Consider the following 142413-nt stretch of genomic DNA (forward strand, 5'->3'; position numbering starts at 1 on the left):
TCGATGAATTAAATCAAAAAATTTCAATGACGCTGCGATGGATGTTGAAATAAAATTGAGACTTTGTATATTTCTTAATAAAGATATATCGTTAATGAAAGATAAAAATAATAGTGATATATATTCTTCATTACGAATGGAAACATTATGGGATACAATTTTTAGCAATAGCCTGTACTTTGATGTCATCCTTAAGGAATCCAGGAATGCCAGCAGGGAATATCGATATTCCATGGCTGTATCGGCCAAAATTTCAAGCATGGCCGAGCCGTTTGATGACAAACGCACCCTCGTACGCGGAGGGTGGAAGCAGAAATGCGTCCACCCCGCCTACTCGAGAGGGATGAATTCGACCAATTGATGGGTTCTGGAGCCGGGTCTGGATCAATCAACGAACGCGTCGTTCAAAGCCAGTGGCCATTCCTACACCACTGACCTCGTTCGTTGCTTTTTTTTTCTTCTTTTTCTTTTTGAAAAGCAAATTGGATTTTTAATCCCATGCGTATGCCGACACAGAACGAAACATTCTCGGTACTCCGTCTAAATTTCGTTTCGTATCTTTCGATATGCTATAACCTTTGAAACATCCTACAAAATATTATAAAGTTAAATATAAATAAACAAATAATACTAATACAGCATAGAATTTATTTCCTCCGTTATTATTTCGAAATAATAAATAATCATTCGATATTAATCATTGATTTTATAATCATCGAAGATAAATAAATGATTATTCGTTATTTAAGGGGAAAAAAAAGAAAAAAGAAAAAAGATTGTTGAATATCGTGCGATATCCTTTACGTATTTCATTCTGACGTCTTCGTTACGAAAAATAAGTTTACGATTTGAGATTTAACAGCCACACGATACCATTTATTTTACCCCTTTCCATCGGGAGTTTGCTTTTATATATCGAAAATCCGGTTAAACGAGCCGACGATCGATTCGATCGGACAGCCATAATATCGCGGAGATGCTTCTCGGCTCGCGATACGCGTGGAAAGGCAACGCGACCCTATCTCTCCTCTTTAACTCTCGTTTTTCTCGGAGCCGCTTAAAATGTCTACCTGACGTGTTCCCCTCCTCTCCCCTCCCTTTCCTCATCCTCTCTCCTTTCCATATCCTTTCTCTCTTTCTCTCTTAGATGTTCAGAGAATAATATGTATATAAGAGAAAAGAAACGCGTACCATAATACGATCCTGCCCTTACTCGTCCTTGCGAGGATAATACGCAGGATAGGATACGTTTATTCTAACCGAGACCCTGCATCCTATTTTTTATACCGGCCCATCCGTGAATTATTAGCATATGGTATTTGATATATTCGATAGTTTACCAAGATAAAACCATAGTTCCGATATTATTCCGATCGTTGCAAACAAACTCGTTGGACCGGTCGTTATTCCTTCACGCATTTTAATTCCATTTATGTCGGGGAATAACGTTAATCTTGTCAATTTCGACGAAAAGAATCGAATTCAAAGAAATGAAAAAGAGCTGTTTCGAAAAATGAATTTCCAAAGTATTTGCGAGATGCTACGGGGTAAATATATTTCATCTATTAAACTGTAACTGACATCCGTGAGTATAACATTTCGAGCGTGTACACGCGAGAAAATAATCTCTAAAGCGTGGCAGCATGGTTGTAACCGAGTTTAACCTGCGTCAGATTGTCCTTTCGCGAGCGTAGTAAGTCAACGTTGCTGTAATTTCATAGGGCGCCGGCGCTATCGGAGAAATAAGCGTTTGGCGCCGCGTGCAGTTGATTGTGACGTATGATACTCGTACATTATACACCTCGCAGCTTCGTCTCGGTTTCGAGTTTCGACATTTTTCTCGGTACTTTATTACACGCTTGAGATATTTCGGCCCTCCCCCCTTTATTCATATATCCCTAGCAGCGACCGTAAGAAAGAGAGTTTACGTTACGTTACCTTTACGTGCCTATGTACCTATGCAAAAAAAAAAAAGAGAAAAAAAAAGAAAGAAAATATCTGAAAGGTTGCGCTTGCGTTTGCACTTGCGCAAAGTCTTTGATTTTCAAAATCACGCAGTATGTATGATTTTCGTGAGAACGCTTTTATCACGTTTGTTTAAATGAAAATTAAAAATTATTATGAATACGTTCATATCAGACGAGGAATATCGAATAAACGAATGATATTTATCGTCAAATATCTGAATAAAAATTGCATTCCTCCTGAGATATCGAAGAGAAAATCAAGACCTCGTTATTAAAGTATATAATTCCTTTACATTGGTATAACGGAAAAGGGAAAGTCAAGAGAAGGCGTTGAAGAGGCTAATGACGTCTCATAAAGTTTAATCACGGCGAAGGGAAAAGCCGAAGGGAAAAGTCGAGCGTGCCGAGCGAAGACCGAAGGTACCTCGATTTTTTTTCAAACGTAATTAAAATTTAATTCCGTACCTCTTAAAAAGATGTAGGCATGTATCAATCGCTTTTCTTTTTCATCTTTTCTTTTTTGTTTTCTTGTCAATACAATTTTTCTCTTCGCAGAATTTCTATACGGAAGAATAGACTCATATTTTCTATGTTCCAAGACACGCCAGATCGATCTGGTGGTAAGACTATAAAGGATACCTCTCACCCTTATGAGAACACCGCAATGTCGATAAAACAGTTCAACCCCCTAGAAACTCGATCGCATCGATGCAGTAGAATACTTTTCTGAAGGGTAACTTTTTTCGATGATGGCGAACCTAGCGGCGATTGTTCGTAACCTTAGGTAAAACTTACCCTTCTAACATCCACCTTCTCTCACCGCAAAATTTTTTTTTCGAATCCGAAATCTCATCTAAAAATATTTGATTGTGATTTCTAAAAATATCTGGTTACTTGAAACAAAAGTTTACGATTATATTATAAATTAGTTTAAGAAGAATAATTTCTATTTTAGTTTTCATAAAATTAACATCTAATACGATATAAAACAATATCAAGAAAGAAGAGCAAAAAAGAAAAAGAAAATCAAATATCCCATGGTCGTTGTAAAAGAAGATAAAGATTTCTTTCCACAGTGAGACTGTAAAAATAAGCGTTGAATTTTCATTAGCGCCTGAAGTCAGGCAACGAAATATACTCGAGCGAAAGCCGGGCTCGCGGAACCGGAGAAGGGTTGACAGCTCCTGGATTTACATAATGCTTACGCCGTAACGTAGGTATTCCGGCATACAACGTGACCGCATTGGTATCACTGATACGTCTTCTATATCAATGACGTAATTATAATCACAAATTCAAAGTTTTCGCAATGAAGTTTAAAAATTAACAGAGATTTTTTTTTTAAAGGATAAAAATTTGAAAATTATCGTTTTAATACAAATACATGGCTGAGATTCGATGAAAGGAAGATGTCTTTCTATCTTCCCTTCACTTTCACAAAGAAATTTTTCATAGTAGCCATTCGTTGCAATAGTGAACAGGCGAGATAACGAGACGTTTCCATCTGCGATTACGGAGTAGGATTGGAATATCGCGATCAGCGGTGAGAGCTGACTGGGATTTATAATTGATGAGAGCTATAGAACGACGCCAAGGTGTCGTTATCTGCGCTGACAAGATAATACTCGCGAAAGCCAAGGACCCTCTTCGACCCTCCTTCTCCGTTCTACCACTTCTCTCTCTCTCTCTCTCTCTTTCTCTCTCTCTCTCCTGCCGCTTTTCTCTTCTCGATAGCACTCCTATTTCCATGAACTCGAGAATTCTCTCTCTTTCTTTCTTTTACACCTGACAGCTCTTCAAAAAGAGATCGGCTTAGCGTAATATCAAAGACAGATACATATTTGTATTTTATTAGAGCCATATATATTTCAAGTAAAAGACATAACTTATATATTCGAAGGATAATAAAAATAATTCAACCTGAGAAATATTCAAAGGAATAAGACAAAGAATAATCATTTTCCTTTAAGATGTAGCTTACATTATGGCATCGATGTAACCGAAAGAAAGGAGATAGAAAGAAAAAAGAAAGAAGAAGAAAAAAAAACAGGAAGAGGCACGAGTTGGTCGTAAAAGGAAACGCGAGTACACAGGTATGACGCGACGAGCAATTAAGTTAATGTTTCGAAGCCATTAACTCGTCGTCGGTGAAGCGACGCTTCGTAAACAGTGTCGAGTCGTCTCGAGACCGGCCCCGTCCAGCTACGTCCGGCTTGGTGAGACACGAAATCGATAGGGTAACTAATCGATCTTCCTCTTCCTTTCTCGTTATTCTCTGAATTTCCGAATCTATGATAGAGCCGTTTCACGTGGGTGCCATTAGGTGTATGAGAATTACCGTGGTACGTGCTTTTGTGTATACATGTACCACATACAAGCACATTTCAGGCGTACTTGCACGTTATCGAGATCACCTGCTGTCCACTCCACATGTCGCCCGCAGGCGAAATCGCGCAACCGACACCGGGCCTTTCTCTCGACCAATCGCTTCTTCGAACGTACCTTTTTTTTTTCTTTCTATCTTCATCGAGTTCCTTCTTTTCGAACAATGATTACGCAATTTTCAAATTCGATCATTATCGAGATTTACATATCCTTAATCATTGATTCCTCTATTCTTCTTCGTTCTTATTAATTAAATTTGAAAATTCATCGTTTCTTTGCCTAATAAAGTATCATTTAGAAGATTTACCCAGTTCGATTGGTATTATTTATGTACGGTCAAAGGACCGTACGATCTTACGCTTCGTGAAGTCCGTTCTGGACGTTTACATCATCATAGGTTTAGACGTATTAACAAGGTACGCGTAAGGGTGACCGCTCCTTTTGGAAGACACGATCTTCCAGATGGTCTGCTCTTAAGCCGATCCAGAAGCCATACGGCCATTCTTCGAAATTCCGGAATATTGAACCCAATTCATGGTTCGGCTCACGTCAGAAGAGTCTCCTTCTATCCGTGATGCTTTTCTTTATATTTCAATGGACGGTCACCTTGTCGCGTCATCGTCTAACCACATCGTTAACTCCTTTGACCATTCGCTCAAAGTTAAATACTGACTGAAAGCTCGGAACACTTGTCTTCGGTAAACGCGTTTGTATCTATATCGCACGCCGAAAATAATAACTTTTCTTTTCTTTTCTTTTTCTTTTTCTTTTTCTTTTTCTTTTTCTTTTGGTCGTATTTCATCTCCAAAATTTTTTCCAAAGATCTCGATATGAAAAATTTTCATTGACGGTTATATATATGCACTTTCGTTTCATTAAAGTTTTCAAAGTAATACGATATTTAGCAGGATATTTGCTCTTTTATTAATTGAATGACGGATCGTAAATTAATGTTGTGTACATAAGAAGTGAGAAAAAAGAAAGGTAAAGGGCGATACCATGGTTATATGTAGTTACTCGCTAGGGACAATTAGAGTGGTCCACGAAGGAACGGGATATCCCGTCGTGCCTCTGAGTTAATGTACTTAGGCGACTCCGATTACATTACCCCACCGTTACCGAGAACGAGGAGGGCTGAAACTTCAAGGCCGAGGCGCCACGTGTTTCGTGGTTAACTGAAAAGCTTCTCGTAACGCTTAGTTAAGAGGGTATATGTATATCTATACTTATATATACTAATACTATACTACACCGATTTCAAATTTTATATCCATACCATTTATTTTTACAACCTCCACGATGTTATAATCGTTCAGAAGATATGCCACTTAAAACATTTTGATATTCTTTATTTAACTTTTATCCTCTCTTTTTTGAGAACGCATTAATTATTAAATAGTAGATTTTTAAACAAAAACGTCAGCTTGAACTTTTCATGCGGAGTAAAAAGAACCAAGAAGAAAATAAATATGATCGTTATCCTGCCCCACCCTACCCCCCCCCCCACTCTTTTCTTAACCATCGTCGAATGTACATACCCTCCACCCATCGGTATCATCAAATATCGATGCCACGTGAATTTTTCTGGGACGCCGGCAGGAAGCCATGCTGCCACCCTCCGATTACAATGCCAGATAGCAACGGGACTATTACGCCGTATCTTGAAGCAGGAAAGGCGGCTGAGAAATATGAAAAAAAAAAAAAAAAGAAGAAAAAAAACTCCGAGATACTAACGATTTTCGTCCTGTGAGTACACTACGCGTATACCCTAATAAAAATATTACTAAATTTACCAACAAAAAAATTGTACAAAGTATACGCTTTTTGCGCGAGTACTCTTTCTCTCTCTCTCTTTCTCTCTCTCTCTCTCTGTCTTTCTCTTATATCGAAATTCTTACAAGAATTATAGACGACTAAACGTGCGAATTCGTTCGGTCTCGTTTAATTGAACCAATCGACCGCGTATTATCCGTATTAAGCTTTTCGCTTGGTTTCTCTCCTCGCGCTGATTCTGCTCGCGTAATTTTGCGACTGTCGGATAATTCGATCCAGTGAAGATTTAAGTGGAATAAAGGGGATAAAAAGACGAAGACCTATAGTTCGGGCCAACGGAGACTATTAACGTACCCTTACCAACGTCTACCCGATAGCATTTACAACTTCTCAAGAAAACGTCCTGCCAACTAAAAGATATCGAAAATTTCAACGTTACAATTTTCATATATTATTTTTAATAACAAAATAACAAAAAAAAAAAATAAATAAATAAAAAATTAGAAAATATATAAAATAAAACATCAATGTCCAGTAGAGAAATGAATGAAACGAAAAAATTAAAAAACAAAGTAAGGAAAGTCACAATCTTTTTCGGTCTTTTCTTTTCAATGAGAATCCCCAAACCTCGTAGTAAACGCGATCTTTCAATATATTTGCTCGTCCGGTAGTAAGCATGGACGAAGATACAACAGAAAACAGGTCGTTTGGTCCATTGAAACTGATTGGGATATTGAACTGCTTTTCAAGAGAAATCTTTCTCTTTCCCTCTCTCTCTCTCTCTCTCTTGAGTATCGAGTTGAAGTAAGAGAAGAGAAGAGAGAACGTTTCTATGGTCCTTCGGGATTGTCCGTCACTAAATAACCCGAAGGCATGCCAATCCTTGTGGTCGCAGGAGCGTGTTGATGAGCCAGGGAGATGGTCTCGGTTAATCACGCAATTTTCATCAGTTTCTATCAACCGCAACCCTCGCAGCCTCCTCGAAACTAAGGGAAGGTTTGCCTCTCGACGGGAGAAGGTGACTGGCCGGTTAAAGAAGGAAGCAATGGCGCAGAATGGAGGTGGGCAATTGCTCGTAACTCGCTAAACCACCTCCATCCGCCACCTCCTTCCCTCAACCCTTGATACACGTCGGCTAGCAAAAGCCCGTTAAACTCACCAACGAAAAGCCCTTCGCAAAATCTGACCGACCCTTCCCTGCGACGACCATCTTCCTTCCTTCCTTCCTTCCTTCCTTCCTTCCTTCCTTCCTTCCTTCTTCCCACCCCTCTTTTATTTGATAAAAGGGTTAGTTGCTGTCCTCTTACAAGACCGTGGGTGAATATACAAGGGAGAAATTAACTCGTTAAAATTTTAAGCATTTCAAAACGATTAATGGCCCATCGTCAAAAGCTTTTTTCGTCAAGTACCCGGCTTGTTAATAAAATTTTTCATAGAAACGAAATCTTCGAGGTACTTTTTTATATTGATAAACTCCTTATCAGTTGTTCTAAATTGCTACAAAAAAATTTTAACACGAACGAAGAACAAATGAGCTCGGTTTATTGGTATACGTTAATTAAAGTTACATTATATTAAAGAGTACAAAATCATTATATAATTTTTTCTGTGTATATCTTTGGTTTCTACAGACAGAAAAGAGAGAGAGAAAAAGGGAGAGAAAGAGAGATCATTCTACTGCGTACTTCGGAATGAATTCATTTTTTAGAAATTCGGTCGCAGAAAAAAGCGAAAAGGAAAGTATAAAAAGGAACGACGAAAATATTGCTTGAAATCGGGACGCGAGAGGGTGTCGAGATCGTGGAAGGATGAAAAGAGAGCGAGGTTAGAAAAGAGGATGAAGAGATGACGCGGGGGAAGGAAGAGAACGAGAGAAAGAGAGAGAGAGAGAGAGAGGAAAAGAGAGAGAGAGAAAGATATATATATATATATATAGAAAGAGAGAGAAAGATAGAGGAGGGTTCGGTCGGAGGGTAGTTGGGTACTCAGAAACTCGCGGAGACCCTCTAACGAGCTCTTTTCTTCCCTTCCTATTTATTTCTGTTCCTTATTTAACCGACCCCCACCAGCTATGCTTCATCCTCCTCAGGCTCTCGTTTTTCCCGTCTCCGATGGAAGACCAAAACTTCTCTTTCTTCGTCGCAGGAGCAGGAACTCACCCTCCGGGCATCACTGAACGAGGACCAACCTTGAGGACCGCTCGAATAAAAGTGCCGGCGGGGGAGGTGGAGCGAAAAAGATGAAAAGAGGAAGATGGGAGGGTGGAGAGAGAGAAAGAGAGAGAGAGAGAGAGAGAGAGAGAGAGAGAGAGAGAGAGTAATATATGTTGGCGCATAATAAAAACTCCTACTACTGAATTTCTTTAAATCATATTCGACGATTCGCACTTGCTCTTCCTAATCGCCATTTTGATATTAGAAATAATAACATCGGGATATAAATTTTGACAATAATTTATTTATGTTAGTCGCACGTTGTTATATATCTATTTCGCATTCTTTCTCTTATAGAGGAATAAGAATTTCTCATATCACTTTTGCATTCCTATCGTTATTTACACAGGCATGGAAGAACGTTTTGATATTTCACAAAGTCGACTCCGGTGTACCGTGCGAATTACTTCTCTTTTTCCTCCGATATTCGTCGGAAAATTGATTTGAACAGACATTTCTCTCTTTCTATCACTCCGTCACTCCTCATTCTCCAGTCTGTCTCTAATCCTCGTAGGAACCGCGGCAGCTTGTTATTAATGAATCTCCATGCGACTGTAGCTCGACGTAGGTAAAATAAAAAATGGCGCTCCCACGACTTTACCACCCCCGTGTCGCCAAGCGAGAGACAGGAGGGGTAGGAAAAGCCGAAGTGGAAGGAACGACGGGGGTGAAACTGCACGAATAAAAATGCCCTGTTCCCTGTGGCAAGGAGGCGGCGGCAACGGCGGAAGAGAGGGGTGGACTAAAGGGGAGGGTTGGTGTGCTCCAACGACTTGTGATCTGATCAATAAGCCGGTATAGGGGATTATTTTACGACAAGCCGTAGTACGTGTTTCCTCACACGAGTTTAAACCTCTCTTTGTAAAAATATCGAAAACTCGATAACGATCACGAATTCGTTCAAATATTCCTTTCTTTTTGAATTCCATGCGTTTCTGTTCCATTTTATTTTTTACATATTCGTTCCCGTGATATCATGCTTGCTGTAGAGATAATAGTTTCCCCTTGGGGCATTGGCGTCGCCTATCACATAATATTTTAATTATAGATATTGATTTTTCTTGAATTAAATATAATATATCATAAAAAAATAATTGAGAAGATATATAGAAAAAATTTAATATTTTAAATTTACAGAGCCAAAAGAAATTGTAAACATTAGAGTCTTTCGATCCCTTCGAATTCGACGATATATTTTCATTCTAGCCGAAATTTTTTCAAAGGATTTCGATTGGACTTAACGAGGGATGGAAGCTGTTTTTCAAATCCCTCAAAACGTGAGGCTCCTTAAATCTCTCAGTCTGAGTTTGTTTGGACGCGTTTGCGGTATAGACTGTATCAGTCACCCTACCCATCGGTTAAACAGAAGGAACTTTGAGTTTGGACTTGTGGGTGTTACTGTTACCGCTGCTATGAGTACCATCAATGGTAGATAGGTATTCCTTCCGCATTATAGGAATTGAATTTTAAAAGCACTACGCTTACTTCGTCGAACAATAACATTTCGAACGCATTATACCTACTGTTATTTTTATTTACCATAAATTTCGTAATACGAATTCATTATTTTTTATTTTTTTTTTTTTTCTTTCAATACATATATAACTATACATATACATTTTATACACACACACACATATATATATATATATGCATATATATACATATGAGGATTTAGCAAAATTAAAAACAATTATGATCTACATATGAAATATGAGCCGCTTCGAATAACGATGAAGAAAAATGATAAAGAAAAGACGGGGAGAAGATGAAGACTGGATAAGACGAGAATGATGAATCGGCTGGAACGAAAAAGGGACTCAAAAAAGTGCGACACAGAGATAATTTAACAAGAGAAAATGTCGCATTGTGCTTTGCGCGGAGGCATTATTATTTTCAGGCCGGCATTATCCAGCAGGGTGGAGATGGCGAGAGGGAAAACTGATACAGAAGAGAATGAAACAGAGAATGGAAGAGTAAGAAAGAGTAAGAAAGAAAGAAAGAGAGATAGAGAGAGAGAGAGAGAGAGAGAACGAGAGTAAAAAGAAAGAAAAAGAGGACGATGCTTTGTGCCATCTACAATGATCGAGAAAGAATACTCCACCGCCTAGTGATTCGTCCTCCTCGTTGATCATTCCTCCTTGACTGCGAGGGTATCTCCGTTCTTTCAATCCTCTTCATTTCTTCCAGGTGCAAGTCGTCGGTGGGTGCTGCACGTTCTTCAAAAAGCATCGAAAAGCCGGCGGATAATTTATTCCCAACAATAACTATCAGAAACAGAAACCGTACCTCATTTTCTTCTAATATCCAATAATTTTTCTTCTTATTTAAGTCGTAGCCAAAATTATATTTACAATGTAATTATATTTACAATGATTAGAAATACAGAAAAAAAAAACTAATTATAAACGCTTATACATACGCGTATATATTATACGTACATATTTATATACTTATTGAAGTTTAAAATTCGTTTTGTTCGCATGGTAAAATATGAAAATTTCAAAGATTGAACTCAACTGAAAAAGTAAACACACTTTCTTATGAAGAAATATTTTTCACTGTTTCTTTTTAATGCGCTATATCAATCTAGAAAATATCACAACTTTAACAATGTCTAACGTAGATTACATTACATCTACCTTGATTTTATAGAGATGAAAAGATGAAAAAAAAGAGATAGGTAGATGGATATAGATAGGTAGATAGAGAAAGAAAGAGAGAGAGAGAGAGAGAGAGAGAGAGAGAGAGAGAGAAAATGAAGAAGCGTCTAGCATTGAAATAAACGTTACGAACCGTGGAAGCGTTGTTACACCGTCGTTATATTAAAATATGACAATAAGTAAGGTTCACCCATATCTACCCTTCGCAATACCTACCCTTCACCTCCTTTTTCTACCTTGCTCTATGCTCCAAACCCCAATCGTAATTCCACCCTCGTACCCGCGTGCTCCTGGCTTTCCGAGGGCAAAAAATAAAATCCTGGTGATGTCATCTACAGGTTGAAAAAATTACACGCAACCACGTTAAAGGAACTTCGTAATAAATATTCGGCGAAAGATGTATATACATGTGTTTCCAATTTCTTATTTTCTTTTTTCTTTTTTTCTTTTATTTTTCTTTTGTCCAATTTGAAAGAGAAAAGATAATGTAATTGATCGAAGTACATTCAGCGAGAGAGCAAACGACAAAATGTAAAATGAGAAAAAAGCTATTTATCGTTCTAATTAACAACAATGATTAAACATAGCCAAGATCGTCATTCTTAGATTCCCTTTGGAAAATCCATACCAAGGTAAAAAAAAAAAAAAAAAAGGAAAAGAAAAAAGAAAAAAAAGAAAAGAAAGAAAGAAAAATCGAAAGAGTCTCGAGAGGAAGTCAAGTCGGTTGAATAGCAAGGCGGAACCTGTTACCCGAGGTCAGGGACTAATTACTTGATTACGTAATTGCTTTCCCGCCCCGACGAATCCTCCTCCGCCACAGAGCGTCGTGGCCAATAAACTCCCGGTGATTCACCCTCCGCACCGAGTGATCCCTTGTCGTACCGTACACCTCTTTCTGAAAAGACAAAACTTTTTAAACGTCTTATAAAATAGAAACTTCTTTATTTCTAACATTAATCTATCTCTCTTTATAATACTACATCCAATCTATAACATATTAATGAACAAAATTTTCTTTTGAAAAAAAGAAACGAGAAAATAATATGCATACATACATACATACATACATAAATATATATATATATATATATATATATATGTATTGTATGATGAATGGAGTGAGCGTGATGGATTAGATAGTAAATGGAAATAAATGAAGGAAGATGAAAGGTGAGTTCGAATCGAAGGAATATAGAATCACGTGGATAAAGAGGAGAGATGGAGAAGGGCACTATATTTGTAGCTTTCTACATCTAGAGGTTCTCTCTTCGTAAGGGTAGTCCGAGAACTTCTCGACATCGCGACATCGCATATCGAGGTTGCTAACGGCGTAAGGGGATGTATTTATACATAAGCAAGTTTGTAGGAGGTGGAGAATGAAGAGAAAAAAAATGAGAAAGAAAGAGAGAGAGAGAGAAAGAGAGAGAGAGAGAGAGAAGGAGGGTTTGTCGTGACGCTCGGTAGAAGGAAGGGAGGAGGCGATAGTGCTATGGGAGTGTGTTGCCCTGTCTGACGTCGCTCATGGAGCTCGTTAGCGTTGCCCTTGGCAACACCCTTACTTTGTCGAGCCGTGCCCGCTACTCTACCACCATCGCCAAACCACCCATCGTCTTCCAGAACCAGGTGGGTGGGGGCTGCTGGTGTCGAGGGGGTGAGACGTACGTCGCGAGAAAGGAAATATCATATCGAGCGCATGCGTGCACGATTCGCCATTCGCCATCACGTCATATGTGTGCGCAGGGGTGAGGCCAAGCAGGCCAGACACGATACAAAGAAAAATTCGGATATATGCGGGAGGTGGTAGATAGGTTCGTAGATAGATTATAGAGAAGATAGAAAAAATTTTAAGTAGTTCATCGTAAATAATCCAAATTCAAGGAAAAATATCTATCGATTTGATTCGCATTATTTTTTTATACTTTATAACGGATCAAGATTAAAATGAAGGATAACTGTCGATTAAAATAATTGTTTTTTACAGTCTATTAACGGGTGGATGTAAAATTTGTATCCGTCATCGAAATGACACTCTTCCACCACAATAGTTCTCTCGGCTGTCTTTAAATTCAATTGAGACAGATACCATAGACTTAACCGAGAAGTATCTCATCGAATCGAGACGAATCTTTCGATCCGATCCTCTGGCATTCCAATTTTATTCGATGATAGGGAAAAGGAGAGACGGACATTGGAATTAATAACAAAGTAATTCTTTATTGCGTTCAAAGATAAGACCGGTGATATTAATAATGGCGTCCGCGGGGATTTCATTAAAGAGCACGCAGAGTGCGGACGACGAGGATACGAAGAAAGAGAAAGTAGAAAGTAGAAAGAGAAATCTCTTCCGATGAGGAGGGCTACGCGAAGAGGAGAGGAGGAAAACGCAGGAAGAAGGAAAAAGTAGTGGGGGAAACGCTGCGTAAGCCCAGGCCAGATCCGCTTAGGGGATGTAATTAAAATCGGAAAAATGTGTTTAATGAATATTCATTTGTGCCTCGATCTGCGATATTAAACGGGCTTGGCTTCGCTCTGTTCGTATATTGCCATTCGCCCCTACGTCGACGGCACGCGGACGATAAAAAAAAAAAAAGAAGGAAAGAAGAGCTAAAAGGGAGGCGATTGCAGTGATTCGAAACCAACCGAATCGACATTTTTTTTCACTCTCCTACACGTCCCTTTTTTATTTCTTTTCTACTTTGCCTACCCCATTTTCGAAGAGATTTTTACAAATCCACGTTTTAAAAGCATTACACGATCGCGAAAATATTCCAACGATATCTACGAGCAAAAATAGAAATTTCAGTTATCTACAGAACGGGAAACCTATTGCATTAAATTTTTGAAATTCTTCCTCCGAACGTTAACGAACAAGACGCGAACGCGATAATAATACTTCCGTTCGATAATGAAAATATTTAACACTCGTTGAATCTGTGTCGAGTGAGAGAGAATCTTAAAATTTCGTATTATTTTTTGATATTATTATCGAAGCGACGAGTTAAAAAAAAAAAACAAAACAAAACAAAAAAAAAAAGAAAAAACTTTTTCGCAAAATTACGCTCGAACGAGCTTAAAAATTTTTTGAAAACATTTTCGACATAAAAAAAGAATCATTTCATTCGAGTATTTTATTCATGATCGTAACAACGTCAGAAGTTCAGACAAAATTTTTTGCTTTGATCTTGACTAAGAGAGAATTCGAATAGAAAGCTCGAAATTTCCCCAGAGATTGAGGAGCGACCGTACTTGAAATCTACGTAAAATCATTCTTCGACTATCCTATTGTTAATTTTTAATTTTCGAGTTTTGTGCTACGATATCGGACAGATAAAAGGTCAGTAGATAAGAGCGGGAAATATTTGCGATGACCTTTGTTCTTCCTTCTTCCATTTTCTCTTCTTCCTTTTTTTTTTCTTTTTTTTCTTTTTTTCTTTTATTCTTTTTTTTTCTCTCTACTTCTCTATCTCTTATGAAAACTCACAGCCTACCCTTGTCCCGCTTTTTTCGTGCCCAGAGGGTAGTGGAAGTGGGAAAAGGTGCACGAAACTTTCAAACGAATTTGCATGTCGCTTTCCTAACGATTTCCCCCTTCCAAGAGAAAGAGAGAGAAAGAAAAAGAAAGAGAGAGAGAGAGAGAGAGAGAGAGAAAGAGAGAAAGAGGAAGAAAGAAAGAACGCCTTCCATCTCATCCTTCGATAAAAGAAGCGACGGTGAATGTGCCTCCGTCTTCCCCTTCGTTTCTGCACGAGACACTTTGGATAGTGACGAAAAATATGCTTCAAATATATTTTACGTATCCTCATTTTAACATTGAAATCTCTATGATAACACTAGAGTTAAAAAAAAAAAAAAGAAAGAAAAAGAAAATTTAACGAATATACGAAAGAAAAACCTCGTATCGCGAAAATATAACATATCTACCGTTCTGACATTTTCTTTCTCTTTCATGTTTCCTCCTTGCTTTATCTCACTTTTTTTTATCTCTTTATTTCTCCCTGCTCGGTCGCATCCCCTCCAACGACCTCCATCTAGGTGCGTTTATCTTCCATACCCTATTGATCCGTAAGTGATGGTACTGTGGAAAGTAGAGGGTGCCAGTGACAGAAGAGGACGAGGAGGTGAACGTGGGCGGCGAGAGAAAAGAAAAGGACGGAAGATAATTCTTAGTGCAAAAGGGAAGGAAGATTCGCGCTCGCACGATTAGGTCGAAAGAGGAAAGGGCCAATGTTGTAGGTGGAAGGGAGGAAGGAGATTCTGAAAAACGGCCGCGCGGAATGAAATAATAATATTAAGATGGATAGGGCGAGGGTGCAGGTTCTTCGGTAAAGTAAGAAGCATAAGATCTGTGGGCGGAGGAGGATAGGGTGTGTATGGTGGAGGGTGGGGAGTTGGATGGAAAGTGAAGGGATAAAAACGACGGAAGCTGAGAACGACGCAAGAAGAAGCTTTTTCATCGTTTTCAAAAGCACCCTGTGGCTTGAAATCCATTTGCGCCATAGGCTTTTCTTCTTCCTTTGTTTCTGTATTTGTACCATATCAAAGTTCGAAGAACGAATTGTTCAATCCGTAATTACGAAGATATTACGTCCACTCGTTCAATGAGTCTAACGTAATCATCGTTTTCTCCATTTTAAATGGACATATGAGTCAACCCTATGCCAAACCTATGCCAACCGTATGCAAAAGAAGGTTTTGTTCGTCGATGCCCCAATGCTCCAGATCCCCACAATATCACCGGCCATTGCTATAGAAACGGCCATCTTTAAAACACCCTCGCCAATAAAATAGTCCTTCATATCGGCTCGATCCCAGGACTCGTCCCGAAAGCCGAACAAACTCGAAATTTTCTTCCTTTGCCTTTACAGTTAAATCCTCAGGCAGCCTCGTAACTTTGAAGATGACACCGCGGTCTTCTTTAAATGCGAAAATCGATTTTGTAAGAAGCTTCGAATACCCCGCACGTAAAAGGAGTGGATCGACCGGCGCTCGCTTAAAAACTGCTTGCTCCGAAAGCAAGGTAGAAGGCCGATAGGTCGAAACGCGCATAAATATAAGAAGAGTGCGGAGGGGTGGGATAATTCCGGTTCTTAAATATCCGCCACTCCACGAACCACTCCGCTTTTCCTTTCGAAATGGCTTGTGTCCTTGGACCATGTTCGTGAGTAGCAGAAGGCGCGCAAAAAAATTTCCTTTATATCATTCAACATACGTTCTTCGATTGTCTCGAACCGAGCTTTGTACTTTTCAAGAGAGCAAAAAAAAAAATATTTATATTAAGACGAGAATTAAAACTCGAGGACGGAAATGGACCACATTTTGGGACAATGTTCGGAACAAAGCAGTCCTTTTCAAACGTTCGCTTGTCCATTAACCGTCGACAAATAATAGAAATATTTGAAATAAAAAAATACTGAGTGTACTATCATTTTCACGATGAACACGAATTCGAGAACACTTGTTAAATGAAAGTCGCCTGATTGTCTTTGAAGTATATAAAACACTCGGACGTCTTCCGATTAATTCGCAGATTTAACATTTGATGATAGATAAAAATAAACGGAGCTGCGAATGAACGAACGTGTAGCGAATACGCACGTTGTTGACTGAAGCTGTAGAAGCAGGTTTGAAAGAGCACAAGGCCCCCGCTGACCCACTTCTCCCTCCTTTTCCTTCTCCTTCTCGTTGGCGACTGCAAAGGCCTGGATTCATGCCCAGTTTTTATCGCGATCCTTTGTTCTAGTCCCACGGTACGTGGTACGACCCCATACGCATACATACCATCACAATGTGTCGTTTTTTCTCCTTTCTTGTTCGGCTCACGCGTAATGGGTCCCTTCAAGGGCACCTCTCTACTCTCTAACCAGTGCCGTCATTCAAAAAGTTACGCTCCACCCATCGTCGATCCCTACAATTGTTTTTCTTACAGATTATTTCTCATCTATTTCGAAAAAAATATATAACAGATATTATTTTTTCAGAAAAAGTTAGAAGAAAGAAAAAAGAAATATATATATATATATATACATATTCTATATAAGAATAAATCCATCATCTGATAATTATAAAATATCAAACCAACAATATTACTTTGCATTAGTTTGTTCGACTTGATTTATAATCGTCGAAAAGCAAGTTTGCAAGACACGAGCACGATTTAACCACGTCCCTGAGCTCCCTCGTTATTTCATTTGCATACTTACTCACGCCCGTGCCTGAGAATCTAAACGGAATACTATATCTACGAAAGAAGAACGAAAGACGAGACCCTTCGAACGAATTCTACTCTTTCTATCTCACTCTTTCTCTCTCTCTCTCTCTCTCTCTCTCTCTCTCTCTCTCTCTCTCTCTCTCTCTCTCTTTTGCCCCTTTTTTTCTCTACTCTGTCTTGTCTCACGTACGCGTTCATACGAATGCGCCCATCTCTATTCGTACGAGAGCTCGTTAATTCTTGCGAGATCACGTTGCCATCGGATGATCTACGAAAGAAGAGCGTTCCAATTCGACATTCGAATGTGCCAAAGGCGGAGTCAAATCTTCAAAAAAATAGAACACAATAGAACAAAATAATGACAACGGTTATACCTTTTTATTTTATTCCGAATGAACGGCTCGTCCCTTTTGTATGAATTTAATCGAATCTAAGATCGTGATAATAAAAAATTGTGTTCAGATATTTAGCCATTTAAATATTTCAAGTTATTAATCGATAATAATTATTCGTAAGAAGCATCGTTTACACGGTCCCGTTTATGTATGCGTATCTCAGGGGTTAACTGGCAAAGTATTTAGCATATTAAAGCCAACCACCCGCAGAGATTAATAGTGTTCGTTTAGAAAACGAGTTTAAAAAACGCAGTGAGAAGAAGGTGAGTTAATTGGTACGTTAATAAGCTGTACATTGACGATTCGTTTACTTGAAATTATTTTTAACAATTATTATCAAATAGGTATATAAACTTTTCAAATTGACGTGAAAAACGAAAGAAAAATATCATTCGAAATTTCAATTTTTTAATCGAATGAAAATAAAGTTTGTGGATTGAGAATTCATTCTAATCATTCATTTTGGTTTCACAAAGTGCCATCGATTCTCAAGAGATAATTACATTAATTTATTCTCGATACGCCATAGAATTTTCAGATCCTTCTTACTAATTACCTTTTTAATGGACGTTCCTCATTTTCTTTCTTTTTTTTCTTTCCCTATCAGCTTTCGATCACGACACTCAACGAAATTCTAAAACGAACAAAACGACCATCATCTGAATTCTTCTTTTGCCTCGCTTTACAGCGACGATCGAAGAGTTCGAGAGTCGACGGTTTAAAAGCATAATACATTATTAACAGTTTCTACGGTCGACTTATCGACAAAATTGAGGGAAAAAAAAAGAAAAGAAAGAAAAGAAAAAGAAAAAGAAAAAAAAAAGGAAGCAAAGTTATCGTGAGCAGAGAGAAAAACGATCAATCGTTGATAATTACGACTTGTTAACGAAACGAGAAGTCTGCTCGAGTTATTAAAATACTACCAATGGAACTTTTTCAAGAGTTACAACTTATGAAAAGAGTTGATTTTATATCGAAATAACTTTATCATTAAGAAATTTAAAAATGAAATTATTATATAGATAAATAAAGCAACGTAGTAAAATGTATATTTGTAGAAGTCAATAATCAAAGTTCGACATAAAAGTGATATATGAAAAGATATAACGTTAAATTAAAAAAAAAAAAAAAAAAAACGATTATATCCTTCGAGTAGATCATCCAAGCAGAGGAGAGGCAAAAGTGGAGCGTGAGAGTGTATGTAGGACGCAGCGAAATGCAAAGTGAAGGAAAAGAGAGGAAGAAAGGGCAGAAAAGGTAAAGGCGTACATCAAAACGTGGCAACCCTTCGGAATGTCTAATGAAGCGTGTGAACTTCAACCCGTTTCGCGTGTAACCTAATTAAGTCCGGAACGCGCATGCAAATTTTCGCTCAGTGGGACGTGCATAGGTAACCCTGTAGCGCGCACTTTTTTCCCTCTCTTTCCTTTCACTATCTAAATCGACATTTTGTATCCGTGCATTACAACTTTTCTCAAATCGAACACACTTCTTTTCGTAGATACGAACATTAATTAATCGATATGCTCGATATCAGTCATTTATGCACGAATATAATTCATTATCAATATATTCCAATCCTTTTCTTCTTTTATCTATTCTCTGTAATTATAACTGATATTACTCTTCCTTGTTAAAAAAAAAAAAAAAAAAAAAAAAAAAAAACATTTTAATTAATCGATAATAAAATATAGATGGAAAATGGAATACCTCTCGTTAATGATAATTTATTAATGGAATTTCCTCGAGGTTGATACGGTGTATCGATGGCAACAGTGCAACCTGCATGCTTCAGGATACGACTGAATGCATCGTGTATCAATAATGCTATCGTACGTTCGATGAGGGATGAATATCTATTGATTGGCTTTGGCAACCCTTCAGTATATCGCGCCCATATACCATACCTGCTGCAACCCCAAACACATCCGGACTACCTGCAACTTGTACGTGGCAAATCGTCGTGTTTTCAATGCCACGTGCCAAGGAGCAGGTACATCGACCGATACCCGACCCAACTCGACGTTCTTTGTATTTTTCGATTATCGATACGAATTGATCGATGTATCTGACCCTCGTGAAAAATGTCCGTATTTTAGTGGCCATATTTTTCGGATGAACAAGGTATACCCATCATTGCCCATTACCAGTTTTAAACGATTCTCATTAACCGCTCCTATATTTACTGCTCTAAATGATCATAATGATAGAAAATTACAGGAAAAAACACTTCAAATGAATACTTTCAAGAAGATTCATCAACTAATTATTTTTACCTTCATATATAACCATCTAAACGAAGTATAGACTTCTTATAAATTCGCATCATTAACGTCATTTTCATTATGATTTTTGTTGATTATTAAAATTAAAAAAGACTATCTATTATTTATCATAATATTTAAGACATTTTCTAAAAGTAACGTTTTGACGTGATATCGAATAAAATATATTCTACATCAAGAAAAATTCATGAAAGACTTACATTCTCACGAGATATAAGAAATATTTTCATTATGTTCATATAAATTATGTATGATAACGAAATGTGGTATCGTTAAAATTTCAAAAGTCTAACTCCCATTGTATCTATCGTCTCGTTCCAACGAGCACCCTTTACTTTAAATTAGTAATTCGATATCGGTGCATTGTCCTTGCATTGTCATCGTGTATAAATCGAGAAGTATGCACAGTTACGATATAAAAGAAGACCTAGCATAGTGGATGAGAGAAAACGATACGTTTTCAATACAGGAATATCTTGTTAATGCTTCGTTCGAACCTCTTCATACAACGGGTGTTTACTTTTTCGTCAGTAGAACTTCGCATCGCTTTAAACGATTCCTGGGTGAGAGCCGTAAAGCTAACAAACCGCAAGATATTATTACCTTACCTTTTTTAAATTCATCCATAATACAATAAATCATTTGAATTCTAAAACATTTCGTTCTCTTTTACAAATATCTGGCTTCGTCTGTTTAGGTGAGAAAATAATATTCGTAGTTAAAAAAAAAAAAAAAAAAAAAAAAAAAAAAAAATTTCGATAGATTCAATATTAATCATTCGATCGAAACAAAAATTTCTCAAAGCTAAATTCAAACGAAAATTCGAAGCAACGAGAACCCCCTTAAGCAAATCGTGAGAGAAATGGAAGGTGCTCCCCTAGCATATCCGGATACGTTCCTATCCTGTCAGTCGTATGTCAACCCTCGTTGTTTTTTTGCCGCGCTCTCAATAATTGATCATCTGATTACGATACATTATACCCTCCTTTTTCTACGTTACCACGCCGTCGTAGAGTATTATTCCTGCGCCAAGAGAAAAAAAGAGAGAGTGAGAGAGAGAGAGAGAGACAGACGGATTGTCGGAGGAAAGGAAAGGGAGAGAAACTTTTTCTTCCGTCTCTCAACGAGGGACGCCATTTGCATATAGGTCCCCTTATCGACAAATACACAGGGGGCGCCCTTCCTAATGAGGGCCCCCTCCTCTTTCCTGCCGTTCTCCTTCCTTTATTTTTTCAACGTGGCCCGCCATTGTTCGTAATTCATTCGCCGAGCGACATGGACCAACTTTGTCTCTCTTTCTCTCATCTAATTCTCTCTCTTTGTCTCTCTTTCTCTTCCCCTCTCTCTTTCTTTCTTACAAATGCTTATGCATGAGTCTATAGAACATATACATTTTTCTACTCGGTATTCGTTGTTTAATAACGTATCAAAAAAAAAAGAAAAGAAAAAAAAGAAAAAAGAAAAAAACAGTTGAAAGAGAACGACAGAACCGGTTAGAGTACGAAAATTATGAATTACGATGTCGAGATTTGTTAAGGCAAATGCATTAAAGAGATTCCACCGTGACATCTGCCTTTCAGGCAAAAGGGCAAAAAAATTTTAACCGTTTGGTATCTTCCTATCTTTCTATGGGCTAATATTTAATTTGTATTAAAAACACATGAACGATGAGAAATATGTTTTTCAATATGATCTTCAATTATTATCGATGACTCGAGTTAATTTTGATCAATTCGTTAAATAAGGAATTTCTAAGTATCATTATTTCAGGTATAACTATCACATATAATTGGAGACCCCATAACAAGCTGATATAAACGATTTTGATTTCCTAAAAAGGATCTTCAAAAATGAGTAGTTATTTTTCTTGCGACAAGGTGCATGGGTAGCAAACGGCACGGAACGTCTCAAAAATAACAGGTCAAATAAGAGCCGAGACCGGTTTCCTATCCCTAAGAGCGATCGTTACTAAGTTCGTTGCACAACTGTTAGAATAATCTGTGGTGAGAATCGTGAGTCGTGATCCATATACATACAATATACACGTAGGCATATCCATACGTCCAGTCCGAAGTCGAAGGCAGGTGCTCTCTCTCTCCGAAGAGAATAATTAATATTCAGCGAAGGAAAAGAGGGCAAAGAGAGACAACGATGGTCGGTCGGTCCTTTTATAAACAGTTAACGCGTTAGCGAGCGAAGACCGCTGTGCTTCTACGATGGCACCTGGTTCCCTTTTTTTCCTTAATTCGATATTTCGAGTATTTCGAATCCAATTATTTCAATTATATCGGTGTTGATAAATGTCACAGGATCGTCAAAAAAATTTTTTCTTTAATCGATCGAATCAATTCCACTAGTCAATCTTCGAGTCTTATAGATTCCCATTGAAATTAATCTTATTTAACGATTTTTTTAATAACTTATATATATATATATATATATATATTATATTATTTATGGCTACCGAATAACATAACTCGATCATTACTATGAATATTTTTCTTGTTAGTGGGGCAATATAAATGCACGGAAGTATACCCACAGCTGCAGAGAGAACATGGAAAAGTTGTAATCAGATAAAGATAAAAGCGGAGGGTGGTATAAGTACGTAAAAGAGAGACTGAAAGAGGAAAAGAGAAAGTGATAACGTTGGGAGGGAGGGAAGAGAAACGATACAAATTACAAGCACCCGGAACTGGTTTCGTGTTTGTGTTAAATTTGGTCGCGTGCTTTCAGGAAATGCTTCACAAGACTTTTGCAGTCTTGTGTTATCGTTCAAGCATTATAAACTTTACATCGTTCTTTCTCTCTCTCTCTCTCTCTCTCTCTCTCTCTCTCTCTCTCTTTCTTTCTTTCTCTCTCTATCTAGCTCCTTCTATTCCCCCTTCATATTGTATAAGCCACTATATTAATGACACAATGATGACGTTTCCAAGCTGGCATTGTACGATATCGCTATATTATAAAAAAAAAAGCACAAATTCATTTAAGTACTCTTAATTATATTCACTTAAATATAATGAAGTTTATTCCTTTTATTTAATTACATTACATTTTGTTATCTTTCATTACAGATATGAAGCTGTAGAAACTATTGTCTGTGAATTAACAACCGTATACAAGGAGAAGGATATCGATTGGAGACTCATACATGAAGCTGGTTGCACTAGAGATGACACCGATCTACCGGATCACGTTACCAATCCAACCGATCTCGAACGTCTAATAAGCGGGACATTCGCATTATTTTTATCCGCTTTGCCAGTGGAACCTACAATCGTTACTGTAGCCAGGTGAGATAATATTCGTACGTTCATAAGAATAAAACAAAATATCGATCTTTAGCCTTCGAGAAGAATAAAAACAATGGATTTTATTCGTTTATGCCAATGCAAGGAAATTCTTTATTTCGATTAGAAGTACTTTTCGAAAGATCCCTTAAAAAGTCCGACCGTCGAATATTTTTAAAGAGTGCCAAATTGAATTCCTCGCACCATACTTTCTACGTAGATTTCGACGTCGCAGATGGTACGAAAGAAAAATCTGGGAGGGTTAAAAAGAGAGAAAAAGGGAGGTTACGCAAGTGGTAGGTATAAAAGGGCCGTCCGAAGGGTGGGTACATAGACGTTAGACTACCATCAAGCCCCACCTTCTCCGTAGGAAGGGTGAGGCTTTCATAGGGGTGAACAAAATCAGATCTTAAACCTTACGGAATTGCTCAACAGATGTCTCTCTTCTCTGAATCGCTTTTGTAAATGTTAATTATACTTTCTCTAAACGAATCTAGATACTTCCTAATTATTCGAGTATCTCGAACAAGACACGTTTAGTATCTCAAAATAAATATAGTTTCTTTGTATAATAATACATATATACATACATATATATATATATACTCGTTATTACACAGTTTTCCTTTTTGTACAATTGATTATAGTTAATCTTTATCTATTCTTTTTATACATATTAAAAAATTAAAAAAGTATATCTAATTAGTCAAACATAATTTGATGTTTACATCTATTTAAAAATTTTTCATCGTCGCAGTAAAACTAAAATATATATATATATATATATATATATATATATATATATATATCGTTAATATTTATTATCAATGAAATATATAATTAAAGTCGGAACAAAATGATTATGTTCGAAAAATGAAATCAAGTAATAATAAGTTTGAAAATAATCTTGAATTGATACTTGGGTGCCATCTCGCGTCGAGATTAGGGAAATTCTATTCGGACTTCCGGCGGTGGTAGAAAAAAAAAATCGATTCACCCACTCGGCCCACTTCGAATCCCTCGCCCTTTTAACACTCCAGCTTCCGGGAGAGACGCGGAAACGCCGCCGGATGTCGCCTCTGGACAGCTCCAAGTTTCTCTCGCAATTTTGCCAAGGACCGATTAAACGAGACGAGAGACAAAAAAAGTGAAAGTAAAAACAATGTAAAAGCACGAGTGGTTTATTTTAACGAGCTGTACTAAAGTCTTCGTCGCTACGACAATTTTAATTCTTATTCACAACAGATTCATTTAAAGATCGTAATATTAAATAAGAAATTAAGAATTATTTTTTTTTGCAAAGAAAAAAAAAACGATAAAAAGAAAATAAATAAACTCAACGCTTGTTTCTTTTATTTTTTTCCTTAATCTAAAAATCTTTATCGAAGAACTGAAAAATTAACAAAAGCGTTCCATTTTATTTATAGATCTGCCGAAGATGATTATTGTCCAATGGAAGATGTCGACCTAATTCAAGCGAAAGTTATAGAACAACTTGATAAACGCTTAGAATCAAAAATGGACGTCCAATTAAACTATGGTGATATGATATGCTTAAACTAAATTACTACTGTCATACTTATTATAAACATTACTTTGTATCTTTTTTTTTTCTATTATACTTATGTCATAAATAAAAAATAAATTTTTCTTATGAGAAGCGAAAAATTAAAAAAAAAAAAAAAAAAAAAAAAAAAAAACGAAGAAAAAAGAAAATTAGAAAAAGATAAAAGAAAAAAGAAGAAGAAGGATCGTAGAGAAAAGAGATATGACCAATGCGCGAGCGTGCATGCAAACGACTCGGTTAAACGAAGAAGAAAGGTCGGAATTGGAAATTACGGAAGACAGCGTGCATCTGCAGGGCAAGCATCCGTGAGGAACGAGTCTTTGATCTCCAGCTCGATTTACATAAGATCGGTGCCACTGGCCCCATAATGGGAGCCGAGCACAATGCCAATGTGAATGTTGGCGTTTTTTGCATCGAGTCTTTCTCTCTCTCTTTCTCTCTCCATCTCTCTCATTCTCTTTCTCTTTACCCTTAGCCCTTCGCCCGCTTCACAACTCCTTGGATTTGCATACCGTGGGCCAGTTTCCCACACGTCGTTGACGACCTTCATCCTCTCCTCCTTCTTTGCCACGTTCTTCGCTCCCGTTCTCTCTCCCTTTCTTTTTCTTTCTCTCTTTCCCTCTCTCTCTCTCTCTCTCTCTCTCTCTTTCTCTTTCTCTCTTGTCATCTAGCTACCCTTTCACCCGCCGACGACAAAAAGGAACGCGAGACGCAAAAAAAGGATAGACGTTTCCTTCTTCGTCAAGGCGATAGCATTTCCTGGCGAGACTTTTCTCAAGACGGCCGTACCACCTCGTCTTGCTTAGCACGTTCATTGTCGACGGACCGTACGAAGCTCGAAAACACTGACGGATATATCTTTGTCTTCTCTCTCTTCTTTTTCTTTTTCTTTTTTTTTTCATTTTTTTTTTGCGTTGGCCGTTCTGTGAGAACGGAAGCGGATATGAAAGAGTGCGTTGCCTTGTGTCGTACTATTGGATCGCCAGAGCGTTTCCAAGTTCACAACGAAAAAACTCGTTCTCTTTGAAGCTCGACTTTTGAAGGATTGGACAATCATCAATGTTACACGTTCTATAGCTACTACCTACCGTAGGTATTTCACCGAACTCCCTTTTCAATATTATTCGATCGTAACTTGTTCGTTTGTAAAGAGAAACGATCGGGAATATAGAGCTGAGTCCACGTGTTACAAATCTTTTATTCTTCGTATGGTTAAGGACCTATAATATCGCTCGCATTCTCGAAGGAGATTTCGTTTTAAACGGGTAACAGTAGTATGCGGTTAAACGACGAGCGTACAATTACTTATAATTTTAGGACCGCCCGCTTTTCGCATGCCCCAAGGAGCAAGGCAATACCGAGTACAAATAAATGTTAAAACGAGCAAGGTGAATGCGGAAGTACGCTTGCAAGAGGAAGGGACGAATTTTGAAGGACCGCGAGAAAAGTTTACGAGCTGGCAGCCTCTGGTAATGACTGTCGTTAACCACCGCAAGGCGCACTCCACCGAGAGAGCGAATCTTTTGTATGCTAATGACAGGGTGGTCCAATTTCAGCCCCTCGAGTAAAAAAAAAAAGAAAAAAAGAAAAATCTTAGAGGTCAACAGACCCATCGTTCGTCCGAGTTTCGAGTTTTACTCGAGTACCATTGACCTCGTATTAAAACCCTTCGGCTTCGATACCGACAAACCACTACCGACAAGAAATTTATGTAGGGAATCATTGATGAGAAACCTTAGAGCCGATTCCTTCTCGGAAGCACGGCCTTCTTCCCTTTTATTCTTACAATCTTTGCTTCTCTTTCGAAAGAAAGTATTCCTGAGATATTCACTTTCAATGATAAGATGGCTCAACTGCTAACGAGACGTTCACTTATAAAATGAAATCTAAATGGGGAAAAATCAATTGTTAAGATAATATACGTAATGCTTGGCACCATCGAGACCACAAACGAAAGTAAATATCGCTTTTCATCAGCCTTACTCTTCTTCGTTTTCATCGCCCTTACACGACCGTTCGAATTTCACTCACCCAACTAACACCGTTCGAATGGGTCGCAAAAGAATTATTCAAAACCAGGGCTGACTGGCAAAAGCGCAGCCTGCTACCCTGCTACCGTAATCCCATACCCGTATCCGATTTGCATAAAAGAGAAAAATAAAAAAAAAATGCTCGCTCTAGAGAAAAACAATAGTATGCGAGAGAGAGAGAGAGAGAGAGAGAGAGAAAGAGAGAAGAAAAGAAAGATGGTCACGCTCGTGATCTCGTTAACCTCGACGAAATTGTAGAAGAAATTGATATTAAATTTTGAATACAATGCGTCACAAGCATCATGTATATCTATGTACACATTATATACATACATATAACCTTAAACCTTTACTCTGAACCCTTTCGAAGCGCGAACTTTAGAATTATGCGCGTGACAAAAAAGATCTTGAAACGACTATGCTAATCAGCGAGACAGAAACGGATAGACGATGCCGTGATACGTCGTTGGTAAAAGCCAATTATAGCGCGAAGACCCATTCGCGGCAGGTATTCCTTTCGGTTCATAGGCCTACCTTGATATACACAGTCCCGTCTCCCTGAGAAAATCGATATCGAGTAAAAAAGTAACATGGAAAGAACCAGATCGAGGACCCAACGAGATAGACAACGTTATAGGCGGAGACCTCGATGGCCATTGTTCGAAAGCGCTATTTGTATTTATTCGGAGCCTTTGTTCGAAGCACGGTTCAGAAAGCGGGGTTGTGGATGAGAATGAGAAAGAGAGAGAGAGAGAGAGAGAGAGGGAGAGGGAAGAATTACTTCGCCAGCTAAAGGGGTGAGTTCCATTAGTTGTTAGGAAACTGTCACCGAGCTTCGATCACCAAAAAAGAAAAAAAAAGAAAAAAGAAAGAAAGAAACGTGTGCCTTTCGATATCACGGAAAACCTTTAATCGAACAAGAAAGAAATTTTAAATGGATCGAGTGCATAGAAAAAAAAAAAGAAAAGAAAAGGTAAAAAAAAAGAAAAAACACGACGTGTCTTTAATTTTAAAATATTGTTTTTTTCTTTTTTTTTTTTTTTTTGAAGTTCGAAACGTGCGAAAGAATAATAATCGGTCGGCTTGAAGAGACACGTTCGACCATACATAAAAATCCAATTCCAGAAAGGTGTTCGCGTGCGATTTGGCCCCACCCCGACGGACCGACGATCGTGCACGCGCGCGTGTGTGAATGCACCTCATGCATTGGATGCAACTGCAAGTGGTCAGTAGCTCGCAAAACGACTGACCGCTCGGTACATTGCTTCCGCACATCTCGTCGATCTTCCAACATGAAATTCGCACGACACGCGTCCCGAATTTCTGATTACTTCTGATGTCCTACCGAGACGAGATATACTCGAACTAACGCTGAAAATAATTTATTCGGTAACTCTGTTAAAATACCAGTGAACGTAAAGTGACTTTATTTCAGTGCTTTTAAAAATTAAGTGAACTCGATAAGGTTTTTCTTTTTTTTTCTTTTTTGGATTATTTAATTAAAATTGAAAAGAACAGGTGAAATTAAATTGGACGTTGTGAATTTCGAATATTTTATAAATATCATAATTCCGTATAACGTATGAATGTAATATAAAACCATACGTATGATAACATTATAGGAAAATCCTGTGAGTGACAATTCTTCGGTGATAAAGTGAGTTTTAATAACGTACGAATAATAAAGAAACCATTGCAAAAAATATTAACGTTCATTCTCGTAAGTTTTAATACATCCTTTCCATCAATCTCAACTTTTTTCTTTCTCTGTCTCTCATCCTTTATTTTTTCGAAGGGGAAAAAGAAAAAAGAAAAAAAAAAAAAAGAAAAAAGAAAGAAAAAGAAAGAAAGAAAACCATTAATGAATGAAATGAAAGGAAAAAAAAAAAGAAAGAAAAAGAAAAGAAAAAATAAAATCCATAAGAAAAAGTTTCTCTGGTGATGTACGGTGAAATAGCACGTTGATAAGAATGAAGATGGAAGAATACAAGGGGGTGGGGTGGGGTGGGGTGGGGGGGAGAAAGGAAAGGGATGAAAAGGTCCGTGTCCTTATTAGATGCAGGGATACGTGTAATTCGTACGGCCGCGCCATATTTTATCATCGTTCCCAGTTACATTATATTTCAGGAAAATGGTCGGTGCACGCGTGACATTGCCGACGACGGGGAGGATGGTTTATCTCGAATATACAATCCTCGCGGCCCTACCAACGCGTGTTCGAGGGTGGTAGGAGGGATGGCTTGGGGTAGATGGAAAAAGAAGGGGAAGAGAAAAAGGGAGAAACAGAAAGAGAGAGAGAGAGAGAGAGAGAGAGAGAGAGAGAGAGAGAGAGAGAAAGAAAAAGATAGAGTAGAGGTCGACGAGGAGCCCTCGGTAACCAACGCCCACCGCCAACCACCCCCTACCCTTTAGCTTTTGCGACGTCTATGGAGGGGTGCTCAACTGAGAAGAGGGGTGGAGAAGGGAGAAGAGAGAGGGCTCGAAGGCAACCCTACACGAAGTGCGCGAACTAACGACGTTCTTTCGCTTTTCGCATGGAGCGAGACGGGGAGAAAAAAGCTAGGAGGAGGAGAAGGAGGAGGAGGGAGCCAGGCCTCCCCACCCCACCCCACCCCATCCCCTCATCACTCCTTCTCCGCTTCTCTTTTTTCATCGCTCCTCTACTATCTCTCTACTTTACTCTCTCGCACATACACTCTTTTTTCCCCTCTCTCGCATAAACGCAAACCCAAAGGCTGCATCTAGTAGGTAATGATGTAGCCCGCTAGATTTCCCGTGGAAAATTACCTACGAACTTGGCCACGGAATCAGGGTAAAAGCGTGCTTTCTCCTTTCTTTTCCTTCCTTTCTTTCTTTCTTTCTTTCTTTTTCTTTTTTTTTTTTTTTCTTTCATTTTTTCCTTTTCTGTTCTATTTCCTTCCTATCTTTTCTTTATTTCAATGGAAAAAAAATCAACCGTCCGTTTTCGACGCTCTATACTTTATCTTTCCAAAAAATACGCTCTACTTCAAACTTTTTCGTCACTCCTCATCGTCTCGTCCTTTAACGAACAAAATTCAACAACAATATCGTTATAAGACAAAAACGAGAAAAATACAGTGTATAGGATAATAGAAAAAAAAAGAATTGTCCTCTTGTACCTCTTCGTTCGCACAAAAATATTATTCTTTCGATAACGGTGAGAGTTCTGCATAACAAAAGATATGCAACTTTACGTTTCGAACGATTTTAGCACTTAGCCATTTTCTAAAGAAAAATAATTACGAAGAAAGCCCCTTCTGTCTCCTTACCGAACCATTCCAGTTAAGTGAATAAACGAGCATCGTTTGTCTAATGATAAAATGTCGACGATTTGATGCGTCCATGAAAATATATACCTTGTATTTCGTTATAACTATATACGATATACTTAATCTTACGAGAAAATAATCAAGAGTTTAACGTCCCCGAAAAAAGCGACTTTTTCTTCGAAGTAAAAAAAGAAAAAAAAGAAAATGAAGAAAAGTTTATCTAATGAATAAGTTTGTAATTAGCGAAGCATGTAAATCGAAATGCAATCAAAAGAGACCTACTCCTTGTTAGAGGAACAACTTGATGTCGATTAAGAAAAAGAAGTTTCCTCTTACAACGAGTAATATACGAAAACTCTACGAATCGTATCGTGAAGAAGGTAGCCGATAACTTGCTCCATTCTCTTCCTTTTTTTCTTTTCTTTATCTTCTCCTTTTCTCACTGAAGTGGAAACAGAGATAGCAAGATTAAGAACGAATAAGTAAAAGAGAGAGAGAGAGAGAGAGAGGAACAGAGTATAGAAGGAACCAAACTTTGCATTGTTACGGAATCGAGTGTCGCATTCGTCGACTGCGGACAATCTCGAACTTTTAATTTGAATTGGAGAATTCATTAAGGACAATACTCTGCGTCTTGTAAACTTCCATCTGATTCGTGCGAACGAGCGATAATTCAACGATTCCATGCTATTTTCTTAAGCATTAGAAACACGCGCGAGTCATTTTTTTAACGAGGATATAAAAAAGAATATTTATAATGATCACTATATACATATATACATATATACTTATACATAAATATATATGTATATATATATATATATATATATATATATATATATCAAGTCACATACTGGTATGTTGTAAGAAATAACGAAATATCTTTCATTTCTCTCTTCGAGCTTCTCTCTTCGGTTTTCCTCCACTCTTCCTCCGACAGCGTCATAATTCTCCTTTTTGTCCCCCAACGCGCGGAGGTATATCCGGCGGCGGTGCCGAGATCGCGGATGAATCGATACGAGAGAGGTGAACGTGCGGGGTAGGACGGTGGACACGAGGAGAGTGGAGGAAGAGGAGGAGGAGGAAGAGGAGGAGGAGGAGGTTGTGGTGGAGGAGGGAAAGGGGGACGTGGGGGAAGAGCAGGAGGAGGAGGAGGAGGAGAAGGACTAGGAGTTCGAGGAGGAGGGTGCTTTTTGAGGGAGATGTTTCGTTCGCAGGCAGTAGATTCTCCCCCGGCGGTCGAAAAGTTCCGCAGGATAATCTCCGTCCTTCTGGCCCGTCTCTTTCGCATTCTCTGTCGCACGGCCCGTTCATCCCCCAAGCCACCCCCACCGAGCGTACCAACTCTCCCCTTCTTTCTCTATCTTTCTTTCTCTCATACCCAGCGTGACGCAAATGTCGAGAGGGAAAGAAAGAGGATAGAGATAGAAACACGGTCAGAGAGAGAGAGAAAGAGAGAGAGAGAGAGAAAGAGATGGTGAAAGAGAGAGACAGAGATAGATAGAAACGAGGAGGCAACTGGAGGGGCCGCCAGGATGTGGCGTGGCCAGTGACGCGTGTGCACGCAGGAAAACTCTTCTTATTTATATGCTCCACGCTGCCATGGCGAATCGATATTTCGCGTGAATTCTCCCGGAAAAAAAGCGGTGGAAGGTGGAAGCAACGTTGGAAGAGGAACCCTTCGCGGAATACGCTTTTCCTCTTTTCTTTCTCACCCTCTATGTCTATTCCCTCTTTCTCTCTCTCTCTCTCTCTCTCTCTCTCTCTCTCTCTCTCTCTCTCTCTTTCTCTCTCACTGTCTCTCTTACGCATTCTTTCTTTATTTATTTTTTCTTCTTCTTTTTTGTCCCCTCTTTCTCCTTTCCCATTTCGCGCGTCAGCTTGGTTGACTCTAGATTTCGACGTGTTACGTCTCGACGTCCCGTGGCATTGATTATGGATAATATTTGTATTTCTCGAAGAAACGTAGGAAACATATTCAGTATATAACGTTGAACGTCAGTTTTCAGTTGCGCCATTTTTCTAGACGATCTTTTTAAAGATCTTTTAAAGAAACTTTGATAATTTTATATATATATGAGACAATATGAGAGAAAGAGAAAGAGAGAGGGAGAGAGAGAGAGAGAGAGAGAGGAGAGACACATACGCGCAAACTCCGTTTAAATATAATAATTATCCTAAAGACGTTTCTTTGTCCTTGAAAGAGAGAAAATCAACTCGGGGATCTGAGAGGTGAGAAAAAACGGAAAGGTAAATGGGATATTCTCGGTATAGAAGAGAGGTTGGGAGGATGGATAAGAGAAGTCAGAAGGGTAAGTACGGCGAGAGGAATACGAGGGTGTACCATAGAGGAGAAGAAGCTGGTGGTAGAAGGAATGGTTCGTTCGTATCAGCATAATGTAGATACTCCTTCGCTCTTCTGCGAGCTTCGAGCTCGAATGATGGCGTCGCGGAGGGTGCGGAGGGGGAGCAACAGAGGTGGGGACGAATGAAGGGTGGATGGGGTAGGAGGGGGGATTAGAGGGGGTAGAGGAGGAACGGAATGAAATTGAAATGGAACTACCCGAAGTAGCAGACGGCCCCGCGGCTTTCCAAACTTGAAGAAAGATTGAAACGCGCTACGTTATAGATGCGAAAGAAAGTTCTATCTAAGAGAATTCTATTCTATATTTCTTCGATTCTCTAAAAATGGATTTTTCCAAAATTTTTCAAACCAAAGATTTTTTCTTCAAAAAATAAAACCAAATATACGTTCTCGATATTATTTATTAGAGTTAAGTGAATGTAAAATGAGAGTGGCATCGATGAACAGAAGTAAAAAAAAAAAAGAAAAAAAGAACCAAAAAAAAACAAAAAAAAAAACAAAAAAAAAATAAAAAGAAAGGAACAAACTGTATTCCTTGGAAGTCATTATTTTATGATCCACGAGAAAGACCGCATTTTTCGTTCCTTTGTTCTCTCTTTCTTTTTGTCTATCCTGGATCCAGGAAAGCGAGCGCGTGGCGGTGTGAAATGGAATTAATTATGAGAGCGTCTCAACAGGTGGGTGTAGGCGTCTTTAAACTCTCTTCCTCTCTGTCTCGTCGCTACCGTCTCTTTTCGTCTTTCTCTCATTTCACTCTCTCTCTCTCTCTCTCTCTCTCTCTCTCTCTCTCTCTCTCTCTCTCTCTCTATCTATCTATCCATCTGTCTATCTCTCTCTCTCGTTCTTTCTCTCTCTCTCTCTCTCTCTCTCTCGCCCCGTGTCGACAATTCACCCTGCCAACCACCCCTTCGTCATGTCCCGGACCGTCCTCAAGTAATTTACTAAGAAAATAAATAGAGGGCGAGGTGTTGGAAAAATGGAAGGTTAAACGAGCGCATTGGCGCACAACCACCGATGTACTTAATTGAGAGAGTTGAAGAAAAAGAGAGAAAAAGAAAGAGAGAGAGAGAGAGAGAGAGAAAGAGAGAGAGAGAGAAAGCAGAAGAAAGGGAAATGATGCAAAAAAAAAATAAAAAGATAGAACGATGAAATTAATTGAGACAGCACGGAAGTTCGACCAATCGTTGATACATTTGTATCATCTGCCAAAATGCTATTATAAATATATGAGTTCTATGAATATCGATGTATAAATAAAAGCTACGTTTTGACAAACCATAAGGACTCTCTTTTGAAAGATAGACCATAATAATTCCCAATCGTATATCGAACTGTCAAACGACTCTCGACCTCCAACCTTCACCTCTGGTTTTGATTAATTGCCTTTTAAGGTATATTTGTACCATAGAGCCATTGTACCGTACCGCCATTGAAAACCACGAGACTCCCAAGGACGAGGGTAAAATTCTCTGAGATCTTTTGTCGTAAAAATATTCTACTCAATTCTGATTTATTGCTTATGGATGACACGTGTTACGAAATAGGTAACATCTTCGAAAAGTAACCATCTACGATCTGTGAAAAGCTAAAATTAATAAACTTTGATAATGTCAATGATAGTTAGTAACCTATTGTGAAAAAAAAAAATAAAAAAAAAAAAAAGTAAATAAAAAAGAAAATAAAAATTTGCACAAATTCTTAATAAATAAACTATACCTAGGATATAATCATTATGGATTATTTTCATCTACAAGTGCTATCGTATTTCTAAAGGATTTCTAAAGTTCTTGAAAATGGAAAATCTAAATGGTGAGTTTCCCTTGCTCCTTTCCAGTCTTCGCCAACCTATCATTTCTTCTCTCACCCTTCTCTTTGTCTTTTCGGGAGATCCTTGAAACTTTTTTCACCGGAAGAAAAACAACCCTTCATCTTTGGATAGTAGTAGCGTCGAAATCTTTTTCTATCGACGATGAATGCATGCATGCATATGCTAATTTATGGGATCTTCGGCTAGAACGAAAGGTGCGAAAGGAAAAGAAAAGGGAGAAAGGAGAAAAAGGGCTGACTTTTTCCCACGTTTAAAGCAAACACAGGACGGAACATTCACTCGATTACCTGGTCTTCGATGGATGTCTCGGATATAAAATCAAGAATGACGAATCTACGCGTGACGAATTCGATGTATTAAATCTGAAATATTTAAGATGATCGTGTTCTACGTTCCGTTCGTTCTTACGCACATACATATATCTATTTCTTTATATTTTCAGCGTAATGAAAGCTTCGAAAAAAAAGTATGATGTTGTTAATAATAGATCGGTTTCTCGCTCGATGGATATCATTAACGATCATTTGCTCGAACTACGTTAGGTTCGATCAATCATGAGAAAGACAACGTCAAGGACAGGCTTCCCAGTCTTATCGCTAGGCGTCTGTCTCAGACTTCGCGGCGTTCGTGTTGTCGTTTCTTCTTTCACACCCTCGTATAGTTCGCGACGTCTTCGTCTTCGAGTAATTCTTGCACGGACCGGAATACCTATCTTTTTTCCCTCCTCAGCTCCTGGAGGTTCGCCAGGACCCATTCATCACTGACATCCAAGGACGGGAAAGGAGGATGCAAAAAGTTGCTTGTAGAGGAGGAGGAGGAAGAAGAAGAAGAAGATGAAGAAGTAGCAAAGAAAAAGAGACAGAGAGAGAGAGAGAGAGAGAGAGAGAAAGAGAGCTAAAGAGAGATAAGAATATAGGCGAATCGAGAAAGCTTCGAGATCGTTATGCCAGCGGATAATGTAAAAGACAGTCTGATTGGCGAACGAATTACTTTTCCTGACGAAATAATGAACTCGTAGAAATCCACCGAGAAAAGATTGTCCCGTTACGGGCAACGTTAAAATTTTCTTTAAATTCTCGAACGATTAAATACTAATTCGTTCGCCTAAATGAACTTTCATTACACACGGTAGAGAGACAATATAAATTCAATCTTAATTTTACATATTCCTTGATGGAAAAACTAAATGTATTCGTCTTGAAGCAGTAGCTATACGATGTTTTTTTTTCCTCGCTGGTAGAAAGCATGAGTGTGTAAAAGTTCGAAAGCTAGAAAAAGCTTTTCGGTTCCGTGCCAGTCGGATAAAAGTTGTTCTATGGATCCACCCTAGCGATCTTTTCTCTTTCTCTCTCTCTCTCTCTCTCTCTCTCTCTCTCTCTATCTATCTATCTCTATCTCTATCTCTTTTTCTCTCAGTCACTCCGACCTTCCATCCCTTTCTTTGTCCTTCCCTTTCTTTTCTCCCTTTTTCCTATTTCGCGATGGAAGACGAAGATTGAAGCTTATGCGAGTCGTCGCGCTGTTCGCATATTCCGTACTTCCGTCGACTCCTTCGCTACAGCAATGAACGTTCTCGTATAGGTGTATGTCTCTAAGTGTATGTACGCGTGTGCGTGCGCGCGCGCGTACTTGCATCTCTCCTTCTCGCTCTTTCTCTCTCCATGTTTCTCTCTCTTTTTCTTTCTTTCTTTCTTTTTCTCTCTCACTCTCTCTCTCTCTCTCTCTCTCTCTCTCTCTCTTTCTCTCTCTGTCTCTCTATCTCACCCTCTCCCACTAGCACTCTCTCACTCTCGCTCTCTCACTCTGGATACAATGTGTGCGCGTCAAGAATACACGCTATTGATCGCGGGTGGATGCAAGAAAGAGGCAGGAAATACGAGAAACCAGTCCCATAGAATGGGAGATTTCTTCTCCACCTACGTTTTATCAGAGACACGTATCGTCGATAACTTCAACGATTATATTAATAACGTGAGCTTCGGAAACATTGTCGATCATTAATAAAATCTATTATTATATTTAAATTATATGAAAAAGAGAAAAATAATTTTAAAACGAATGAAATTTTATTGTTTTGAATAAATTCAAAAGGGAAATAATTCATTGAAAGCCGAACTAAAAGAATCGTAAAAATAAAAGGAATGAACTTTCGCACAAATTATTATTGTTAGATGTCGTTTGGTAAACGTTGAAAAATTTTAAATAATCATAATTAAAAAGAGTGAAAAGAAAAAAAAAGAAGAACTTATAAAATGATAATTGGCAAGGAACAAAAAGCTTCCCAAAGTTATTTCGTAAGATTTAAATCTAGATATATAAAGCGATGAGAAAATGTTACCCTATAGGCTAATTCATACAGATATGAAGATGTTTCCTCGTTCCAGAGATGAGGACGAACGTAACAGGAGGTTGAGTATGACTTTCGTCGGCAGGTTCGAAGGGAAACATATGCCGAGAATCCAAAAAGACCGGCAGGCATCGCAAGGCCTCGGATCGATGCGCGTCGGAGTGCGCGCTCAACCCCGGACCAACATGGACGCAAATTTATAAAGCAGAACTGGACGAGAAAAAAAGAGATTCTATAGAAGATGAGAAAGAGAGAGAGAGAGAGAGAGAGAGAGAAGTAATCCATCCTTTCTTTTGTAAAGAAAATAAGGATAATCCTTATAAAGAATATACATACTTAGTGTATATATCTATGACAATTAACAAAAAGTTTAATTATTAATAACGTTGATTATATATTTTTTATTTTCTTTCTGAGATTTCTCTCGCATAACATATAAAAGGAAAAGTAAAAAAAAAAAAAAGAAAAGAAAAAGAAAAGAAAAGAAAAGAAAAGAGTTAAAAAAAAAAAAAAGAAAAAAAAGAAAAACAGAACAAAACCTGAGTTACAAAAGTCCCAGTAGATTTCATGATGCTACCTTTCCTATATTTGCTTCGTGCATTAATGCGAACTGAAAAGAAAGAGAAGCTCGTAAAAGGGAGTCTGCCGCGAGTTCTTCTTTTGTTTTCGGTCGTGCGAGCATTTTCGATGCAATGGCGCCGAAAAGCAGAGGACCCAACCGAGTAATGGGGTGTCGCTGCCAGTCGCGCATTTATAATTTCTCTCCCCCTACCCCTTACTCTCTTTTTCTTTCTCTTTCTCTCATTCTTTCTCTCACTCTGTCTCTGTCTCCCCAACCTTTCGCTCTCAACGATTCTCCATCCTTTATTCTTTCTCTCTTTAAACTGCCAGGTCGAAACAATTGCTTTCCGTCCAGGAAAAAGAAACAAAACTGTCTGCCAGCTCTGGCCGAGGCAAGTAGGGTGAAAGTTGCAAGATGAGTTACTGCAACGACTCGAGGATCCCGATAGAATTGCTTTATTTGTTTTACTCTATACAGAATTTATTTTCTAAGGAGATCCCGGTTTCCTTAATTCAATAATGTCAACCGCTACTAAAACTTTCTACCAACTCCTTTGCGAAACAAGCAAATTAAGAAAATATCATATCATCTCGTTGACAATGAACCTATTTAATTCTTTAACATTAAAATTTATTTACCTTATCATTATGTTTCTCGACTGATCACGATATCAAAAGTAATTATATTTTCTTATAAATAAAAAATTAAAAAATATAATCCTTCCTAAAAACTATCGTTAGATCGTTATATATAATCTCGTTAATGGAGAAAGTTACGAGAAAATTCGTTTATAAAAGAGATTCTATGCTCAAACGTTCTGGAAAATAGCGGAATCCAATCGATGATACAGGATCAGCCTTGATGTTTAAGAAATCGCTGTGTCTTCAATAGGAGCTCGCATTAATTTAATAAACCTGATGAGGATTTATCGCGCCAATTTATAAGGATTATCGGTCTAAGGGGATGGGACATTTCTATCTCGTTTAAGACAGACGTAAGATCGAGAGAAGGGAGAAAAGTGAAGATATTCTAACGTCTTTACATCCCTTAGCATTGGTAGATACGTTTTTCACACTTTCATCGTTCTGTCGATGCAAGTTCTTCGTTTTAATCTTTATCTGATATATATTTAACGAAGATAACAACATTAAGAAATCACAAAGTCATTCATTAATTTATCCGCGAGTTTCTTGATCTTGATTATAACGACTTTAAAAATAACAAAAAAAATGAATGCGCGAAACGTTTAAATGAAGTGAAATTTATGTGAAAAAAAAAAAGAAAAGAAAGAAAAAAGAAAAAATGAAATAAATCGCAAGGTCATCGAGAGTACTCGTGTCATTTTAGTCTTCTCAAAGTACTACATAGAACGAGAACAGTGATTCGAACGACCCTCTAAAGCCGTTGCCTCGCGAAACTCGTTTTGATTTAATTTATGCAACATGTTCCACGTTTCCCACCCCGGTCTTAAGGCCCTTTTGTACAGTTATTAATGCCTTGGGCCACTTCATTTTCACCGTACGCACACCGTCGTACGTAACATCGCTACCTGCCGTCAGTCCGGATGCTGCGATTCGTTCCTGTATATGCAAATTTCAAGGATCGAGAGAGAAAGAAAGAGAAAGAGAAAGAGAGAGGGAGAGAAATAGAGAGAGTATAAGCTAGAAAGAGAAAAAGGTCTTTCGTTAGACATCTGCTTGTGACGAACAATCGTCGGAAAAATAATAACTGTTTTTACAGCCAGAGAATATGTAGCCGTAGCAAAAGCGATTCTTTAGATTCAAAATTGACGAGACATGATCCTCCTTGGTACAAAACTCTTTAATATTACAATTGTATCCATAACTTCATATAAAATTCCATTAAACGTATCGTTTGATCGTATTTGTTATGACTTTTTCAATATCTTCTATCCCCGTTAAAGAAATAATAAAATAAAATCTCAATCTTGAATACTCAAACTCGTTATCATGTTATATCACGCTGAAAATTATTCGTTCTAAACGTAAATCGTTACGGTGTGTAATTAAGAGCGTAATTTCTTGGAATATCTACTTAAAATACTACCAAAGAATGCAATTAGGCCCTCAAGATACTTAATTTAAATTTATAGAAGCAATTTAATCACTATTGACGATTATTGGTACGAAAAGGTCTGCTTTATCACACGTATAAATCGCTTCGAAGCGACTTAATGTTTCCTCCGAAATACGTGAGCTATTTCCAAACGTTAAAATTAAAAGTACACTAACTGAGAGCCACTGAAAAGGGTGGAACAGGGATCTACTACGTCACCCTTAAATCGTCGGTAACGTAGAGCGCTGCATTAACAATATGCTCTAGTGAATTGCAGAGTGCAATTCGGTCGAAAGCATGTACAGCCATCTAACCATTAAAGGCTGCAACATTTTCTCCTATGCGGTTGATAATTTTCTCTAGAGGAACTCTAAAAGGGGTTATTATATATATTTTAATGAAATATCATATTATCATTTTTTTTTTTTTATTGTTATATTATATATATTTAAATGTTTCACATTTTATATAATTATATATGATTATATAATTACATATAAAAAATAATCTATATTGTTATTAGATGAACAATTTATTTTTTCGAATAAATGTGAAATCGAAACAACAAATATTCTCAAGTCTATTTCTTAATTAATGTAATACGATTTATATAAATAATTAAATCGTTTTTTGCTTCTAAAAATCATAAAATAATATATAATGAAGAAATTTAAGAATAATCATCAAAGAATGAACTTAAACCAATTCATAAGTCGAGTCGACAATATTTTTCTCTTATCATTAATATTAACGGAACACGAATATTATTATTATATATATATTTTTTTTTGTTTATTAAAAATAATTATAAGTATATTTTATTAAAGACATTTAATGTAATATTTTAATATCCTCGCAAAAATATTTTTAGAGGAAAGAAATTTATGCATCTTTTAAACGCTGGCGATCTTGTAAATTACTAAAGACTCAATCAGGAATAATATGGCTCGTAATAAAGTGCATCAAGCCTTTCAAAGTTCTTCGAGAATGTCCTGTTCGAACGAACAAACTTCCCCTAAAGAAGATCGATCTTCCAAGACGGCGCACTAATTGCGATCCCTTCAACTTTCCCTTCCATTGCTCTCTCTCTCTCTCTCTCTCTCTCTCTCTCTCTCTTCCTCTCTTTCTGCCTCTCTTGTTCGGACGAAACGTAAGCCGCGGATTACCTTACACGTTAATTATGCCGTAATTAACTCTCGTCGTTGTCACCGAACGAAGGGAAGCTGTAGAAAGTCGACGAAGCGATTTTGTACCGTTTACCATGAAAATCCTTCGTAACTTCCTATCGCCATCGACATAGAATAAAACTTGACAATGGTGCCTATCGACTATCGTAAAAAAGAAATAATAAAAGGAAAACGAACTCGGCGTCATTAAAACTTTTTTTTAAAACCATTTGCAACGGCCATCTCGATAATATAGTTGACAATGCGCGAAAAAAAAGGAGACATTAATGACGTAAAATCGTCAAATTTTAAATGGTTCAAACTTACCATTAGAAATTTCCAATATTCTTGAATTACTCCTACATTTACATATATCATATATTCGTGATATAGTTTTATATTATCAAATAAATATTGTTAAATTTGTAAATAAAATATTATTGAAATTATTTAAATGTACATTAGAATATTTCATGGGAGTAATTTTAATATTTAAATTAAGATATTAAACGAAATTCATTATGAAATTATTAGGCTCAATTTCTTGATAGACTTTGTATTCTTTAAAAATATAATACATTGAGAATATCAAATTATTATTATTATTATCACATCTAATAATCAATTATTATCTAAACGATCAAAATATCACTTGTGCCAATGATTTATACATTCGATAGCCCGATGCAGCGAATCAAATTACCTGTCACTACGGAAAAGGGAGCATCGTGCCAGGTAACAGATCGTGCTTCCACGCAACAGGTATCGATACCCTCTATTACTTTCACACCATCGATTTTATGCTTAATATAATCGATCTCAATTCTGTTCCTCGCATAACAGGTACCAAGCACGCGTTCAGGTCAAATTCGAGCAGGTAGGAATCGATTACTATTCGGTATTGAATACAACCCTTTAAAAAAATGTGACTTTGTCACGAGCCACTTAAATTAAAGTCAAAGGAACGTTTCAAAATCGTTGCTAAGTTTTAATTAAGATATCTATATTTATTGGTATAAAAGATTAAATTTAAAAAATGAAACACTTTGATTTTTCCTATATCCCACTTTTTATCCTAATTTATATTCAATTGAAAAAGTAAATTAATACATGTATATATATATATTAATTAGATATCTTCGATAAATATAATAATGTAAGAAAAATCCCTAAGGAAAAATAAAAGATTCGTAAAGAAATATGGCAGACGCCATTGCGCAAAAGGGAGGCTCGAATTGTATCGCTAGAGGAGAGCCCACCCTCTAATCCCCCACTCTAACCACCCCTGCTCAATGTGCGCCAAGTTATACGGTGTAAGCTCCATTGCTCGACGGCCAAAAAACGATGCTTTATATTCGCAATAATTCACTGAATATTGCATATCATATGAACCAAGCGCACGTAGGGAACAATAAAAAAAAAATACATGTATATAAATATACGTATATACTTAATTATAAATCCACAAATCTCAGAATAATAAAATTTATTAATATAAAATAGAAAATTAATTTGTTCGTTAAATTTTAATATTTGTCAGAAGTATAAATAGAAAATATATGAAAAATATCGAAACATAATTGGGAGAAAAGTCGGAACAATACAATTAACGAATAAAATATCTATTGATATTCGCTGGAATAATCAAAAGCGATTTAATAAAAAGAAATAAATAAATAAATAAATAAATAAATAAAAAGTAAAAAGAATTGACAATTACTATTTACGATAATATATAAGAGCTCACGTGGGAGCTGCAATCATCGTGATTTCTTGGCGTTGATACCACACCGTCCAATTAAAAACATTTGAAAATTTCCCGAGGCAGCTTCCCTGGGATTTCCTCGGGAATAAGCAGAGAACGAAGGAGAAATCGCTCGGGCGCAATAAGTCAAATCTTGTTTGCGAGTCGGTACCTAGTTAAGAACGACTGGCCGGGTCTTCCCTGAGAGGGGTTGATGAGGAAAGCTCGAAGATGGAGGCTGTGGCGGAACGAAGAGGGCGGCTGGCTGGCTGGCTAGCCGACCGACCGACCGACCAGCCGTCCGGGAGGGATTCGAGCACGAGCCTGGAGGAGTTCCAGAGAAGGAAGGAGGGAGTGAGCACCTTCCTCATCGACCGTATAATTAAACCGGGCGCTGATTAAAAAAGTTACCACGGCCGTAAGATCATTACAGGGACCTCCATTCACCCACCCTCACCCGTAGCTTCCCATCCTTCCTTTCCTTTCCTTTCCGCCTTCCTGCGTTTTCAGAACCCCTTAAGGGTGCAAATTCTTTCCGCGTACTACTCTTACAAGCAAGATTGTGAATTCTAGGCATATGAGTTACTTGATATGTCGTTTTGAAAAAATAATCTTCCGTCGGTTAATTCCATTGAAATCAATGTCAACATGTCAACTGATACATATCAATTCTATACGATTAATTTCTCATGAATTTTTATATTTAATATCTCTTTAAATAGGAACAAACGATGTGTATTATGTTATAGGTGAAAAATGTTACATGTTTAACAATGATTTTCGTCTCTTCGTATCGAAATTATCGCAGATAAGAAAAAAAGAAAACACGTCTCTTTTATTATCATATGTTTTATCAACTTGTAAAATTTCATCAAAATCAAAAACAACAATTTTAAAGATATTCTCTGTGAACATACCTTTCCTTTGAGAGAGTAAGGAAAAGAATACTTAATCCTTCAAAGCAATATTATTGAACGTATTACGTAATCTTTATTTGACCCTCTTGTATCTTCTAGAAACGCGTCGATGAAATGAGACTCGCGGAAACTTTGTGACAACCTTTACGAAGAAGAAATGATGGCTCGGAATAAAGAAAGATACTTCGGTGACAAAGCGAATCCGACGTTTCTGTAGAAAAGAGATTGTTATGTACAAAGAGATAATTCAGACTCAGCGAAATGTTTCAAATATATCGTAGAATTAATAGATCACACTAAATCAATCCATCTTCTTATTGCGACGAATGAATAAAGACTGATTCAATGTTACAGAAGATCTAATTAAAATAATATAAGAAAATAAATAACAAGATCGCATCAATGACAACGTAAACTATCTTTAATTGTAGAAAAATCAAAACATACTTGTATATAAATCTCCGATAACATTGAAAGTCGCTGTTCCGTATCGTAAACATTACTCAAAATCCAATTTCTTCTTCATTAAACGAAATAGTTTACATAGAGTATTAGAAAGAAGTCTCGTTCGACATCTTAGCAAATCCTCTTTTCGAATGGGGTCTCGGAGTTCTTGGACACCCGATTATGCCGATCTTATTCCGATGGTAGAAACTTTCTTAAAATTCAATGTAAGCTCCGTGAGTATCTCTGAAAGATCCGGTCGACAACCCCCGTCGAACGAGCAGCCCCTTCAGCCGATGGCGACGGTGCCTGGTTTCCTGGTTACCATGGCGATTCTTTTGCTTGACAGGTGGCTCCAAACCCCACCCCACCCACCTCCACCTCCACCTCCACTTCCTCCTCCTCCTTCTTCTCCTCCGTCACGCTGTACTACCCCTCTAGACTCGTTCGTTCTGCCTGCCACGACTACGACGAACCAATCGCGCACAGCGAAAAAATATTCAATCACGCGTCAAGAACTGGAGGGTGGTAGTGGTGGTGGTAGTGGTGGCGTCGGTTCCAACGGTGGTAGTTGCCGAGGAGAATCAACTCTGTTCTCTCTCTCTCTCTTTTTCTCTTTTCCTCTCTGTTTCTCTCTCTCTCTCTCTCTCTCTCTCTCTCTCTCTCTATCTATCTATCTATCTATCTATCTATCTATCTATCTATCTTTCTCTTTCCCGCTTGCTTGCTCGCTTGCTCACCCCACTCTCTGTTCACGGACGAGAAACGAAGGTCGATGGCGGTAGTATGGTGATCGAACCACCCCCCGTCCGATGCGGCGGAGGAACACCAAACCCCTACCCCGATCAAAGTACGATGGAATAATAAAATGCCTCGGATTACATATTCAAAATCAATGGCTCCGTACCTTCTACATACAAAGGGGTGGGTGGGGTTTACCTCCTCCACCATCAACTTTACGAAGGGAGCAGGCAAGCGGAATATGGTTGCACGTACTCTAAGGTCCGACATTTTAAGCAACCACACCCTCTTTCGCTAAGTTCACCCCCTCCTCTTATTTTACACATTTTTATTACAATTCTTGAAATATTCATATCTGATTTCCAATGCGTCTTAATGGATACATTTTTATATTGATAATTATGTAATTATTAATTATGTGATAAAGCTTTACGCTGAATCAATTTGAAAAAAAGAAAAAGAAAAAGAAAAGAACAAAAAAAAATAATAATAATAATGATTATAATAATACATCGTTCGATCGTACGAATTGAATTGAAAAGATTTTAATTGTATCTTTACTTAATTAATAGTAATTACGCACAAACGAGAGAAGTCGGCAACTTTATAAAAGTTGACGGAGTGGAAACCCGTCCAGACCATTACGAGAACTGAATTACGTGCGATAATTTCACAGACAATCGAAGAGGAAACGGACGAGAGAATGCTGCGCGAGGATTAATCAGTGACTAATTGATCCTCCTGAGATTAAGGTCAACCTTTCAAGGCGGTGCGTTGAGAAAAATCTGTCGTTAATGGAATTAAATCAAAATGATGAAAAATGATTAAATTTCCCAAAATTATAATATTCGAAATGAATTTCAACTTATACACATTTGTTCGGTCTACCGACTGTTATAATATTATATTTACTCGATAATAGATATCATTATAACATTTCTTTTTTCGTCCATCTTTCACCGTGCTATCACAAAAATTTATAATCAAATACTACATGTATAATAATTTAAAGACATACAATTCCACAATCGTATTTTCAATTGTCACTCTGAAAAAGCTTAACATTTTGAAAACAAGTCAATTCGGCAACACTATCATCTCTCCTTTTAATTTTCAATGACACTTTCGATTTCAATTGGTTTTTATGATTTTTCGATCTAAACATTGTAACATCATTCGTGATTCTGTCACATCGATCACGATCAATATTTTTCCCGTATCGTCACTTCGAACGGAAACTTCTCGGAAAAAAACGTTATATCAAATTTAACGTGACAAGCAGAAATCATTCGGACGCATCACGAAAGAATTTTTATTCGGAAATAGTAACAGCGTGGATATTTGATGGCCGGCCGTTTCGAAACTGGCCTCTTGCATTTTGCATGAACGAAGGACGGGTTCTAGTGCCAAGGGCCACCCTTTTGCCGGCCACGTAGTGGGGTGAGCCACGGATCTGGTCAGGTTTCGCTTAACCCCTTGTGACTCGTCTTTGAATCGTACGACGTACGTTGCTTAAATATTATCGGTAATTCGAGAAATCGATTTTAGAAAACAATTTTCATATAGTGCACCATACTTGAAGATATAAATAATAGGAGATGATGATGATGACAACGCAAAAACGAAGATCAATTATTTTAAATCAATAGAAATAATGGTGATTATTATGAGTTTTTCATTTTCACGTATAATTGTTACGTTCGTATTAATCGATTTTTTTCCATACACAATAATTATACTCACGTAATTCATTTCATTTTTATGATTTTTAAAATCAATAAGTTTTTTGAAGTTTATCTTAGCTATCTGATATTACGAGTAACTTATCGTTACAATGTAATATTAAATATTTAGAATCATAATCATGATTGTAAAATTTTTTTCATCAATCCGTCTAATTCTATTCAATTATAAGTAGTATTATTAAAGTATATTAAATTTAATTGAGCTAATTTCTTGTTATAATATTTAAAAATGTTTTAAATATTCACACAGAAAAGATCACCGACTGTATGATATTTAAAATAAAATTATATTGTTATATTATTGAATGAATTGTCGTGACGTGTGCCTGGAAACATATTTGTCGATATCTTAAAAAGACAACAAAAATCGTTCGGCCTTTTAATTAGGTAACAGAAAAATCTCAATGTTCGATGTCGCGGACATTCGATCTTACGACTTTCCTAACGATTGAATTAGAAATCGTTAGGAAAGCATCGTTGGACCGCGAGAAACGATAGACAAAAGCAACAGTGCTTTTTTTGCTCGGCCAGCTGCGAAACGAAAAGCAAAGGGGGACATTACTTAATAAACGTGCGCATCCGGGGTGCGGTCCGGTCGGTATTGTTTCAGAATCGGTAAATGGGCGTCTGCAGGCGGATGCGTGCGGCCAAAGGGTTAAGGATTAAGGGTTGAGAATCGTAGCTCGGACCCACAATGGACACCTGGACGGGTCCACGGGAGTTCTTGCTAAAAAAAAAAAAAAAAAGAAAAAAAAGAAAAAGTAAAAAAGAAAAATAAAATCTTTTTCGTTTGCTTCTGGACATCTGCCATCCATTGGTGTTGCATCATTCCAGCAATGAATCAAGGAATCTTATACGCTCATTAGATAATTGTTTGTTAAAAAAAGAAAAAAAAAACAGAAAAAAGAAATGTCACATTTATCATCTTAATCGATCCATGGGAATATTGTCGGAGAAGCATTTGAGAAAAGTAAAAAATTTCAAAAGAGACATCTTGTATGGAATATGATCTTCAAGTCTATACAATAAAAAATCTTTTATTTACTCCTCTATGTATCCTTCGTAAAGGATCCTTTCTAATCCAAATATCACAATGTCATCTACCGGTTAAAAAAGAGCGGTCCGTCGAAATGACAAAAATCTAACGCTATGATAATTCGTTATGAGAAATGGAAGTATGAGAACGCAAAGCCGTAGAACGAGTCACTCGAAGACTCGTTTTTTTTTTTCGCCTGATTCAGGACCACTCGGAGAGACCCTTGTGTCTCGGCGAAAACAATAAGTTGCATAATAAGCGGGCCGAATAAAGAGGAACCTGTTTCTCGGTCGATGGGGAAGAAGAGAAAGAAGAGTGAGAAAGGATAGGGAATGAAAGGTACCAAAGAAAATGTGGGGTAAAGAGACTCGGCCGAAAAGAAGGAGGCGAAGAGTCTCGGTATATTAACGCGTTGCACCGTCTCATTGGAATTATGATCTTTAGTACTCTCTCTTTTTCTCTTTCTATTTCTTTCTTTCTCGAGTAAAGATGTCGATGAGGAAGGACAAAACGACACATTAATAACGTATGCACCGTGCAGCTGGCAGCAACGTTTTGTTCTTCTTCGCGCTACAGGTTCTTGAATTTCACACACGTCGTGCCATAGCTCTACGACTCTACGGGGTTGTACGGTACTCTTCTCTCTCTTTCTCTCTGTCTGCCCTTCCGAAGGAACCCCCTATTGTTTTACCTCGCGAGACCAGTTTTTGTTTCATTCTGTCTCTCTTTCTCTCTCTCTCTCACTCTTTTTCTTTCTCATTCTCGTTTGCTCGCTTTCTACACAGCTTATTATGTACGCTAACATACCGTTCGTGCACGCGATTGTTCGCACGGACAAACTTCGAATCTCCTCGCCTGTTCCTAACACGAAACGCGCGAGAAAGGGTTTGCGAATGGAGCCGGTGAAATGCCAAGAAAGGATCGATAGAAAAAAAAGCGAAACAATGAAAGGGTTAAAGTTGATACAATTGAGAAACGCGAGAAACGCAGTACCGATGTGCACACGTGACTTATTTTTATAACCATACCCCTATACGCAACGAGGGGTAACGACAGTCTTATCGTTTTGTGAGCCGATCTAACGGCAACGTGACAAGCAAACGAAATTATAACAAAAAAGAGAGAGAGAAAGAGAGAGAGAGAGAAAGAGAGAGAGTGAGAGAGAGAAAGAGAGATAAAAAATTCTTCAATAGAACTGTAGAGTACTTATACCTATGTATATAAGTAAATGCGATTATGTTTATATCTCGTGATCGAATAAATTATTATCCATGGAAAGAAAGTTAAAAGAACAATAACAACGCCGATACCGATTTTTCTTTCGAACGCGTAAAAGAACAATTTCATCCCTCTTCCCGATTTCCAAGTAAATTTCCATTCGAAGCGGTACGTCTTCGATAATAATCCGTCGTTACCGGAGGGTAGGCACGTCCGACGGATCGGTCCGCGGGCATAAATTGAAATGCTAAAAGCGGAATTGGGTAGGAATTAGGAAAAACGCCGCGAAATGGAACGGTGATTACGCGATGGTAGGAGAACGAAAGGAGGAAGAAAAAGGGAGAGAATGAGAGAGGAAAAGAGAGAAAGACTGCAAAGGGCGGACTGAGGGTTGGCCCGTTGGTGAAGTCGAAGGAATTCTTTCCGTCGTTCTTAAAGGGTCAGAAAAGGAAGGCAATGGCGGACATGATGGCCAGCCAAGGCCGCCGGCAGTGACGGCAACAGAGGGGATGGCAACCGATGAGAGGGGTTATGCGAAGGGAAACCAGGAGAAAAAGAGAAAAAGAGGGAGAGGGAGAGAGAGAGAGAGAGAGAGAGAAAGTTCGCGATGGTGGAGGGTGTTCCGAGTGGCGCGTAAATAACTTCCATCTTCGAGGGTCCAACCACCCCCGGTATGCAACCAGGCACCAGGGGGACGGACCTAGAACGTAAAGCCAGGAGTAAGGGCAAAGGGGACAGAGAAAGAGGAAGCAAAAGAAAGCTTCTTCTCTCTTCGAAGATGAGCGAACCGAGCGCGGCTTCGGAACGAACAGTGGAAGGGAAAGAGGAATTAGAGACTCGGCGGTGCTGCCGGAGGAGCCAGATGTAAAATATTCTTAATGAGCAAAGACTTTCAAGTATTGACTCAACATGGCGGCCGTCCTTTCAAGTCGGCTTGTTAAGCATTATTCCGCACCTCTCTCTCTCTCTCCCTCTCTCTCTCTCTCTCTCTCTCTCTCTCTCTCTCTCTCTCTCTCTCTCTCTCTCTCTCTCTCTTTATCTTTCTCTCTCTTTTTTTCCCCATGTACACCTCGGCCTCCCGCCTGCGTTTTTTTCTTTGTGCGGTCCATCCTCTTTTTCTTCCCTCCTTTCGTTTTATTCCTCTTTTCCTTGTCTTTCTCTAATAAATCGTGTTCCCTCGTTCCTCACTATATCCTATACACTCGAATCTTCTCTTGACTTTCACGATTCCCCCAAGTAAAAAGAACGACCTCCTCTCTTTCTTTATAAAGAGGCGAGAGACACGAATGGAGGACGTTACGAGAAAGAACGAGATATCTATGCAAGGACTTTGTCTGTAATTCTACAAATAAAAATTATGTCTATGATAGGTCAGTTACTAAAGAAAAAGAAAAAAATAAAACAGAAAAAGAAAAGAAAGAAAGGAAAAGAAAATAAAAAATAAATAAATGAATAAATGAAAAAAAAAAAACATAAAAAGAAAAATCTTACTTTTCTTCATTGAATGTACGGATGAACGAATATAAAGCGAAGTAGATTCTTCGTCAGTGCATTCACAGAAGGACAAGAAAGTTTGACCTCGGAAGGATAATGATGAAGCTGTCATTTCAAAGATTATTCTCAATGAATTATAAATTACCTGGAATTTTTCTTAAAGGACGGTGATAGAATTTTTTGGATAAACGTCCGCATAAGTTTTACCAAAGAAATTTTATCTTGATAATTGAGACGGACATCGAAAGAATTTTTCAATGGTGTTTGAACGATCCTAAAAGAAGAATTTAATGCGAGTATTATAAAGTGCCGTAATATTTCGTGATCTCGATAATGTATATCTTTTAAAATACAAATTTCTGACTTAACCTATGATGTCTTAAAACAGAAAAAAAAGAGAAAAGAAAGAAAGAAAAAAAAAGGAATTCCATAAAAGATGACTGCCTTGATAGAACCTCAGTATATTTGTAGTCGAAGATTCGAAATTCTTTGAAACCACTCTAGGCTACTTTAGAAGGTTGAAGACTATTAAGCCTTTCGCAGAAAAACGCTACCTTCGTACGAATGGATCGTCCGGTGGATTATTTAAAGGAGACATCCAGGGGCCAGGGGCACGAAGCCTGAGGCTTGTTAAAACTTGGCTCTCGCTTTGAACCCTTGTAGAGGCGTACGACGTCCTCGCGAGGGACTGAAATAAGGGTTAAAAATGTATAAGATAAGATAGAGAACGATGGAAGTAGAGAAAGAAAGAAAGAAAGAAAGAAAGAAAGAATGAAAGAAAGAAAGAAAGAAAGAAAGAAAGACAGACAGAGAAAGGAAAAGCAGGGTTACAAGAGAGGAGGGTGGATGGCAACCAAGGGAGGTGGATAGGAAAGAACGGGAGAAAGAGAGAGACAGAGAAAAGTTTCATTATTGATCAAAGAAACTGAGTGTCGGTACCCACCCCAAAAGCTCGTTCTATTCAACTCGCCTTCGGCTTCCCATTAAAAATACCGGCGTCATTCCTTTTTTGCTATGTAGGCACTGTAGCTCTCCTTCCGATACCTCCTCTCGCCTCACTATCCGATTTTCTTTTTCACCTTTTTATTTTCTACCTCCTTCGTATTCTCTTCATCATCTCGAACCTTTGCCACTATCGCGGTTTAGAACGTTCTCGAAAATAAAAATCCACATTTCCTCCAAATATTATATCGATTCATTCATTATAAATTTCATTTATCGTTAATCGATAATTCATTTAATTATTAACTCGAAATCAAATCTTTTCCATTTATTTACGAAGAAAAGAAAAGAAAAGAAAAACCTATGTGAAATCGATCAGTTCTTTTTTTTTTTGGTTCTTATCGATAATATATACGTGTATACTGGTACGTACGTATCTAAAAAAGGAAATTATGTGACTTGAATAATTAATAAATTTTTTAATAAATACACGATACTTTTAAGAATGATCTTTTCGAAACGATAAATATATCGAAGTAATCTCGAAATATATCTATCTATAGTAATAGTAACTTCCAATAGCCACATTAGTTGGTACTCGTGCAATACGTGTTATTATGCGTACGCAGCTGTTAAATATTAATTTATTTGTAAATATCTACAAATTTTTGTCATGACAAACGAAGATATCGTATGGGAAGAGTTATCAAAGATATCTGCAGATCCTCCTGAAGCAAGAGACAAGTGTATACAATGCAAGTATGTCATTTTGTAAATTTTTAGGTTATGTTTGTAACTCGATTGTATTCTTTTTTTTTTTAAATATATCATATCATTCATAATTAAATTATCATATTAGGTTAGGTTATATATATATATATATATATATATATATATTTATTTATTTATTTATTTATATATGTTTTTACATTGAAGTATTTTAACCAATATTATTGAAAATATTCTGTAGCTATAAAAGGGATCATTAAAAAATTCAGTTTTATTAATCATTATATTTTTTTCCTATAGAAGACCGGTAGCAGTATGTTGGTGTCCTGGACTTCCAAAACAACGATTACGTCCTGAATCTAGGATTATCATTTTACAGCATCCAGCAGAAGTAAAACGTTGTTTACGTACAGCTCCTATGCTAGCACTTGGTTTAGAAGATGGAAAGTGTATGACTTTTAGGTAGGGTAATAATTGTAAAGTAAAGAAACACAAATTGAAATTAATATTTCAATTTATAGAGGGAAAAAGTTTCCGTTGCCTAAACACGAAGGTTTAGCAGAAATTTTAAATGACAAAGATACAATTTTATTGTATCCATCACCCGGTGCTATGGCTCTGAATAAATTAGATCCAGTAGGTACAAATGGACAAAGACCATATAATTTAGTATTATTGGATGGTACTTGGCCACAGGCAAAGGTATAATATTACCTAACATTGTATGTGCATAAAAATGTTAGAACAAATGTGCAAAATAGAATTTACGCTATAGGCCATATATCATGCAAGTCCAGCATTATATTTACTTCGAGCCTATAAACTAGTAGGAGTACCAGCAAGCGAGTATGTCATTCGAACACAACCAACCGAAGGGTGCTTATCCACTCTTGAAACAGGTGCATTGGCACTTTCAATTTTAGAAGGAAATCAACAGTTAAGAAATATTATGCTTGGGCCTTTACATTACCTCTGCAGGTAATTAATGTTTTTTTTTTTCTTCAATCTTTTTGTATTTTTGTATATTTATATATTATACTTTACTATAATATATTGCAATATAATTATAAAATAAAATGCATTTTAGATTTCAACTTGAAAATGGGGCAGTAACACATCAGAGTAAAGAGTTTTTAATCAAGCAGAAGACTTACCCTAAACTTATAGGCAGACGATTAGCTAAACAATTGCGAATGTTACCGGAGGAATCCTAGCAGAGTAATGCATAAAATAAATTATTAAAATAAGTTTTTACAACGAATGAGTATAAAAATAGTATAAAGTAACATTTATTTTTTTTATTTAATATTTTCAGTTAAGATAATCACCATTAATGTTAATCATTCTTATTTTCTTTTCTTGTATTTATCTTAAATTGAAACTCCACAGTTCCATGTTGTGGTACAAAAACAAAGGACCACGACAATATGTCTGTACATGAGACATTCTTAATGTTTCGAAAGATATGTACACCTTGCCTAGTAAATCTGTCCCATGATATTCTTTTACCAGGTACTATTTCTTGAGTGGGGCCACAAGATACATTTATCTCAGAATCTAATTGCCAGTCCACCCACAATGCAACTCCATTGCATAAGCCACTCCTAAATATAAAAAAAATAATTTAGAAAAAATTCATCAAAAATAATATCTTAAATATACTTATATTAACAAAAGTCTTACTGCAAAATAGGAACGTCATCCGATATTTGAATACGTTTTTGATCATGAACATTTGTAGATAGGTCAAATGTTTTAACAGTGAAAGGCAATGTCAAAGCTCGAGCTGGATATTCCCAAAGAGGTTGTGCATCTACAGGACTATCACTTTTGTCACTGGATTCCTATAAAATTTTATAAAAATTTATAAGATATTTTGAACTTTTACAACAGAGTGCCTTACCTGAACAAGCTTATCAAAACTAGATAAATCAAAACCTTCACACACACCAAGAGGTGCTCGGATTTTATGTAGATCTTTAAATTCAACAGCAACAGCTTTTATTGTAGCTGCTATAGGTAATTTTTGAACTTGTGATGAATATTGTGAAGCAAGATACCAAAAACGAAGATTTTCCCATGGTACAATAGAACTGATGAAATATGGCTCACCAAAAATTAAATCTATCATACTAGCTGGTGGCAACTTATCCTTACTTATAATTTCTACTTTGTCTTCGAGGTTATTTGTCTTTATAAACATTTCAATAGTTTTTTGAGACAAAAAATTTGTTTCTAATATATATACTTTTTTTGCACCTAGCTGTGCAGCAGCTAAGCCTAAGAAACATCCATCTGAGAAACAGAGACAAGTAGTATTTGGTTTAACCTTCTTAGACAATGCTTCTATATATTTATTATTCCGTTCTTTGTCATTTAATTGACCTATACGTGTTCTGGAGTAAGCAATGTGTGTACAGCAACTACATATTGGTCTATCATAATTCGGTATATCTATTCTAAAAATTAAACAGAGTTAAAACGTTAGAAGTATAATAAAAAGTAAAACAATGGATAATATGGAAAATATGTATAACAAGATGGAAAAAAAATTGCAATAAAAAAACAAATAAACCTTACATTGGACCATTTTTTATATCAAACCAAAAAGAATATTCGTCATGATAACCAACAAGGCTAACATTGTTATTAACACTTATTTGTACTTCTGATGGAAGATAATAAATAGTTTGCATCCAATGATCTCTCCATGGTATTACATCTGCTAATTCATTAAAATTTATATTATTATGTGGTAACTTTTTAATCTCAGGATGTTCCCATACAGGTGCGCAGCTTAACAAAACCTATGAAATATCTATTAGCAAGAATCTTATTTATAATATAATTATTTTAAATAATATATATTATTATAATTACTACCTTCTTTTCTGTATCCATATTTAAATCCCACCACAAGAAGATTGCATGAGCGGTACCATTGTCAATTGGGGAAACATCTAAACACATCCTATCATTATATTTCAAAGGTGTATTTCCAGACCAGTCAAATCTAAAATACAAATTATATAAATATTTTATATAAACACAAATGCAGACAAATATATATTTTTACCTAAACATAGGCTGTGGTGGTAATAAAGGTTTGAATTCGTCACGAGGAAGACGTGACAATTGAATATCGTGTACAGCTGCAGCCCCAGAACATGATTTTATACATAATGGAGCATTTATAAGAATTTTTTGTGTCCCAGTATCACTGATCGATTCTATTCTATTCCATGCACAAACAGATTTGCTTTCAACAACTTGTGCCCACATAGTACCACTATTTGGTATTACTATACTATCTTTCTAGAAGAAAATTATTTGTAAATATATGTAAGTAAATGAAATATTTATTAATTTAAAAAAAAAAACAATTGTTAATAGTACTTCAAGTAATGTTTCATGAGCATGATGAAAGGTGGATAATGCTCCTTCTCCAATAAGTTCGGTATCGAATACTTCTGTCACCAATATATTTGCTCTTTTTGGCATATCACCATTTTTACCCACTGTCATTTCCGTGGAACGTTTATGTATTAATTTTATTTTATCAGCAAAGCCATTTTCTTTTATAATCGTTACAGCACACATAGCCATTGGACTGAATGCCTAAAAATTAGAAAAAAATTAAGCATCATGGGTACTTTACAATATTTCAAGAATAATAATTTCTTATTTAAACATATAATATATAATAAAATACCTCGCATGCTGTTATACTATCTGCTCCACATTTTGCTGCCATCATAGACAACAAACCTGTACCAGTACCTATATCAAGTACATTAGCTTCTTGTCCAGCATCATGTTTGTTTTTAATGGCAGCCTCAAGAGCAATATAATACTTTTGATTCTATATCAACAAAAAAAAAATCATTTTTTTTTTTATCATCTTATATCAAATTTTAATATTTATATTTGGAATACCAACTCTTTCATGATCGTGCAACATATCAGCAAATGCCGATCTTGCCACTTCTTGATGATAATCATAATCTTGATCTTTCTCTTCCCAAGTTGCAGTACCCGTAATGGGATTTAAACATTGAGTAAATATACTCATATTACGAATAGTTATACAGCGTATAGATAATGATCTAAACATATAATCTTCGAACTACTATTAACTTATATGGTCACTATTATTAATTAAATAAATAAAAATTTGTTTGACTGTTGAACAAAAGTTTGAACAAGCAAATAAAAACAATTTAACAAATGTGAATTATGTATTAAATTATAATTCTATGAGGAATTGTAATTAATTATTTAATATTAGAACTAAAAAAAAAAAAAATATTTTTTAAAAAATCCTCAGTCTATTCGATATACTATTTTATTTAAAAAAAAAAAAAAATTAAATCAAGAAGAATAAGTTTAAATTATACAAATTTATACTATGTTTGGAACATAAAGATATGCTTGTTTGAAATTATAAAAGAAATTCTAAATAGCTGGTATAAATAATTCATAATATTATAAAAAATTTAAAGTTTGTATACATCGTAAAAAATATAAACAGTTCTTGATAAAACCATAACCACAACGACTCACACGAGGTTTTCACTCATTTCGTCTACAAAAGACTAAAACTGACTAGAAGAGAAATTGAACGAGGTGTCGTGTTTGTGAACTAAAATCAAGTCTAACCATCGGTTGTTAAGGAAGTTCTCTGCTACATTTATAGTCATTTAAAAAAGTAGAACGATATTTTATCGGCACGGTATTTATTTCAACATTTAACTGACAACAATATATATATGTACAATTTTACGTATATCCAATATTAACGTGTAAGTTATGTGTTTATATATATATATATATATATATACACACACACGTATGTAAATACATATGTGCTCATATATATATATATATATATATATATATATATATATATATATATATATATATATATATATATATATATATATATATATTTATATATATATATATATAATTAATATAATCATAATGATAACTACCATCCGCTTTAATAATATATCCTATTAATTATTGCACAAGCTACGTCTTATGTTAATCGTATCTCGTATAATATATCAATAATAAAATTTCAATCACACGATATCAATTATGATATAAATGCTTCGTAGCACAATAAACTAATTTACAGTCACTTTATATCGTGCTTAATTTCACCCTTAATTTCACGCTTAATTTCACGCTTAATTGAAATTTTACAGATACATGGATTACAGTAGAATATGTTGTTTTCAAAATAATAATCGAGAACGTATACATTTAAGATAAGAAATTAAACGTATTTTAATTCGTAAAATTTTTCTTTATCATATTCATTCGTAAAACATGATATGATTTCATATACGTAATCTAATTTTTATTTATTGATGTTAATCTTTCCATAACATATTTTCCTATTGTTAGTGATATGAGAAATTAAAACGATATGAGACGTTTTATTGTCCGTAATATTTGTACGTTTAGTGCAAATATATGATTGATATTGTATTCTCTAATCTAACAAATACATAAATAGTATGAAGAAAAAATTCGATATAAATACATATATCATGATTAGAATTTCAGGGACATGAATCTTTTCTTGTTAAAGATGTTCATGCGTCGAGATATAGATATCTTATTGTCGATAAAATTCTTATAGCCAATATCAATAATTATTTACATTATATCAATCAGGATAAACTCAATATAAATATATATGTATATACGTAAATTGCTATACCATTCAAGGCAACGGAATTATTGTCAAAGCAATCAACAGATTCTTATGGATCTCTTAACAAGTATATGTTAATAACTATACGTATGTATATATAGAATTATTGTTATTAATTTTTATTTAATCGTCCTTATATTATAGTTTAGCACCTTAGTAATAAAGCAAACATGAGCTATTTTAGAATATATTGTATAAAGGAAAATATAATCATAATAAATGTAAATTTTCTATTAATTATATATATATATATATATATATATATATATATATATATATTTCGAGTTATAACAAACTCTATTAATTTTGTTCTATTATCTGAAAAAGATTGCACGTGCATTGATTAACTAATTGTTTTACTCAATAGCCTATAGCATGTAGCTTTCTCTTTTGTTTTTTAATATAACAATTAAAAAAACATGCTAAAATAATTAATCTCAATGAGTTTTTTCTCTATCTTGATTAATAAAAAAAGAAAAAAAAAAGAAAAAGAAAAAAAAGAAATCGTTGCTATATGTTTCTTTTTCGCTCTATATAATCTCAATTGGAACAGTCTTTATATTTTTAACATTTCTAATATTGAATATTGTATTAAAAATAACATGCAACATACGTAACGAAACTACGGTCAAAATTATTTTGACGTTAATGTCACGTTATGTTTATGTATTGTCGTCACATTTTCATCGATTATAATTCGATTGAATTTTGTTATTGTCATTATAAATCCCTCGAAACGAGGCATTTACATAATTTTGTATTGTCCTTAAGCCTTAAAATTACGACTGACGAATCACGTTAAAATAATAAATAAATTTTATCATAAGTACATAGAACAGATTTATATGTATCATCACGATATGCCAGTTGTTTCCATTTTCATTTCTATCACTATTGATATACTTTCAACGCGATAAAGCTACCAATTCTGCCGATCAATTCTTTCTGCCATCCAGACTTAATATTAATGAAACTTTTTCTTATCTTTTATTATAAACGATAAGTTTATTATATCGTGTTTTTATTATAAACTCAGAATAAGCACGTATCGCGATCATTGAAGAACGTAGATAATTCTAACCATCGTTTCAAAAGTAAACGACAGTAATTTGTACCTTTTGATTTTCCTCTCCTTATAATAAGAGAACATGTAAATTTTTTTATCTGATATACGAATAATAAAACTTACTTCACATATTTAACAAGATTAATATTTCCTTAATATGAGAACGTTAAATAGTATCGTTAAAACTTTATATAAAAATTTACTAGAAATAGTCGGGACAGGCAGAATAAAGAATCGGCTAAGTAGCGTTGTTTAAAATTTTACGAAAACAAAAAAAAACCCGAAGAAATAAAACTTGGGAGACGTCCCATTTCTGACTTATTGAATGGACGGCTCCTATTCTAATCTTAAATCTCACATTAATTGCAATTGCTAAACAATAAAAGTGCAATCGCTGATATTATTGATAAAATGTATTCTTATTGTCGATATGCCACAAATTTCCGGGATTTACCTTTTTTAATATATTTAAATATATAATGGATTCTCTAAAAACGACAGATCAGTACATACTAATATGTTTATGTTTTTTCCCACTAGCATCTGTATTTTCGATTAATTTCGAACGTTCTTTTTTCGAAATACGATGCTTTTAAAAAATATAAAGAAACCTTAGTATATGAAAGTATTGACGTTTGTCAGACGGAAACATATGAAAATATTATAGTATTTAACAAGTTTTTATCGATAATTTAGAATATAGAATACTGTATCATTAATAGACATTGTCTGATACAAGCAATAATAAATATCGTATGAGAGAGTAAAATATTTAAAAAAAAAAACTTATAAATTGCATCGCATTTCGAGTATAATACGTTATTTTCCTAATATGTAAATAGAAAGTTACACGTCGAAGACAATGCTAAGCGTAATAGCAATACATTCGACGTTCGAAAAATACAGTCGCGATATTTTCTCATGAAATTCAAATTTTCATTCATTTATCTGTATATGTTTACGAATACAGCAAAACGACGATTTGTATCCATTTTTAACTTCTAATAATATTAGTACTGTATATTTCCTTACCTAATATCTAATATGTTTGTAAACTTCCAAAACTTTGAACAGATTTCAGTATTTCTCTTGACTAATATTGACACATGATGTTGTTTAAAATCACGAAAAACAGTAACAATATAATAATGTCCTCATAAATCCTCATCAATTTTCATATATCGGATAAATGTTATATCTCATGTAATCCAAGAATTCATATTATTTTCAGATTAATTGACTCGATGAATCCTATAATTAAATATGATTAATAATGAAAATAAATCAATAAAGACTCTGATATCATTGAATCAATCAAACATAAATACTGATTATGTCAATTATTTCTTTAAAAGAAACATCTATTTCTCGAGTTAAAAAACAATTAAACGAATATCAATATGGAATAAATAAGACCATTCCTAGGAGAGATCCTCGTCATCATCGCTAGGACCACCTGTTGGACAACATAGTCCTTCTGTACCATCGGTTCTTATACAGAATAATAAAGTTTCAGCAGCAGTAACTTCATGGGGTACGATTCCATGAAATTCTTTCAAATCTGCTGCTGGGAACCAGGCTTTTTCATTGTCATCAATTATAAGAATACCAAAACATCTATAATATACAAGTCGAATAAACAATCAATCAAATTTTAGGAGATAATTAATTGAGATATATCGTAGATATTAAATATTACCTGCAAATGGCAACTGCAGGTATCCAAAGAACGGATGCAAGAATAAGAATACCAATAAGGATGAGAGCCCATATTGGCCATTCGTGTTTCTCCGTTATACCTAAACTTGGTACCCATGCTGGATAACCACTCCCTTCCATAATAATTTCGACGAATGAAGCAATCAAGATACTTAACATCGCCAAAGGACTGAGATATTTCCAACAAATCAACCAATAAAGTCCAGGACGATTACCCGTCATTAACTCTATGTCATCGGCAAATCTAAACACAATGAATTATCCTTATTATCCTTATTATAATATAACAAATGATTTGTAATAACTAATTAATATAGGTACCTTTTTAATCCATACACATAAGATACTCCAATGCATTCGAAGAATGCGATGATCAATAAAGGAAAGTTTCCACTGAAATTGTCAAAAAGTACGAAGACATAGCTGCCAGCACCATGAGCGAAAGCCATTGAAATTATACAACACACCAAACAAATTGCACCTGATAAAGATTGAAAAATGTTAAATCGCTTCAAAATATTATTTCATTAATAATAAATTCTTGCACTGATCGTACGTTATTTTTAACAATACAACGAACCTGTTAAGATTTCTTTTCGTAAATTGGGAAAAAGCTTCAAATCGACAATACTCGTAACGACGCCTTCTAGTGTACCAAATTGAGAATCGATACCCAAGGTAAATAACATTAAAAAAAATAAAATCGACCAAAATTGGGCACCAGGGAATTGATTAATGGCTTCTGTGAAGATGATAAATGCTAAACCAGTACCTGATGCTGACTGTATAAAGAAATATAACGTATAGATACGTGACAGGACAGAATATAATATTTGAAATAAATAAATATAATACTCACATTATCTAATTCCTTCTCCAGATCGCATACCGGCAATTTTGGCATAATTAAATTGTCCAAAGAACCATTTCCGGTAGTAACATTAAGTAACGTATTTGCATCGGGTATGACATCGGGTATTTTGTCTTCGGTACCGAAAATATTAATTAACAATGTATTTCGTTCTGTCAAACATTCCTCGTAAACCATAGTCGCTTTAAATCCTGTTATTACAATAGGAAAACGTACATTGTACAAACGTACATTTGTGAAATGTTTATCGATCATTCATATAAACTTCATTTAATCATTACCTATAATCGAAAAAACAACAATTCCCGCAAACATAGATGTGAAGCAATTCGTAAAGCTAACCATGATTGCGTCACGATAACAATTATTATTTACTGGATTATAGGAAGAAAAGGCTATCAAACCTCCAAATGCCAAGCCAAGAGAAAAGAATATTTGAGTACCAGCTTCCAACCATACTACTGGATCTGTAAGTGTCCACCACTGACAAAAATGGATAAAAATTTCATTATCATTTTCTAACATGTCGATATTATCAAAAGTTATAGTATACTTTAATGTACCTTTGGTGTAAAAAGATGCCGTAATCCATCTGACATTCCCGGTAAAGTGACCCCTCGGAAGAAGAAAATAATTAACACGATATATGGAAACGTAGCGGTCACGTAAACGACCTGTTAAACACAACAAATAGATAAGTAAAACAAGTTTACTTGATTATATATACATATTGTATAAAGTGAATCAAAAGATATTAATCGAATACCTTGCCTGACGATGCGATTCCCTTGATCATACACATATAAACCAAAATCCAAGCAATAACTAGAGCCAGTGCAATCTTCCAATTAAATACTTCCGGGGTATTAATATCTTTAGAGATCATCAGAGTCGTCCGATACCAAAAATATTGAGTTGGGCTACTTTGCTATAGATTGACATATATTAGGATCTAATTTTCTCATTCCTATAACAATTTTACCCACAGACTTCATAGAAATCTGTGATTTCTTCGATAGATACGCGTAATACTTACTAAACATTCTAGTTCTGGTGCATAAGATCCATTTTGAAAATATCTATTCGGACATTCGGCCCATGGTAATTGTGATTGAAAACTCTTTAAAAAGAAATGATTTTGTTTGATTTAAAAACGCAAACAAAATGCGAAATAACATCGTGACTTACTTGGACAAAATAGAAGAGGCACCAAGCGATAATAGTATTGTAATAAAGGGCCACGTTGAAAGATACGACAGCACTGCTAACACCTATACCACCCATGTATGGCGAAACCTTAATAAAAAAACTCGTATAAGTCAACTTATGTCAAATAGATAATATTACCAAATAAATAGAATTTCTTTTGACACCTGTTGACTGTTTGAGTAAATATTATAATATTATATTTTAAAATCACCTGATTCCAAACACCGATGGCTCCTTTTCTTAATCTTTGGCCGATAGCCAATTCAAGGTAAAATATAGGAATACCCTCGATCGCCAGCATAACAAAATAGGGTATCAGAAATGCTCCTATAAATAAATAAACCGGTTAAAATATTTATTATATTCATTGAATATATATATATATATATATATATATATATATATATGATGTTAAATACTACCACGTTCCTCTAATAAATATTCATATAAAATATATGCCTCTCGATATGACCTAGATCATAGCTAATTAAAACACTTGTCCTCGTTGTATAAAATTTTCTTCGAGAAAAGAGATATAAATATAAATGTTCTATCTGTATACTTCCTATTAAAATCGATACAATATAATGATAATATGAAATTATTCGATGAACATACCTCCACCATTTTTTTGTGCCAAATAAGGAAATCTCCATACATTTCCAAGGCCAACGGCATAACCGACAGTAGCCAAAAGAAACGTGAGCTTGCTATCCCAATTTTCACGTTCATCCTCGCCAGCTTCTGGTCGAAAAATTCCTTTACCTTCGTTACTCCCTAATTTACTACTTTCACCTTCGTTCATCGGTTTACTCTATAATTAATAGATCGAATAACAAGTATGTATAATGTAAAAGAATTAGCATATATATTTTTAATATGCATAAAATATTCATTAAATATATATTTAAATGCGATAAAATATTCGTAAATTAGATAAAGGAAATTTATGTACCTTTTTATTTGGACTGGAATCATCAAAGGCTGCGTTCGTAGCTCCGTAATTGACACTGGTAATATTTTTACGATTGTCCACGACTAATCTACCTCTCATCTCTTTCATTTCCAATTTATCGACGCTCTTTTGTGGCTTTAAATCTCGGGAACTTTGACGACGGACTAAATGCGCCGTGTTTGCCATTTTTTTTTCTCTTCAGTCTTCTTTGATTTCTTTCGATATATCCTATTATCCCTTTAGAGTTATTGTTTATTATGAGGATCAATCGGATGTTCCATGTATATCTATGTACTCCATCCTATCATGAAAAAATTAATTAAAATATTTAGATTGATCAAATTAATGTATATAATTTTGTATTTAATTTTTGTGAAAAAAAAATGTATATGATATTATGCTCTACTTTCTTTTTCTCTTACTTCTTTTTTATGCTAGAATTTTATTTCAATTTATAAAAATGCACAAATTCTTGCGAGAAATTATTAATGGACTAATCAAATTCAATAATTCTATTTGCTAAATTTTTTGGAAATAAAATTATCGTTAAAACGGTAATTTTATCAAAAATTCTAAAATTACAGAAATATTAATAATTATATCAATGTGTGAAATATACGAAGCTATTTTTTGAATTTCATTCTTGTCAAGCGACGCAAACATGAAAGATTAATAAGATATGCCCTAAAGCATTATATACATATGTATATATATGTATATATATATGTATTATTACAAAGCGAAGAAAACACATATATCACATATATATATATATGTTACGTCTTACTAATGAAAATTACTGACAGGTTCTTTTGTGTAGATACTATCAAAGAAAAGTTATCACATTTTTCGTTAAAAAAATACGAAATAATACTGTACGATTAAATTTTTGTTTTATTTAATTTTGAACTTCCTATATATATGTGTATATATATATATATATATATATATATATATAGGTATATATGTAGTATAAGTATATATGTATTATATATAATAAAGTATCACGATAAGGCGTAAAAATAAATCAAAGAATAACAATAAAATTTGTATTAACAGAAACGTTTAGAAACATTATTTAATTTTAAACATACCATATGTTGACACTCGTATGGAGAAGAGCGAACTTTTAACTTAAAAGTTGAAATATATCAAATAAATGCTTATCAAATAATCAGAATATGGATCGTAGAACTATTGCCCTTTGCGCGAACATATGTTTATGTGACATTTTTGAAAGAAATAAAATTTTCGATAGACCGCTCGCAATTTCCGGGGCGCCAATCCTTTACAGGTGATACAAATTTTAGTATCGGTACACCACTGACGTCATTAACGTAAAAAGCAATCAGTAAATTGTTTCACGTTTATATTTACTATGTTTCATTGATTTTAATCCTTTTTAACCGGTCTGTCTATGACTCTATAAATTTTTCATTCGATAAAATCATGCCTTTGTTCTATTGAAAAGTGTTCTCACTATAATACATTACTTAAAAATATTTAACGAAGGAACATACTCTCATGTTGCGAAAACAAATGATCAATGTAAAAAAAAATGGATCAATCGGTATTCCGACGAAAAGTATCGTCGCAAGCTCACCACTGACCTGTTAGGGTGAAACGAAGAAAAGCGCGAGGGTCTCCTTCCAGTACAAGGAGGAGTTGGCTACTGTGGCACCCTCTACCACGATGGTAACTTTTGAAATTACGATATACACCGGAATCAATAGCAGGCGCCGGCGCCCCGACGCTTCCGAAAGACATTTCGATCAAAAATATGTCTAATTCGTATCCGTAAGCTGATTGGTCAATCATTAGAGAACGTGACACCCTTTCAATGAGCTTATTGACAAAATTCTAAAAAAAAAACTAACGATTTTATGCAATTCTAAAGCAAAGGAAATTAATGTAATACTTTTGAGCGATCAATCTCTTTGTATGTAAACATGAAAATCTATTTATATTATTGTAAAAATTATAATTAACATTTCTCTTAACAAATATATAAAAAAAATTTGTATTTTTATATAAAAATCGTAAATTATATTTTCTTAGGACGATCTATTTTGTAGAGGCTAATTTGAGAAATACTTTGAATAACCATCGAATCTATGGCGCCATTTGTAGTAATTCTGATTATTTCATAAAATCTTCTTAAGAAGGAATTAAAAAATAGATAGGTGACAAAGATGTAGTAGAAATTGTTTAATAGTATTTATTGAACCTTTTCCATTATTAAAAATTGAGTAAAAGCTAGTATCCCTGAAATATATATCATGAATTAATCTTATAATATAAATGTTAGATTATTAGATAAAATTATATTGAAAGTCTTACTATTTAATTTGATTCTTTTGTAACGATCTTCTACAAAAGAATCTGCAAAGTTATCAATTGATTCTTCATTTTTATAATCCATCGCTTTCATACTTTTATTAATAGAAAGATATCTAGAATTTGGGAATAAGAAATGATAACGTAACGATCTGCATAAAATAAAAAAATGATTCTTCTTTTCCCATATAAAATATTGTTTAAATATTTATAATGACTCTAAATTATAATAATAATCTGTTAAAAAAATATTATTTCAAAGGATACAACTCGTGATAATATTGAAAGCCTTCGATAGCCCATTCTAAAAGTAAATTTAATTTTGGCCTATAAGGTGTTCCATTTACAATATCTTTCATATCTTCGTCATGTAACGAAATATTACTCCGAGATTTTTCCAAATTTGTTAGTCGATTTTTTAAATCCTGAAAAAAGAAAAAATATATATTATTTATCTTCCAACTATTTCACACACAGCGTTCAATCATCCGTCGATAAATTTTTAAGAGAGATATTTTTTGAATGATTACCTGAATGGCGTCATTTAAACGCTGTAATGTATCTTGTAAAAGGGAAATTTCATTTTCAATTCCGATGAAAATTTTAAAAATAAGTTTTTCTCGCGCGTAATCGATCATACAGATTTCTTCGTTATCGACATCTTCACTGTAAAAAAAAAAAGCGACATCTTGAAAAATATTACTGAATTAACTCCACACTGCAGAAACCGTTGTTTTCTACTACGGAAGTCTGGTTAAATATTTTTCTATATCGAATAATATGTAAACGAAAGAAATATGAAGAAATATACCTCGAGACAAAATGTAATTGTTCGCATTGATTTTTTAAAGCTTGCAACGGTCTTTCCGCAGCTGTGAATAATTCCAACCATTTTTCGTCTAATTTCTTTAAATACGTAAAATAATTTATAAGACTTTTATGCAATTCTTTCGTCATACTGTTTAGAGGTTAAGTCGACTACCTTGCTAATCGACCGATACTGATGGAACTGCAATTGAAATATATTACATGCATGAGAGGACCCTTACGTGAAGCTTACTTTTATAATTAATATTTTTCTTTTTTTTAAATATATATATACATATATATAAAACTAAAAGTATATGCAACTTACATTTTTATTAAAACGTTCGATTTACTCGTTATCGAGAGAATTTCAAACGAACAAGTTTATTCACTCCACATACATATCGATTGTTAGTTCGGTAATTATTGACTGTACCGTCTGTGATTGATACAAAAGACAGACTAAACGGTATATATGCCATTGTATTCTTAAAGGTCGATTCACACATTTCAGTTCAGTCTCCGTTATTTTTCCGTTCCGTCTCGGTTTTGTCACAATTCAGTTTTAATAATTTATATGCACACGTATTGATTCAATATACGTAGATTTTACTTTGTGTACGTTGAAAACATAAACGGTGAAAATGGACGAAGTGATCGAAAATTTCCTTTATCTCCGGCCAAAGGTTGCAAATTAAAAAATATTAATTCACACATTTCAGTTCATTCAATGTTTTGTTTACGTTTTGCTCGGTTACGGTGATAAAAATCGTAGTCAACAAAATTTTTTTTAAATAACTGAAGGAATTTTAATAAATTGCAATGTTTTGTCTGCTTATTAGCAAAACATCGCTATTCTGTACCATTAATAACAATTTCACACACGTAAATATTATTTTTCATTTGATAAAATATATTATTTCAGGTAACATTTTAATAAAATTTGATTATGATCAATTTAATCGTAGCATTTTTTGGATACGTCAAAATTTTAAACACGTCAGAAAATAGAAAACATTTTCGTCATATGTGTGTGTAGTTTTTTTCTTTTTTTTTTTTTCTTTTCTTTTTTTTTTTTTTTTTACTACCGAAAAGGCAAAAACTCGTAGCGAACACGTGACAAAAATTTCTACATAAAGAGAATACTATAATTGATTCAATGTGTAGAAAATGATTTACGAGATTTAGAGAAGAAAATTTCGATTTCAAAGATCTATTTCACAAAATATTCTGGTATTATAACTGACCGAAAGATAATTTTATTAAAATGACAACTGAAATATCAATTTAAACGAATGATAATAATTGCGCGTGTGATATTGATAACGGTACAAAATTGATATGTCTAAAAATGCTGCTCTATAAACGTCAAGAGTATAAAAGATAGAAATAGTTGAAGCAATCAAAAATCTCTTGGATCTACAGATAATAGATATTATTAGAATTTCGTCAATCATTTAAAAAGAGAAACGTTGATGATCTCGGATTTTGCATCGATTTATCACGCATCGATGACTGAACTGAGATTGAACGGAAATGTGTGAACGGTACATTTAAATTACATGCAATAATGTCAAAATCACTCTGGCTGAACAATCGAAACGAAGACGAAACAAAGATCAAACTAGAATATGTGAATTGACTTTTAAAAAGAATTCCTTTTAACGATTCATAATAAATGTGATGACGGTGCGATTTTAATGGAAAAATATAATTCATTGTAAGAATTAAATGAATAATGTCATTATGGCCAATTATATTTTGTGTTTGATACAGTAGAGTATCTTTTTCGAACAATGCAGTATTGAAGTGCATCGTGTATACTGTGAGTCATAATAGTTAAGACGTTACTAATGAACCAGCTAATGTACGAAAGCTCAAAGAATTCATCATTTTCAATTTCTAGAATTATTGTGATCTAACAAATTTAACATACATAACATTTTGATGTTATTTAATTATTAATGAATTTCTTAAATCGATAGAATCGATGCACAATAAAAAAAAATTATGATCATATTAAAGTATAAATACATTCCTGTGTTTCGAAACTTTTCACAAATAGTATCAAGATAATTTTAAATGTTTTATCGATCAAGGAAATAATTCCATTTCGTTCATTCGAAACAGAAAAAAACTATTACTATATAAAGTATATAAAGTATATAAAAACTATATGATGTAAAGTATATTTTACTAAAGTGGTGTGATGTTAAGTTTTTGTATTTTCACATTATTATAAATAATTTACCGACAATTAAACGAAAAGATAAAAGAAAAAAAAAAGAAAGAAAAAAAAGATGCTAATACCATATTTCTATACATACGTTAAGATTTCTACACAAAGAAAAAAGCTGATAAAAATATTGCATAATGTAAGATAACAAATGTTGCTACAAATAATTTTTCTCTATGCCTATCTTTTCACGCTGTATAGTATACATTGTTGATGTAACGTTTTACTTGAAAATGCAAGGTATTTCACTTAAAACTTCGTAAATTTATTCGAAATAATATTATGCTTCTCAGTAACACTCAAATAAATTTTTATTCTATTTTCACGTGCGATTTTGAGTAGTAATTTTGGATTCACTAAAACAATATGTCAAGGACAAATTCAGAAGAACGATGCGCACGATTCCTTCTCGAGAACACTATTGATCTTTAACGTGCATAGGTATATGCAAGTCTATATTCTATTAGTTATATCGCCATTGTATAACGATAGGTATATATTATTTCTAACTCTTCGCATTCCGATAAATGTACCATTATAACCATATCCTGAAAAGATATCATCGAAAGAAACTTACAATTCGTATCTTCCTCCCTTACTATATATCATATTCTCATTCGTATGAAAAAAAAAAAGAAAGAAAAGAAATAAGAAAAGGGAAAAACTCTATACTCTTATCTTAGTAATATAATCATTGAAAAAAGAAATAATCCCGCGTCATGTTCCTAATATACCATCAAAATCTTTATTCTTATTCTCGTTGAACATAAGCGTAAATTGGAAATCGTGTAAATTCACCCTTATTATTAGAAGAAAAATGGCGCATCCAAAGATCTCATTCGTATGTTTTCGTGTTCCAAAAGGATACCTACCGAAAACGAGCGAAAGCATTTCTCTTACACCGACATGCGCGCGCACACGATGCTTCGGGAAGATTCGTCGGGATTCGCTAGTAATCGGACGAGGAAACGTGCACGACGATTGGTCGTTCGCTTCACGATATTAAACGGGTGGCGAGGCACAGTACGTTGTAGACCGACAACCCTTACGCGTGTGTAGCGATGCTTCATCGTGACTGATCATCGACTTTTCATTCTCTCTTCCTCTCTCTTTTTCTATATCTATCTTTCTCCCTTTCTCCTTTGTTCCTCTTTCTCTCTTTTTCTCTATTTTCTCTCTCTCTCTTTCTCTCTCCCTCTCTCTCTTTATATATATATATATATACATACATACATATATATATATATATATATATATATATATATATATATATATCCCGTCTTTCTCCGTTTTAATCTTTTTTCGACCTTCTCCCACTTCCTACGAGCTACGTTACCTCTCAGTCTGTTTCTTCGTCGACGAGAATCGTTATTGACGAAGAGTGACGACGCGTCGTCGTTTCCCCTCGTCGTGTCAGACAATATTTAAGGACGCGTGCTGGACAAAAAAAACGAAACGTTAGCTCTCTACATTCGGGAAAAGTAAGGTTCACGTGGAAAAAGAAAAATGGAGGAAATTAACGGGAGGGTAGGAAGGAAGCATGAAGAGGTGGATGCTGCAACCCTCAGCGCCGATCTCCTCAATCCTTTCGTTCATCGACTCGAACTCGACACGACCTACGATAAACTCAAGGTCAGTATTTCTCTCTCTCTCTCTCTCTCTCTCTCTCTCTCTATCTATCTATCTATCTATCTATCTCTCTTTCTCTTTCGTGAGCCCTTCTACGTGCACACTCCTTTCGCACGCGGAAACCCTCCCTTGGGATCGATGCTCGCGCGTCTGTCCGGAGTCGGGCGAGTCATGAGGGGTGAATTTAAGAAGCAGGTCTTAACCTCTCCCCTAATAAATTATATACTGTGTACCCCTTCGTAAATAATTACCGGCGATTATTATTATATTCTTATTATAATAATTATTATATTCTTTAGGACATGGCTTTTCGTTTTTCTAGTTACTTTTTAAATTCTAGTTTGGTATATATATAGACATAGATATAGATATGTATATGATATATATATATATATATATATGTATATGTGTATATATATATATAAATATATATAAAATCACTAAATAAGATCACGTCTCGATAACAATTATAGACCCTAGTTGAATTCTATATTTTAAACAATTCTTTCGCAATAGAACGAAATAATATTCACCTTGATAAGGACATCAACTGTTCGTTGTCGGAATGATTCATGATCGATTCTAAAACATAATTTTATATATTCAACGACGCTGTCAGTCGTCACTTTCACCTGATGCTTGTCGAACTAAGGATAGCTGAAAGATCGTCATCAAGAAATCAGCCAACTTTTCTCGTTGTAATACTTTAATACTAATATCAACATTCTTAACCGTCTGCCAGCGGCTATATAGAAAGAAGTAGAGCGCTCATGACATTCAACGATTTAATATGTAGGTTGTACGTTGAAGAAAGGAAAGAGAAAAGAAAATTATAATTTTACTGAGGAAAGAAAAAAAGGGAAATAGATATCTTTTGATGTAATGACCTGATTATATTATCCGATCTAATATTGATATTCTTTTACAATTTTAATATTGACTGAAAATCAGATAAAAGAGTGACATATAGACGAATTAAATACTTCTCTTCAAATCGCTGCTTTCACTCGTACAAACGTTGCACCTTGTCGATCGTAGAAAGTCTTCCAAACATTATAATTTCCATACAGTATATAGTTGCCTTTATACAGTACAAAACATATTTTTTTATAGTCATCTGCAAAAACATTTTGTTTGCATTTAAAAAAACATTTTAATTTTTTCGTTCACGTATTAAGATAGGGTAGTCCTTTGGAAAAAATTCCTAAATCATTTTTAACATTATACTTTAAGATGTGTTTAAATAGAACTATTCACGTCATAAGTATTGATTATTATAATAAATAATAAGGTTCCTTAAAAAAATGTCTTCTTTATGACAGTAATATATAATAACGACGCTTAAATTATTATTTCCGATGTTTAGAAAGTATTTTTAAAAAATACTAATGGAAAAAATATCTAACATTTCAAAACAAAAAGATTACAATGTATATAATCTTCTGTTACTTATACTTATTAAAAATAATTTACATATGCACTTAAAGAGAAAAAAAGAAAAAATTTATCTGAATAATGTCTTAGTCATTATATCTGCTTACTAGAACGGAAATGTACCTTTTAAAAGGTCAACACAGTTGTTTGTAAGCCAATAACCAATGCGGTTTCATTATGTAACAATAAATTGTGTTTTTTTCAATAAAGAGAGGGGAGGGGAAGAGGAAATATCGATCGTTGAACTATCGACCGAGAAAAAGAAAAACAAATTGTTACAACTGATTTATATGACGAAAAGAAATAATAAAACGAAATGAATTAAAATTTGAATACTTGATGATATTGTTTTATCGATATATTATAGATCAAATCATTATAATTTATTTTTCTATAAAATTAATTTCGATTCATAACGAATTAAATACGTACACCATCCAATGTAAAGTCTTATACTATAATAACAAATTATCATTAAGAACTTCATATTTCATAGTAATTTTTTTAAGATTCGAAAAGTCGAGAAATGATTAAAACGGAAGAAGGGGAATAGCAAAGATATCGATGAATGATATTGGTATTTGAAACCTCGGAACATCTTGGAGAAAGAAATCTCTTTAACAATTATGTGTGCGCGCGCGATGTATACTTTCATGTGTGTGCACATGAGAAGAAAGACGGAGAGAAAGAGCGACAGACGGAGAAAGTTGTCGTACATGTCATATTGTCGTACGTAATGCGGACCTTTTCTTTACAGTTATATTCGCGGATATTATTTTTTTTTCTTTTTTTTTCTTTCTTTGTTTTTTTTTTTTTTTTTACATAAAAATTAGTGCGTGACTGATTATCACGTGTGATAAATTTAAACAAATATTGGTTGTATGATTGTACATTGTATTCGCTATATACGTGCTTATCTGTATAACGGAATAATGAGGAAATGAACAATTTGTAAACATCTCGTTAACGATTACTTAATTGATAATTTATAAGCTTATCATTAAATTCTTATCAATAATTTCACTTCATTTATTTAATCTGTACTAATTTAAATTAATTAAAAAATTTATTTAATTTCCTCATATGTAAGACTATTATTCGGACACGTATCTATAACTATAATACTTTCGTATTACTTTTAGTAGTCAGTATTACCTGATTGATTACATTAACATAAGAGTTAAATGAAAAATATAATTGAATTCATATAAATATTTAATATTGTTGCTATCAAATGAACATTAATATTTTCTTAAGAATTCAAATTTCTTATTATTCTTTTCGTATCGAAAAACTTTCCTCACGATTTTTCTCATTGACAAATATTCGAAGTACAGTATATATTTAGATCTCCATTATATTTAAATCTGCAATAGAAAGGATGGTAAGTGGAGAATGAAACGTCTTTCGTAAAACATTATTAAGCGTAATACATTTCTCAACTAGAAAATTAAAATTTCAAACCGCTTCGCGCCGGATGATACTTCTCAATTCTATGTCGCTAATCAGTGAAAGCGATTTTCAATGCGAGTCTCGGATATAAAGCGAGCGAAAGTCGATCAACGGAAAATAATTATTATTCATTAAGAATCTAGGCAAATTGAGGATAAAACTATTAAATGAAATTTATAATATATTTTTGCAATACTTCAATACATGTTGCATACATATACGATCGAACAAATTAATATCACAGATATTGATATGTATTCTATCCAAAAAAAAAAAAAAAAATCCACTTCATAAATCTACAAGCCATTTCATTCTTTGTATCCATTTATTCTTTTATATTTAAAAATAATATACATATGTATATATATTTATGCAACTAAGCATATAAAATTTATTAAAACAAATGCTAATGAGAATACACGTGTAAAATTTCATAAATGTTTCAAGTGTTTAAAAAAAGGCTCAAACATCATTAGCAAACGAAGAGAAAAAAGTAGGTCATATCAAATAAGATTCGATTTAAAGAAAAATAATTTCATTCTTTACCAAAGTCCTCCAAAACTCACATACACACAAAGATATATTTACCTACTTATATATAAATATATATGTAAATTTTGTTGTCCTATATAAAATAAATTATATTCAAACATCGACTATATTACTCGTACAATCATCTATCCTAATGGCGATTTGAAATTTCGAAATGTTATACTCACAAAGAAAAAGCTACCATAAATGAATCGGAAAGTTAAACTCGTAAAGCAAGAAAAGCTATAAAGACGGACCGTCGACGCCTTTTATCTTTATTCTTCGACACTTCCCGGCTCTCACTGCAAATATCCCGACATGCAATATAAACCTTATGTAGCGCATGTTCTTTTTTTTCCTCTGACAACGTTTTAAAAATATGCTTTAGAATAAAGTCTTTGTCCGTTTGTAATATACGGAATATACAGACGATGATATTAAAAATCTACGACAAATAAAACTCTACGTTTGTTTAATTATTATTTCTTAATCTTAAGATTATTTATTTCTATAAAAAAAAAAGGCACTTGTAGTATAGTAATCAGTAGTATAAGAAGTTTAACATATATTTATAATATAATTATATACAATACTCGTTATACAGTATTATTCTTATTTACATAAAACAAAGATGCATCTAATTAATTTAATAAGATCAAAGGAGATACATTTATTGACAAGAATGAAAGATAAAATATAATGCACGAAGTAATCAAAATTTAGTTCTTTCTTTCGTTGTTTCCTAGGGTAAAAGAGACAAAAAAAAAAAAGAAGAAGAAAAAGTTGAACGTCTCCCACTTCTTTGACTAACTTAGCCTTGCCAGATGTGGGTCACAAAATACGAGGATCTACTTCGGTAAAATGTGTTCCGTGTGAATATGAAAAAAGAAAAAATAAAAAGAATGAATGACAGAATAGTTGACCCTTCGCCTACGTCATTCTTGCTCTTTGCTTACTTATCTTTATAAGATATTCTTATAATATGTTTCTCTCTCTCTCTCTCTCTCTCTCTCGATATAATAAATTACTAATAATGATGCTGCTTTCGAAAAATTTTATAATATGAACTCCTTTTGTCAGAAATAGTCTCTTCTCATCTTTCTGGAACACCTTGACACAATTCTTGGTCATGATCACAGTACGCGTGAGGTTGATCTTAAGACTCGACATCCAAGCAAATTACGAGAAAAGTATTCCGTTCGGATTAGATAGGTTGAAACAAGAAATATAATGTTTGATGTAACATAACAATTTGTCTGTTTCTTCTTGTTGTGTCTATGTGACATAATAGGAAGGTTAACAACATACTTTATGAGTCCTTGAATAAGTAGGTAAACGACATTGTAAGGCTCATTAAAAATGTTCATCAGAAAACTCGCCTGCACCTTACTTTGAATGCTAATATTAGCAACCTCATTATCATGTAGGTGATTAAAGAAATTTCGTAATATCATTGAATCATTATTTACAAATGTTTTTATATCTTTTGAACATTCGAATCCAGATCAATTTCCATTTTGTTCTTAATAGTAAATTCTACGTCAATTACGATGAAACTTACTAATAGAACGATAGTTCCTCATTTCGATAAATTTAATCAAACGTAAGACATAATAGACACGTTAATTTCATATTAAATAAAAACATAAAAGAAAAGAAAATCCATCAAACTTGTACTTTTAATAAACTATATCTATAATATTTGATTGGTACGTGATCAAATAAAGTGATAAAATTCTTTACAATAAATTATAGCCTGCCTAGAATTCGAACGAAAGTAATTGCTATGAATGACGCGTGTTTTAGAACGAGATTATCTACTGTACGTATATACCTACTTTCTTCGAATACTTTCAATGTTCCAATATATCTGTTAGAAGTTGAATAGAATTTAACTAATCAAGAAGAAATCATAATCACGATAATATGTTTTTCAAAGAAATTATCTTTAATAAAGAGATTACAATAAGAAATTATCTTTAATAAAGAGATAACAATAAGAAAGAAGATGAAAGAAGAGGAAGAAGGTATCATTAAAATTTTTAATGAGGAAAAAGTTCTAACATGAATTCTAAAGGCTTCGACACAGTTTCTTACGAACTACCGTTATATTCTTTTTTATCACGTGTATCACACATTTCGGATATCAAGATCCACATGGATCCATATAATCAAAGTCGACATCTTAATTAATAATAAACTTTAAATTTGAAAACTCGTTTTAGAACACGGAAGTACTACTTAAAAAAATGACCTTGGTTCACATGATGATTCAGAAAAAAAAACCTGTACTACTTTCTCTCGTATAAATTTTTCGTGACACGAAAAGATGCCGAAGAAGCGAACGAAGAATAAAGACAGTAGCGAATGCAACCTTGTACCGTTGAATCCACGAAAGCATCCTCGGTGCATCAAAAATAATCTTTCGGCCGTAACCTCGATCTTGAAAGATCGAGTGAGAGAAATACACGTGAAACGATAACTTGCAACGCAAGCCAGGCTAACGGAACGATCAAACGGTACTCGTTCTCTTTCTTTAACTCTCTCTATCTCTTTCGCTTCGTCTTCTTCTTCTTCTTCTACTGCATCCATCTTATCATTTCAACAAATGGTAAAACATTCTATCTGCAAGATATAAGATCTGTTTTTTTCTCTGATGAGAAAAAAAAATCGGTTAAATCGACAAAAAGAAAGTCCGTCGAAGACAAAGTCACAAATAATTATTTTATTTTATTTATATTAAATTAATGATATAATCTATATCTCAATACATAATTTCGATCTAACATGTAAACATTTCGTTTTACAGACGGCATTCCTGACGGTAGCTCTGTTACCATTAAGGCTAGCTGCGATTACTGTTTTAGTAATAATGGCCTGGCTTTTAGCTTGTTTGGGTCTCTATGGACTTTCTGAGGAAGATTTACGTCAAGCGCCTCTTAAAGGATGGAGACGGTAAGTCGTGACAAAATTAAAAAAATGTCTATATTTTTCTCAAAATAGACTTTTCTAAATATTATTATTATGCATAGATAGAAACATTGATAACTTTAAACTCTCAAGATAAATATTGATATTATATTTAAATAATTCAGCTTGTTTGTACAGCTTGAGAGAGTTCTTTGTTGTTGACACAAAGAAAAATTATTTTTATTAAAAAAGATTATTTTATTCTCGAAGATTCCGCGAATAAAAATCTATTTGTGGCCATGTTCCGTGTCCGAAATGATGACGCCATTGTTTCGTGTCCGAAACATTGTCCGAACATTCATGCATTCATATATAATCGTGTCATGATCATTCCGAATATTTATATACGATTGACGAAGACCGTCCGTGAATGTGTCCGATTTAAAGTCATAGACTAATAAAATACTTTTAAACACGTTTATACAATTATCTCAATGTTGTAACCGTGTCTCTCCATGGTGAAACTAGGAAATAAGAGAAATATTGGAGGCTATCAAATGTAACCGAAGATTATCAGGGCCACGGATGACGATGGATATGACACGAATGATATATAAACTGTTATATACAAAACTATAGTAACCAATTCGAGTCTGATGCATAGCCGGGATACGGTATGACCACGGCACGATTCTATATAAATGAACCATTCCCTCTCGGCTGATCCTGCACGGCATATCACCACTTGCTTCTTCCATGTTAACTCTTTCGTTATCAATGATGACTGTAGTCGCTCATCATCGCACAGTCGCTATATCCAACCTGTGCCTTTCGCATACATTTACAGCTTTGGCTATATTTTAGTTCCATGAAATTTGAATGGTGAAACAAATTATTTATATAACGTGACAAAGTATCAAATGCCATACTCTGTCAGCGATAAAGTATACGTTTGGTTCGCGGTAAAGTGCATACGTGTTTTTTGATTACTCGTATAGCGGCAACGTACTTATTCGATGATGATGATGCTATAGTAAAAGCGCTAACATGACAGTAGTCGATAATAAAGAACAAATTAGTTGGACTAAATTGCCTAACGCAATAATTTTGTAATTCTATTCGCTTTACATTATAATTAAACTGTATCCTGCAAAATTCATTAAGCATTAGTAACACAATCAATATTTTGATGCATTCAACTATGTATTTAGTCATATCTACATTAATATAAAGTAATAGCTGAGTAAATTATATTTTTATAAAATGTCACTTCGTCCTTAAAGATTACCTATTGAGAAACCATTATAGTGATAATAACATAAGTTTAGTAGATAGGTAAATAAAATAATGTAGTGATAAATAGTATGCTAAAGGATTAAATTAAGTTCTAAATTTATTTATGATATTGTTATTATGACCAAAGAAATTATCAGAATTAATTAAGTTATTTATAAATATTAATAGTACAATATTTAAAATTGTTTCAAGATGTATTAGGTGAAATTTGAAAAAAATTAAACAACTAATAAGAAAGTTAGAAAATTATTATAACTAAACGTATATTTAAGATTAAGATATATAATTGACTTTTATTATATTCAATTAATAGAAGTATTATTTCAATATGTTTAATATTCTAAATAGATCGTTGATGCATCAGCAAAACATTTGTGAGACTAGAAATTTCTACTATGTTATATATCATCCGGCTCGCTCTTACATGAATTTTTCATTATATCTCACAAATCGTTAACCATTTAAGACACCAATTGGGATCACACACTCAATTTAACACATCTATTATGTGTTAAATTTCAGATACTAATACATTACATTTTACATTTAATCGCTTTTAAATGATTACTAAATCTATAAAATTAATGTAAAATTTAAAAAAGCTTGCATAAAACCAAATAGGATATTGCACAATAATATGTAAATAATAATTCGAAATACAGATTTTCTATCTCATATCGAACAGCTTTCACCTTCGTACACCTGTTATGACTCCACGTTCTATAAATGACATACAAAGTACACGCTTGAGACATCTGTTAAATTTTCAATGCGAACTATTATATTGAAATGCGAAAAGAAGGACGGTCTTTCCCGTGAAAAGTCAATTGTTTTAATTAGAAAAAAAAAAATCTTCAGTTGAAATGTTAATAATACCGATATTCATTCATTTAATTGATTTCCCTTGATTTCAATTTAATTTGTTCTCAAAAAAAAAAAGAACAAAAGAATGATTAATACGTTTGGTTTGTATTATAAATATCCTTGACCTTCTTATCGTTCGCGCTCGCTATATAAATTTTCTATTAGAGTATATATTGCCGATGGTAATGAATTTCCGACTTGAAACACCTTCTGAAATAATAAAAAAATCTATACCTAGTCTAGAGGCTTCGATGGAAACGCGTAAGTTCAAGTTCAAGATAATTCCGAAGCGATAAATACTAGCAATAATTTTAATAATTGTCTTTGTTCGTTGTAGATATAGAAAAATAATAATTAATAAATATTAGATCGTTAAATCAAAATGTGTCATGTAATTCTTATCGAATTTCTTAGTGATACATGTTACTTGATATGCTGGAAGTCAAAGATTTTGGAAAAATCGATTCAATTAAATTTAATTAAAACAATATTTATTGATGCAACGAAATAGAAAACGCTTAGCTCAAAGGAGTAACGTTCGCATGTGAATTTACCAATATTACATAGAAACGAAAGTAGGTACTTAGTTGCATTCTGTTTGCCTCCCTTTCTCTTTCATCGAAAGCCGTTAAAAAGACTCGAGTATGCTTTTCTAACATCGAATGAAATTATCATCACATATATGAAACGTGTGATGAAACAGAGACATGCGCATCGTGATCTGCTGGATGATGCGAGCATTATTCGTCTGTGGCGGATTTCATCAGCTGAAGGTGAAAGGTCAAAAAGCGGAAACAAAGGATGCTCCGGTGCTAGCCCTTGCACCACACTCGAGCTTCTTCGATGCACTTCCGGTCGTTTACCTTGGTGGACCGAGCATAGTCGCCAAAGGAGAGACGGGCCGCATTCCATTCTTCGGAAGTAGGTCACAATTCTCATAATCTCATCGTTTTTTTTTCCTTTTTATTCACCAGTGGTGAAAACGTACAATGGTTGAACATCTGTTCGAACCATTTTTTACAACACACGAAAAAATTATCCAAAAATTATTTCCCGTTAATAAATGAATAAATAAAGGAAATAACTCATTGTTCTGTGTGAACAATTTTTCCAGCTTTTTAATTTTTATTTTAAATTACAAACAAATAAATATTGAAATCGGTTCGTTCGTAAAATATAAATAAAAGTTAATAAATCTATTTAAATTCATTCTAAAAAAAAAATATGCGATGTTTGGATAAGTATAAATATAATGTTAAATAATTAATATAAATAATTAAATGATTATCTATCTTTTATATATAAATATATGCACGCATGTATATACATATGGTGGATGGGATTATATATCTGGGAACATATATTTTAACTAACAATACAATTAATATAATTATTAACAATTTCAATGTATTGCGCCATAGGTGTAAAATAAATATTTTAAAATGAGATAACATTAAGTAATTACACACATCAGCTTATGAACTGACAAAATTTATATCTTAAATTTATATTAGCCAGAGGGATTATTCTATTCGGCTATATCTATTCATTATAGACTACTGGCTTTATCTTTCCTCTTACTTTCCTGTTTCATGTTGCCACATTAAAAGAAAAAGAAGAAGATCTTAACGTCATTAAGATCTTCCTGTCTAGGAAGATCACTGAACTCTACAAATTACTTCGTCGACTTTTTCTACGTACAAAACTTGCGATGGATATTTCTTTCTTTTTTCTTATCTTATTTTTATAATGCATATTAATTTGCCAAAAATGATCGAGAAAGAGACACGAATTTAACTTTAATGACGAGAAAGTGCAATTCGGTTGTTGATAAAAAAAAAAAATAAATAAATAAAAAAAAATAAAAAAAGAAGTAAAATTTTGTTTGAAGCAATTAAATTGATTAAATTCGAATCGAGTCCTCGTCGAATGAAATTTAAATAAGTATAGCATTGTGTGGATTACAACCTGCAGCAAAATAGTTCCCTGGTTGTGCTTTCTGGGACGACTGACATACCAGGCAGGAGGAATGAGAATCATCGTACGCGGCAAACAAGCTTCAAGAGCAGAGGCACCGATTCTAGTGGTCGCACCGCATTCAACATTCATCGACGGTGGTATCGTCTACGTAACTGGATTTCCCTCAATCATCGTAAGACGAGAGTCAGGATTGAATCCGTTTACCGGAAGTATGTGAATGCTGAATATATTTCACAATTCTCCAAAAACAACAAATATAAGAAAACAAGTGATTGATGAAAAACAAGTTTTTCTAACCATAACAAAAAAAAAAAAGAAAAGAATAATCTAATATACAATTTAATAATTATACTTTTTATTTTCAAACTTTTACTAAGATTGCGATCCAAAAATGTTCGTCGATATGCATCCCATTCGCCATATAATATAAAAGAAAAAGTTACGATTTCAAATGTACCTTTTTTTTTTTAATAATAATTTAAATTACATTCATGTTAATTACGTATTTAAGTACATGCACATGTAAACTCATGCATCTTCGTTTAACTGTCTGAAAATAATTGCGTTCGAATAAAAATTCATTTATTAATCGAACGAAGCTTGGATGATACATGATTATAATTTCTCGCAATCATAAGAAATCTGTTTCATTCGAGCTCTTCGATTTAACATATTCTTACTTCGGGTTCAGAGCTCATCAATTACACGCAACCGGTCTATGTATGGAGAGAAGATCCTAATTCACGACAGAAGACGATAAAAGAAATAATCGAACGTGCTACTTCGAAAGAAGATTGGCCACAGGTAATTTGTATTTATTATAGATAAGTTATTAAATGTAGATTTAAATGACTACATAAAGAAAACATTAATTTTGTTGTCAGGTAATGATTTTCCCAGAGGGTACCTGCACAAATCGTTCGTGTCTGATAACTTTTAAGTCAGGTGCTTTCTACCCAGGCGTACCTGTACAACCAGTGTGTATAAGGTATCCTAATAAACTAGATACAGTTACATGGACATGGGAAGGTCCTGGAGCGTAAGTAGAACATTAACAAATTTATAATGAAAAATATTCGATATTGATATAAATATTTTTTATCGTTGAAAAATAAAAATTTGGGTATTATTAAAAACTAACGACTTAATTCGATTCGAATCATGATTTTAATAAATTGATTACAGTTTAAAATTATTATGGCTCACGTTAACCCAGCTCAATAGTAGTTGCGAAATTGAATTCCTTCCTGTCTACAAGCCAAGCGAAGCAGAGAAAACAGATCCCAAACTTTATGCGAATAACGTCCGCCGTGTTATGGCAGAGTAAGTAATACTTGTACTATTAAATCCTAATTAATAAATCGATATTCATATGTAAAAGACTTGCTCTCTTGCGATATTATTTTGATTAGCAATTTTTCCTTGGTTTTTAGAGCATTAAAAATCCCTGTATCAGATTATACTTATGATGATTGTCGAATTATCAGCAAGGCTCACCAGTTACATATACCTCATGCATCCACCATAATAGAAGCTCACAAACTTCGAAATAAACTTGGGTTAGTCCTTCAATATTAATCGTAATATTACACTATATTTATATCTCTAATTGGCAAACACTTTTACAAATTAAGCGTCGCTTGTTTATAGTTTGGCAGCATCGAAAACCGAAGAAGAGCTTCTAGGGAAAAAAGCAGAAAAATTCGGCGAGGAAGTAAATTTGCAAGAATTCGCACGGATTCTTAGACTCGATGAAAAAGAACCGACTACTCAGCAACTCTTTCGAATTCACGATCGAGTATGTTCATTATAAAAAAAGCTGATCCTACTGTTTCAATTTTATTTTCTTCCCAATGACATATATTTGCTACGTATATTTTCATTTTTAGAATGGCAAGGGCACGATAGATCTTGAAGAATATATATTCACGATACTGGCAACAACAAATGCTAATTGTGAATTGGATATGGTTGAAATCGCGTTAGATGTAAGTATATATTGAATACATACATATACATATGCGCACGTATATATATATATATATATATATATATATATATATATATATATATATATATATATATATTGATATTTTTCATTAATCTATAAATAGTAGAAGTAAAAAAAAAGTAACGAAATACTTCTTTCTAAATATGTAAATATTCTTAAATATATTTTCATTTAGGTTTGCGGTTCTAAAACATTGGAGTGTGTTAATCTAGCGGAACTTAGAAAAGCTTTGAGGTTGTCATTGCACTTACAATCGGAGGATGTTGATAAAATTTTCCAACAAGCTTGCAATAAACCTGGTGACAACGTAGTAACTTACGGTAAATTACAATGATTTATATGAATTTGCAACAGTTGGTACAAATTCTCGTCAATTTTATCACAAATATTTCATTATATTCATAATAGTAAGATTGTAATTATATGTAATTACATCATAATAATTTTTGACAGAGGCCGCGCTTGGTGTATTAGCTACACGAGCAGAATTTTCGCATTTATTCACTGGGAATTCTGAGACAAGGAAAAAGAAGACCATTTGAGAGTGTGTCTTGGCCGCGTCTCGTATTCCTCGAAGAATTAGGGAGCAACGTGACTCCAATAGGCCACTTCTCAGCCAAATTTGTTCTAGCCCTGTATAACTAGGTAATTTCTTATGCGGTCGTTGAGACTATTTCCTCTCTACATACATGCTTAGCAGATTTTTTAAATAACATCTATATCTTCGATGAAATAATAACGTCTTCAAAAAATTCTATGGTGATTGATAAATTGAGCTTGGATAATAAGCATACTACTGATCTAATTGGATTATGAATTGTTATTAAAAAAATGGGCGGAAATCTTTTTCTAAGCCGTATGAAAATAAAATACAGATATATATATATATATAATATAAATTAATTCGAATAAAATATTCGAATTTGAAAAACATTAAAGCAGTTCAATATTTGTTAAGTTTATTAACAATTTGAATAATCATTTTTTTTTTTTAATTTAAATTCCGTTATAATGACGCTATGAAATAAAATATATCAAATCGAATAGATTTTACTTATAAAGAAAATGACACAAGTCATTTAACAATATAATTTAATAATTATTGTCTTTGTATTGTCTTAAAGTATTTTTTTGTTCGACTGACAATTCATTTCAACAATTAAAAATAGAAATTATTTAGAATAGGCCTTATTGTATTAGTTAAATAGGTATTACAATGAATTTTTCACCTTTATGAGGTTTCACACTCGGAAACAAAATTAAGTATGCAATACATGTTAAAACTTTTGTTATATAAAGGCATGCAGAATCCTTGCTGTGAGACTGGAAGATAAGTCGGACGTATCGTCCATAGGAAACATTATTTAGTCTTATAATCGCTTTAGATTGCTCAGGGTTTGTAAAATGCGAAAATTATTGAATGAGTGCTCAATTATTTTATGTTTGTGGAAATTAATCACAAAGATCTGCTCGGTCACTTGATCGAGTTTCTAGTAAATTAAAGTATACTAATTATGAGTACCTAGAAGTTGAACATGCATTTAGAATAAATATGTTATAAAATTTATTCTTTGCTCGATAACAATACATACTACAGTATTTAATATTTAATATACACACATATATAATATAATGATACATTGGTCGTGAAATACAATAAAATGTTACTTATTGTATATTGTATATACGCATATATGTGAATATATATATATATATGCGGTGACGTGTGTGTGTGTCACGTACGCGATGCGTGTAATGTATATACACAAAATATATACTTGTACATATAGATACAATAAAATATTCTTACAAGGTATGAATTATCTTGATAAGTAGTCTAGATATATTTTGTCTTTGCCTATAAATTGGCAAAAATTATTTATTTACATTATGAATTTATTTTAAGTACGAAACAAGACTGAAAAAATATATATATATATAAAGAATATAGATCTCTAAACTATCACATCAAATTCTAGATATCATAGAGTTCTAATTGTTAAGAAAATAATGAAATGTATATATATATATATATATATATATACACTCTCAGAGATTCTGAAATAGTTATTGATAGAACCTGATTATCACAACTAATTTCTTAGATCACCGATGTAATTCGGTAAAGTATTACTATATTATAACTTTAAATATTATTTTAAATAAATATTAACTATAATAACATTTACAACTCAATTCTGAGATTACATATTTTCATATATTGAAAACAATATTAATGATAAATCTTAATTATTGACTTTTTGAGCAAATGCATTATACATAGTGATAATCACGATTGTGTTATGCAATGGATATAGTGTATTAATACTGTTGCCTCATATTTAATATATACAAGCTCAAAATGATATTATTCTCAACAAATATAGAAAAAAAGATGTAAAAATTATACGCAAGCATAAAAAATATATATTGAAAAAAGTTCTATAATGAAAAAAGAAACGAATTTTTAGGTATTTCTAATCAGCATTTATATAAAAAAAAAAAACATAATATCTGAATTCGTCATAAATATATATAAAAAAAATAGAAAGAACAGAAAACAAATGAAAACTGAATCACTTACGTATTGTTTACGAACTCGCAATACGAAAATCTATTCTCGCACGTACATTATTATCTATTTGTTCTCATGCATTACAATTACATTTTAAAAGGCACACCACAATTTCAATAATATTTATGAGAAAATCACAGTAAACATAATCTCTTATTAAAAATAATATTCTACTTTATAATTTCTTTAAATATTAAATTTTATCAATTTGTGCGAGCATAAAATTATGCATGTATTTATACGTAATATTTATTCTATATGATTAACTGAAAAATAAAAAAGAGAAAATCTGGATAAAGTTAAAAAAAATCAAATAATGAGATTCATATATATACATATATATATATATATATATATATATATATATATATATATAAAAGAAAAAAAACGAAATTATATACATTGCGCGAAGAATAGAAAAATATTATAAACGATATAACTATTTTTTCTTGAAAATACTCGTCACTGTCGAGGAACCAGGTCTTTGTTGAAATATCTTGCTCATTCTTTGTCGCATATCCTCTACGCCCTGTCCTACATTTACTGTCGCCATTGATAAGGAAAGTCCAGAACTCATTGAGCTTGATCTAAAATCATAGAAAAGCCATATAAATATTTCTACTAATATACAGAAATACACTATTAAAAATTCATTACCTTTCGATTGGTTTAACAATGTCCTGATGAGATTCCGCTTCTCGTAATAAAGATTTTACAGTTTCCCTTTGTTGCGGCAAATTTTGATTAATCAAAGTTTCCAAATGCCTTAAGCCAGGTAATATAATTCCAGAGATACATTGATTGCTTAGCGGACAATAAACTAGAACTGAATAGGCTTCAACCAAAGCATTGCAAAGATCTACTTTACGATTCTGTTGCATCGCTGTTGCAGTTATTCCAGTCAATTGTGTGGCAATCACTGTAAATTTAAATAAAAATTAACCGTTATAATCGGTTGCGAGTTTTTGCAATATAATTAAATTAACATAAAATTTTGTTGTTACAAATAGAATTATAAAAAAAAAGTTGCACGAAGAGCACAAACGAAGAGTATAACTTTAAAAATCTTACCATCCTCTATATAACTTTGAGGACAACTTGGAGCGATATAAGCTAAAGTTGAAACAAGAGGTGTAGCTAATACAGACAAAATATTTTGCGATTCTCTAGCAATAGTTTCTAAAGTTAACCGTGCTTTATCACGTGCTTCTCTAACTTTACATTCAGTGATAAGACGACCTAAAGGAGGTATGACTGCTGCTTTCACAGTTCTAAAAATAAAAATATTACTTAATTTTATTTCTTTGTTTTTTTTTTTTTTTAAAGTAAAGATATTGCTTACATATCTGGATCGCTAGCTAATGTTACAATAGCTGGAACTATTCTTCCATTTATCAGTCGATCTGAAGTGTGAGCTATGATAGAACCAAATAATGTTGCAACTGCACATCTTACACTAGATCTTTGATGCACCACACCTGTAATATATAGCGATAATAAATAGTTAAAAAAAAAATAACATTACAGTAATAAGTTAATAAGAATTATATAAATTACCATCCCATAAGCCTGTTAATACATGCTCTTGCATTTCTTCTTTAGCACATAATTTTATAATCGCGATCTGAAGACTTGTAATATTGATACCGCTCATAGACAGAACAACTAAAAATTGTTTTATAGATTTTGAGACTTCAACGCCATTTAAAGTGCTTAGCATAATTAAATAAGCTGGAATCAATGTCAAGCTGAGATTTTTATTATCCATTGATAATGTTGACAATTGTTTTTCTAATTCCGTTATTTCCGGTAGGAATATTGGTTGAATCTGCAGTATAAAAAAAAAATTCTATAAATAAAATTTACGATACTACCGTATTCAAGTACTATTATATAGTACTATAAATTTTAGGAATTACCCTTGTCTGAGTAATATATCTTCCAAAACCATTGCACAACGATTGTATATACGTGAGCAATGAATTTAAAACACTCTCTTGTATTATTTCTGTAGATTTTACTATTTCAAGAATATCTATAATTCTGAAAGTAAGCATTATAATTTTGTATAAAAAGTAAGTTAATACAAAAATATAAAATTTATAATACTTACAATTTATTAGTGAACCATTCTAATTCTGGCCACAAATCATTCTCCCAGGTATTTGAAAAAAATGTATTTAAAAGTGCACCTACGTCTGTGTCGCCGTCATAAAATACTTTTGGATTGATTATATCACAATGACATATACTCAAAAACTCGGCAGCTAAAATGAAAAATTAATTTTTGTTAATATAAAAAGATCTACTATAATGTTTACATTTGTATTTTTTATAATTTACTTACGTAATTCTTGAGAAATTGAAGGTTCTACAGAAGTTCTAACAGTATCAGTATCAGCAACACACACAATAGTATGAGGAAGTAAATATTGTAAAACGCCAATTAAGGATTCTATTCTCTCTTCGTCGATATTTTCTTTAACAGGTGAATTTTGAGGATTCGCTGGTTTTATATGATTTTTTACTTTAGAAATTAAACGTGGCAAAAGATGTGATCTTAATCTTTTTAAAGATAATGCCCATTGTGCTAAGATCGGTAAAAATATAGAAGATGCTGTATTTACTACTATAGAAGAAGAATCATTCAAGGCTGTTAGGGCAAGTTCTTCACACTACAAATACACAAAAGAATATTAATAGATATACATATATAATTATATTATATATACATATATAATTATAGATATACGTATATTAATAGATATACACTATAATAGATATACATACATATATATATATATATATATATATATATATATATATATATATATAGCATCTAGAAATGATATAGAATACTACCTGAAAATATTTATCTGGATCATCCATTAATGCTACAAGTAGAGCCAAACTTCTTACTACACTAGCTCTGACTGAAGGATCTTTATCTTCTAAAAGCATTTGTTGTAACATAGACAGCATTAAGGAATTTCTAATAGAAACTGACGTATATGGAGCCAATGCAGAACAACATTCAACAGCTAATAATCTTCTTTCTGGATACTTATGTTGACTTTGTTCCCAACAAAGAGTTAAAATTTCTTCTCCTCCAATAGATTCATCTTCAAGTTTTGCCATTGCCACCAAACCTAATGAATGAAATAAATATATATGTATAAATATTCCCTTGTTCTAATAAAATAATTACATTTTTAAGAATAAATACTAACCAGCTAATATCATTTGTCGTTCTTCTTCTTGTGGTCTTTTTTTTAAATTAAAAAGAAGTTGTAATAATTTTTCTCTCTCTCCAGAATCGGAATGTAAACGAACTGTACTTAATATTAAAGGTATAACTTCTTCTCGTTTGTTCAATATAATATTAGGTACTATTCGAGGTAATGTTTGTGCCAAAATTTTAACAAGTGTATCGCGAGAAACTCCATATTTAAATGGTTCTTCTGCTACTGATATTATGGAACTTGAAATATTCACCAAACAAAGACCAATAACTTCTAACTTAAATTTTATTGGTAAAAGTCTGAAACACACACACATATATATATATACATGCAAATATTATTTTTGATGTATCTTTTATTTAATTATGCATTAATCTATATATCTGTATACCTGGATGGTGCATTTGATAAAATAGTTGAACCTTCTGTAACATCAGTCCTTGGTAACTGTATCCTTGTCCATTCTTTATCTCCTGGATCAGTTTCACCTAAGCTCACTACTACAGAAACACTATCATCTTCTTCTGGATCTTGAGTTGCATTTGAAGCATCGCGTGGAGGAGACTCAAGAATTTCGAATTTATCTGGTGTTGTAGAATTCGAATTTATAGATTGGTTGGTACCATTACTACGTTGCTAAATTGAACATACATATAGATTTATAAAAATCAAATTTTTAAAAAGCAACACTAACAGATAATAACATTTCGTTTTACCTTATTATCTTGTACCAAATTTTCATTGGTAGTATCAATATAATGCTGGAGATCCATCTTTTCTTTTTCTAATAATGCAGTTTGCTGTTTTAATTGTTCTATTTGTTCTATCTATAATAAAATAATAATTTAAAAATTGAAAAATTATAAGTTGCACATACAAAATACAAACCATTTCTTTCAACTCATTCTCCTTTCTTTCTACTTCAGTATTTCCACATTCAGTTTGAACAGAAATATTTACAGAAGGTGGTTTGTCATGACCATTAGCTCTCATGTATTCTCTATAAATCTGTAATAATCCAGAAGGTTTTGGAATGTTCAAGCCAACATCCTGCCAATCTTCAAGTTCTTGATTTTCATTTTCATCACTAAATGTTATTGATGTTAATTTATAAGAATGTGTAAGTAAATATTCATGAACTAAAAAATTTAAAGCTCTTTGTTCGTGAGGTTTTATAGGATTATCATTAATAACTTGCTTATCCGAACGTTTATCAGGTGTTGCACTATCAAATTCTGAAATATTAAAACAAAGAATTTTTATTATATTATAAAAATGTAAAAAAACGTTTGAAAAAGAAAAACAAACCTGTAACAACAGTAAGATTTGCACGTAGAGCAGAAATACTTTCTCTTGCATTTCTAAGTTCAAATTCCAAAATTGCAACTCTTTCATCAATTCCAGTACCATCTTCTGAGTACCTTGTCATATCAAGCGAATCCAAAGTAGCTTGACTAGAAGACCTAGCTAGTATTTTGTTTCAAATATATATATATATAAAATGATAATTTTCAAATTTCTTCTATTCATATTATTTATATATATATATATCATTTTAAATATTATTAAAAAATATATCTAATACTTTAATTTATTCAAAAAAATCACATTATAATACCTGAAAAATATACTTACGCATAGGTGTATATGGTTCTGGTTTGATATTTTGATTTTCGAAATTACATGGATTAGAAAAGTATTCTTTGAGAATTGACAATTCTCTTCCTGCTTCGCATAATTCTGCATGTAATTCCAAAGCTGTTAATAAAAATTTTTCGTTTAAAAGTTTCGTAGCAATTTCTTCGTAAGATACTGTCGTCCGTATGGCGGGAAATCCTAATAAATAATTTTATACATAAAATTGTTCATAATATTAAAAAATAATAAATTATAAAAAAACGATGAAAAAAATCTTCAATATACATATAGATGACGTATACAAATGTAAAGTTTCACGTATATACAGACATACACAAACTTATTAAGTAAAGAAACTTATTATAAATTAATTTATAAATTAGTATATGAAATAAAACATTTTAAATCCGTTGTGAAAAGATCACATTAAAATCGCTAGAAAGAAGTTTAAAAGTAAAAGAAAAACATTAAAATTACCTTTGTTTGTAGACAAGGAATTTCTAACCTCTTCTATAGAACCAGCCATCGTTTTAATATTTATTTATATCTTAAGGCAAAGTGACATGTTTTGTATTACTTATCAATAGCATCAGTATACCATACTATTTCCTTATTAATATTAGGCCGAATAATTAAAATTATCTTATTCGTAATACACAAAGTTACTTCACATCTGTGACGATCAAGGTAACATCACACGTACATATTATAGTCTGATGCAACTGTTGATATATAGGTATGTACAAATGTCATCACATACGTAGATGCATATATACAAATGTTTTTACAACTCAATATGTTTTTCAGTATAATAGAGTTAATTTATGGTAGAAGATATGTTTTTAATTAAATAGATAAATTATATCTCTATAATAGTGTAAAATACAAAATAATAAAAAAAATATATATATGTGTATATATATATATATATATATAAGAAAAGATAATGCACTATTAAATATACTTTGATACTATTTATTTTTTATTTCATTGTCATTACTTACTTGAAATAAATATAGATTTTATTATATTATATAAATTTTATCATATAAATATTTTTTAATACATACCATTATTATAACACACATACACATACACACACATTGCGAGTACAGTTATAATGGCCAATTAAATTGCGTTTTCTATGACAGTCATCATTTACATGCTGAGTAACTATAATTATACAATCACTTAAACGTTATAATTTTGTGAAGTTTTTACGGAAACACATTTACAATAGCAGATAACTTAGTCCGCTAAAAAATTTTATTGAGTATCTATATAATTAAACAGTTTTCATTGAAATACATATAATATGGCTAAAACGCCAATTTGAAAAATTTACTGATACACTGTATCATAACATTAATACAAAATAGTCATACAATGTCTTAAACATACAAAAGTTGATACAGATAATTACATATATAATTTATAAAAATAATAATAATATCACTATTCTGTGTCACTGACAATAAGATATTATTTCTTCTTTGAAAAACTTACAAGTCCTAGAGTAGGCTTTGCTGCATTAGTTTTACGTTTCGAAGCTGCTTTTCCTTTTTGTGTGCTAAAATTATATTAAAAAATATTTGACAATATAATAAATATCCTATACTAATATCATTTATATTGCAAAATTAATATTTCTTCTAACAAATAAATAAATAGATCACCTTGAATTTGTATATCTAGCTTTTTTAGTGCTTGAACGATAATTATTATAACCTTTACGTTTTCTTCCTTGTGTATTTCCATATCTACCTCTTGTACTTCCAGAATAAGAGGAATTTGTAGCAGTGTTCCATGAACTTGTATCTTCATCAGTACTGTCAGCCGAATTCTCATCAGCTTCACTCAATAAAACTGATAATTTAAAGCAAATTATAAAGTTTTACTTAGTTACTTAATCGTTCATTTATATATTAAATACATGAACTTATATAGTTCAATTTACTATTACCATATTTTTCTGCTGCATATTTTTGTGTAATATCTAATAAAGCTTTGCCATATTTGTCAAAATTCGCCTTTGTGACATGGGGAATTTTTAACATGGCTTCTTCACTATCAGGTAACTGTTGACTCATTGCTCTTATAGCTATCATATTCATGATTGACGATGCAGATACATCGAGTGCACCCGCTATTCCTCTAATAATTCCTATTAATTCTGAATAACAACGTTCTTGCAATTCTTGTAGAACTTTGTTAACTTTAGTTGTAACTGTAGAAACAGTTGCTACGGCATTTGAACTACTATTTGCAGCACGTATTGGAATAATCACCTAAAATATAAATACGACAATATTTATATTTTATTTTTAATAATGCGATTTAAAATTATTTATTACCTTTGTGTCTTTTTTGGTCATTAATTCTGCCGCTTTGTGACCAAGTTTTAAATATGCGCACGCGATTTCATTGTTTATATACATTTCCTCTCTTAAATATTCTTTAAGTACCATTTCATGTAAAAGACGTTCTATATCACCTCTGTTCCACGATTTACCTTGACCATACAATGGATGATTTGTAAGACCTACAAAATAATAAATATTAGTTTAACAACAGAATTTTTTTAATTTATTAAATACAAATTATACAAATTATTTATTCCTAATTATTTCTACCTGATTCTCTAATTTTTTTTAAATCGCTTCCCTTAAAAATATCCGTAAGAAATACTAAAGTTAATTTAGAATTCTTTCTCTGATTAATTTCTCGTACCGCTTTCATAATTTGCCGTGCATGATTTGTTGCATCCAACATAGTAAACTCCGCCTGAAAAGTACATATACAAAATAATTTCGATTACAGGTTTTCTTATATATGCAATTATAATTACAATATATAATATCTCTTACCTTACACCTACAATTATCGCATGCAGATGATTTATTTTCAATACATTTCTCCCGATTAAAAATTTCACCGAAATAATTAAGTTGTAATGCTCTACGACAATCGGTTTTATTTTCACAAAAGGATACCATCTTAAATAAATTATCCATATGTGTTTTTATAACGTCTGGATTCGAATTATCAATTTCAATCATTTTTCTGATTCTATGCATATCAGCATAATTATAAAATAATATACATTCAGCATTTTCTCCGTCACGACCAGCACGTCCACTTTCTTGATAATAACCTTCTATTGACTTTGGTAGAGCAGCATGTATTACAAAGCGTACATTAGGCTTATCGATACCCATACCAAATGCTATAGTTGCACAGACAATCCTCATCTAAAATAATATTATTAAATATAAATAAATGAATAGCATTAACTTATATTATATACATGATGAGTACTTCTTCTGAAATCCAACGTCCTTGAATATCACTCCTCTGATTATCTGTCAATCCAGCATGATAACTTTGAGCTTGAATATTATTTTTTCTCATTTGTAAAGCGTAATCGTCACAATCTTTACGCGATAAACAATAAACAATGCCGCATTGATTTTTGAATTTTGTCTTTATCATAGCTATAACTTCATCAGAACAATTTTTGCCCTTCTTTGCAATTATACTATATCGCAAATTCGGTCTGTTGAAACTTGACATAAACCTGAAAATAAAATTATTTATATCTTAATATACACATTGTTATGATAATTAATAATAATAAATAATATACAAATATCGTATATCATACCATTTTGGTTTTGTCATACCCAATTGATACAATATATCTGTTCTAACTCTTGGAGTAGCTGTAGCTGTTAAAGCAATTGTTGATACTGTAGGATAATTTTCTCTAAGACATTTTAATTTTTTATAATCTGGTCTAAAATCATGTCCCCATTGACTTACACAATGTGCTTCATCGATAACAAATCGTGCTAATAAATTTCTTTGAAATAAAGTTGTTAAAATACTGCTTAATTTTTGGGAAGCAGATATTTTTTCAGGTGTTACATATAATAATTTTAAGCCCGGTTCTTTCTTTGATAATTCTCTATATATTCCAGCTGATTGATTTTCAGTTATATTGCCAGACATGTGTGCTGCAGGAATCTGAATGATAATAAATTATCAGGAGCATTATGATTAATTTATTTATTCAAAATTTACTATACAAACAAAATTCTAATAAAATTATATAACTTACATCAAGTGAAGTCAATTTCTGTACTTGATCAAGAATAAGACTTTTTAAAGGAGATATAACAATTGTAACTCCTGGTACAAGAAGAGCTGGCATTTGATAACAAAGTGATTTTCCTCCACCTGTAGGCATCAAAACAAAACAGTCAAATCCAAGGAGCGCTGCATTAATCGCTTGCAATTGATTCGGCCTGAAAGAGTATAAACCAAACTTCTGCCTGAAGATCTGAAACAATGATTCTCTATATCAACAAATAATATATTAATTTTTCTAACTACAAATATTTTAACAATTCAATAATAATAACAATCGATTTGTAAGTTAATTTTAAATATATTTTTATACATTTGTACATATTAAGTTAATATAAGAATATATATTTGTACATACTTTTAACATTTCACGAGAATGAGGATAATTTAAACCATCGAATTCTCCGCTAATACCATCATTTTTATAATTTCCTGTAAAGATTCCTTCAGAAACGGATGTATTTAAATTTATATTTATTTTATTATTTGTAGTAGTACTCTTCTTTTTTTCTGGGCTACTCGTTGCTAAAAATGTAAATATAAATTTTTCGTTCACATAAAACATAAATGCTTCAAAAAATCAAAATAAATTATAAAATAAATTATAAAATTTACCTTTCATACTTAAACTTAAATCTAAATTAGAACTATCATTTAAAGATACAGAAGGCTTATACTCTTTTTTAAATGTTTCAGTAATACTTTTGTTCTTATTTTCCATTATATCATCCTCTGTAACAATGTTTACAAATGAATAGTGATTATTGTTAATTAAATAGAATAGTATCTTACCAAAATCTTTACCATTATTAATCCAATCATCCATTTGATTAAACGTAGGTTGTGCATCTTGTTGAAATTCTTTTGTTTTAGAATAATCATAATCAACCTTTTTATTTTGATATACAAGTTCATTTTGCTCTGGCTTAAAGCTAACATTATCACATTCAGAATCAGATTTTGTTTTTAATAGTCTTGATTGTTGTTGTTCTTTCTCCCATAATTCGCCTATTTTTTTTGTAACTTCTGTACATATTGTAGCTCTGACAGGTCTTTTTAATTGAAAAGTACTTTTTCTCATTGTAGCTGTAGTAGTATTTGTACTAACTACAGGTGAATTAGTATTGACAGAAGTTTTCACATTTACTTTTTCAGTATCATCTGTTTGGCATGGACTTAGAGAAGTTCTAGTAATGCTTGATGATAATCCATCTAAAGTTTCATTAGGACCTACTATTTCTTTGCTAGAAGAATTAAGACTAAGATTCATACTACTATCCTTTGAATTGTGCAAGTTTATTGGACTACTTTTGACTATGTTATGTTGCTTAAAAACAGGACTATGACATTCTGGTTCATTTAAGAATTGATTATCAATTGTAGATTTTAATTCTTTCTCCATTTTTTGCATATTTTCTAGCTTTTTATTTACCAAACGTAATTTTGCTTTAACATGCTGATTAAATATTTTTAATTTATGAAATGCGTCTGCATTAAATTTAGGAAATTTTTCTAATATAGGCAATGGAATTTCACTCATAGCCACAAAAAATTTTTCCAGAATTTCTATTTGTAGATCTTGTAGACCTTGACGTCTATCTTCCAATTCATTTTCTGTTCCCTAAAATTGAAATGAATATTATTTACTGGTTTAATGTTTATACGGATATTAATAAAATAATTATAATATTATGTATCTTTGATAATTACTTACGGGCAAAGATGACATAATTGGCTTTTCTTTTATTGATTGAATCCAAGAAATTAATTGTTTATCTATACCTAAAGGCTTCAAATTCAATTTATAGTCAGGACCTATCCATTTCTTTCTTGGTGTCATCTGAACAGTTTCTTTTGAATCAGAATTATCATTATCAGAATCAGATATGATAATATTTTTAGCTTTTTTAATATTTCTTTTGTTATGGTCTTTAATGTCTTGGTTTACAACGTTTTCCATTATTAAATTTTCATTTGTATTATGTTTTATTTCCTCAGGATTATTATAGCTATCAAATGAATTATGTTTATTTATTTCAGGTGACATTGTAGCAGTCTTATTATACACAGCTAATAGTGACATATCTGTATTACTAATGGGATTTTCTTGTATTTCTGGGCTTTCTTTTTTATCTTCTGTTTGTTTTAACCCATTATTTAAACGTAAACATATTTTTAATTTTGTACATTCGTCCTCACTTTCTGATAATTGTTCAAAGAAAATTTTTTTCTTACATGAATCTTTTATATCAGAAGTAGTAGATTTTTGAATATTTTCCAACCTTTCTTTTTCTTCTACAGAATCTTCCACATACTGTACAACTGAAGAATTACTTTCTTGAGATTGTGCTTTAAATGTACTTTGATTTGGTAAATCATTTGAGCTTTCCTATATATCAAAATGACATTATATCAAATTTTATGATATAATAAAAAAGAATATAAAATTAATATAAAATTAATATAAAAAAAGATGTAAAATAATATAAAATTAATTCTTACAAGATTTATATTGTCTATCACTTTAAGCTCTTTTTTTATATTTGAAGAAATAAAACTATCGCTGTCATCGTCAGAATCAATTGAAATATCATATTTCACATTTGAACTTTTTGTAATATTTTGTTCAATAGGTGTACTGGAAATAAAATTACACAAACATTATTTATACTTAAATATTTTAAAGTGTAATATTTTTAATAATTAAATGAATACCTAGAGGTTAGATTATCCTGATTTTGCAATCGTTTAAAAAATGTTGTCAACTTTGGAACTCCTGTACTTTGACTTATAGGAAGCTTTTTTGACATTTTAACAATTTAATGTTACACATATAAATACAATTTATTAACAAAGCTTTGTTCAGAGAAACAATAGATAAGAAAGGATTTTTTGTAATAGTCTTTTTCGTAACTTCATTATTAGAAAACTACAATATTAAATACAACTTAATTAAGTTAAATGAATCTTCATATCTATACATTTAAATATTATAATACGTATTTTTTATAAGAACTTCTTTATTACCAGCTATGCTATTAGTTTAGGCGGGAAACAATGTAACAAAGGACCACGTGTATATTTTGAATATATTAAATTGTCAAAGAATTTATCAGATTCTCTATTTGACAATTATATTTTTTATAACAATTCACTACATATATATTCATCAAATGTACAAATATTTTATGTTCAATCAATTTCATTTCACATAAAAAAAGGAATTAACTTTATCAAATTTACAAATGCCTAATTTTATTCAAAACTCGAACCATCCACTATGAAGTTAGTAGAAAGTTGTAGTTAATATTGATATACAACGATTTTCACTTCGAGATTGTTTTTGTAGATTTCGTCGTAGTTCAGATCATTCTCCGCTTTGATCAATGACAACTATTTCATAAGAGCGTCATATACTACTTTATCAAATGACATACTATATTCTATTGAAATATCAACTAACATTGAAAAATCTTATAAAATAATGTATTGGCATACATAAAAAATCAAGGTAATTTTTTTACAATATTGATTTAAGTATATATTATTTAAGCCTTTTATAAAGTAGATCTTTTATCGATCGAATATATTCAAATGTAATAAATGTAATGTATATCATGACTTATCAAATAAACATTATAATTATTTTATAGCAGTAAATAAAAATTAAAGAATTAAAATAAAAAATAAAATTGATATTGATATTGATGTTAATTATTTTAATTATATTGAACAGTTCTTTTCTTCCACAATATGTGTATAATCAGCGACAGCTGTCAAGGCCCGAAAAACTATTTAAAAAATATACAATGTTACCAAAAAATATAATTATATTTTATTTCGAAATAATTTTGCCAATTTGTTATTTGCCAATAAGGCATATATCTATTAATTGGTAATTTTATCTTAATTATTTAATTAATTAAAAATAGTTGTGTATATTTACCTTATTAATTAATAAGATGTCTTTTTAATTTTTAATAAGGAATTATTTATAATATTTCAATGTCGAATGTCAATTCTTTAAAATGGTTACTTATTCCTTAAATTGAATGATTAACGAATAAAATTGTCAATGAATTCAAGGTTCTTATATTGCTATAGTTCTACCTTACTGATTATGTTGTCACTTACTGTTATCAGTAGATACATTAGTGTGCATAGAGAACATACTACTTTTAGAGACATACTAGTTTTATTACAGCATTTAGAAGGGAACTTATATATACTTGATATATACTTGATTTATTTTAAGTTTTTTATATTTATATATATAATTTGAAATAATAAAAAATTATATTGTAGTATTTATATTTTTTATTCTTTACATAATTTTTTATTCTTTTTTTTGGCCTTTTTTTGTTCTATTTACATATCTGAACTTTGACCTATTAGAAACTTAATCCACATTAATGATGGAAGAAAACTGTAAAGAATTACATCTCGATATCACAGTAGATCAAAATGAAATCGAAAAGGGAGCCATAGAAATCATAAAGCGAATAAGACCATCTTGGCCATTGGATCAACTACAATTCAAGGTAATATCAGTAAGGTAAAATATCATTATGTAATTGAAAAATATGTGTTATTATTTTATTTTGCTCGATTTTATAATATCTTTAAAGTTGAATTTTTATATTATCTGTTAATTTATTGATATAATTATTATATCATAAATAGTAATGTATAATTTTTATAAATTTGATTTAATATTTTACAGTTGTTTACTCATGGAATAACCAATAAGCTTGTAGGAGTATGGTATCCAGATAATTATAATAATATGGTTTTAATTAGAATTTATGGACATAAAACGGATTTGCTTATTAATAGGAAAGATGAAACAAGAAGTATTAAAGTAGGTAAAAAATATAATTTTGCAATTATGAAATGTTTTTGTTAGTTATATATAATTATATTTATAAAATAAAAATATAAATAATATATTACAGATATTACATAAAGCTGGTTTTACACATTCCATTTATGCAACATTTAATAATGGTTTTGCCTATCAATTTCTTGAAGGTGATATACTTACCACTGAAACTGTTAGACAACCAGAAATTTATAGACTAGTAGCTAAACGAATGGCAGAGATGCATTTACTCGAACCTAATCATTGTGAAATATCTAAGGATCCAATTATTTGGAATAAAACTGAAAAATTTATGGAGCTTATGCCCAAAAAATTTTCTGATCCTTGTAAACAATTAAGGTAATTAATATTATGATATTATTTATATATATATATATATTTTTTTTAATATACATATAATAATGTTAGATAATTTAAATCATTATTCAGATTTATAAAATTAATAAAGCCTTATGACATATTGGAAAAAGAATATCAGTTTTTAAAAGAACAGTTGTCAAATTTAAGTAATTCTGTAGTATATTCACATAATGATCTTTTATTGGCAAATGTAATTTATAATCACAAGGAACATAGTGTAACTTTCATTGATTATGAATATACTGCATATAACTATCAAGCCTTTGACATAGCCAACCATTTTGTAGAGTTTGCAGGTAATTAAAGCATATTTTAATGCACTTTGTATTTATTTACATAAAAATAAGATAGAATTAATTTAATTTATATTTCTAGGTATTGATTCTCCTGACTATACATTATATCCTGAAGAAAGTTTACAAAAAGCATGGATAAAAATATATTTACAATCATATTATAACATGAATAATGTACTTGAAAGTGAAATTAACCGATTGTATAATCAAGTGAATAAATTTGTTCTTTTAACACACTTCTTTTGGGGTTGTTGGGCTCTTATACAAAGCCAAAATTCATATATTGATTTTGACTTTTTGGGGTAAGTGAAATTACTAAACATTTACTATTTCTATTGTATTTATTTACTATGAATGAAAATATTTTTACAATTGTCAAGAAGATGAAGCAAGATTTATTGTTCAAAATAGACTTTCTTTTTTTTTTTTTTTTTTTTTTTTTTTTTGAGAAATCTTTATATTTAATCATACAACTTTTTCAGGTATGCAGCAATAAGATTCGATGAATATTTTAAAAAAAAGACTGAAATGTTTAATTTATGATGAGAAGAAATCAACTGAACCAATTGAATCAACTACTGATGTCATTTATATAAACATTCCATATAATTCATATGTTACAAAACTTTTGTTCGATTCACAAATTTGTATATAAGTATGAAGTAAATAAGTAGTAATAATATTTCGTAAAATTGTTCATGACAATATTATGTATGTTGTCTTATATATGTTATGTGTAAATACATAAAAGTCTCAACAATATATTGTATAGTCTTGTTATATAAATAAAAGTTGTTTCAAAATCTGTGCATTTTCCTTTTATAAATACACATCGCATAGATTTTGCAGTTTGAAATTTGTGAAAATGTATAAATAGTGAAAAATTTGATAAATTAGTTTGAGCGAAGCTCAAGCGAGTAAAACTTAAATAATGCTTCAAATCGCGGGTTATATTGGTAATTATTTTTCGAATAAATTTTAATAATTTAATTGTGACATATGCACAATTAATATGAATTTTTTAAATATATATATATATACATATATATATATATATATATATATATAAATATATAAATATATATATATATATATCTCACTGTTTCAATATTTAATATACTATATTAAAAGATAAATAATAAAATTTAATAACTCATTTTGTTTTTTAATGGATATTTAAACTGTCACGTATTACAATCGATCAATTGACTAGCGAGTATGTTTTTGTCTAGTGCGATCACGTACCCATCTACATATGTATGTATGTATGTATGTACGTACATATTCATAAATCAGTGTATATTTTTAGTGAGTACTTTTGGTATTTCTTTCAAAGATACGTAAATACATATGATATGTATTCCTATTATTCTTGCATCGCTTAATCTAATTATATTTTAGACATTTTGTAGAATTATTAATGTTTGAATAAACATAAAAAAAAATTAATAGATATTTATATAAAAGCAAAGTAGAATTACTTAAAACAGACAGATAAACACTTTTGATAAAATCAAATCTTATGATATACTTGCCACTATATCTCTTAATATAAATCCTATCATAAAAATTGATATGATAGGTAAATAAAATGGATAACACGAAAATTGCTTTCGAAATAAAATGAAAATTGTATTTAATTTGAAAATATTGTTGAAATAGAATTAGCTTATCTTCATTTGATTTTCTATCTTAATTTTTTCTCTCTCTCTCTTGCTCCCACCTCTCTCACTCTACCCTCTCTCTTTTCCGTTTTCTCACTCTTTCTCTCTTTCTCCTTTCTCTCCCACACTCTTCTCGTTGCTCTTTTACTGTAAACCCGTATGGAAAATGTTAAGAAAACAACACGCATGAAAGAAGACACTCATTTATACACACATGTACATACGTCAGTCGTCTACACATGTATAAGAGTTTAGTGAAGAGCGGAGCAGAGAGGAAGAACGAATCGTGTATTCTCGCACGTGTGTGAAAAGCTTTGCATTGCTTCGGCAACTCGCACACTGTGCGTTGACCTACTGTTTCGCTGTTCGAACACGTATATATATATATATATATATATATATATATATATATATATATATAAATATATATATATACAGATATATATATATCTGTCTCTGTTCTGTGTAAACTACTGGCAATTTTTCAATAACCAAATACCGGAATATCGATAGAAATCAGTGGAATCGTTCGTCGAATGACATTGTATGAGAATAATCGTAAAAAATTAAAGGAAAACCGGTAGGAGGTATAAACGAAGAGTATATATTTTATTCGGTAAAGAAGTTTCTTTGTTAGCACTGATCATCGTACTTGAGGGGGATACATCGAAACGGTGGAAATTCCTTTTTTTTTTTCCCCGAAGGAAAAGTTAACCGTTTTAAACGGAAAGGTATTTGTATAAGATGCACGCCACTTGTAAGTGCTTGAATATTTCTATAAGATCTAAGGGAAATGAATTAAAAAAACTTCCAATCGACGAAATTGAACTGACCGATCACGAAAGAGCCGACGCTTTCTTTCGAGAGGTAAGAGATTACATTTTTATTTTCTCATAGATTCATTGTAGGATTTATCGTAGAATTAATTTATACCCTTTACATATTTATATATTGTTATTACGATATCAATTAAATCGCAACCACATGGATTTTACATTGTTTGCATTTTATTATTCTGATTTATTATAATTTAATTTGTATTATATTATTGTTTATGTAACGTTATTATTTGATTTTTTATTTCTATTGCCCGTTTTTTTTCAACATTAATTCTTAACATTAAATTTATTAATAAGAATAAAAAGAAAAAAAAAATGATATATAAGCGAATGGAATATTAAATAATGCTTTGTATGTTATTCCTTTGTTTATACATGTAATATTGTACAAATCTTTTAATAACATTAGGCAATTATTATTGATTATTGTATTATCAATATAATAATATACTTTTTAATATACTTTTATTTCAAATACTTATTTCAATATACTTTTCTCAATATATTTTTATTTCAAATACTTTTTTATTTCAGGAACTTGCAACAATTAAAGATTTAGAAGTTATTACTAAAGAACAGCAGGGCTTAGTGGAAATAAGAAATGTTGGAACTTGGATTATTCATCGTTGTCTCAACTGTTCAATATATACTCATGCCGTACACAGGGAATATGGTGCTGCCTTAGTTCTCATTAATATTAATATGATTGTAAGTACATGTATATTTCATAAGATGTTCTGTGTATTTGAATTCTATTATTTTCTTTTTTTTTTTTATGATTGCAATAGTACAAATTATTAAAATAATATTTTTATCTTTTGACTCTATTTTTAATAAAACTATAAATATATATATAAATAGATAGATATTTTTTCGTATTTTATCACATTATTTCATGATACATAATATTATTAGAAATGAAGTATCTGATAAGTAAATAGGACAATTATATCAAGTGAGATTATCTTTGAAATAAGAGGAGTTATCTATTATATTATATTATCTCTTATGCAATTTATTAACTGTATTTACTTAATTAAGTATAACGACAATAAATGAATGAAAAAATGATGAATAAATATATAAATTATAATTTATAAATTTATATTTTATAAATTTATTACTTTTGTATATATAATTCTTATTTTATTCATGGTCTTAAATTATTATTATTATATATGTGATTTATTGTATTATTACAGACCTCACCAGAAGAAATAAAACGAATGAAATCTAATATTGATTATAGTAATGTCTTTAGAATAGTAATTGATCGAAGTACTTTTGATGATCTTGATTATTTGCAACCACCTAATAAATTTTCTGGTAAACTTTAAAATTTATATTTTAATGCTTATACAAAATGATTTATATTTTTAAAGCTAAACATTATTTCTATTCCATTTATATAGTATCACAATTATTAAGTGCTACACAAGTGGCATTGGGCTGTCTTCATCAACAACTTGAAGAAGCTGTACAAAGGCAGGCTGCAGATGTTGAAGAAAAAATACGTAATTTTACTGCAGAACAGTATCAATTATTAGAACAGTTTCGTGAGAAAGCACATAATGAATATCGGCTATTGACAAGGTAAAATACTAATATTATATATTTCAATTGCATACATACAGAGCTATTAATAGTAACATGTAACCATTATTTCAATATTTTTAGCTTATTACTCAATGGTGAAGAATTAAAAAGATTGACTAATAACACAAAAACTTCACAGCAGACATCTGATGATATTAAAGAAGATATAACAGCTTCAAGAACTAATGAAAAAAATATAAAATCACATAGAACAACGAATGATGCAACATACGTTATTCAAACTAATATTAAATGTGAACCAACTTTAATGTCTTCTAGTGTACACATTGTAAGGAATTATTTATTTATTTCTAATATATATGGTAATTCATATTTGTGTAAAATCATTAAATAGTTTTTATGAATGTTATATAGAATAATAGCATAGAAAAGAGAGATACCTATGTAAAAGAACCGAACAGTTTTGATACGGAAGCTTTGTTTCCACTTGAAGGAATGGAAGATACATTAACTTCTGATCATCTTCGATCTTCCGAAGAAGAATCAGATACTGATGGTGACTATTATTAATAATTTATTAATTTTTTTTTCTTATATATTACAATTTTTTTAAATATTTTATTTATTGACTTTTATTATATCATTATATAAGTAAAAACCTTAACAGATTCGGGCCAAGATGAAGGTATCCATATGCATAGAGGTCAAAGAGGTGGACATCCTACATTAGCCAAATCCTTGCCCGTTAGCGTACCAACTTTCCCTGCGTTTATTCGAAAAGCAATTCCAGATCAAGATGATGATCAGGTAAAAAATAACATTTTATGTTCAAATTTTAATATATCAATTAACAAATTGTCTTACATTATATAAAATTTTAAATATAATATAATTATTATATAAAATTTTTAATGTATTTTCAGCTCTCAAGAGATCCACTTGATCCACATAATATTCGAGCTTCTATTAAAGCATTAGCTAAGAGTGTTCATGGTGATACTGTCTTTGGAGATTTACCACGTCCACGATTTTCTACTCAGATCTGATTTGCAAAGAATTAAAGAATAGAAAACAAAAAGAAAGAAAAAAAAAATATAAAAAAAAACAAAAAGAAAAAAAAAGAAAAAAGGAGTGGTATTATATCATCGCATACAATTAAAAAAAAAAATTCATATATAATTGACAATTATTATGTCATACAGTACTCACTTAATCTTTGCTTTCTTTTCAATGAATGTTATACAGAAATTGTGTATAAATTCAAAATATAAAACGATATTAGATATTCGTATATGTATTATGAAGAAAAAATCAATAATATCTTGGATTTCAAGATATGTTAGATTATTTAGAAAATATATTATTGTGAAAGTGTCTCCACTTAATGGATAAAAAAAAAAAAATTGAATATATGTTACGTATTTCTAAGATGATTCGTAAAATGGATTACTAAATCATTGAGATTAAAAAGGTGGCTTAAAGTGAATTGAGATTTTATGATACCACATTAAAATAAATATTACAAATATTAATAGGATATTATATAGAAAAGTTAAAGATTTTTGCATTATGATTGCATTATTGAGTGTTATAATCATGTTGATGAAAGTAGACGTTTTTCTTACAATAGTTTAAGAAAAAGAGTATATGGTCAAAGTTTTCTGTCATTAATTGATGAAAGTGAAATAATTTCTATTCATAATATTCGATTTAAGAAAGAGATTTTTATTTAACAAAAACATTCTGTATGTTTCGTATAACGATATTATAAAAATCTATTTTAAAATGAAACCAAAATATTAAAATAATAGAAATTTAATAAAGTATTCTTTTCATTATGTTATATTACAAAAACAAGTAAGAAAGGAATAAAAAAACCGATATCAGCATATATTACATAATTCAATACAAATTATTTGAATAGAATGTTTCAATAAAATTAATGATAAATGTTAATTAATAATTGCTTGTGTAAGATAAAAAAAATAATCATAAATTATTTTACTGAAATTGCTATATTGTAATAAGTAATTCTAAATACTATATGTGAGTAAATTAATATATAACTTGTGACTGAACTTTTGTAAAAATATAGTGCAGATTTTTTTACATATATAATGAACTATATAAAATTTACGTAAAAAACGAATTAATGCAGCTTTTTAGACTTATATCATGTATACATATACATACAGACTGTTCTTACAAACAATATTTTTTTATTAATTTTATTATGCTTTAAAATTGAATTTTTTATTACGAAGAAATGTTTTTTGTAACATATAAAAACATTCTAATAGAAAAATTTCACTTTGATAAAATTATAACTAATAAATAATATATGTATGACCATTAGATATCATAGTTCCATTGTTAAAAATTATTTACAATTACATTTATTTGATAAATAATTGTAATGTTGCTATCATAATATGATATATGAAGCATTCACCTCATTTAGAAAGCTTTATTTCTTATGAAGTTTTTCAATATAATGTCTTTCATTAAATTTTATAAACATATTTTTATTAATCAATGAAAATACTAAATAGAATGTGCACCCATGGTGCATCTTAAATAAATAGTTTGTTTATATTAAACATATGATTTATAATAACTGCAAGAATATTTTGCATTAATATTATTATTAAAAGAAAAACAAATTTAAAATAGGAATAGGACTTAAATTAGAAAAATGCAGTTTGTAAGCAGGACATATGAATTCAAAGATATAAAACACAAATTTTTATATATGTACACATATTTTATCTTTATTATTACCAACATCAAATGTTTATATTTAAGTCAATGCAATGTGTCATTCTCATAATAATATTAGTACTATTGACATAGTTTATGTAGATTAAATACCATAAAATATTAAAATTATTAAATTCGTAATTTTTTAAATATTTTGGTTATATAACTTGCAATGAAAATTATATGCTCTGTTTTATAGTGAACTTTATGATAAATAAGCACATGTAAGTCATTCCAATGACAAACTGCATTCTATCATTTGTACTGAACTTAATTTATATCAAGGCATCAATAATGGTAAATGGTTACATACAAAATGAAAACTCCTGTAGTGCCTTCGAAAAATTATACACCTTTGTTAAAATAATACTTTTATATTGATGACAGTTAAACGGTGACAGAGAGAAACAAGATAGACACTTATTATTAAGGTACTGAAATATGCAATGACACACATTAGATAAGTTAAATAATTATTTGTTTTCTATTAAAAGGAGTGTATGTGCTATCTATTGTTTTATTAATTTAGTTTACATATGTTGAGGTTTTTTGTTTGTGTTATAAATTTTTAATAAAGTATTATATCTGCTGCATATACAATTGTACAAATGATATTTTGTATCATTACCATGTGATAATAAAAAGTACGAATATTCACAATAATAATATTGTTTCCTCTGTATTTCACATATGTAATATTTATTCTTTTTAAATTATTAGTAAATTATTTTATTCAATTGTCTCACGATTGTGGCGTGGTATACTTCGTATACAATTTTCTGCTGAAAAAAAAAAAAAAAAAAACAGAAACTGGAATTTTAATATATAATCCGAAAGTAATAATAAATTATAACTGAAAATAATAATATATATTTCATTTAAATATTTTCATTTACTCTATATAAGGCAAGTGCCAATTCTTTATTATGGCAAAAAATGTGTGTAGAGGATAGTAGGTACTACCACTGTGAAGACCAAGTATACTTATACATCGCCCTCTTTCCTAAAAAATCAATATTATCTTTTTTAATTAGAATATAATAAAATACGATTAAAATATATAAATAAAATATGCAATTGCGATAAAATAAAAAAATGCGCTTTATGATGCAACTGAAAAAGAAGATATTAGACACATTTCATAAGTTTAATTAAAAAATATACTAATCAGTGTTATTACCATAGTTATGGTTGTACATGAAATTTATGGATTGCATATAAAATATTACTATGTAATGTTAAATTCATATGAATCATTACACTATTATTTTATACAAAATTTTTTAATGAAAAAGTATAAAAACATTAATTTTATATGAATAATGAAAATTCATGTTTAAAAGTATAGTGCACATTTACTGAATAACATAGTAGTGTCCTTAGTAATACTTCACAATAATTAATATGGTATTTTTCGCACAATTCTATAAATTTTAATGTGATTAACTAGAGACAATGGCAGTTGTAATATTAAAAATAATATTTTTAGACTTAATGCCATTATTAAAAATTAATAGAAAATTTACTTTTTTGTTGCAAGTTCCATTTGTGCAGCAGCTACAGACTTCATAGCATCTTGAACAGCAGACAAATTGGCTTTCCAAGCAACAAGTAAGTCTCGTAATTGCATCCATTGTGGCCTTCCAAAGGTTCTATGCATTGTACTTGAAATAAGTACTTTACGACCAGCTTGATCCATACGTGCTCTTACAAGTTTCGTTTTCAAGACTAAAGTATAAAGTATATTTTTAGTATATAAATTAATAGATCTTTTTGGTAATATATTTGATTGTTTAAAAAGAGGAAAGATTAAAAAACATGTAGAATATTTCGATAACTTAATAAAAGTAAATTTTTACTAAGCCAGTACTAATTCTTTTTATATTCCCTGTGTATTTAAAATTCATTTGATTAATTCCAAATGAAAATGTTTATACAGGAAAAATAATAACATAAAAGTAAATTATAATTACTTATTAAATATAATGATTACCATCAATAATGAAGTTTTCTACTTCATCTTCATTAATTTGTAATTCTTCTTGGATGGTATCAAATGACATTTCTGGATTTGTTTCTGCCAATTGCATGAATGTTAATAACCTCATTTTTTTCATATTTTGCTCATGATTTAACCCTATGTAATGTTTATGTGAAAATTTATTAAATACTTAATATTTAAATATACTGTTCATATATATCAATATAAAATGTATGTATGTACCAAGTTGATGCTCAACAAATTCCTTATGATGTTGATAAAAGTGTAGATATGCTGGTAATTTTTCTTGTACAAATACAAGTAATAAATCATGAATTAGTTCTCCTTCTAAAAACCGTACAGGCTTTAAGGCTAATAATGGATCGAGTAAAAATGTATTTGGATCTGCAAGAGCAGCTAAAATGCAACGTTGGGCATCTTCTCTTGCAGCAGAAGCATTTTCTGCTGTATATGTTCCAAGAAGTTCTACCATTACAGCAGCTGCCTGCTCTCTGTATAATTTTAAATAAAAGATAAAGTAAATATCTAAAAAAAATCAATATATAAAATTGTTATATACAATTTTTTTACCCTTGTTTACAACTGAGAAGTACTTCATGCAACAAACGCAATAATTTTTGCATTTGTTCATTGGATGGTGGAAATGATGCAAATTGTTGTTTCAATTGATCTATTCCTCCGTAAACTGCTTTCACTTGGTCTACATTACGAGCTATTTGAACTAGATGATAATAGACATGGTATCTCATTGGCGAATCATCGGAAAGAGATTGGAATAATAACCATAAACTATAAAAAAACAATATATATATATATATATATATGTATAATAAATTAAGTTTGAATATTTAATGAAATTATAAAAAAAAATATTCTATAACATCTTACGCTTTCAAACACACCAAGCCTAATTTATAACCTGGCGCTTTTGTAAGCTTCTCACAAAATGCTAATATTAAATTTTCTGCTCTTTCAGTAGGTATCTAAAAATATATAATATAACTATACAAGTTATTAATTATTATGAATAATATTTTCTAATAAATTTTAATAATACTTACTAATATCATGAGAGAGACAATATCATTTAATACAGTTTCAATTTCATTTTCATTTCCTTCTTTAAAACAAGCTTCACAAACTCCAATGATTTTATGTAAATCATCCTCTATTCCTTTGGGAGATTTTTCTTCACTGATCTCAGCTCCAAGACTTTTAAAATATGCTCGCAATTCCTGTGCCTAATGATGTAAAATAACAATGAAATATAATATATATAAATTTCTATTATTTTAATTATTTTTTAATGTTTTATATTTATATTAAATAGAAACTTTATAACCTACAATATTATGAATAGTTATATTAAAGATCTTTTTATTTAATTGTAACTAATGAAATATTTATCATATAAATGGAAAATCTATTTTCATTCATATCACATATTTACCTGATCATCTAAGGGTAATTCCATAAAAATCGGTGGAATCTGCATCTTGACGGATTTGACCACGTTTTGATATTAAATGATAAAGAATTACCGATAGTTTTGCTATCGAAAGCAATTTATTAAGCAGTACGATAATCCCCTAGAGACTTTCAGAAAATCACTAGTACCTGTAAAAGATAGCGCCTGAAGCGTAATTGGAGAGTCTTGCAAACAGAATTTGTAAATATAAATTATAGTCAATTTATAGTCAAACGTAAGTGAATTGTAGAAAAAACGCAATAAAGTTCATTGTATTGTTATCCTTTGCGAAATTTACTGAACCAGTTTACAACTATAATAATTGTACTACAGTAATTTAACCAAAGAGCAGTAAAAACAATTTTGTCCAGAGTATGATTGTATAATTTTCTTGTTACTATATTTCTTCCTAACATTTCATAGTTTTTTTTCCCTAGTATTATCAGATAGTTCAATGAAGGATTGCCAACTATGCAATATAACCTAATAAAAAATATAGATAAATTGTACCAAGAACACATATATTAATATAAAAGATATAGTTTTGTTTTCAGTTTTTAATGATATCTCATGTAAATATGATTATATATTCTTTAACTATATATTTATCGAATTATGTTTAATTTATATAAATATAATAATTTACCAAAGATTTAAAATCATAGTTATGGGTATGTTTATATATAAAAATAAAAGTGGACATTGGATCTATGATCCAAATACACTATATTAAATATAAATAAATTCTATTTGCATTCGCGCTCGCTTAATTTGAATTTTTCTTTTTTTTTTTTCATTTCGAAAATGCACCTGAGAATTTTTGAATTAGATAATAAAAAATTATTCGTGAACACTAATATATGAAGAAATCACTAAGAATTTACTATCAGATTAAAGATTATTTCACGATTATTACAGGTATGAAATGATGCATAGTTCTACCCGTATAACGTCATCTACAAAAAATTTTACGACACGTGTTTAACGTGTTGACAATATAATCGAAAATTTATTGAACTTTTATTTTATTAGTGCATTAATTGTGTTTTTAAAAGTTATTATATATAATAATACAGGTATTTTTATATTACAAAAACATATAACAATATTGAAATTAATAATAAGTTTTATTCTGATTTTGAATTATTGCATTTTATTCCTTTATACTTGCATAAGAAAAAATAATTGTGAATTTATATGTAGATTATACATGGCGAAAAGAGTACAACCATCTTGGAGTCCTCCAGAAAGGAAGGCTTCTACTAAATTACATCTATATAATAGTTTAACTCGAGAAAAGGAAGAATTTATTCCTCAGTTTGGAAATAGAATTTTGTGGTATAGTTGTGGTCCAACAGTTTATGATGCTTCGCACATGGGTCATGCCAGGTATTAATAGAATAAAATATTGAATATTTAATATAATGAAAAAAATTATAAAAGTAATATTATAGTAATGTATATATTAATTGTGTTTGTATTTTATTATTACAGATCATATATATCATTTGATATTTTACGAAGAATATTGTCAAATTATTTTGGATATGATGTCTTGTATGTAATGAATATAACTGATATAGATGACAAAATTATAAAACGAGCCAGACAAAATTATTTATTTCAAAATTATATAAAAGAAAATCATAGCTTAGATAAAATATTAGATCATACAAAAGTTGTTATGTCCAATTTTGAAAACGTAGTAAAAATAACAACTGATCCTGATAAAAAATGTATGTTGGAAAAGATGTTAAATCGAGTTGAAAAGGCTATAGAAAATCTGGAAGAAGCTGTCAAAAGTAAAGATGAAAATGAAATCATGAAATGTCAAGAGGTATTTGGTATATAATTTCTTTTATACTTTCTTTTTTTCGAGTTTAAGATTTATAAACAATCATATCAAATACACCGAAATATGTATTTTTATAGATATTATTGGAAGAAGCACGAGATCCTTTGGCCAATTGGTTAGATAATCAAAAAGGAGCTACTGTTGAGGAACATTCAATATTTACCAAATTGTCACAACACTGGGAATCAGAATTTCATAAAGATATGGATGCTTTAAATGTGAGATATTATTGATAATGTATAATATAACATTTATATATATATATTTCTTTTTTGTTAGTATTTAAATTTTATTTTTATTTCTATAAGTAGGTATTAAGGCCTAATGTTTTAACAAGAGTTAGTGAATATGTCCCAGAGATCATTAAATTTATTCAAGGAATTATAGATAATGGTTTTGCTTATGAAAGCAATGGTTCTGTTTATTTTGATGTGGGAGGTTTTGATAAAAATGATAAGCATTATTATGCTAAACTGGTTCCAGAAGCATATGGTGATACATCAAGTTTAGAGGAAGGGGAAGGTAATAAAACAATGTTAAATTTTTGTGAAGTAGTAACATAACATAATTATTAATTATATTTTTAATAGGGGATTTAAGTATGTCGATAGAAACATTGTCAGAAAAGAGATCAGTAACTGATTTCGCTCTTTGGAAATGTTCCAAGGCAGGTGAACCTTGGTGGGATAGTCCTTGGGGTAGGGGTAGACCAGGTTGGCATATAGAATGTTCTGTCATGGCATCAGAAATTTGTGGAGAAAGTTTAGATATTCATACTGGAGGTGTAGATCTTAAATTTCCTCATCATGACAATGAACTTGCTCAGTCAGAAGCACATTTTAATAATTCACACTGGGTTAAATATTTTCTTCATTCTGGTCATTTAACTATTGCTGGTTGCAAAATGTCCAAATCCTTAAAGAATTTTATTACTATACAAGATGCATTAAAAAAATATTCAGCAAGACAATTAAGACTTGCATTTCTTCTTCATTCCTGGAAAGATACTCTAGACTATAGTGAAAATACTATGAATATGGCTATTCAATATGAGAAGTTCCTCAATGTAAGAATTATTTAATATAACTTATATAATATCTTCTAAGATGTTCTTCGAAGAAATGTTAATTTATAATTATATGTATTGTAGGAATTCTTTTTAAATGTAAAATGCAGAATCAGATGTTTAGGTAATGCAAGTAATACAAATATTTTTAGTAAATGGACTGATGCGGAAATAGATCTTAATTCGAAATTTTTTGCTTCTAAGGATTCCGTTCATAATTCATTGTGTGGTAAGTTTTATATATAATTTAAAAACATTGTTAAATCTGATACTAACATTTGTAATACTAAAGTTCTATATTTACTACTTTATTTGGTTTGTTTATAGATAATATTGATACAAAAAGTGCTTTGGATGCAATCAGAGATATTGTAACTCATTGCAATATTTATATCAAGCAAAATAAAAATCCAAATACCCTATTACTTAGAGATGTTGCAGTTTACATCACAAAAATATTCACTATCTTTGGTACTATAAATTCATTTCATGATGGCATTGGTTTTCCAATTGATAATGAGACAACAAACACAAATGTAAGTGACACATGCGTGCATGTGCGTGCGCTTGATTATAATTAATTGGAAAAAATTATTTATTACATTTATGATTCTATCTAGATGGAAGAAACCGTTATGCCATATCTTGAAATTCTTTCTAACTTTCGAGAAAAAGTAAGGGATCATGCGAAACTTATTAAAGCAGATAGTATTCTTCGTGAATGTGATAAGTTGCGAGACGATATTTTGCCAACTATCGGCGTTCGCTTAGAGGATGATAGCGGGGATCATTGCAAAGTAAAATTAGTAAATAAGGATGAGCTTTTAAAGGAGAGAGAAGCTAAAAAAAAAGCAGAATTGGACAAAATATTAGAAAGGGAAAAAAGAAAAGTTGATGCAGCCGCTGCAGCTGTTTTGAAAGAAGCGCAAAGGAGAATTCCACCGGCGGAGATGTTTAAGTTAGAGAAGGACAAGTATTCTCAATTTGATGAAAAAGTGTGTTAATTAGATGTAATTATTTCCAATCGTGTATTTCTCTGTTTAATCAATAATATGATATTATTCCAATTTAGGGATTACCGACGCACGATGCAAAAGGTAAAGAGATAAGTAAAGGACAATTGAAGAAGTTACAAAAATTACAGCAAGTTCAAGAGAAAAAATATAACGATTATTTAATGTCTAAACTAAATAGTATTAAGTAATTTTGTTGCAATGAATGTACTTACGTTATTTTCTTTTTTCATGAATTGAAAATTTTATTGATAAGAAAAAATTCTATATATTAAAAAATATGAATGATAGGGTTTTTTTTTTTCTTTTCAATTGCGAAAAAGTTTTTTGATGAAAGTATTGGTATTTTTTTTTTTTTTTTAATAACTTCTGCATTAATATGTATGGCATACGATATTGGTATGCAATCAAATACATTAAGCTTTGTTATAGAAGCCAGTTTTGCTGAAGGCAAAATGCAGCATTAAGTATCAGGTACTCATATTCATTAATTTAATTTATCTAAAAGAATATAACTTTATTTATATTTTTCATTTATTTAAGTATCTTTTATATGTAAGTAAAAAAAGAAATATATGTATTAAATCATTAATAATTTGCACTTGCATGTAATATTATGTGTAATATATGAATATTTAGTTTAATTTATTTCATCAATAATAGACGTAATTATTTAATCTTCCATAGAAATTTTAAATGGATTTTGAAGAGTTTTAATAATGCTTTTTTTTTTTTTGATACAATTATATATTTAATATCTATATATTTTTAATCATCAAGTATTATTTTATAAAGCTCGTTATCGAATATCTTAATAATCATGTTAATATTAATATTTGGATAATAAATTGTAAAAGAAAATATTACTTTAAATACATGCCTTATCGAAAACACTCGAATACATATATACAGTAACCATTGTATACCATCGAATTCGATTAATCCACGATCATGAGCTTTATCTTTTGGCGAGTCCCAATCGTGCGCAAGCCTTCCTGAACAAAATAAACGTCAACCTGTTTCCATTTTACCGGATGAATTTGACGCGGCATGTCGCCCATTATTAGAACATAATACCCCTTTCACAAATGGTCGGGTACGAGCCGACAGTGACAGCCTTATAAATGCAAAAGTGATATAACGCCAGACTCCATGGCGAGGCGGACCTGATATATGTTTTCTTCCATTCAACGAATGCTGGAAATGTGAAACGGACGAGCAGAGCTCAACCCATCACCATCGCTTTTCTAACTTTCTGTAAAATGTCTACGGAGCGATAGTAATGCGTTCGCGCTCCCAAAAACTCACCGGAATAATATGAAATTGCACATAACATTCACTAGAGTTTACATTACCAATAGAATACGGATGTTTATGAAAGATAAATATATAAAAAACATATGACATTTATACACATAAAAAATATACAAATATGCAAAATATTTATATATTACATATAGTATAACAAATAATATATTAATATGTCATAAAATATTAACAATATTTAACAATATTTTTCACAATCATTCTATTGCATTATAGTTCGCGTTACAATAAATTAAACATTTTTTTTTAAATATGATGTTAATAAATAATGATATATAAATTAATAATAATAACATATAAATATTAATATATAAATTAATTAAAGATGTACGTTTGTCAAAATTAATTTATATATATGCAAAGATTAGTACGTTCTCGTTACTTCATATATTTGAAATTTTTATTAATTTAATTTATCTTATTTTTTTTTCTTTCTAAAATAGCAGTTATAATTTCTTTTTTTTCTTTTTTTTTTCTTTTTTTTTTTTTTTTAATTTTTTCTTCCCAATCACTAACAATGTTTTTTAAATGATTAATACAATTCATATATAGCCTCATAAAACCATTTAATGATAAACCTACAGTTTCTGATTTATGTATTGTGTCTGATAAAGTATTTATTTGGCAATTTAATAATAAATGCTTATGTCATCGTTTTCTTTAATGACAAAATCGGAATTGTTTATAATTTAACTTCGCATGAACGATTTTCTATTATTTCGAACTTTTGGTATTAAAAAAAAAAAAAAAAAAAAAAAAAAAAAAGAAAAAGAAAGAAAATTGAAAAACATTTAATATCGTTTAACGAGATGAATTTGCAATTTGATTTATTGATAATAACATTTATTATTTTTTTTCCTAATATTGCATTCATTGATGTTATATATAAACATTTATCGAGAATTGTTTGTTAACATTAACATTATTCTCTTTATTTTACAAGAGTATTGTATCTTTTTTTTTCTCTCGAATAATAATATCTACTTTTTTCCGTTCTATTTCCGTGTAATACAATTCACAAGTCTTTCATACGTTTTATCTAATATTTTTTTGCATTTACTTTTTTCAGTCTGTTGATATAACTACGTTCGTACGTCATTTATGACAAGGAGATCTTAGCTTAAGAATTGAGAGTAATATTGATTTTAATATATTTCAACGTAAAATGAAGCTAATTAATTAGAAAGAACGAAATGAGTAACTTTTGTTAGTTTATTATTTCGCTATATTTTCATATATCTACCTATTTCATTCTAAAAAATAACAAAATCGTTTGATTCTCTATGAATCATATCACGATTATATTGATTTTCTGCCAATCACTGTACCGCTTCTTTTTTTTTTTCTTTTCCTATCGATAAAACTATCTCATATTTAATCCTTTCGCTACGTCAGCACCGTCCGTGAATACGTTTGCAGCTATATGGGCAGTCAGAATGCAAGTGCGCACTTAATCGTAGACCGAACGTATACTTTATCGCTGACAGAGTGTAACATTTGATATATTGTCGCGTCATATAAATTATTTATATATCTCTTATTTAAATTGTATAGAACTACAATAATCAAAGTTATGAATCCTTAGTCCAACCTTCATCAGGATTCTTCAAGGTCATCGCAAAGTCAAACAATTATCATCCCTTTCATCTGAAACATTCTTTTCTTTTTTTTTTTTTTTTGTGTTGCATTTTTAATACTTTAAGGAAATAATTGCGCGTATGCATTTAAAATAAACATACTGTATATCTAATCGCGAATAATGAATAATTTTTTTAACCCTTTATATATAAAATCGCGTAAGCAAATCTATTTTACAAAAATGAGATTATTAAATGAATGATATATTTTATATTACCGTGAATCATATTTTGCTAGTCTCCTACGAGATTAGACGTTTTTTTTTTAAATTTTTCATGCGAAAGAAGTTGAAAAACTCGAGCAGTCAATGTCTCTCTCTCTCTCTCTCTCTCTTTCTCTCTTTCTCTCTTATTCTCAGCTTCACTTTTTTACCATTATTGACGAGAAAACGAGTGCACGTTACTAAGAAGAAAAGAAAAAAATGGTAAGTTGATGTTAACAATGCGTGACGGTTGGTGCAAAAAATATGCTCTCGAATATAAAGTCAAGAGAGATGAAAAAGCAAACAGACTTCCTGCCCGCGTTTCCTCCCTCTCTACTTTTCAACTATACATACACACACACACACACACATATATATATATATATATATTCGGTGTTAACATCGTGCGTCCAGCGACGAGTGGCGTGAATGAGTACGTAAATTTTTTCGGGAAAAACGTTCGATTCCGGGAGACAGAGCTCTCGAAATGCGTCGATACTTGATTGACGTTTGAATGTTCTCTCGTATGCATATAAAGTTCACCCTCTTTCCATCGAGTCTTTGCTCGCTCTACTGCCCCGCTTTTATTTGAGAGACTCCATGTTCGGTAACTGTTGTAATTTAACGAGCGTATTTCTTTCTGGCGTTACCGCGGATTGAGAATGTGTGCGAACAGGAGAATCGTCGTCGCTTTTCTTTTCTTTTTTCTTTGTTTTTTTTCCTCTCTTCCTATTCCATACACTTTACCTCTCACTTTCGTTTTCCGTCTAGTTCGATCAGGAACTTTTTTCGAAGGTACAAGGAGGATGTCATATAAAACGAATCAAGAAGGAAAAAAAAAGAAAAAAAAAAAAAGAAAAAAAGAATTATACGAGAAAGAAACGATGCAAAAGAAAGTAAACGAGTAACAAAATCATCGATTCGTTTTCTACGTGGAAGCCGACGGTGCAACGTAACCGTTAAAAAATTAGAATAGTACCCTGTAGTCTGTAATTTTGAGGACCTTATATTTCTTTTTTCTTTGTCAACTTTTCTTTACTGCTTTCGTAAAAATTTAGGGCGTTAGAAAGTCAGACGTTGGTCGTAGTCGTGCGAAAAATTCGTTGTATCAATCCATGACTTTTTTTCTAACTATAATTTAAACAATTCAATCGCGATATAGCGAATAGAATTTTTCGATAACTCAACGATATATTTTTATTTAGATAAATGATCGAACTTAATAAAAATATCGTGAGGTAATTCATAGAATGAAGTGATTACAAATTGTTTGAAGAAAAAAGTGATGATTCGTACCGATCACAAAGAAATTCGCGTGCCTGATCCAACAGTAAAGGGTAAGATATAAATAATGTATTGTTGTTTGCGATTCAAGGGTGCTCATCCCTGTGTCTGTTTTGCGGCATGGGATACATACGTGTTGTATGTATGTACGAGGGGTGGCCAGCAGGGAGGCGGTAGAGCCCACCTTTATAACTCTATCGACAATTTTTGGTTACCCTCTTTCGGTTTTTCGATTTACGTCGTTCTTTCTGCTACGCTGCCTCTATGATTTATCTTTTTATCACAAAAAGCGAGCTTTTCGAACTTGTGATATTTTTATGGGCGTTAACTATTAATTTGTATCGCAAAAAAAAAAAAAGGAAAAAGGAATATCTATAATAACGCTCTAAATATTTTTTTTTTTTATTTACCATATAGAAAAACAAATATTTTGCAAGTACTTTTTTACCTTGACTTCTATCGCATTATAAATACTCGGATCTACTTTAACAGTAGCTCTGATTATTATTAGCCTCCACAAGATTTTTTTTTTCCTATGCAAATTAAGAAAGAAAACAGTCACGATATCTTATACAAATAAGCAGTGTCCCATTACCAAAGTGGGAAGTTGTGAGTTTGTATATAAGCGTATAAAAAGCCACAATCGCAATGGGCTTTTAGACGTGTATGTTTTTACGTTTGAGGCGGAGTGGCAGACCCCCTACCACCCCCCTTCTCACCCAAAGGAAAAAAAACGCTTTGGCACCCATACGTCTGAGTCGCGTAATCGTGTAATCGTGCCCTTTTATGCTAATCGGCAACCCTTCCGCGTTTAACCAGCTGCGCTAGGTCTATTGTCTCGACGAATTTTTTCGATTACTTTTTTTCTCCGACGTGTTTCGATCGTCGTGCACAAAACTAAACGACGCGTTTCGATCCACGTGCCTTACAGTTTCGTACCGGGTTACTTTTTACCTTCTAAACTACGTTTGAAAAAAAGGGTTGCCACGTGGACGCGCGTGTATACGAGCTCGTGACGTGGGTTGGAAGGGTTTTGAAGGAACAACAAAAAACGAAAGAAAAAAACTTTCTGTTCTAATAAAAAGTGAGAGCCTCGAGACGGCGGTCGCAAATCGACATAATGCGTTACGCCTTTTATGAATCTTATTAAAGTTTTTCTCTTTTGAGTTTGTACGCGATCAAATTAATTTATAAAATAAAAAATGTATAATGATAAAATAAAAATGTAAATATAAAAGAAAATATATTGTAACGATATTTGAATATAAAAAGAAGAAATTCTTAAACATATTTAATTCGTATAAAATATAAAATAAAAAGATTGTTAAAAATTTCAATCGAAATTAGACGAAGATATCTAAAATTTTTTTTCCAAGAAACTTTTTCTTTCTCTTAAACTTAAGACATAGGTATTAGAAGTGAAGGGAAAGAAAGAGGCGTGTGAAATGGAAGTCATATGATTCTAAGCCTCGCCTTGGCCAAAGGGGTGGGAAGCCCTTTAACCCTTTCATTCGCGAGGCATGCGCACTGCATGCGAACCATGCAATGCAACCTCAGTAATTGCTGCATTCGAGACAAAATGGTAGACGTTCTGCGATGGCGATATTTCATGCCTCTACCATGTCAAGTGAAATTTGTTCTTATAAATGTAATCTAATCTCGATAAAAACGTTTATGTTTTTAAGTAACACATAAAGATATATTATATGTACGTGACTTCTTTTTTGACGAAGGATTCGTTTCGCTTAAAACAATTTAAAAAAAAAAAAAAAAAAAAAAAAAAGAAGGAAAGTAACAATAAAAGAAACGATGGGAACTAATCGGAATGATTTTTTTCAGCAAAAAGAGTACGATAATCCTCTCTTTTTCTTTTTTTTTCTTTTTCAATGAATGTACTACTTTCAAAAGCGAGAGAGAGAAAGAGAGAAACCAATTACTGAGTAGAACCCAAGATTTGCGAGGGCAAAGAGAATCGCGGCTGTATCTTCTTCGAATTTTTCTCTTTCGAAGGTCGACGTCTTCGAGCTCGTTCCGTAGTTAGCGGGGCGTGTCTCCAGTTTCTTTGAATTAAACATCCTGTCTGCTTCAATCGGCCCTTCCCTTGTCCTTCCAACATCGGCCCTTTCTCCATCAGCCCTTGCCAATGAGTCCAGAAGTAAACTTACTCTCTACTTTTTTTCCTACCGTTTCTTTTCTCTTCCTCTCACTCTCTTCTTTCCTCACCATCACTTTCTCTATCCTCCTTCTCACCTAACTCGCGTCCTTTCGAAGATGGGGATTCCCCGCGACGGCGGAGGTCGAAGGTGAATTTAAAGGTTCGACCCTTTGCTAAGAAGACCAACGTTCCAAGAACTATTTCTTGATAAATTTGTAATCAGACTTTCGCGCCACGTTGTTCTTATTTCTTTTACTCTTTATCTTCTTCTACTTCTTTATTTTCCTCTTCTTTTTTTTTTGTTTTGTTTTTTCTTTTACTATCCACGTTCGTTAACAGAAGAGTTTCGTGTTCTTCGTTTTTCTTCTTTCTTCGCTTACTCTCTTTTGCGAATCAAAATGTAAAAGGAAAAAAAGAAAAGACAGAAGGAAAAAGCTCACGTATGCACTTATCTTCATTTCTCATCTAATGGTGAACCATTTTATAACATTCGGAATTTTTACTGTACGTGATAGTTTTTCTCTCTCTCTTTTTATAGTTCTTTATAAACCATTAAAAATTTATATTCTGAAGAATTTTAAAAAATAACTGATGCTCGCTCTATGTGAAAATAATTTATTATCGTATATTAAATAATTAATGCATTATCAAATTTGTGAACGGAGTTGTACTTCATAGATATAAATGTATTTTTTAAAAAAATATTGGTCCGATATTCACCGTCAAGATTTTTCAGTTATCATTAATATCAGATTTTAGTGTTCGAACCGAAGTACATTTTTGCGTTGATATTGGTACTAAGGGAAAAGGCGTGAGGGTAGTAACGCAAATTCGTACCTGCGTAAATCCACTGTAAGAGTATGAACCTATAATTCGTGGCCTCAGGTGCCGTATACTTGACAGGGTGTTTATGCCGCAGCCTCTGGCACTTTTCTTTTACCAACATTTATTTTTCTTTACGTTCGTTTTCTTTGTACGAAAGAAAAGAGAACGCAGAGTAAAAGGGAGATAGATAGTAGTGAGAAAATGATACGAAATTACCTTTATCTTTTTTTTTCTTCTGTTTTTTTTCCTTTTCTTCTTTTTAGTGAATTTAAACGTCTAACAGGACACCGTCTCGTGTCTCCGTCCAATTTGATTTCATCGAATCGATTCGTTCTTTTGATCATCGAAGTGCCTACTCGAAAGGAAAAAGGCTTATCGAAATTGTACAAAGTCTCGACGATTAATAGCGTAGACACGCGTTGCGGAGACAAAGTGGTATAAAAATGACGCAAGGGTCCATCGTATAGGTCTTTAAAAAGTATGTAGGGGCTTTCACAGGATATCGTGCTTTTTGTGTCAAATCGATCTGCACTCGATCCAGCGAGGGCGTTACGAAGGTGATGCATAACGCTTTGGGCGTTGCACGACCAATATCGAGGGGTGTCACTTTTCATTCATAGATTTCGTTAGACCGACGTCATCATACGCATATCACGTGAAAATTATTTCTGGATCTATAGTTCCACGAGAAGGAAGAAATTTTAATACCCTATGATTGTCATTCTATTCAGCTTATTTTTTTTTCCCTGCAATATAATTTAATTGCTTTTATCAATTCTCTTTTTAACGTGGAACTCGTACATTTCCAATTTGATTACGGTAGAATAGATCAAATATTACTATATTGGTATTTTCTTCGATGCAATTTTATTGAATATACTATCCGTGTACCTGGCCTACGTAAATTGAGAAGAATATAGAAAAATAGGAATATATACGATATGATCAAGAATACGAGTGTGAACCTTGCTTTCTCCACGCTAAGTTTTTCCCTTTTCTTTTCTGCCTATCAATCTAGTCATGTAACTCTCTTCCTACCCTCCATGCCCTACCATCTTCCTTTTCCTATCCACCTTCTTTCCTCTTTCCCTTTGCACTCTCTTCTTTACTCCCTTTTCTCTACCCTTTCAAGTTCCTTACAGTATCGAAGACGTACGGCTCGATATCCTACGGGCGAGTTGCTCTGGCGCACTCGAGAAGTCCACCCCAAAGATTTGATCAGGAAAGAAAGATACGCGGGCAAAGCGACGCGCGAGGCAAAGGGTGGGACCCCAGTCTTCGGGCGAAGGCACCCTTACTTGCCCATCGCCATACCTCGGTCCGCACCCCACGCGATGAAAAAAACTTGGCTACCCCTAACGATTTTTTTCCTCAACCCCATCTCGAGGCACACTAATTACGTTTTTAAGCGAAATTACTTGGCGCTGCTGCCGGCACGAACCGGGTTTACGCGCGCGCACCGGCTGCCTCGTACGACATTAAGGACACTGCCTAGAACCAGACTAATGTTGATGATGGTGGTGCTGGTGATGGTGGTAGTAGTGGTAGTGGTTGCGAATGAAATACTGTGGGGGTGCACTTTTTATGCTGAGAGTACAATCCTAAGGAACGCACAGCGTACCCTTCTTCGTCGCGCGAACACCCTCCGCGTTGAATCTCTGATTACAAAATGTTAAATGGCATCGTCGGCCTCATTACTCATCCAAATTTTATTCGTTCTGGCAATTGGCCTCCGTAGAAAAAAAAAAGTCGACACGCTAAGAACCGGCCGTTTCAGCAGAAATTTCCTAGACTCTTTCCCTTTTCTTCATCCTCCATTTTTCTCTTCCCTTTTCCTTATAGAAACTTCTTTCTTCGATTCTTTTGATAATTTCATCTATTGTTATAATCACGAGTGCTTAATATTATCTTACGATTTTCTTTTACTCGTAATAGATCATTCTTTTTCTCTCACGGGACGGGGTTTGCTCCACTTGATATTATGCATACTAATTCTCTCTCTCTCTCTCTCTCTCTCTCTCTCTCTCTCTCTCTCTCTCTCTTTCTCTTTCTTTCTTTTCTTCAGAATTGTTACGGATATTTCCTTTACAAGCAGATTCCGGTACGGTAGTGGAATTATCGATGAACCTTAGAAATCCCCGTAACAAATCTCTCGAACAACCCTTCCCAAATGGATGGTAGTGGTAGCGGTAGTGGTGATCGAAGCACAAGTAGCAAAGGCCTATGGACAGAAGTTGCGCGCATCTCATGAATAATTTCTTTTTTTCTCTCCCTCTCCCTCTCTCTCTCTCTCTTTCGTTCTGTCTCTTGTACCATCCTTTCTCCTGGGTCGATGGTACGGCTGGCAGAGTTAGGTATGAGGGTGCAACCGGACCTAGGCTCGCTGCAAATCCCTGTAGATAAAAAGTCCGCTTGCCTCACCCCAGGCGCTATCACCCCAGCCGATAGTAGTGACTCACCCACGATCACTCAATACATTTTTTTCAACCCCTCCGTGGCACAGATCCGTGTGGGTTCGCGCGGATGGAAGGGACGAATCCTTTCGCCCTACGTTCCTCGCTCCTTCTACTTTGAAGCCTTCACCGAAAAGGGTTCATCGACCCGAATTTGAAATTCTTTCTCTTCCAGTGATCGCACGCTCCTCTATGCCTCGTTTCTGCTCATGTCCAGGGCAAAGTGCATGACGCTGGAAGAATCTCGTTAAAGACGCGTATGTAGGTTAAACCGCACCACACTGCATTCCGACGTGAATACGTCGAGGGTTGCAAGGTAACTCGAACGAATGTTAACTTATGTAGATAAAGTGAGAAAACACGAAATCGTTTCTCATTCATAAAAATTAATTTTTTTCAAGGTTGCCCATGCCAATTTTTGTTATTTATTCTTTTTTTTTTATGGTATCTTTTCTTTCGATTATTTAACTTTCGTTTTAATGTAACATTGTATAGACGTTTTAAAAGATGTTCCACAAACATGTCCATGAAAAAACCTTGAAATGAAATAGTGGGCCTTTAGACACTTCGAGAAAAAGTTTTTGAACTAAGAACAACATCTATATATAATTGGAGTAAAAAGTATACTAAACCTGTCATATTTTGTAACATCCGGTTTTACCTCGACCTTATACATTTTACCTTATAATACGATTTTCACTTTATTGCCTATACTTCGTTTATATAATGTGGATTTCTTCGTTTTACCTAGCTATATCCTTTTTTTCAGTTTCGAGAAGACCAAACCTTGACTTCTTTTATGCGCGCATTCTCTTTTATGATTTACGTTGAGCATCTTTTCTTTTATCTTCTTTTTTTCACCTTTCTCTTTTTCTATCTCTTTGTATCTCTTCGTCCTAGCTTGTCATCGACCAGTCCTCGTCCTTTATTTTTTTTTTTTTCTTTATATTTTACCATTCTTACCATCTTGTTTTCTTTACCTCCTACCTTCCATTTTCTACTGTGATATTCTTCTTCGATAGGCTCGTGATACAAGCGAGAGAGAGAGAGAGAGAGAGAGAGAGTGAGAGAAAGTAAGAAAGGAGGTAGAGAAACAGAGAAGTAGCTAACGGACGGGAAATTGTGATTTTAATTTTTAATTTTTTCTCTCGAAGTACAGTAGCGCTTGATGGCGATGGAAGAGGAGGACGCTTAAATAGTTGATGAGATATGGATTTTTTTTTCGGTGGGCGGTTGATTAATGCAGGTCGTATGCGCGAACTTGGCAACGTGGGGTACTTGGTCTATAAAAGTATAGATACATTATATAGCTGAGTCGGAGTGGTGCTAGGTACGAAAAGGGGGATAGAGAGGAAGAGAGAAAAAGAAGTCTGCCGTTATAACGGCGGTTGTCGTTAAAGGGTTGATTGATTATTCACTGCATAAAAGCTTGTTATCGATGAAAGAGAGTATAGTACGGAATATTATTATACAATCTGTTTGGTCATATTATCTTCGAAAAAATATTGAAAACATAAGGATAGATATTGTAATAAAATTTTTTGGAACGATATTAAATAAATCAACGACTTAATAAAGTACAATTAATCGTTATCAATGAAACGAATGAAATTAATTGTAATCAATGTACATAAATAATTTATCTTTCCCGTTAAACGATACGCCCTTGTAACTTTGTCGATCGTTAACACAAATTTATACGAAAGTTTCTGCTCTTCGACACGCCCTTCGAGATCTTCTTCTTTTATCCACGTTCGTTTACGAATTGAAGCGTGAAGTAGATTAGGTATCTAAAATAAAAAAGAAAGTAATGTAAAAGAATAGAGAGAATGAGAAAGAGCGAGAGAGAGAGAGAGAGAGAGAGAGAGAGAGAGAGAGAGAGAGAGAGAAAGCGAGAGAGAGAGAGAGAGAGAGAAGAGTTGAAAGAAGGAAAGAAAGGATTTCTTTCGGAAAGGACGAAGGTCAGAGAATCTTCTCTGAGACTTTCTTCCACGTGTCCTTTATCGCATTCCGTAGGGAGGAAAGTTCGCGATTCGCCGTACTTACGAATGGGAAGGATATCATCCCCTTGGAAGTATCTTGCGTAATTAAGCAACGTGATCGTAATGTATCCAGCGTGCAAGGTGGCGGCCATATTGCCCCCACCGTGGAGCATTCTTACAGGGGGTGGTGATAAGGGTGAAAAGGCAGGATGAGGAGGGGGAGTGAGACGGGGTGGACGTCGACGAGGGAGGATATAGCCAGCGCGAATCGAAGCACGGAGGGTCGCTACCAGAGAAGATGGAAGGGTGAAAGTGCGAGAGAAGGAGGCCGCCAAGCCGAAGACGGAGGGAGAAGCACCGAGTGGAAGGGTAAGAGGGTTGGAGGGAGGGGAGCGAGGGTAATGATATGCCGGGTGGTCGTCGCAGAGACGACTTCGACCCTCCGTCATGCCCTCCGTAAGGGAAGAAGAAGAGAACTAGGGGCAGTCTCGCTGGAATCGCTCCTTTCACCGGCCTCCTCCTCTTTTTCTTATTCTTCTTTCTTATTTTTCTTATATTCTCTTCTCTCTTTCTCTCTCTCTCTCTCTCTCTCTCTCTCTCTCTCTTTCTTTCCCTCTTTTTCTCTCTCTCTTTCTCTCTCTCTTTCTCTGCCTATTCAACTCGATTCTTTTTTTCTTCTTTTTTATTTAATTCAGGAACGGCAATTACAGTCGCGAGATACGCGTATTCGCATACTTTTTTCATTATCTCCGCTCTAGAGACTCGGTAAGATAGCGAAAGGAGAAAGAAACGAGTTTCCGTTATGCTCAAGCGTTTTTCCAAAAGAAATAGATATTGTTAAAATGGTACTCTTTCCGATGATTAAAATAGATACTTCATGTATAATAACAAAGTTATTAAATCATAATAAGAGATATTAAATTCGTGTAAAGTTAATGAAAATATTTAAATGAAAGGATTTAATATAATATTATTAGACGCTCGATCACGATTCTTGATTTAATCTTATTGTCAGAGTCAGCAAACGAACGAATCCAATTATGTTAGTACACTGTGATTCGTTTAACTCGTTTGCATATCGTTAATTATGCTAGGAGAATGATCGATTTGTCGGCCCTTCGATGCCTTTTACTTATCCTTGATTAATCGTATTTCTAATGCCCGAACGACGTCCACTCTTGAAAGTAACACTCTCTTTTTCTCTCCATCTTTCTTTCTCTCTCTCTCTCTCTCTCTCTCTCTCTTTCTCATTGTTAGTCGTATAAAAGAGAAAAGGAGAGACAACTAACGAAAGTGTCGCCTTACCGAAGTTCGTTTGCGTAGTCTTGTCTGCGATTCTGCGAGATGTCGGAGTCCTTGCATAAATCACTCTGAGTTTTCGCGCGCGAACACCGGCCTGTTATTCTACGTACACCTATACGATCATCCAAGTCGGTATATCACCAGAGTATATTCGCTACTATTATGCAAATCGGTCGTGCGGTACGCCATGGTACTCCACCCATGAACGATAAAATATCTTCCGTACAGGCCTTCCTCCATTGTGAGTTGCTCTCGCTTTTCGAGTCCCAAGCTTGAAACCTCGTAAAAGAGGCAAGGCAAGGGTAGGGTGTGTCCTGACATAGCGATCGTTTGCAAATAATATCGGCAATGTTCAGTTTAGAATCGTGAAGAAATGGTTTTGCCCAAGATCGTATACTATAAAATTTGAGTAGGGAGATCGGTAACAAGCTTTTCGAACTTTGTCAGATAATATTAATTGGATGAGACGAGTCTGAAGACTTTTGAAGGAAGTAAAGTATAAATTGACGTTGAGAATGTTACTTCGAGATGATCGAGTTACTTCAATGTCGAAAGAAATTTGAAATTTTATCGTACGGCCATATTTTCTTGTGCCTCTCATCGAATCTTGACTTTTATAATTATTATATTTCTTCAACAAATATATAATATATTCATATCATTAAATATAATTATTTGTTAATTGGAAAAAAAGAAATGAAAAACGAAAAAAATAATACAGATGGAATATAATTTTGAAAGGCACATATGGTCCAAACCGGTGGTGCCATTGAATCCAGCGTGATGATTGACCTTGAACTTGCATAGTTCGGCCTTTAAATGCTTTGAGTACCAATAGAATCGATATCATTGATTTTTTTTTCTTCCAAACTTCCATTGTCAACCGCTATCGTGAATGAGATATACGTATATATGTGTCTTATAACACGTGGCATATAATCTTAATATTGCATATATATATAAAATGTCTAAAATATGTATATTGTGAATAAAACATGCGAATATATTGCCTTTAATTTTATCTTTACTTTTATAAAATATTATCTCATAAATTCAATCAAATATATTTTGAATACTTATTTATAAGTGAATAAATTGAATTTACAGAAAGAAATTTGATTTGAATATCGAGTGCAAATGATAAGAAAATTCTTTTTTGATAAACGCCTCGTTATTATTGCATATCGAATAATTTCAGTGTGTTTATACAAGGAAAATAAAAAAAGATCATGTTTTCTCGCGATATCGGGGGCGATTATGGTTAACAAGTGTCATCGTAGCATCTCCATAAATATAAACCATAAAAAGGATGCTTTTCTCGAACGTAGGATCGAATGCAGATCAAAATCCAGGCATCGTGCGAATTTACTGCATATTGGCTGGCTCTCTCTCGTTCTGATCAAAAGGAAGGGCCGAGTTACGTGCTACGCTTCTCGTGTTTTTTTTTTCTTGTTCAATTTGAAGACCCTCTGAATCTTTTCGCTCTTGCATTGCCTCGGTGATCAAGGTGGAAACTCAAAGGCGGGTAGTTAGTCGTTGGTCAACCCTAGTAATTGCGCGTAACCATGGAAATGCCTGTTTGTTTGGGGTTCTTTTGGTCACAGAGGCGAGGACGCGGAGGGTTAAAAGGGTAGGCTTTCGAGGCCACTGAATGCAAAGAAGGGTTGTAAAAGGGCCGGAAGTCAAGGACGCACTCGCTGACTTCGAGAAACTCGGCCAACGACGATCATCGATAATTCCACGTTCCGTGCTTTGGAATGTATAGGAAGGGATCTCCAATCGGTTTGAATCTTTAAATTGCCCCTATTTTCTACATATCCTTTGCATTGTCTTATTTTTATTTTTAGACAGGAAAATGATAAAATATTCTATTTCGTATCATTGGGAATCAGGCCAAGGTATATGATCGTATAATCGTATAAACCCTCAGGACAAATGTTTTCTCCAAGTTCCATTTCCAACAGGTGTCCAAATCAGGAATAAAAATAATTCTTCACATATGAAAAAGAAAAGAACGTTCGGTCTTGCTGACAATATTCCTGAAGCTAATTTCATATTCGTCCTAGGAGCTCGTCGCTTACGAATTCGAAAGAAGAGTAAAAAGAGGTGAACTAGGGTGGATGTAAGAGCGAGAGAAGGGTGAAAGAGAAAGAATCCCTAAACAGGACCGTAAGATAAAAGGAGAACGATGGAAGGAAAGAAAGAGTAAAAATGAGACAAAAAGAGAGAGAGAGAGAGAGAGAGAGAGAAACAGCAGCGTGAAAGTTTAGGAAGAAGAGCACGACGACGGCGGGTTGCGGAGGGATAGTCGAGGTATCCCCACTCAGTGGGCCATCCGCCCCTGAAAAAAGAGTTAATATTGATCCGTTTTTTTATTTGAGTCACCCCCAGGTTTTTCACCCTCGCTATTTTTTCTTCCCCCAGTTGCAGGGATCGCCGCGGCGCAGCGCGAGTACGACAGAGACGGAATTAGTGTTTCTATAGCAACTCTCTACCCCGTCCGTTCGTGAGTTCGTTCGTTCGTGAGTTCGTTCCTGCTTTGGTCCGTCCGCTGGTCCGAATCCTTTCTTCCAAGGTTCTATCTCGTCATTCCGATTCTTGGCAATTTTTTCAAGGATAACATATAAAACCAAGAGGAATTAAATATCTCCATAAGAAAGAAGATTATTCGTTTGTAATAATAGAAATGTTCACGAGAAAGAAAAAAAGAAAAGAAAAAAAAAAGAAAAAAAAAAAGAAAAATAAAAAAACAACAAAATATTCGTCAAATTATATTTGATAATATCAATGTAATAATATTCTATTTAGTTAGTTTAATCTATTGTAAAAACAAGCATATATATTTTCGGTACACGCATAGATATCCACGTATACACCATTTCGATAAAGTGGAACTGATATCGAGTCGAGTTATGTTCACCCCAAATCAGGAAATATGAAGCTCCGATACTACTTTCATACAATATATCCTCGCGAGGGTGATCGGTTTACGTGGAATATCATTCTGGCAATACGTTGTTGCATATTTTAAACTGAACTACGCTTTGTTTCAAAATACATTCTGACTGAAGCTACTTAGTTCTTATAGTTCTTTTGCATTCTCTTTGACCAGTTCCTTCCAGCCTAATAACACCCTTTTTACGACTCCTCGTACCCTGGAATCTGTTTAATGCTCGACGTATCGGCCCCTTGCCTATGAAAGAGACTACGAGCTTGCAGATTCATGGTCCAAAGAATCTAATTCGAGAAGAATAAACATTGTCATAACAATAAACATTGTAAAATCTTTCGTAAGAATTTTATTATAAATTATTTAGAAAAATTTAGGTTACAAAAATCGATGATAATTATTTGATTAAATTATAATATTTTTATTATCCTGATTATTTTATTTAGTAAAAAATTCATTCAGACGAGATTCGATCGTTAATTTCAAGATAAATATATTAACCGTATTAAAGATATATTTATTTAGAAACTAATCAATAGATATTTCTCTCGATGCCAAAATTATTTATTTAATCAGTCTCGTATGAAAATAACGTAAGTCAAAGTATACGATATCTATACTCGTCGATTGATCCAATATGATTTTTCGAAATGACAGAGAAAGAGAGAAATAGATCGAGAGAAAAGGACAGAAAACAGAGACGACATTTCGAAGAAAGTCGGCTTAAGAACATCGATGCGCGTGGTGTTGCAAACGTGCAGGAGTTAGTTCTTTCCTTTTTTACGGGGGTGGTCCTCGAGGGGTTTGACAAGCCCTTGGCTCGATAGTGTCACCTAAGCACCGAACCCCTTGGCTCGTTTCGTGTTCGAATCCTCCTTTTTACGAGCCCTCGGCTTACTTTTACGCCAAGACCCGCGGAAGCCCACGGCACTTTCCGCAGATACGTGACTGCTTACCGAAACTACGTCGTCGCTTGTATAATACACTCTAAGGTAAGGCCTGCGAACTACGTGCGACCTTTCTTCGATTTCTATAGTCTTGAAAATCTCCGTTTCCAAGACGCTCTGTAGTTTAATCGATGGATCCTTACGGATAACACAAAGAAGTGTGTTTAACGGGAGGATGAATAAAACGCACTTGTTAAAAATAGATTACATAGTAGCCAAATTTATTTTCGATTATGCTTATCATTTTATCGTTATTATTAAAACTTAATAATTAATAGTCAGGCATGTTGAATTGGAAAAAGTCCCAACGAAATTTATTCTTATCGTATGATCTTTAAATGATAAGAATATCATTATTGCTTTATTACTTACCATTAGATTATGTCTTAATGCACCAAGAGATATATAACATCCTTTCATATAAAAGATTAACTTTCGGTCGTCTTCGTCTCTTAGTTGCCGTTGTCGTTTGGTCTCGCATCTGCTTTCATTGTTCCTTTGGCATGAACAAATTCGTGCCCATCAGAATGCAGTCGTGCAACGGAAGTCGCCCATACGGTACACCTCGAAGATAAATCAATTTAACGCTCGGCAGCTCTATTTCGGCGGATCTTGAAAGGATACTAACTAGCACGCGGCACCTGTCACCCATAAAGGTGGACTTTTCGTGAGCATTAGCTCACGCTGTAAGATGTTCGTTCGATATATCTAAGTTCTCGCGGTCTTCTTCTTATATAGATAGAAAAAAAGCAGGTGAAAAGTATAAAGATACGTGTGAAGGCACGAGCTCTCTTCCACACGATAATATCAATGATGTTTTTGTCCTGTTATGCGTTCCTTCTGCTATCTTAACGTCTAACGCGATACGGTTGTATCTAATGTCTATCTTACATTATGATGTCGATAAGTAGTAGCGTAGCATCTACGTTGATATTGAATTTGATATAAGCAACAGGTAAAAACTTCTTAGTAAACAAATCTAACGATATCGATTTAAATTTTTTTCAAACAGTCGCTTTTTTTTTTAATTTGACCAATCGTTAAATATATCCAATGTCCCAAAACCACCTGTCGTAGAAGAAGAGAATTTTTGAAGGACACAGAGAGTTTATCTATAACTAATTTTTACTAGAGGCAAAAGGATTCGCCATATGGTCCTCCGGTTGGTCTCTCGCCACCAAAATCGAGCGTCGATTTCCGAGAGGCAACGGTGCTTCGAGGAACGATGCCCATTTATTTGGCGTGTGCTGTATAATTAGGACTCCGAAGCTGGCCTTACCGAAGGCCCTTAGTGGGCCTTTTTCTTTCTTAGCTTCTAGTTGGAAAACGAGTTTTGAAAATATATTATGTGTGGCCCTGCGATCGGTCAAAATTCATTCTCTTTTCAAAAGTAGACTTTTTTCATTCCTCACAAATTTCTTTCAATTATTGTCACGACGAAAGGTCGTTATGATTAATGTACGATCGATACAAAGAAGAGTTTCGTACACTTTAAACAAACTTAGAAATGGGATTAAAATGGAATGAGATAAATAAAAAGAAAGAAAAAGAACAAAAAAAAATAAGAGAAAGAAAAAAGGCACTCGTCTTATTACGGATTATCAGGGAAAAAAAAATTTCAACGACTCGGTCAAACTGGTCTATTTCTATGAAATTCGATAGCATTGAGATACTTTTTTTTGTTTTTCTTTTTTTTTTTTTTTTAAAGAGAAACTTGGTTCGTTCACGCTTGATTCGAGAGGGCGTCGACAATTTTTTTTTTTGTCCCCACACCATATGTCGAGAATAGCTGACTTCCGTAAAACGGGAAGTCATTTAAATATAGTCCTTTTCGAAAATTAGAGATGTGGAAAAGAAAGCCGACTAGAGTAGTGCCAAGCGATAATGGAATCGGTCGTTTCGTACGACGTGCCGGTAAAGGAAAATTTACGTTAGCTCGACAGGTATCTTAATGTTCTCTCATTTAGTATCAAAGCACTTTAAAATGCATTAACTTTAACGTCTCCATTTCATAACACAACACCTATCTCTATAAATACAAATTGTCAATCCTTGAATTGTATATCCTACGCTCGCGCGATCTATCGAACGGATAATTTGAAGATAATGTCTATGCGTTCCAATAAAATTTCGTATATGAAATGAGCTAACAAAGACGAATATTGAATTTTTATTACGATATACATACATATATACGTACCGTTTGATCGATGGATCAATTGATTTTTAAGGAGACCAGATTCATCTAAAAATGTGCTTACGTTCAGTGTGCAAGAAACTCCCCTGGACAAAAACGCATCGTACGTTTCAGGATTTCACGTAATTTTGGGTTTCACCCGTAAATGGTATCGCGTTTCTTGCGACGTTGGATTGGCGCATTGTCAATGGTAGGCCACCTAAGGATCAAGGGTGCCAGTCAGGATCCCTTTCATCCTTCTTCCTTCGGGGCAGCACGCGCGCTTTGCCCTCTATAAAGGAGTTTTTTTTTCTTTTTTTTTTTTTTTTTTACTGGAAAGACAAAAAACAAGGAACGCCAAAGCGAAAGCGGAAAAGGGGAAGTTTACACCCCTCTCGGTACTCCCTCTTTCCCTCTTCTTTTCTCCTTTCGCTTTTAGAGACGCGTGGCGTGCACACGACGCCATTATTTTTCTTCTTCTCTTTTGGACACCGCGAGGAAAGAAATTTACGGGGAACTCGTTGCGGTGGATTTTCCAAAATTCGTTACCATCGTGGAAACCGTTCTTCTTTCTCTCTCTCGTTATAGCCACTTAAAGATCTCCCTTCGATCTCTGGGGAGTACTTAGATATATGTATGTATGTATGTATGTATATCCTTTCGAGTACTTTAACGGAACACCTGTTTCTAATTTTATTGTTATTTGCTTTCGCAAAGATACTTTAAAATCTACCGAAGTTTTTAAAATAGAATTTCTCAAGTGTAAGTATATATTCATTTTTTTTTAAAGCTTTTGTGACAAACGAAAAATTAAAGATATATTTATATAGATACATACATAAATATATTGATAATTGAAATTCGTCATTATTTAATAATTAAAAAAATATCTCTGTTTAATGTATTACCATTGAAGTTTATTAATTATTATTGACATAGTTTACAGCTACGATTATTAAAAGCCATATATTAAAATGTAATCACGATCGAATTCGTAAATATTTACCCATTTTCGTCGCTACTACTTCAGGTAGTTGCGTGCGTGGTCTAAAAACCCTCGAGTTTTATGGATTCTGACCCCAAAAACGGTTCTTGCCCTGCATGCATCCAAAAGAAAAACGCACGATTGTGTCCCCTTCGCCGCGTGCAGCTAGACATTCTTGACATGTTGGCACAGTTCTTGACAAAGGAAGCAATGCGGTGGGAGTAAACTTATATGCCTGCACCGCTATGTAACAAACAAAAAGTGGTGGATCCCTTCGGATCGCTTATACCATATCCAAAATCCGCCTACTTTTTTTTTTCCCCCCTTTCTTTCCTTCCGTTAGAAATATATTGAATTGCGAAATACTTCTTTACCTATGATCAATTTTCAAGAAAATAATATACGTCCTTAAAGAAGATATGCTGAATTTAAAGGTACCTTTTTTACTTTTGAATATATTACGACTTACCCTTTGTTGAACGCTTTGATCGACAATATCTCTGAAAACGTTTTATCGATAATTCTCACGTTAACATCTTTTCCAATATTCGGAAAAATGGAAATTTATGCAATGAAATTATACCAAGGAAAGAACCGGTTTTACATTGGCACTTTCAGAGACATCGATGCATCCAGTTAGGCTCGACTCGCTACATCTGCCACGTGCCCCCACATTACGGCATAATGTGTCACTGTGTCAGCTCTCTCTCTCTCTCTCTCTCTCTCTCTTTCTCTCTCATTTTCTCTTCCCCTATTTCTCTCTTCAACGATGTAGTGATGCTTGCAGCAGCCTCTTCACCTATACGAGCACGAGCGTGCCCGTAGAAATCCTAGATTTTGGAAATTCGATGAATTGAATGGTGGTGCGGCTGAATGCAAGTCGTATGTTAGTCCTACATGAGAGAGAAAGGGAGGGAGGAAGGGGGAGAGAGAGAGAGAGAAAGAGAGAGAGAAAGTAGGGAGGGATTGGGTGGTTTTTCAGTATCCAACTATGCTGCTGGTCTCTTTCTCTCTCGTTCTATCCACCCCTCTTATATTCTTCGATAGTCTCCTTTTTCGTTTTCCTGCGGCACTGTAGCGACGCAAGATGCAACTTGGGATGAGTTGTGAAAATATCAAAACTTTTTGTCATCCATGAGACTTTTTTCGTTATTCTCCTTCCCTTTTGGTCCTTCAGGGAATAATAAACTCACAATGGTCTTATTGATGATTTTTGAAAAAAAAAAAGAAAAAAAAAAAAATAAAATCGATTCATCGATCGAATATCGTCGTTATTTTTTTAATAATATATACACATAACATAATTTGTAAATTATTATGAAAAAAAAAAAAAAAAAAACTATCATTTAAGGTAAAGGCGTCTTGAAATGATTAGGCTTCTGAAACGATTAAACAGTGAGTTTTAATAATAAAAATAGTTCGACAGACCAGTCAACTCGATGAAACATTTACTAACTTAATTACATGTGTGGAAATCAGGGCGATAAATCACGAATAAACGATTTATAATACAAAGGATGTTCTTTTATCTTTTTTCTTCGAACTGTATATTCACAATAGGAATGGGTTATTCGTTCCTGTTTTTGTTGTTGTTGTTGTTATTGTTGTTGCTTTTTTTTTTGGCAGCGACGCAGTGACAATATTAATATTATATACCTTCGATACTTAAATTATTTAGAAAAACTGTCTATATCATATTTGTACGAATAAAATTTCATTTATAATTCCACTTCTCGCTTCTTATGCTTCCTTCTTTTTTTCTTTTTTTTTCTTTTTTTTTTTTTTTTATTATTATTTCTTTATCTCTTATTTTATAGGAATACTATTCAAAATCAGTCTTGTGGTTGAGATATATTAGGTGTCTGGTGAGGTAGTGTCAGTTTCATAGTATACATTCAGTGCCACTCGATTTCTTATTCGTATCTTTTGTACATCTTTTCATAATTTTTCTTTTATATTTAGCCAACGATGATCTCTATAATCGTGTCCTTTTCTTTTTTTTTTCTTCTTTTTTTTTTTTTTCTTATTAATTTTACATAGAAAAAACAGACGACAGACAAATAATAAAACAATATTATTTAACATGATAATGAAAAATCTACAAAGTTCTCATAAACTTTATTATGCTTATGAAACGACAATAATTCCTTCGAGTGGCATTCTACGCATTTTAAGTAGCGAGAATGTCTTCGAGTATTTTTACGGTGTGGCATTACTATTTTAATTAGAGGCATAAGGTCTGAATTTGTACCGTGCGTCGACACGCGTTATAAAGATTCGAACATGTGCGAGCACGCGAAGATAAATGAAATTAATTTATTAATTTTGATGTAGGGCAAGAAAATCATTGATTTTCGATTTACTCTCAGATGTTCGAATCTAATGTAATACGCGTAATATCGTCGTGCATACGATTATCCTTTGGATTGGCTGTACAAAATTATAACTATGTATAGTTATACATATGTATATGTATATATATATATATATAAATACATACATACATATATATATATACATATAGATACAATAAAGTTTACATCGTAGGTATGTAATCAAATATTTCAGAGTGACTGGGATTGTGATACGGAATTAATTTATTAATTAATTATTTCGTCCATTCTTATTGCTCGAAGAGACATTTAAAAGTTTTTTCATCGATGTAAATGGCTTATCCGATGTGAATCCGTTCGTTACAATCCCAGTTCTAACACATACATTGTAACGGTATAATATTATAAGCTATTTGACACAAATAGATATTAATACTTATATGTAATTTCGTTGCTCTCATTAAAATGAGAGCAAAAATGACAACAACGATAATAACTAATTATTATGACAAGTGTTGGACAAGCAACGATATTTTTTCTCTCTTTTTTTCATTTGTGTTCCTAAATACAATGTGTACTGGACGTGTATGTAATATGTTTATGTGTATGTGTGTGTATTTGTATATATATGTGTATATATATGTGTATATTTATATATATATATAGATGCATATATATATGTATTCATATATATATATATATATATATATGTATCTTCCGCGCGTTTATGTCATTAATTTTGCTTTAAACTTCATCAGGCTTCTCTGGTCTGTTTTTACATAAAGAAAAAATATAAAACAATTGACACGGTATTTTTTTATCCGAGTCGACAGGAACGTAATCTACCAGTATTTTATTCTTTCTGATATGGAACTAACGACCATTAATTAGGAATTTATTTCTCAAGATACCGATAAACTCAACCGTGAAGTAGAGTCATAGTTTCGGTAAATAGGAACGGAATTAGCACACTGCGAAAGAAAGCGTATCTTTCTTTATATCATATTTAACTTCTTCGCATTCGAATCATTTCAAGAACTGTTTTATTTGCAAAAAAAAAAGAAAAAAAAGAAGAAGAAGAAGAACTAAGTGTTGTCCACTTCGAATATCAAACGTTTCCAGGAATGATTACTTTAATAATATTATCACGCGTGCGATAATTGTTATAAACGTCCGATTAAATAGATTGTAGAGAGCATATCATAATGAAAATTAAAAATAATATACTAACCGAGGGCTTTGCATGTCTTGAAATAATAGAATTGAATTGAATTAAATCAACCGATATTTTTAAGATTGATTATGTATAAAGTAAAATAAAATAAAAAATAATAATAATAAAAAAAAAAGTCCATAAATATAAATTTTTTCATTTATCTAAGAGAGCACAAATATAAGCGTATTCCAAGCGTATATAATATATCTTTATAATATAATTCACGTTCACATTGTCCTAAATATCTTTTCGTCTTTATTTATTAATATATAACAAGTATCGCAACGTCAAATTCAAACATGAATTTATAACATCATTTTCAACGTAGATTCATACTACGTAGTAGTATGATACCACTACTTTCCATCTTAGCGATTATGTGGTCAAATCGTTAGAAAAAGTACTGGGTTTTCCCCTCATTCTCTCTCTCCCTCTCTCTTTCTTTTTCTCTTTCTCTCAATCAGAAGAACGTGTAAGAACGTTGTATCGTTACGAAGGGTTTGCTAGCAAGAAACAAATTCGTTAAGCCATCTTCTTACTATCATTTTATCACGATATTATACTCCTTATTTGTACTCACTCGCAACGGTGATTCTCCGATAAGTCATAGTTCTAACAGTGACATTATCCAAGAAGAAGAAGAAAAAGAAAAAGGAAGAGAAAAAGAGAAGAAGAAGAAGAAGAAGAAGAAGAAGAAGAAGAAGAAGAGAAGGAAGAAAAAGAGGACCTCGACGTGCTAGTCCAAGTAGTCTTTTCTTACGGCAGTGTACCATGTATAACCATCACCTGTCCACCGTACGAAGTGCCTCCGCTAATCTCGTTCGTGCTTTCTAGTCGAGCATTCGTTTGATAAAAAAAAAAAAAAAAAAAAAAAAAAAAAAAAAAAAAAACAAGAAAAAAAAGAAAAGAAAAAAGAAGACAGAAAGATAGAAAAACGCGACGACCACCTAAAGAAAATACAATGAGCACGAGCCTGCGTTCGATACGTACGATTCATCCATCCCTCTCTTTAATAGAGACCTCCTCCTTCAACAAGGAGTTCTGAGTTTCGAGTTCTGAAGCGTAGTTAAGAATCATCGAACGTATCCGAGTGTAAGATTAAAAAGAATAAGGGAATATATGAACCGGTCTTTCTCGAACGAGTTCCTATACTTTTATACAGTCTCATTTATACGCTTTTTTTTTTCTTCTTCTTCTTTCATTTTATGTTTTATTAATTATCATTAGTTAATGCTTTCTAATATAACAAATAAATGTATCTTGAATTTTTCATTAATTTCATTCTAAGATTAAAATTCCAACGCATGGTCTTTCGAAGCAATCGTAAAATTGCCCGCATACTTTAATTATTATAGTTATATGCTATTCTTTTTATCAATGATGATATTGTTATCCGTAAAAAAATTATTGCAATCGATGTATTGAATTTAAATCCAACGACGATTAGATAAATACATTAATTAGATAAAGTGTGAATGATAGACGCTGTACGAATGAGAAAGTCGTATAAGAGTATAAAACGGACGAGAAATCGTGATAGAATTGAAAAGAGAAGTAGATAAGCTATTGGATGAATGTACTGGTTATATATACAAGTTTCTCTGACAGTAAAAGTAGTGAGATGAAACGACATCGTTCCGTCGGTAGTACTCTGTAGGTTCAGTGCTTTGTAGATATAAAACTATATCTTTGTTTCTTTCTTAATCGTGTTATTTCATTTATGTTAACTTTGATACGAAAAGAAAAGAAAAGAAAAAAAAACAAAAAAGTTATTTATTCTATATATTTCTCGTAGTAACTATTATATCCCGTTGCTAATAATGTTCCTCCTTAAACGATGTTTTCTTAAATAAAACGTATAAATTTATCAAAAAATCATACACAATACATACTTCAACAAATATTAAGATTTCCGAAGTAATTTAAAGGCTAAAAAGTTTAAGTTTTTTCCAATGAATGAAAAAATTTTCTTTGTTTTTGTACGAAATAATTCGATGAGATGATAAACGTTTATTATATATTTTTTTTTTTTTTTTTCAATCCGGTATGATCAATTTAAAATTTTCGATATTATTACGTTCAAAGTGATCTCCTAGAAAAACAACGTTTGAAAACGCATGAATTCTCCAAAACGCACGTATCTTTAAAGAACTCTCCGATTTCCATTCTCTATTTCTTCGGACTCGCAGCCGGTCGGGATAAAATTTCTTTGAAAGCTTTTGTCCTACGAGTCTGCCTGCGGCACGGTCTTTCGCGTGAACCAGTTTTCGCAATGATTCCTTCTGCGTGCCGAAAATTCGCAGCCGGTGGTGATTCGTCGTCCTCCCCTGCCTTCGAGTCGACCCGACATATCTTTTCCTCTCTTTCTTGGTCTCTCAATGCTCCACTGATTTATGCCCGTTCCAGGGCATGCAAATTTCTTTCGTTGTAGGTCGTCTATGTCGAGGTCACTTGGAGTTATTGTTCCATTAGATAGGTCCCTGTACGGACGAATGTCAACTATCTTACTTCCGGGTCTATCTTTCCATCCTACTGTCCTTTTTCTGCCCTTTTATTTTCATCGACAAAATGGTATAACCAGAATAACAGTCCGTAATATAAAACGAACCTCAAAACTACTACCGATGGTACAATGAAGTGTGGATGATGATGATGATGAAGAAGAAGAAGAAGAAGAAGAAGAAGAAGAAGAAGAAGAAGAAAAAGAAGAAGGAAAAGAAGAATAAGGAGAAGAGGAGGAAGAAGAAGAAGAAGAAGAAGAAAAAGAAGAATAGGGAGAAGAGGAGGAGGAAGAATAAGAAGAAGATATTCTTCTCTTCTACATTTTCTGCAAACATCCTTCGAAAGAGAATGAGAGAAAGGGAAAATTGCCCTCGTTTCTCTTCCGTTCGCTTCGTGTCAGCCTTTGCTCGCGTTAAGAAGAGAGGAAAAGAAAGGAGGAGAGAGAGAAAGAGAGAGAGAGAGAGAGAGAGAGAGAGAGAAAAGCTTTTCTTCCTTTTCCTCTCGTGTTTCCTCTTCCTTACGAAGGATCTTACGATCTCTTTTCTTACCGATGACGAAAAAGAAGAAATATTGTGTGTTCTGGTTACGATTCGCTTCGTCGCACAATATGAATCGAAACGTCTCTCTCTCTCTCTCTCTCTCTCTCTCTCTCTTTCTTTTCTTCTTTCTCTTTTTTTTATTTCGTAAAGACATCACCCTCGCGCACCATCGAATACGATCGAGATTTCTGTTCTTCTCCTTTACGACTTTGTCGTTGTTCTCTCCCTATTTCTTTCTCTTTCTTTTTCGTTCAACCCTCCTCTAACCACCCTCCGACTCGTGCCGCGGCATTCAAAGACGGATTAGTTGTTTCGTAAGGATGCGGGAACTATCAAGAGGATCGATAATACGCGAATACTTTGAAACAGGCAGAAAAATATGACGATAATATCTAACCGATATTTCGATCATATCGATATTCATTTTTAAATCAATACTCTTCCCCTTTTTACATAATTATTTTATATATGCCATTGGAGAAAAAGTAATTAATAAAATATTAAAAATGAATATACTAAAAACGAAATGTTTGTGAAACTAAAGATATTGAAATATATATCCTTCTTTCATTTTAAAAGATCGAGAGCAAATTCTTAGTCACCTACTTTCGAAAAAGGCGCATCCTTTTGTACTCCATTTCATCCCTCGGCTGTTACACTTTCTCCTAAAAGTGTAGATTTTACGAAGGCCTGAGGTCGTTCACAGTTTTCTCTCGTTATTCACGTTGGACGTTTAGAGAGTCGTTTCTTCGTTCATTTTCTTCTATCCCTCGTGTACCGCTACACGTGTTTCGACCCATCTCGTGAGATCGGCCTCAACGGGAAACCTGACGATTCCGCAAAAATAGTCTCTATATACTTACTCGAGGGGAAAATAGTTCTTTTAACTCTCTATCTTATATTTTTATCCCCTTTTATAGGACAGTGTGATAAACTAAAAAAAGAAAAGAAGAAGAAAAAAAAAAGAGAAAAAAAAAGGAGAGAAAAAAAAAGAAAGAAAAAAGAAGAGAATACGTCTTTTTCACCGTCTGAACAAAAAGAGAAGAATATGTAGAATAGCGACGGAGATCGGCGAGTTTCGACCTCGTAACCTGACAAAAGGTAAAATACAACCCTGAGTTTCACGGAGTTCATTGTAGATATATATAGTATACATATACATATATATGTACGTTTACACACACATACATACACACACATATATATATACATATATATATATACACATAGTATATATAGAAAATACTTCGGGACCCTCGACAAGATTTCATATAGAAATGAATTTATAAACGACAGCTCATGTGTATATACCTCTTGCTTTTTTCTTCTATCGGTATGAAGGAGAAACGTGTATCATAACGCCGTGAAAGAAGGCGACTTAACGAATTTGTTTCTTGTGAACACGCTTCGTAACTATACAACATTCTTACACGCTCTTTCGATTGAAAAAGAAAGAGAGAGTGTATATGAGAGAAAGAAAGAGAAAGAGAAAGAGAAAGAGAAAGAGAGAGAGAGAGAGAGAGAGAGAGAGAGAGAGAGAAAGAGAATCAGCCCTTTTTTCAATGATTCAATCAAATAATTGAACGAAGTAGCTAAGTAGAAGAAACCTGGGGTATCGTACAAATATGAAGTCCGTTAAAAATCACATTCATATGAGATCATGTTCATTTAGGATTACGCGATATCTACTCGTATATACATAAAAGAAATATTTGGAACATGAACGTGAATGCATTATAACGACATACTATATACACTTGAAATGCCTAAATTTGTG

The 142413-nt window shown here is 32.7% G+C and overlaps 13 protein-coding genes and 4 long non-coding RNA genes across 45 annotated transcripts in view; 8 read left to right on the forward strand and 9 right to left on the reverse strand.

Moving 5' to 3' along the window:
* Positions 1-24833, forward strand: part of LOC124426408 (UPF0489 protein C5orf22 homolog) — a 445446-nt gene extending 420613 nt beyond the window's left edge. For 3 of the 5 annotated variants that reach the window (XM_046968055.1, XM_046968065.1, XM_046968086.1), the window contains 2 exons: positions 22964-23182; positions 24607-24833. In XM_046968055.1, coding sequence (XP_046824011.1) covers positions 22964-23182; positions 24607-24742 — 355 coding nt within the window. In that variant the 3' untranslated portion in view covers positions 24743-24833. Of the gene's footprint in view, positions 109-22963; positions 23183-24606 lie in introns of those variants that run through there. The other 2 variants (XR_006942720.1, XM_046968075.1) reach the window with 1 other exon arrangement.
* On the reverse strand, positions 8405-19194 carry LOC124426461. Its single transcript, XR_006942725.1, has 2 exons — positions 11773-19194; positions 8405-11333 (listed from the first exon to the last, which is right to left on the reverse strand). It is a non-coding gene; the product is annotated as an uncharacterized LOC124426461 (long non-coding RNA).
* Positions 24834-27581: 2748 nt separating the features above from the next.
* LOC124426484 lies at positions 27582-29863 on the forward strand. The gene is made up of 3 exons (XR_006942746.1): positions 27582-27749; positions 27902-28496; positions 28904-29863. It is a non-coding gene; the product is annotated as an uncharacterized LOC124426484 (long non-coding RNA).
* Positions 29864-49310: 19447 nt separating this feature from the next.
* On the reverse strand, positions 49311-51010 carry LOC124426474. Of its 2 annotated transcripts, XR_006942731.1 has the most exons (4): positions 50693-51010; positions 50304-50437; positions 49895-50023; positions 49311-49597 (listed from the first exon to the last, which is right to left on the reverse strand). It is a non-coding gene; the product is annotated as an uncharacterized LOC124426474 (long non-coding RNA). The 2 variants fall into 2 exon arrangements; XR_006942729.1 differs by lacking the exon at positions 49311-49597 and having other exon boundaries at positions 49626-50023.
* Positions 51011-51184: 174 nt separating this feature from the next.
* On the forward strand, positions 51185-52674 carry LOC124426443 (tRNA-uridine aminocarboxypropyltransferase 2). The gene is made up of 5 exons (XM_046968130.1): positions 51185-51450; positions 51721-51882; positions 51942-52122; positions 52196-52398; positions 52508-52674. The coding sequence occupies exons 1-5, from the start codon at positions 51365-51367 to the stop codon at positions 52632-52634; spliced, it is 759 nt and encodes a 252-aa protein (XP_046824086.1). The 5' UTR covers positions 51185-51364; the 3' UTR covers positions 52635-52674.
* On the reverse strand, positions 52489-56026 carry LOC124426371 (protein arginine N-methyltransferase 7). 4 transcript variants are annotated; one of them, XM_046968011.1, is made up of 10 exons: positions 55361-56026; positions 55133-55282; positions 54817-55038; positions 54497-54735; positions 54304-54433; positions 54001-54227; positions 53324-53879; positions 53104-53264; positions 52749-53024; positions 52489-52630 (listed from the first exon to the last, which is right to left on the reverse strand). In XM_046968011.1, the coding sequence occupies exons 1-9, from the start codon at positions 55532-55534 to the stop codon at positions 52757-52759; spliced, it is 2127 nt and encodes a 708-aa protein (XP_046823967.1). In that variant the 5' UTR covers positions 55535-56026; the 3' UTR covers positions 52489-52630; positions 52749-52756. The 4 variants fall into 4 exon arrangements, with proteins under 4 accessions (XP_046823967.1, XP_046823976.1, XP_046823984.1 ...); XM_046968020.1 differs by lacking the exon at positions 52489-52630 and having other exon boundaries at positions 52688-53024; positions 55361-55539; positions 55932-56021; XM_046968028.1 differs by lacking the exon at positions 52489-52630 and having other exon boundaries at positions 52688-53024; positions 55361-55526; positions 55932-55996.
* LOC124426465 lies at positions 53461-53999 on the forward strand. Its single transcript, XR_006942726.1, has 2 exons — positions 53461-53602; positions 53684-53999. It is a non-coding gene; the product is annotated as an uncharacterized LOC124426465 (long non-coding RNA).
* A 381-nt stretch (positions 56027-56407) lies between the features above and the next one.
* LOC124426363 (sodium-dependent neutral amino acid transporter B(0)AT3) lies at positions 56408-64696 on the reverse strand. Of its 2 annotated transcripts, XM_046967982.1 has the most exons (15): positions 64579-64696; positions 62969-63269; positions 62632-62827; positions 62225-62340; positions 61993-62100; positions 61841-61924; positions 61571-61732; positions 61368-61478; positions 61086-61287; positions 60793-60995; positions 60514-60715; positions 60255-60414; positions 59914-60177; positions 59636-59831; positions 56408-59465 (listed from the first exon to the last, which is right to left on the reverse strand). In XM_046967982.1, the coding sequence occupies exons 2-14, from the start codon at positions 63152-63154 to the stop codon at positions 59636-59638; spliced, it is 2190 nt and encodes a 729-aa protein (XP_046823938.1). In that variant the 5' UTR covers positions 63155-63269; positions 64579-64696; the 3' UTR covers positions 56408-59465. The 2 variants fall into 2 exon arrangements, with proteins under 2 accessions (XP_046823938.1, XP_046823947.1); XM_046967991.1 differs by lacking the exon at positions 64579-64696 and adding an exon at positions 64063-64572 and having other exon boundaries at positions 56408-59831.
* A 467-nt stretch (positions 64697-65163) lies between these two features.
* LOC124426448 lies at positions 65164-69562 on the reverse strand. 3 transcript variants are annotated; one of them, XM_046968154.1, is made up of 7 exons: positions 68576-69194; positions 66441-66551; positions 66117-66314; positions 65836-65971; positions 65573-65730; positions 65309-65421; positions 65164-65233 (listed from the first exon to the last, which is right to left on the reverse strand). In XM_046968154.1, the coding sequence occupies exons 3-7, from the start codon at positions 66260-66262 to the stop codon at positions 65187-65189; spliced, it is 600 nt and encodes a 199-aa protein (XP_046824110.1). In that variant the 5' UTR covers positions 66263-66314; positions 66441-66551; positions 68576-69194; the 3' UTR covers positions 65164-65186. The 3 variants fall into 3 exon arrangements, with proteins under 3 accessions (XP_046824110.1, XP_046824100.1, XP_046824120.1); XM_046968144.1 differs by having other exon boundaries at positions 68440-69194; XM_046968164.1 differs by lacking the exons at positions 66441-66551; positions 68576-69194 and adding an exon at positions 69221-69562.
* Positions 69563-69582: 20 nt separating this feature from the next.
* Positions 69583-84299, forward strand: LOC124426391 (lysophosphatidylcholine acyltransferase). 2 transcript variants are annotated; one of them, XM_046968049.1, is made up of 11 exons: positions 69583-69980; positions 76204-76349; positions 80439-80653; positions 81136-81248; positions 81329-81483; positions 81630-81767; positions 81878-82003; positions 82095-82242; positions 82334-82432; positions 82631-82775; positions 82909-84299. In XM_046968049.1, the coding sequence occupies exons 1-11, from the start codon at positions 69855-69857 to the stop codon at positions 82995-82997; spliced, it is 1500 nt and encodes a 499-aa protein (XP_046824005.1). In that variant the 5' UTR covers positions 69583-69854; the 3' UTR covers positions 82998-84299. The 2 variants fall into 2 exon arrangements, with proteins under 2 accessions (XP_046824005.1, XP_046823997.1); XM_046968041.1 differs by lacking the exon at positions 80439-80653 and adding an exon at positions 79168-79385 and having other exon boundaries at positions 69585-69980.
* A 732-nt stretch (positions 84300-85031) lies between these two features.
* Positions 85032-90663, reverse strand: LOC124426354 (RAB11-binding protein RELCH-like). Of its 2 annotated transcripts, XM_046967959.1 has the most exons (16): positions 90388-90663; positions 89908-90108; positions 89581-89739; positions 89161-89507; positions 88989-89099; positions 88664-88908; positions 88261-88571; positions 87893-88179; positions 87378-87705; positions 87144-87297; positions 86950-87073; positions 86588-86858; positions 86373-86508; positions 86102-86301; positions 85688-85949; positions 85032-85617 (listed from the first exon to the last, which is right to left on the reverse strand). In XM_046967959.1, exons 1-16 carry the CDS (start codon positions 90434-90436, stop codon positions 85470-85472), a joined length of 3333 nt encoding a protein of 1110 aa, XP_046823915.1. In that variant the 5' UTR covers positions 90437-90663; the 3' UTR covers positions 85032-85469. The 2 variants fall into 2 exon arrangements, with proteins under 2 accessions (XP_046823915.1, XP_046823924.1); XM_046967968.1 differs by lacking the exon at positions 90388-90663 and having other exon boundaries at positions 89581-89735; positions 89908-90044.
* A 271-nt stretch (positions 90664-90934) lies between these two features.
* On the reverse strand, positions 90935-97332 carry LOC124426339 (Bloom syndrome protein homolog). 2 transcript variants are annotated; one of them, XM_046967922.1, is made up of 16 exons: positions 97087-97332; positions 96775-96988; positions 96562-96697; positions 95774-96448; positions 94852-95680; positions 94675-94791; positions 94418-94584; positions 94031-94252; positions 93575-93936; positions 93229-93487; positions 92778-93161; positions 92544-92694; positions 92265-92452; positions 91874-92198; positions 91587-91776; positions 90935-91480 (listed from the first exon to the last, which is right to left on the reverse strand). In XM_046967922.1, the coding sequence occupies exons 2-16, from the start codon at positions 96867-96869 to the stop codon at positions 91393-91395; spliced, it is 4188 nt and encodes a 1395-aa protein (XP_046823878.1). In that variant the 5' UTR covers positions 96870-96988; positions 97087-97332; the 3' UTR covers positions 90935-91392. The 2 variants fall into 2 exon arrangements, with proteins under 2 accessions (XP_046823878.1, XP_046823887.1); XM_046967931.1 differs by having other exon boundaries at positions 94864-95680; positions 97087-97330.
* Positions 97333-97431: 99 nt separating this feature from the next.
* LOC124426429 (ethanolamine kinase) lies at positions 97432-100400 on the forward strand. 3 transcript variants are annotated; one of them, XM_046968097.1, is made up of 7 exons: positions 97432-97570; positions 98455-98600; positions 98783-98920; positions 99015-99280; positions 99371-99597; positions 99677-99899; positions 100080-100400. In XM_046968097.1, the coding sequence occupies exons 2-7, from the start codon at positions 98472-98474 to the stop codon at positions 100138-100140; spliced, it is 1044 nt and encodes a 347-aa protein (XP_046824053.1). In that variant the 5' UTR covers positions 97432-97570; positions 98455-98471; the 3' UTR covers positions 100141-100400. The 3 variants fall into 3 exon arrangements, with proteins under 3 accessions (XP_046824053.1, XP_046824061.1, XP_046824072.1); XM_046968105.1 differs by lacking the exon at positions 97432-97570 and adding an exon at positions 97822-97954; XM_046968116.1 differs by lacking the exon at positions 97432-97570 and having other exon boundaries at positions 98473-98614.
* Positions 100401-101731: 1331 nt separating this feature from the next.
* On the forward strand, positions 101732-105162 carry LOC124423020. Of its 2 annotated transcripts, none has more exons than XM_046960287.1 (8): positions 101732-102128; positions 102635-102808; positions 103303-103426; positions 103513-103693; positions 103778-103985; positions 104072-104213; positions 104310-104464; positions 104581-105162. In XM_046960287.1, the coding sequence occupies exons 1-8, from the start codon at positions 102006-102008 to the stop codon at positions 104701-104703; spliced, it is 1230 nt and encodes a 409-aa protein (XP_046816243.1). In that variant the 5' UTR covers positions 101732-102005; the 3' UTR covers positions 104704-105162. The 2 variants fall into 2 exon arrangements, with proteins under 2 accessions (XP_046816243.1, XP_046816336.1); XM_046960380.1 differs by having other exon boundaries at positions 101738-102128; positions 104325-104464.
* A 1587-nt stretch (positions 105163-106749) lies between these two features.
* On the reverse strand, positions 106750-110030 carry LOC124423100 (eukaryotic translation initiation factor 3 subunit M). 4 transcript variants are annotated; one of them, XR_006942029.1, is made up of 9 exons: positions 109870-110030; positions 109481-109660; positions 109308-109402; positions 108990-109208; positions 108642-108910; positions 108411-108554; positions 107944-108145; positions 107314-107420; positions 106750-107196 (listed from the first exon to the last, which is right to left on the reverse strand). XR_006942029.1 is itself a non-coding variant. In XM_046960519.1 (8 exons), exons 1-8 carry the CDS (start codon positions 109912-109914, stop codon positions 107160-107162), a joined length of 1194 nt encoding a protein of 397 aa, XP_046816475.1. In that variant the 5' UTR covers positions 109915-110030; the 3' UTR covers positions 106750-107159. The 4 variants fall into 4 exon arrangements, 2 of the variants coding, with proteins under 2 accessions (XP_046816475.1, XP_046816562.1); XR_006942024.1 differs by having other exon boundaries at positions 106750-107199; XM_046960519.1 differs by lacking the exon at positions 107314-107420 and having other exon boundaries at positions 106750-107199.
* A 323-nt stretch (positions 110031-110353) lies between these two features.
* Positions 110354-114511, forward strand: LOC124422607 (cysteine--tRNA ligase, cytoplasmic). Of its 6 annotated transcripts, none has more exons than XM_046959517.1 (11): positions 110386-110459; positions 110806-110963; positions 111091-111276; positions 111382-111724; positions 111820-111960; positions 112054-112264; positions 112333-112808; positions 112893-113037; positions 113136-113344; positions 113429-113803; positions 113881-114511. In XM_046959517.1, the coding sequence occupies exons 3-11, from the start codon at positions 111098-111100 to the stop codon at positions 114010-114012; spliced, it is 2211 nt and encodes a 736-aa protein (XP_046815473.1). In that variant the 5' UTR covers positions 110386-110459; positions 110806-110963; positions 111091-111097; the 3' UTR covers positions 114013-114511. The 6 variants fall into 6 exon arrangements, with proteins under 6 accessions (XP_046815641.1, XP_046815473.1, XP_046815388.1 ...); XM_046959432.1 differs by having other exon boundaries at positions 110423-110558; XM_046959685.1 differs by lacking the exon at positions 110806-110963 and having other exon boundaries at positions 110354-110459.
* A 25767-nt stretch (positions 114512-140278) lies between these two features.
* LOC124422886 (protein krueppel) overlaps positions 140279-142413 on the reverse strand; it is a 7276-nt gene continuing 5141 nt past the window's right edge. For all 4 annotated transcript variants that reach the window (XM_046959984.1, XM_046959885.1, XM_046960156.1 and 1 more), the window contains one exon: positions 140279-142413. This exon is cut by the window's right edge and continues 810 nt beyond it. The gene's annotated coding sequence lies outside the window, so the exon portion shown is untranslated.

This window comes from Vespa crabro, chromosome 1 (genome assembly GCF_910589235.1).
Source record: "Vespa crabro chromosome 1, iyVesCrab1.2, whole genome shotgun sequence".
Taxonomy (NCBI): Eukaryota; Metazoa; Arthropoda; class Insecta; order Hymenoptera; family Vespidae; genus Vespa; species Vespa crabro.

Coding starts and splice junctions, on each gene's coding strand:
- LOC124426443 (XM_046968130.1), top strand. CDS start 51,365: ATGACAAACGAAGATATCGTATGGGAAGAGTTATCAAAGATATCTGCA. Junction 52,123..52,195: donor GTACTTGGCCACAGGCAAAG/GTATAATATTAC, acceptor TTTACGCTATAG/GCCATATATCATGCAAGTCC. Junction 52,399..52,507: donor CCTTTACATTACCTCTGCAG/GTAATTAATGTT, acceptor AATGCATTTTAG/ATTTCAACTTGAAAATGGGG.
- LOC124426371 (XM_046968011.1), bottom strand. CDS start 55,534: ATGTTTAGATCATTATCTATACGCTGTATAACTATTCGTAATATGAGT. Junction 54,736..54,816: donor CTCATGAAACATTACTTGAA/GTACTATTAACA, acceptor ATTTTCTTCTAG/AAAGATAGTATAGTAATACC. Junction 54,228..54,303: donor ATATGGATACAGAAAAGAAG/GTAGTAATTATA, acceptor GATATTTCATAG/GTTTTGTTAAGCTGCGCACC.
- LOC124426363 (XM_046967982.1), bottom strand. CDS start 63,154: ATGGCAAACACGGCGCATTTAGTCCGTCGTCAAAGTTCCCGAGATTTA. Junction 60,996..61,085: donor TGTTGTTTTTTCGATTATAG/GTAATGATTAAA, acceptor TTGTAATAACAG/GATTTAAAGCGACTATGGTT. Junction 60,415..60,513: donor ACGAAAAGAAATCTTAACAG/GTTCGTTGTATT, acceptor AATCTTTATCAG/GTGCAATTTGTTTGGTGTGT.
- LOC124426448 (XM_046968164.1), bottom strand. CDS start 66,262: ATGACGAAAGAATTGCATAAAAGTCTTATAAATTATTTTACGTATTTA. Junction 65,731..65,835: donor GTTTAAATGACGCCATTCAG/GTAATCATTCAA, acceptor TTCTTTTTTCAG/GATTTAAAAAATCGACTAAC. Junction 65,422..65,572: donor TTTCAATATTATCACGAGTT/GTATCCTTTGAA, acceptor CCCAAATTCTAG/ATATCTTTCTATTAATAAAA.
- LOC124426391 (XM_046968041.1), top strand. CDS start 69,855: ATGGAGGAAATTAACGGGAGGGTAGGAAGGAAGCATGAAGAGGTGGAT. Junction 76,350..79,167: donor CCTCTTAAAGGATGGAGACG/GTAAGTCGTGAC, acceptor GTGATGAAACAG/AGACATGCGCATCGTGATCT. Junction 82,243..82,333: donor TCTTTCGAATTCACGATCGA/GTATGTTCATTA, acceptor TTTCATTTTTAG/AATGGCAAGGGCACGATAGA.
- LOC124426354 (XM_046967959.1), bottom strand. CDS start 90,436: ATGGCTGGTTCTATAGAAGAGGTTAGAAATTCCTTGTCTACAAACAAA. Junction 86,509..86,587: donor ATTAACAGGCTTATGGGATG/GTAATTTATATA, acceptor TATATATTACAG/GTGTGGTGCATCAAAGATCT. Junction 85,618..85,687: donor ATTGTTAAACCAATCGAAAG/GTAATGAATTTT, acceptor CTATGATTTTAG/ATCAAGCTCAATGAGTTCTG.
- LOC124426339 (XM_046967922.1), bottom strand. CDS start 96,869: ATGTCAAAAAAGCTTCCTATAAGTCAAAGTACAGGAGTTCCAAAGTTG. Junction 96,698..96,774: donor CAGGATAATCTAACCTCTAG/GTATTCATTTAA, acceptor TTTTATTTCCAG/TACACCTATTGAACAAAATA. Junction 94,792..94,851: donor TAATAATGGTAAAGATTTTG/GTAAGATACTAT, acceptor ACATTGTTACAG/AGGATGATATAATGGAAAAT.
- LOC124426429 (XM_046968097.1), top strand. CDS start 98,472: ATGATGGAAGAAAACTGTAAAGAATTACATCTCGATATCACAGTAGAT. Junction 98,921..99,014: donor ATGAAACAAGAAGTATTAAA/GTAGGTAAAAAA, acceptor AATATATTACAG/ATATTACATAAAGCTGGTTT. Junction 99,281..99,370: donor GATCCTTGTAAACAATTAAG/GTAATTAATATT, acceptor ATCATTATTCAG/ATTTATAAAATTAATAAAGC.
- LOC124423020 (XM_046960287.1), top strand. CDS start 102,006: ATGCACGCCACTTGTAAGTGCTTGAATATTTCTATAAGATCTAAGGGA. Junction 104,214..104,309: donor AGAAGAATCAGATACTGATG/GTGACTATTATT, acceptor TCATTATATAAG/TAAAAACCTTAACAGATTCG. Junction 104,465..104,580: donor CAGATCAAGATGATGATCAG/GTAAAAAATAAC, acceptor ATGTATTTTCAG/CTCTCAAGAGATCCACTTGA.
- LOC124423100 (XM_046960519.1), bottom strand. CDS start 109,914: ATGCAGATTCCACCGATTTTTATGGAATTACCCTTAGATGATCAG. Junction 108,555..108,641: donor ATTTGTTGAGCATCAACTTG/GTACATACATAC, acceptor AACATTACATAG/GGTTAAATCATGAGCAAAAT. Junction 107,200..107,943: donor ATGGAACTTGCAACAAAAAA/GTAAATTTTCTA, acceptor TTTTTTTTTCAG/CAGAAAATTGTATACGAAGT.
- LOC124422607 (XM_046959685.1), top strand. CDS start 111,098: ATGGCGAAAAGAGTACAACCATCTTGGAGTCCTCCAGAAAGGAAGGCT. Junction 111,277..111,381: donor TCGCACATGGGTCATGCCAG/GTATTAATAGAA, acceptor TTATTATTACAG/ATCATATATATCATTTGATA. Junction 112,265..112,332: donor AAGTTTAGAGGAAGGGGAAG/GTAATAAAACAA, acceptor TATTTTTAATAG/GGGATTTAAGTATGTCGATA.